The sequence below is a fragment of the Glycine max genome, chromosome 11 (assembly GCF_000004515.6).
Source record: "Glycine max cultivar Williams 82 chromosome 11, Glycine_max_v4.0, whole genome shotgun sequence".
In the NCBI taxonomy this organism is placed as follows: domain Eukaryota; kingdom Viridiplantae; phylum Streptophyta; class Magnoliopsida; order Fabales; family Fabaceae; genus Glycine; species Glycine max.
The window spans coordinates 18,531,655-18,675,833 of NC_038247.2; the positions used below are offsets into that span (position 1 = coordinate 18,531,655).

Consider the following 144,179-nt stretch of genomic DNA (forward strand, 5'->3'; position numbering starts at 1 on the left):
AATTTTAAAGTAAGCTTTCAATGCACAAATTCTAAATAATTATATGAACACTTTGGTCAGTTTCAATTACAATATTAATTTTTTAAATTATATATAAAAACCTAAACAACAAGAAAAAGAGAAAATACAAAATCAATATCTCTCTCTAAATTTCTCCTTACTTTATTTTATCAATTCATATTAATTAGAAAAAGTACTCAATTTATAGGGTTCACGCTCAACATAATAGCATATCAATTTCACAACAATTGGTTTGTCAAACATATATAATTCACTGTAATAATTATAAGGATAAAATGAAATTGCAAAAACACCCAAAAACTCATTCCAATTGATATCTCTAAGGATCCCTACACATGTTCTCACTATTTCCCAATTGTGAATAACTCATCCCTTACCTCTAAGTGGACTCACGTGTCTTCCGACAACGATAGTGGCATCTATAGTGGTTCCCTGAGATTTCTCAAGTTTTTCCTCCGACTGCTCCGATAGAATTCTCGAACGTCAGAGAGACGAAGAAGAGATTGAAGCCTCCGCTTGTACTATCTTCATGCGGTTCCTTTTTCTCCCACCACGAATATTATCTCGCAAATCCCAACGATGAGAGTGTGCGAAATTGAATTTCAAGAAACATATCCAAATTTCATGAAAATCCAACGGTTAACGAAACCGGGATCGTAGTTTTACCGAGACAGTTTTGGGTTTCTGCGGGGAAATAAAATGCTACAATGCGAAGAGTTTTCCTCTAAGCTCAGACATGATTTTGCAATTTCCAACGGTGAGAATGCTCGAAATTTGGTTGCGAACGTGGTGCTCAAATTTCACGACGATCCAACGGTGAATGAGTCCGAGATCATCTTTTTTCTGAGACAGGTTTTGTGGGCTGCGGGAAAAAGAGAGGGTTTTGAGAGGAAAAGGGGAAAAACGAAAATGAGAGGCAGAGGAGGCTGAGAAGTCTGTCTAAAAAACCTAGCATGTTGCTATTTATAGTTAGGGGCATTTACGACCTATTATTTACTCTATTTATTTATTTTTATTATTTTTACTAAAAAAATTCTTAAATTTATTTATGAAAAAAAATGGGATGTTACACTCTCAAATTTTTAAAAAGTTGTTTTTAGCCTCTCTCATTTTTTGTGTTAACAGTGTCACAATTTATGGCGATTTTACACTATCACAAATATATTTTTTTAAATTTAATTTCTTTAAAATAATTTATGACAGTTTAAAACCACCAAAATATATAAAAAAATCACAATAATTCCACATTCATGTTTTTATTTTTCTTCTTTAAGATCGTAAGAATATGTAAAAGCAGTCATCAAACCATATGAGTAAAATATCTTGATGATTTAAAATTGTAAGAAATCATTTTAAAATAATAAAAATGCAGTGGTTTAAAACCACCACAAAGTGTGAAACTATGAACACAATGAACAAAGAGGGATTAAAAGTAATTTTTCAAAAATTTAAGGGACTAATAAAAACAATTTTTATGAAGGACTAATAGTGTTGAACAAGAAAAAAAAGTAATGTATATGGTGTATGTGTGAGAGAATCTGGAGTGTTTATGTGTGAATGGTCTAATAGTGTTCAACAAGAAAAAGAAAGTAGGTTGAGACTGATATTTGAGGATTCACTATAAAAAAGTGTTTTTTATGACGATTATGAGCGGCTTTTTACAACAGTTTTTAACCATTGTTGAAGCTACCATCATGAAAAGTTAAGACTTCTCACGACAATTTTCAAACCGTCTTAGAAGGATACCATTTCTAAAATGATTTTGTCTCAAAATCACCTGAGAATGTCTTTTTTTAAAAAAAAAAATGAGAATTTTAAGATGATTTTCCCAAAAAGCATCTTAGAAATCTAAGATGATTTTTGAAAGAACCATCTTAGAATGTCTTTTTTAAAAAAAAAAATTGAAAAAATTAAGGATTCTAAGATGGTTTTTTCAAAAACTGTCTTAGAATGTAGACTTTCTAAGAAAGTTTTTGGAAGAATCGTCTTAGAATGTTTTTTTTTTTAAATTGAAAAAATTTAGGATTCTAAGATGTTTTTCAATAACCGTCTTAGAATGTAGACTTTCTAAGATGATTTTTCAAATACTCATCTTAGAATGTCTTTTTAAAAGAAAAAATTAAATTTTTTTCTAGAAATTGACTACAACTACCCAAGCATATTTGCACATACATTTATGCTTATTTCTTTATTTAAATAATATAAATAATATAATTCTATTGAAAATGAGAAACCATTCAATTAAGGATACCATTCAATTATTCTTTGATGAAATCTTATTGACTCCAAGTTAGATTAGAAATTCTCATCATGCAAATTTAGAGTGATTCTTACATTCAAATTATACTTCTCACTAACCTCCCTCAATGCACATGTACATCTTTGACCAAACAACATATAATTTGTTTTCTCCCTAAAATAACTAGCTATCAGAATGTTAATAAGTAAAATTGATTGTAAAGGTTTCTAACAACCATTATATGCCAAAAAGTCTTTCAAATTGAATACCATACATGCCAACAAATTTTTGAAACCCAACATGGAAAATTAACTCTTCCTTAGAAACAAATGACAAGCAACAAATTAGAAATAGTATCATTATATCAGCCATACATAATAATTACTTGTAAGTCACCATTTAGATTGATCCAAATCAATTTCTATAAGAAGTTTTTTAGTAGTACTGCAAGTAAAGAAGTCTTATGTCAGTGCCAATTAATCCCCACCACAAACACACATTAGCAAGAACAAATACTTGTTGATAGTTAAGAAAAAGCAACCCAGCCAGGGGCCATGATTACCACCCTGTCACAACACCTTAACATATTTCAAATTATTATAGTATAAAGCTACAACATGCAAGATTAATTGAAACAGAGAAGCCCCATCATCAAATTTTGAATACATATTTTCCTCTTGACAAGGAAATTCATCTTCCCCTTCATCCAACACCATACCATCATTGTTTTCATTGTCACAATCCGACTCCTCCTCATCAGAATCATCCACAATCCAAGCAGCCTGAAAATCAAAGTAAGAGCTAGAAATATATTATTTCTATACTGGAACTGAATATTTTGTAAGCCCAAAAATATATAAATATTAAAATTAAAAGATAAAAAAAGCATTCAAAAATGAATGAATAAAAAAATTCAGTATAAATGCCTATTTATGATAGGAATCATTTTGTAATATTTTTTAACTGCAGTTATTTTGTAAGTTTTGGACTTTACATACATTTAGAAGTAGAAAATTGAATTTCTAAACATAAGCTTATTTTTAAAAGTTAGGTTATATAATTTTTTATTACAATAGGTTATATAATTTAGTTTGACAATTTTATAACCAAATATCTATTCATTCTAAAGTTGAAGATTAAATTTATTGTAAAATTGATAGATTTAAAAATAAATTAATAAAAAAATGGCAAAATTACCATGAAAGTTGACAAATAAAATATTTTTTTAATTATAACAAATTTAATATACCAATTTGGCCAGCTTTGCAATGAAAGGACTACTTTATTATAGAAAATTTAAATTTTAAAAGATTACGTTATTTTGGTAATAAAGTGCTCGTATTATATTCTATTTTTTCACTATAGAATAACAAAATGTTAAGTAACACTAAAAATACTTACTAATATATTAAAAAAATATTTTTATTAAAACAATATTAATGATTCCAACATAGAATTTTTAAAAAGAAAAGAAAAATATAGTCTAAATATTTCTCAAGAGAGAAAAGTTATTTACTCTTGTTGAAATGCATTCTTTGCCTCGAATGCATTTTCCCCCTTGAGCAAAAGGCAAGAGCATTCATACTCTAAGAACTCCCATGAACTTTGTCTTAATATCTCCAATGTTTTGTTTCCTCAGCTAGCATATCTAGTTTCCCAATCATGACCAGGGGATTTATCACATAGCACCTCAATGAATGTCAAAGAAATGATCAATGTTTAGAGCGGCATGAAAATTATCTCCACTACTCTTGTTGCCCCTACCTTGTATGTTAGAAAGGATATTCAATGTTTTTTTTCTTCACAAACAAACCTCAAAATGTGGATCATCAGCTACAACTGAACGATCATCCCAGTTAAGAGGGCCTCCAAATATGTTCCACATACCATTTTGGTTCTGATAATGAGCACAACGGTGATTTAAAACAGCATCTCCAAGAACTTTGATCCCAACTTCATGAAATCTTTTCACTAAATCTTTCAATTCATCAATGTTTCTGTATTTGATATTTATTTTCAAAAAAACAAAATTGTAATAATTCATACGAAACAAGTTCCTTTTCATGATGACTTATGATTGTTATCTATTGGGAGTTGCTAGGTGCACCTAGCATTTTTGCTGGTGCACCCAACATTCTTTAAAAATGGCAAAATTGCCTCTGCCTTCTTTCTCTTTTTAAAAGCTATGTTTTTTTTAAAAAAAAACCAGAGCAGCCATTGTTGCGCACTCTTCTTCTCGCTTTTCTCTCTTCGGTGCCGTATTTTCTTTGGCTCCTTGGCAACAGTTAGGTTCAGTGAAAGTGAAGGTAGCGATGTTCAATGTTGTGGTGGTTGGCGGCGGCATACGACGTATGCATTTTTGTTGCTTGTGTGTTCAGTTGTATGGGTTGATCGTGCGAATCAACTTGATCTGTAAAGCACCACCACCACACCGCCAAATGCCAGTCGAGGAGAACGCGCGAGGAAGAAGCAGAGCAGAGCAGCACAACAGCACCACCACCATGCCGCCAACAATGGTGAAGAAGCGACCCACGCTGCTGGCAGCAACAGTCCACTCCAGGTTGCAGAATCGCATAGAAGAAGAAGAAGAAATCTAGTCACGGTGAAAGAAAGAAGAAATGGCGTGAAAGAAGAAGAAGAAGAAACGACTGGGTGCTGGGTGTAGAGTTTTTAAATAAATTTGGCAGGGATATAAAAGTCTTTTCTGCTTAAGTGTTGGGTGCACCGGCAATAATGTTGGGTGTATCTAGCATCTCCCTTATCTATTCCTTGATATTATTTTTTTTTTGTTTTTCTCATGTATTATATAAACCAGTAGCTGAAAATATTTGAAAGTCCATTTAGCATATGCTGCTGAATGTGTAAGCACTGTAGAACATAAGTAATTTGCCTAACATTGAACCTTCTATCAAATCAAAGTATTCAGATAAGATTGAAATAAATAACTATAGAAGAATTGGAATGCTTCTAATCTAGTACCAGGAATTTAAATTATATAAATCCTTTGGCATGTACCCTTCTGGTGAAACAAATTCAGTAGGTGTTGGCAACCAAACCATAGTGAAACCAAGTGATGCTAGTTTTGAAGCCATTTCCTTAAGCTCTATGTTCCATCTTCCAGATTTATGAGATTCCTAGTTAAAACCTTGGCATAATAGTTCATACCGTGTGCCTATTCCTGAGCATATTTTTGGATCCAATAAGGACTATGTCTTTGATCGCACAGAAGTCTCAGGTATCACAATAGTTTATGCATAAGGTTCCACAATACTTGTCTCAATCACTATTAAGAAAGCTACTAGAACTTGAGAGAGGGATATAAAAGTCATTTACATTGTACTTGAACCAAGTATTTTCATTTTGCTTAAGAACAAACATAAAGCCTGAAAATTCTTCCTGTAAAGTGATTAGTGCTAAAGATCCTTTTCCATCATCTCTTGGCTACAAAACATGATCAATAGGTAAATATATCATAAAACAAAATAAGTTAACCAAACTTGAAGTTTTTTGTTTGTAAATAAAATTTCTTTCAAATAAAATAAAGTTCATGTTGCAATGAAGACAGGCTCCTACACCCTTCTATGCTTATAAATTTTGTTTCTTAAGCATACCATGATGCTTACAGCTCTAGTGTTCAACGCAGAAGTGTAGCAAATCAAAGACACAAGCACCTTAATTCTGTTACTAACTGAGCAATAATTCAAAAAAATCTAAGTTAACCAACCTGAATTAAAGGGAGAGGACGCAGAGAGAAAGGTGAAGGTCATTGGTTGAAACTGTGAAGACTTGTTGAGCATAAAGAATGTTGTTGAAGCTTGTTTGGATTATATTACTTCACGAGTCAAATGCTAAAGTCAAGCTGAAATAGAAAATGTACCACAATAAGGTGTGAACCCCAACCACATACATGTCAGTGTCATGCATAATTAATAAAAAAAGAAAATAAATTAAAATAGATCAATGTTTATTTTTAACCAGACAATCCATGAATGTTAAATTCAGGTGCGCATGTAATGTAACAATCAGTAATTTGTTTCATAAGAAGAATGGAAGGGAAATAAATATATAGTTTGAGAAGGTGTTGACTAACATGCAGTAGCTAGCAGCTGCTACAAATTAGTATGATATTATTAAATTACTTGACAACTTGCAATGGTTGTGCTTATTAAAAAACTAGGGAGTCCAAAAAGAAAAAAAAATAGAAAGAAGTAGAATTGTGGTCCATCACAACTACGACCAAGAGATAACAAAACACTCTGAAAATTAAAGAACCATATGAAACCTTTTAAAAACAAAGCAAAATTCATAAATGGTTATTTTCCTACCAGCAAATTACAATGAATTTACTCAAGCCTAATCGACAATACTAGCTGGTCAGCACTAGAATTCTCAAACCTCCAATTTCCATCTACAAACCACTTAAGTCTGAATGTATATTACCAAAGTAGATGGATCAATTGGAGCCTTTCCATCCTTCCAAGCTGCATCTAAATATGTTCTTAACGACATGCCAACAAATACCTGATAGAATAATCATGAAATTATAGTACTAACACTTATTTATCAATTAAAATGAGATTGGGAGAATGATGAACATACCAACTTTCTACCAGTTAAATTAGCACCAACTTTCAAACTATTTTAATTTTAATTTAATACAAATAAGTCCTAAGGTCACCTAGTTATATTTAATTTTTTTTATAGAACCTACTTATATTTACTTGAAGGAATTCTTTCATGTGCCTAAGATACCAATAAAAGAAATCAAATTCTCGACATAGGTTCACCATAACAGAACATTGAACATCTAAAACATGTTTGTCTTGCTTTTCACAGACCCAACTACCATCACCACCAATTGGTAAAAATGCAGAGAAGTTTTTCACAAATATCATCCATAGGTCTCTGCATAGTAACAAATTGAAATTTGAAAAAAAATGAAATCATGCTTTTATTATTACAATCTATCGAGGAAGCAAGCCTTACATTAGTAAAATGAGAAAAAAATGAAAGGAAGAAAAGAGAGAATATTGTTTGGTGAGAAGAACCATATCAATGCTTTGTCGAGAAGCATTATCGATATCATGAATCCAAAGACCCACATACACATTTTCTCAATAGAGTTTCTTAAGCCTGAAAAAATTGAAATTGACTTGTGCCCTAATCGAAAAGAAAAAATAGGGGAAAGAAAGAGAAAGAGAGAGAGAGACCTATCTGTGACGAAGAAAAAAGAAGAAGAATCGGATCATAGGGTACCACGCAAGAAGCATGGAGCATAACAGAATGCGTCCTCTACCACATCGCGCAGTTGATTGCGGTATGTTTTTGGAGCCGGGAGAAGTGCGAGCTCTTCCGCGGCCGAGGGTGGCAGTTCTTAGAGGGGTACAGAGAGTTAGAGCGTCATTGTAGATAAATGAGATGCAACGGCGGGCTAAGGAGGTGACGAGGTTGACCACGGTTACGCGACAGTCACGCGATTTGGGCATGGTGTAAGGGAGGGGGAAGCAAGAGAATGTGGTGGTGTCATGGGTAGGGTTTGTGACTATGTGAGTAAGCATTGTTGGATTTCATGAGAGTGAAAGGAAAAAAGGTTTTAAATCCCCAAATGACAACCATTCATTTGTAAGACGGTTTTGTAAAAGACGATTTCTACAAAACCGTATTAGAATGAAAGTCTTTTAAGACGGTTTTTGTAAAATTGTATTTATTGAAAATTTTCGTATTTACAAAAATATTACCATCATATATACTAAGACAATTTTTGAGAACCGTCTTTGAAAGCACGTCGTAAAAACCTATTTTTAGTAGTGGTTCTCTCCTTGATCGAGAGTAATCATGTTGTGATCATTATATATGGGAAAATGATTCTTGCTCGAGCAAGTGTTTTTCAACCATGCCTATCAACTATGGAAGGTGAAGCTATTTCCCTTCTAACAGCTTTGTAGTTTGTCACTTCTATGGGATTGGATGATGTTGCTTTTGAAATGGACTGCAAAGGAGTGGTAGACTAGATTAAGAGTTAAGCTGTTAATTTTCTAGAATGTGGCTCCATAATCCATCGGTGTCAATCTATATTATCTTGTAATCAAACTTTTGAAGTTCTTTGAAAGGAGGAAAGTCAATGAACGAAGTTGCTCAAGCTCTAGCAAGGGTGGCTACCAATTATCCTTGCTTCCATGTTTTTAAAAGTGCTCCTTCTTGTATTTTCCAAATGATTATGAATGAAATGACAACTTAGTTTCTGTAAGAAAAAAAAAAGATAAAGAAGGTTGATAGAATGTGTGATTGTTAAAAATATTTTTATTTAAGAATTTTACTTTATATGAAATTTTATTTAAAAATATACATTATATTTAAGGTTTTTTTTGTGCCAGTAAATTTGTCACTTTTTTGGTCTATATATTGTTTTTTTTTTCATTTTTTGTCTTCATAATTTTCTTTTTCTTTTAGCAGCTATAAATTCCTTCTTTTTATTAAAATTTTTTTAGTTTCTCTAGATTAACCATGATGTGGCAACACTAATGTACTTAGCACTATCGGTGATTTTCCATCATCGATGTGCCAGTTTTTGCTTCCGTCATTTTTACTAATGTGGTGCATATGTTGAAGTCAATATGGTGTCAACAATTTAATGGTGACTTAATGGGTTTTGACAGTAACGACTAAAAATGAAATGTTTGAAACTAAGCGGAGATTATTCTAAAAAATTTATAGGAGAAAAGAACGCTTAGTTACAAGAATTAAAATCTCTTTTAAGCCTTCGGAAAAGTACTTTTTATCGTTAGTATAATAATTGGTATAAATGGTTTCTTTATCTTCTACAAATGCAAGAGATAAATATATGTTTTATATATAACTGGTCTGCAACTCGTGCATACATACGGGTCATCTGATTCATGATTTAGCAATTTTTTTTTTGCAAGACAGATATAAAAGGAATTTTATTGCTAAAGTAAAAAAAACTTAATATTCATAATAAAATTGGTATTCAAACTACACAACATTGTTTATAAAATAACAAAATACAAATAAAATTTAGTCAATATAACTACCATTCTAGTTTTTCTGATAAATTCTTAATTTTTTTAAGACATTACTCAAATTACAAATATCATCGAAAACTTACAGCAGCTTGCCAAACAAAAGCATATGACAATCTTTCAAATTTTATCATAACGGCTGTAGTAAAATGAAACTTCATCTCCATAGATAAAATCGTTGTCCGCGAGAAACTGGTACCAAGGTTGAACAATGTATTTGTCACCAATGCTAGTGTCGAGGACTATGTCATTCCATTGCAGAGGAAGGTCAAATCTTCTTAGAATTGTCATATGTTAACCACAGACATTAACATGTAGGGCAGCAAAAGTTGGAAATTTCTATAGATAAATCAGTATAATACCAATTGAAAATTCTCCCGTGATTATATAGCCATACCAAATCATTAAAATCCAATTAAACCTCTATAAAAAGTAAAATTATCTCTATATGTGCTTCTATGAATTACTCTCACTTCAGTTGGCCGGTAGGCAGATTCCATACATATAAAAAATTTAAAATGTTTTCTACTTGCGAAAGCAGAGGAAAAGAAAATTGTCCCAAACCTAGGAATCACTCTACTAATCTAAACCCAATTTACATCACATCCAAACGAAATTATTATGAAACAAAAAAATTGATCAATCAATATCAATGAGATTATAGTTTTAAAAAATCCATGATGTAATCTTCCAATTAAAAAATTCCAATAAAAGAAGCAAAAGCGACGCTGAAATCATTCTGAAACATTGAAAATTAACACAAACACAAATTTTTTTTTGCTTTTAAAAAAGACAGAAAACAGATACACGGAAATATGTTTAATTTAGACAACCACCGATGTTGTAATGGCTTGGAACATCGAATGCTAAGAAAGCGAAAACAGATACATAGACATATCACAGGATGAGGTATTCGTTAGAAATTTATTTCAATTCACTAAGAAAGTAAAAGAAATTACCTCGGAAAGATAAAGCATATTCAGCGCCCACAGTTTGAAACTAGAAAGCTTGAGAGAGTTGGATATTAATTTGTGCAACTGGGATGTTGTTGTTTTTTTGCCTAAAAAAATGCAAGAAAACAACAATGATGAATTGATTATTTGTAACATCCTAGGCATCATCTTAAAACAAAGTAAGCAATTAATCTATATCTAAGATGCACACCTGATATCTGATACCAATAAATAGTTGCATAGTGTAAAGGAAAAAGAAAACGCTTTGTTAGCAATGTTTCTGACTTGCGGAATCAAAATTGTAGAAGCAAAGCTTCATGGTGAATCAAAGGTGATTCAAAGGTGTTTTGATGATAACAATGATGATGACAAATGTGATGATAAAAAGCTCAAAGATCAATCAAAGAACAACTCAAGCAAATCAAGAACAATTCAAGAGTTCAAGATAAGAATCAAGAAGAATTCAAGAACTCAAGAAGAAAGTCTAGAGACAAGAATCAAGATTCAAGGTTTACGATCTCAAGAATCAAGATCAAGATTCAAGACTCAAGATTCAAGAATAAAGAGAAGACTCAATCAAGATAAGTATTAAAAAGTTTTTTCAAAACTTTGAATAGCACATGAATTTTTGACAAAACCTTTTACCAAAGAGTTTTTACTCTCTGGTAATCGATTATTAGTAGCAAAATGAGTTTGAAAAAGTTTTCAAACTGAATTTACAATGTTCCAATTATTTTCAAAAAGTTGTAATTGATTACAATGTTTTGGTAATCGATTACCAGTGCCCTTGAACGCTGAAATTCAAATTCAAATGTGAAGAGTCACATCCTTTCACTTAAAAGATTTGCGTAATCGATTACACTAATTTGGTAATCGATTACCAGTGACTGTTTATGAATAAATCAATAGATGTAACTCTTCAAAAAGGTTTTTGACTTTTTCAAATTGGTTTTAAGTTTTTCTAAAAGTTATAACTCTTCTAAATGGTTGTCTTGACCAGACATGAAGAGTCTATAAAAGCAAGGTTTTGTTTTGCATTTCAATCATCTTGAACACTTATTCATACAATCCTTTACAAGCCTTGAATCTCTTTGAACTTCTTCTTCTTCTTTGTACCAAAAGCTTTCTAAATTTTTCTAGTTTTCCAAACCTTGAAAACTTGTGTTATTCATCTTTTCATTCTCTTCTCCCTTTGCCAAAAAGAATTCGCCAAGGACTAACCGCTTGAATTCTTTTTGTGTCTCTCTTCTCCCTTTTCCAAAAGAACAAAGGACTAACCGCCTGAATTCTTTTGTGTCTCTCTTCTCCCTTGTCAAAGAATTCAATAAGACACAGTCTAAGAATTCTTTTGATTCTTCCCTTTCCCTAATACAAAAGTGTTCAAAGGACTAACCGCCTGAGAATTCTTTTGTATCCCTATTCACAAAGTATCAAAGGTTTAACAGCCTGAGATCTTTGTCTTAACACATTGGAGGGTACATCCTTTGTGGTACAAGTAGAGGGTACATCTACTTGGGTTTGATTGAGAACAAGTGAGGGTACATCTCTTGTGGATCAGTTCTAGTGGAGGGTACATCCACTAGGGTTTCAAAGAGAACAAGGGAGGGTACATCCCTTGTGGATCTTTGCTTGTAAAAGGATTTTTACAAGGTTGAAAGAAATCTCAAGGACCGCAGGTTGCTTGGGGACTGGATGTAGGCACGGGTTGTTGCCGAACCAGTATAAAAACTCTTGTGTGTTTGTTTCCTTCTTCCCTACTCTTTTACTTTTCGCTGTGCATTTAATTTCCGCTTTTACTTTCTGTTAAGTTTCTCTTCTACTCCTCATTCTCTTAACAATTTAGTAAAAGCCTTAAAAAATTAATTTTTTAATTAGTAAAGGTTTAAGAATAATTAATTCAACCCCCCTTCTTAATTATTCTGAGGCCACTCGATCCAACAAAAATTAGGTTCTTAGCATTGAGACAAATGCAAAATCGGAACTCAAAACTGCAGAAGCAACCAAACAAATACGGGCAAGTTAGACATTTGATGGTTCCATTCAATAGTGCTTTATCTTTAATGAGTAAAAATGTAGAAAGGGAGAAGGAAAAAGAGGCAAACACACTTTGAATCCATATATACCTACAGGGTGTCTTTAAGTCAATTTCTATTGACTTTAATATTAGTTCCACAGATGACTGATTGTCTAAGGGACGAAGAGGAGAAAGGTACCTATCCAATGACCACATCCTGTTTGTTTCTTGCAAATCTATGTTGTTCAAGTGAACTAAGATCATCAAACTAAAATAGAAATTGCATTGAAAATGTTAAAACAAAAGTCAAATATGTTTTCACCACCAGTGAGTGAAATAAAACTAACCCGTGCTAGGCAAGTTGATATTCCTCCTCTGATTGGTTTATGTTGTTTCCAGCTTGCTTGTTCAGTAGAAAATCCCCATAAATGACATCAACTATATGCAAACAATCGCAAATAAATGAAACAAATTCAAAAGAAATTTGATCTTCAAATATCATTCAAGGTTGATAATGAAATAGAGAAACATGAATTCAATCTCAAGCACTAATTTTTCATAAGTGCCATTATTTTTTTTACCTTACTGCTCATAAAAAAAGTTTTTTCCTTTCAATGATTCTTCCAAGAAACAATCTGCCCTCCATAAAGAAGAACCTGAAATCATATTTCAATTAGTTAAGAAATGTTAAGTGAACGATGTAAATGACAAAAAAGATGATTCAAAGAATTCAGTGTGCAAGAAAACAACATAGAGATGTATATTAATATGGGAAAAAAATTACTTAGCCACACTTTCTTCCAAACAAACTCCACCAAAAACTGATTCAAAGACAAAGATACAAAAAATCCAACCATGCATTGACAAAAACCCAAAAATCGCAGGAAAGCATCAACAAAAAAATAACCAAAAAAGGACTCACCAAACATGTAGTCCTTCAGAAGTTGCAAGATGAGAAAAGAAAGAAAGTAAGAAAGTTCCTAAAAAAATATCAAGAAAACTTTGTCATTAGAATCACAAAAGTTAAAATGAATAGGAAAAAAATGGATGAGAACCACCACATACCCACAACTTCTAGTTGTTCGATGAAAGCCATTTGATTTCTCATATGGAAAATATCAAGAGATCCATTAAAGAAAATTGAGGGAAATAAAAAACAAAAAACAAATACTGAACCATCACAGTTCTAGGTATAAGGTTTCTAAGTCTATTCTATACATGCCTTGAAATGCCATGTATGTCTATCATTTGTAACACATAAGAGAAAGAAAAACATGATAAAAAATTACAGAAAATGAAAGAAAAAAAAGTTACCTTTTGCTGATATTGCACCTCCAGTTGCACATCCACTCAACAAAGCAACAATTTATTTTTCTGATTAGAAAATAAACTAAGAAACTATAGAAGAACAAAGCCTACATCATCATCATCATCATAATAATAATAATAATAATAATAATAATAATAATAATAATAATAATAATAATAATGATAATAATAATAATAATAATAATAATAATAAGAGATAAGAAATAATGTTTGGTTTTGTTTCATTATTATTATTATTATCATTATTATTATGATGTAGGCTCTGTTCTTCTATAGTTTCTTAGTTTGTTTTCTAATTAGAAAAAAAATAAAAAGGATCAGGGAAGAAAACTTGGGAATTATTTTGGTTTTGTTTCATTATTATTATTATTGTTGTTGTTGTTGTTGTTGTTGTTGTTGTTGTTGTTGTTGTCGTTGTTATTATTATGTAGGCTCTGTTCTACTATAGTTTCTTAGTTTATTTTCTAATCAGAAAATAAATAAAAAGGATTAGGAAAGAAAATAAATTGTAAGTCTAATATCTCAACTATACAGTTAGTTTTTTTCCTTATCTTGATTGCAACATCCTGTGGAATGAACCTTCCACACACAACTACCCTGGTTCTTTTCCAAGAGATGGGTATCCAACTCTAGCACAATATATAGCATAGTCAAAGAAATATAAAGTAGTTTACAATTTAATTATGTATTCCAGAACTATAAGAAGGTTGCATATAGAAATTAATTAAGGATGATCCATGCATGATGGCTAACTTGGCATATCAAGAAGGGCTCTCTTCACTTTTCTGTAGCAGCTATTGCAATCAATATTGATCCTCATCACCATGCAAAAGTACTGCGAACTAAAGAAAACAAAAAATGATTCAAATGGTATTTATAGAACTAACTTAATTAAGAAAACCAAAAGATGGTGATTAGAGCTTGCCTTCAATGTCATGAAAACCATCAGAGAGAGAGAGAGAGAAAGAGAGATAGTAACAGGAATTTGAAAATCCAAAATAGTATGCGTGAGCTAGCAAAGGTAGAGTGAATCTTAAAAGGCAAGCAACAACAAAACTTTGAGAGCCAAAAAGGGTTTATAATGAGATGGTTAACACTTTTGTTTGATGGCATTGATGCTCCTTTTAATTGCTGAATTTGATTCATTTTGTGTCTATAGGTCTGCCAGCAAGGAAGACAAATAATATCAGCAAAAGGCAAGAATATTTACCATTGTAGATCGAAGCATCAAAGATTTTACACCAGCAAAGGGAAAACCATATTGGGCCTTTAACAAATGGGAATGGAAGCTCCTGATATTACCTTCAGAACCTGATCAAGAAAAAAAATGCAAACATGAGATAATAAATCCACTAATTCAATTTAAATAGTCAAATAAATGGCTATATAGCATAGCATAAAAGAAGGGAATGAATGAGAGACAATAACAATTCAATTAAAAACACTAGAACATTAAAAGTTCCATAACTAAAGACTATACCTAAAAGATAAAGAAAACATGTACCTTACTTCATACAACAAAACTCATCAAGTAAATTTTATAAATCCAATATAATAAGTATACATTGGACAATGCTAGTATATATCATATACCATGAAGAATAGTAGAAAATGCTCGAGTGTCATAAAAACGAAGACACTTAAGAGAGAATTACCACTTGTTGTGCTTGTGCTGAGGCTTCGACTTGAGTACTTAACATCCTCCTATTGTTCATGAAAATGGACAACTCAGCAAAAGGCAAGAATAATATCAGCAAAAGGAAAGAATATTTACCATTCAGAACCTGATCAAGCAAAAACAAATGCAAAAATGAGATAATAAATCCACTAATTCAATTCAAACAGTCAAATAAATGGCTATATAGCCCAACATAAAAGAAGGGAATGAATGAGAGAGACAATAACAATTCAATTAAAAACACCAGAATTGATGCAATCCTACCTCGCAAGGGCATTGGATAGAAGACTCCAAGTAGATTGGGTCAAAGATCCAAGGGAAGGCCCTAGGGTTCTCATGAGCCTTAGGGAAGATTTCAAGCCCATGGGCTAAGTATGAGCCTATTTATCTTTGTAAATATTAGAATATATTTTTCCTTCGTTTGGGCCTTGTATTTTGGTCATTCTAGTAGTATAGGGTTTTAGCCTTGTATTTCAAGGCATTTTGAGTAGTCTTTGTGGTAGGAAATTTTTTGTATTTTCATGTATTTTTTCATAGGGGTGAACTTAACTATTATAGGGGGTGTGTAGCTAAGCTCTAGCTTCTCATCTCAAGGAGGTGAGCTTAGCTATTAGAGAGGTGTGTGTAGCTAAGCTCTAGCTTCTTTAGGAATCTTCTTAAGGAAGCTTTTCAAGGAGGTGAGCTTAGTTATGAGAGGGGTGTGTGTAGCTAAGCTCTAACTTCTCAGGGAAGTTTTCTCAAGAAAGCTTCTCAAGGAAGCTACCTAGTCTATAAAAAGAAGCATGTCTAACACCTGTTGTAACTTTGATGAATGAGAGTCTTGTGAGACATACTTCAAAGTTCCACTTCTCTCCCTCTTTTATTCCTTCAATTTCGTGCTCCCCCTCTTTCTTTCTCTCTCTCTTTCTTTTCCTCCATTGAAGCATCCTCTCCAAGCTTCTTATCCAAGGCTCATCTTGGTGGTGAAGCTCCTTCTTCCATGGCTTATTCCCTAGTGGATGACGCCTCCTCTCACCTCTTCTCCTTTGTCTTCTACTGCATCTCCATGGTGGAAAATCACCATTAAAGGACCTCATTGAAGCTCAAAGATCCAGCCTCCATAGAAGCCCCACAAGCAAGCTTCCATCAAGAACATTAGAAGTTCCATAACTAAAGACTATACCTGAAAGATAAAGGAAACAGGTACCTTACTTCATACAACAAAACTCATCAAGTAAATTTTATAAATCCAATATAATAAGTATACATTGGACAATGCTAGTATACATCATATACCATGAAGAATAGCAGAAAATGCTCGAGTGTCATAAAAATGAAGACACTTAAGAGAGAATTACCACTTGTTGCGCTTGTGCTGAGGCTTCGACTTGAGTACTTAACATCCTCCTATTGTTCATGAAAATGGACAACTCAACAAAAGGCAAGAATAATATCAGCAAAAGGCAAGAATATTTACCATTGTAGATCGAAGTGTCAAAGATTTTACACCAGCAAAGGGAAAACCATCTTGGGCCTTTAACAAATGGGAATGGAAGCTCCTGAAATTACCCTCAGAACCTGATCAAGCAAAAAAAAAAAACTCGTACTGTCAACAAATCATTTCCTTACAGCTTAAAATTTAAAAGAATCTGAAGAAGCAAAAAAAAAAAAAAGAATCTGAAGAAGCAAAATGCTTTTCTTTAAACTTGACAAAGCAACCAGAAAGCTTAACAAAACATAAATCTAAGAGCTTCTACCTATGTATTAAAAAAAAGATAAAATTAAAACCCATGGAGAGTTTAGTAAGGAAGGACAGAGGTTTAAACTTAAAACCTTTTTTAGCTCTATAATCTTTTGATAAACCATTGCCAACCTGCAATCACAAATAAATTGTAAATCATTTCCTTATAGCTTCAAATTTAAAAGAATAAGCTTGGAGAAAAATAAAATAAAAAATCTGAAGAAGCAGAATCCTAAAAATACCTTGCATGTGGGACCCCCGGGTGCAGATAAAAATCCAAAATTGGGCAAATAGGAAACAACCTCTAAATGCACTGAGAACACAGAGCCATGCAAAGTTGTTGTTTTGAGCGAACCTCTGTAGTCATTTGAGGTAAAACACTTTCCATTCTCGCAACCTTACTTAGTGTGGTGCCTTCCTTTGCATCTTCAACCGTCGAATCGCTACTCCTCCCAAAGCACCAGCTCTAATTTCTCGTTCAGTTGGGCATGCTTGCGATCTGAGAGAGCGAGAAGGCTCAGGAACTTTCTAGACTCCACGGGAGAAGTAGAGAGAGAAATGGAAAGATAAAACAATTTTGGGAACAAAAAGCAAAACATGTGTCAATCTAAAAAAGTTGTTTCAAGTTTTTTAAAATTCCAACTTTGTCAACTACAGGCGTACACGTGTCAAACTTCTAGGTATGGGCACAATAGGACTTTCCAGGTACATCTCTTTTATTAGATAGTATATAGAGTATTTGATTATTTAAATTAAAATAATTTTCATTATGTTTTAAATTAATGAATAAAATTTGGTTGAATTACTCTATAGTACTTTTAATTTAATTTGTTTAATTTACTCCTTTTATTATTAGAAAGTTCAATTTAATGTCTTAATTGTTAAAATTGAGTCAATATTATGCTTTTTGTCTATTTGACACTGACATCATTAACTCTTAAAAACACATGCCATTTTCACATATTTTTTTTGTAATTTTGTCAACTAATGTCGTGAATGTCAATTAGCACAATACTCTTGCAGAAATATTTTTGAAACAAAAAGCCTATCATTGCATTGAATTAGAATCTAAATTTTCATAGGTGATCTAAACATATATAAAATTTCACAAGAGTGTTGGTCGCTCAAAATGAGTAGTAATTAATTATCGTCACACTGAAGATCAAATGGTAGATATTTATCACAAAGCCATTAAAATGAGTTATTTTACAAGGTAAAAAAATTGCTAGAAATGATAAATTTTGCAGACTTTATACAAAAAAAATTGGTGTTTAGTGATGTTTATTTCCTAGCGGTTACAACAAACCGCCACAAACATTGTGATTTTTGACTCATTTTAATATTTAATATTTCTTTAAAACTTTCTCTTTAATTTTTTTTTCTTTTATTTTCTTTCTTTCTCTCTCTAACGCTAATGTTTACTTTTCCCATTTCCTCCATACTTTGACCCTCGCACTATCTCCTTTCTTAATCACTATCCCATTTTTTTATCAAAAATAAATAAATCACTATCTCATTGGCAATCGAAGAAATTGGTGTCTCATGCTCTCGCTTTTGTCTCTCTTTCTCAACCCTAAGCAATTGTTTCAATTTCTTAGTGAGTGTTTTGTTCCATTTGTTAGGATTTGTGGATTTCACCCTGAGTTTCACTAATTGCTTAGGGTTTTCAGTGAAGATTATCAGGGTTTTAGGGTTTCTACAATTCCCAAACTTGTTGAAGCGATGACAAAATGGGCTGTAATTTTCAATTTTCCACATCGGAAACTCAACTATTTTTTAATCCACACTCTATTTATCTTAGCATCCCTCTTACTACCACATAAAGCCCTAACTATTCAGCTTCTTCTTTATCCATTTGTTCCTCTTTCTCGCAATAGGTAAGCAAGTTCGCACTTCAAATTCCATTTCACAACTTCATCAGCTTCAAATCTTGGTGCTTTTTTCACAATCATTCACTGATAAGCAAGATTGAGAAAAAGAAGAAGTGAGTTTGGAGCTCAATACAACTCCAAATGACATCCTTCAATTTAATTTCTTCGTTTTGATTTAACCCAAATACAAACAAAACAAACAGATGGGGAGTGAGATTCATCTTACAAAAAAATTAAAACATTAAAGAAATCATAAATAGGTAAGATATATTTATAAACAATTATATTCCGCAAGCATGTCTCATACAACTCAAACATTTTATACACAAAGATATACAAAAAATGTGATGCGCATTAGACCCGTAGACTCATATACATAGGAGTGGACCCAGGATTAAAAATATAAGGCGGGCAATAATAACCATTTTTTATAAAAATTATTTTATTTGTCAATTCATAACAGAAATTAAATTAAATTAATTTTCATAAAAATAGAAATTAAAATAATTAAATTATGGATACAAATATTTAAATTAATTATTTTTTTTACAAATACAATACAAATTAACACATGAAAATAAATAAATAATTTTATGAGATAAGAAACAAATAAAACTATCAAAACATGTTTGCTAATACTACAATATGAGAAAAAAGAAATATGCACTAATAATGTAAAATAGTTTTACATAGTTATCTAATCACAAATCACTTGTGTATAGTAAGTTTGTTGATTTTTATAACTTAAAAATCATATAAATGATAATTTATGATTTGATTAAATTAAAATTATTTTATATTGTCAATGCTTAATCATTAAACTCATATAATATAATTGTGAGTCTATATCATTTATGTAATTGAATATGATATGTTCTATTAATAAAATAATTTATTGAGATATGTTCTATATTTCTACAAATAAAAGAATTTAAAATTTTAAAAAAAATTAAAATTGAATGAATTCTAAATTTATCCTATATTTTTAAGGACATTAATTTAACAATCATGAACTAGAGCCACAAAGAAAAAGCCCACAGGACATGTACAATGTTTAAAAAACCCTTAAAGTAGAGTAAAATCTTATCTAATAATTAAAAATTAACAAAATAAAAAAATTATAATCAAAATATTAATATTAATTATGAAAGTTTCAAAAAAATGAGGAGGGCCATGGCGCGGCCTTCCACTGCTATCAGGAGCCTGTCCCGATCACAGTGATCCTCCCCCCTTCTGCTTCTGGGGTGTGAGGAGAAGTAGCGGCGATGGAGATATAAGGGTGTCTCCCCGCATGCGACATAGCCTAAGTGCTTGGTTGTCGTCATCCACTCCGACCGTTGTTGGCTATGAGTGGGTGAGGGACGATGTTTTGAAGTATAAGTCTTGTCTGACCTCGGCAGCGAGTGTCATTGCGTTTTAGCACCAGGTGAAGCTAGTGAACCCTGAACACTCCTGTAAGCTGGTCGTTCAGGCTTGCAGGAGTGATGACTTCCCATTTTTTAGGGCGGTGCCTGGTTGTCGCCTTTCTTTTTCATGTACAGATGTTTGTTTGAGGTCCTGGGTGTCATTTTACCCTTAACCACTTTTCAATGTGCTCTGTTGGAGCACTTGAATGTGGCCCTTTCCCAACTTCACCCGAACAGTTGCACGATGGTGAGGGCTTTTGAAGTTTTGTATCCTTTCTCCAACATCTGGCCTAGTGTACTGGTCTTCTTATTTTTCTTCCAAATGAAATTGTCTGGCAAGATTGGATGGGTCTCCTTGAACAGTATGTCTAAGAAGTTGTTCGAGTTTGACTCAAACATCTTTCGCTGTTTTAAGGACCACTTTTTCAAGGTTCTGGCTACTGATGTCGTGGCTGATAGCATGCCATTGATGCTTAACAGGGACGGGGAGCCCTACTTCCTATTCTATTGGCAATTTGATCCCACCGGGTTTAAGTCGTATGACGAGGATCTATTGACCCTTATGGAGAGGATCGACAAAGCAATTTTGTAGCAGCTGCCAGCCCCATTGGACGCACAAGCCATTTTGTCTCTTCCTTCGGCTAGTGATCCTCTCGCTTCCTTAGATGGTAAGTGCCTAACCTTGCCCTCATTTTTGTCTGAGGTCGGTGTCGGCCAATGACTAGCATGTGTTTATGTTATTGTCTTGCTTGTTTTGCAGGTATTATGGGTGACTTTGCTTGGAGGCCACTTGTGAAGCAGGTCAGACCTGCAAATGGGACCGTGCCATCGTCTACTGCTGCTCTATCTGTTGGAGAAGGGGGCCAACCTGCTAGTGAGGTTGGTCTTGTTGTTGTTACTACTGATGTCACCCCCAACACTTTTTCCTCTATTTTGGCAAAGAGGAAAAGGGATAATGTTGTCAAGCAGATCGAGGTCGTACCCGAATCAAATAAACATTAAAAATGCAGTATCTAGGAAGTGATCCTAGGTCATCTCCCAACGAGCAATGGTCAACCAAACGTTCATAACAGATAGTAATAAAACAGTAACGAATTGAAGGGGGGGTTATTTGTTTTTGTAAATTAAACAGCAAGTAAAATTAAATTAGAAAATATCATAATTAAAACACGTTGTTTCCCCTTGATTCACAAGTAAGTCTCTTATCCTAGGTTACGAGGATTTATCCTTTATCAGTTCAACCACTTAATCCCAACCCTAAATTAAATTACTAGGCGAAATTTAACATAAGGCATTCATTATGTGATTAAGCAACACATACGCCAATTAATCATGAATGAAACTGATCATTAAGCATGAACGCAAATTAAGCGCAGAGACAATTAATCAAGCATTAAGCATGCATGGATTAATAGCAACAAATATAGAGTAATTGGTGAAGAGGAAAAACTGGTCAGAATTCAATAGAAATAATAAAACCTCTAAGAGAGTTGTGCTTGATCCTCAAGAGAAAACAACGTTGAAGACTTAGCCTTCAATTAATCAGTAGAAACGAAAATTGTAGATTGAAGCAGAAAATGAAATTTTATTGCTACGTGAATAGTAAAAACTGGAATTGCAAAACCTAAAATTATTCTTTCTCCCTAAAACAAAAAATGACTAAAACAAAAAGAGGAGAGAGAGACTAAAACTAGAACCTTGGTGTTTTAAGTCCAAGCCCATAAATAAAATAAAATCTAGATAAGATAAGACAAAATCTAGATGAAATAATATATAGATGAAATAAAATCTAGATAAGATAATATAAGATAAGATAAGATCTAGATGAGATAAAATCTAGATAAGATAAGATTTGGTAGAATAAAATAGTCTGTTGTCTTCAAGTACAAGCTCAATTCCGGATTCAAGCCCAATTGCTTATAATTCTCCTGAAATTAAATTAAAAACACAAAATTAGTCCAGTAGGCCCAATTGATAAAACTGCATAATTAAATTGACAATTAAGGCTAATCAGTAATTAAAATGGTGACAAAAAGTGTTAAGAAATAGGAGAAAATGATGACACATCAAATCCCCTCACACTTAGCCTTTTGCACTCTTGGGAAAAATCAAAAAGCAAAGCAAGGGACAAATCTAGAGACATTAAAAAGAAACAAACAGACACGACAACAGTTACATATTTTTCAATGAATCTCAAGGAATGAAAAGAATGGGTAACATCCAACATGTAAAGAGTTAAAGAGTCAAGGCCGTCATGAAAATCATCCAAGCATCTCAAAAATGTCAAGATAATCAATCAGCTCAAGAATGAAAAGTGATAAAGCCTCACAAGATATGCACTCTATCTCTCAAGTGTCTAGGCTACTGTTTACTCTCAGAGCACCCATGAAAACAAACACCACATAGACTTGGCAAGACTCTAAAATTGACAACCACATCACAAGCACATGCACATGAGGATCAAAAGGTCTTTTAAGGTTGTAATGAGGCCAAGGACAAGGTAGATGAAAGTATGGGATAGTAGCTAAAACCTAAAGGAATAGAGTAGCAATGGGGAATAAGTGGGAAGTAAGAAAAAGTAGTAAACCCCAAAACCAAAATTACAAATTAAGCTTTAAAAAGTAAACCCAAAACAAAATCAACCAAGTCTTCAACCAATCCAAGTCTTCAAACCAAGACTTCATTTATTCAACTTCATTTTTTTTTGAACGTGGACAGTAGCATTTGAAAGCAACTGAAAAATAAAGCAACAATTAGGCAATATATGTATACATCATCAAGCATGGCCAAGAAAAAACATATAATCCAATGAAACATACCCCCCCCCCCCCCCCCTCACACTTATTCCCAAAACAATTCCAAAGCTCCAAAATTCCTTAAGAGTATGTTTGGATAGAGAATTTTAACTGAGCAAAGTAATTTATGAGAGAATTTGAATTTCAGAATCTAGAATTCATTGTTTGGATGTTTTTTGTGAAGAATTTAAAATTTTAGAATTTTAAAACAGAATTTTAAATAACTAAAAATCTGGAATTTCAATTTCCTTCTAAAAGGTGGGAAATTGAAATTCTCTTCTTATCGTCTTCTTCAAGAAACACCGTCTCAAGTTGTTAAACATCGATCGGACCTGAGAACGTAGAAGAACACATATAACTAGCACACCAATTATATCTTTTCTTTTTTTTCATTCATTTTTTTCACCCTCGTAATTTTAACTTTTTTTTATCCAAACACAAAATTTTGAAAATAAAAGAATTTCAATTGAAGTATTTGAAATTCTTAGAATTTAAAAATTTTCAAAATTTTAAATTCCTCCATCCAAACACACTCTAAGGGTAGGGTGAAATCATGGTTTTTCACTTAAGGCTTGTAATGAGCTTCAAAACAAAAAAGGGGGAACATAGGCTCAAAGGGGCTATCAAATGAATTAATTCAGGGTAGGCTCATTTGGTTAGGGGCTTATAAGAATAAAATGCCTAAATCATCTCCCAACATGCATGTGAAGCAAGAAGTATCAACAAGAGTCAAGCCAAGGCTATTGTGCAAGCAATCAATGGGGCAAAACACACCGAATAAAGTAGATGATGATGGCTCAAATTCTCACCAAGGGTAAATCTATCACCTTCAATTCAAACTTTCAAAACTAACTTGACATGCAGAGAAAAACAAGAATTTCAATTCACAAAATGCCAAGAAACTCCTATTTCAAAAACAATTACCCATTACCTGTACATAACCTATAATTCAAAGAGAACATGCAATGTTGTACACAAAACATAAAACCAAAATTAAACTAGAAAACCTAATAAAATTAAAGATCAATCTTCTCCCCCCCCCCCCCCCCCCTCACACTTAAACAACACATTGTCCTCAATGTAGTACAACCATAAGATCAAGAACAATCAAAGCAATCAATAAATTTGGACAAGTGCAATAAAAGTAAAGAAAGAGACAAAAAGAAAACTCCCTAAGTCATGGCGGAAGAGAAGTAGGGTGAAGTAAGGAGGTCTCCTCCGCCACTACATCCACTAAGGAGGGATTTATGAGAAATGGTTTCAGCCGGTGTCCATTGACCTTGAAGCCCTTATCTGTGGATTCACTTTTGATCTCAACTGTACCATAAGGAAAAACATTAGTCACCACAAAAGGACCAATCCACTTTGACCTCAACTTACCACTCATGAGTCCGAGCCTAGAGTTATACAATAAAACTTTTTGTCCAACCACGAAGTCTTTCTTAGCTATCAAGTTGTCATGGAACTTCTTGGTCTTCTCCTTGTAGAATTTGGAATTCTCATAGGCTTCTAAATGGATCTCATCTAGCTCACTTAGTTGCAACTTCCTTTCCTATCCAACCTGATCAATAGAGAAGTTGCAGGTCTTTACAGCCCAGTAGGCTTTATGCTCTATCTCTATAGGAAGATGGCATGCATTGCCAAAGACAACCCGATAAGGAGACATTCCTATGGGTGCTTTGTAGGCAGTCCTATGCGCCCAAAGAGCATCATCTAGCCTGGTGCTCCAATCCTTTTTGTTCGGCTGCACAATCTTCTCCAAGATCCTTTTTATCTCCCTGTTTAAAATCTCAGTTTGCCCATTAGTTTGGGGGTGGTATGGTGTGGAAATTCTATGCACGACCTCATACTTTTTTAGCAAGGCATACATGGATCTGTTACAAAAATGGGTGCCTTGATCACTAACGATGACTCTAGGGATTCCAAACCTGCAAAACAGATTAGATCTAACAAAATCCACAACAACCTTAGCATCGTTAGCTCTGGTGGGTTTGGCTTCCACCCATTTTGAAACATAATCAACAACAAGGAGAATATAAACAAAACCAAAAGAGACAGGGAAAGGCCCCATAAAATCTATACCCCAGACATCAAACACCTCACAGAATAACATGGGTTGTTGAGGCATTTGCTGTCTCCATGAAGGTGAGCCGCCTGCTCTCTGACAAGGCTCACAAGTGCTACAGATTCTCCATGCATCCTTGAAGATGGTGGGCCAATAGAAACCGCAGTCAAGCACCTTGTGAGCTGTCATCTGTATGCCAAGATGGCCACCTGGTGCGGAAGAATGACAAAATTGTAGGATTGAGTCAATCTCATGGTCTGGAATGCATCTCCTAATAACCTGGTCGCTGCACAACTTCCACAAATAGGGGTCATCCCAAATATAATGCTTAGCATCGCTCTTAATTTTATCATTTTAAGCTTTAGATGCTAAGGGAGGAAAAATAGAAGCAACCAAATAATTCACAATATTAGCAAACCAAGGAGTGGGGAAGGAATCAGAAATACTATACAGAATGTACAAATGGTCATCTGGAAAATCATCTCAAATGGGTGAGTCCTCAGACGCACGCTCAATCCTACTCAGGTGGTCAGCCATGAGGTTCTGTGCGCCACTCCGATCATGGATCTCCAAATCAAACTCTTGGAGCCAAAGCATCCACCTGATCAATCTAGGCTTTGATTCAGCCTTCTTCAAAAGGTACTTCAGAGCTACATGGTCAGTATAAACAATAACATGCGTACCAAGCAAATATGAACGAAATTTTTCAAGAGCAAAAACTATCGCTAGTAACTCCTTCTCTGTGGTAGTGTAATTTGCTTGAGCAACATCCAGAGTTCTGGAGGCGTAGTAGATCACCTGAGGCAACTTGTTAATCTTTTGAGCAAGGATAGCTCCCAATGCGTGATTGGATGCATCGCACATTAACTCAAATGGGCTGTCCAATCAGGTGCCTGAATGATAGGGGTGGTAGTTACCGCACGCTTGAGGCAATCAAAAGCCTCTTTATGTAGTAGTGTAGAAAGTAATGAGACAAAAAGTATTATCAAGTTAAAAGCTTCCCTTATAATGATATCTTACTTTAGGACAAGTTCTTGTGGTATAAGAAATTCAAAAGAGAAGTGAGTTCATTTTGGTACCACAATATCAAGTTTTCCATGCACAAACTATTTGTGATGATCACTATGTAACGAAAAAAGTGAGAGAATATAAAAAAAATTAAAATGAGAAAGTGAAAAGAATGAAATCTCACTCTTTAATGTTTTTTTATGGGCAAAGAAATAGTTGTATTAAAAGGGTACTAAAAGCTCCCAAGAGCTTACAAGAAAGACCAATCTAGCCCATGTTGTGAGACTCTACACTATACAAAGCCAAAGCCAAAACCATTTAGAAACATAATACCCCTAAGTAGCGAATTAATGGTGGTTCATAGAAAACTATTGTCATTAAGTCCTTTTCAAAAATAATTATGTCACTTGTTTCTATTAGTTAAAAACCAACAACTTAAGTAATATTTTATGCGCACACTTTTCCCTTTTCACCCTTTAGAGACGCATGAGCAACACTCCTTGTTTCTCTTCACTCTTACTTTTCTTAGACTTCATACTTCATAAGCACTTTATGAGTTCTCTCATTCGAATTTTTTCAAATTTCTGAAATGCTATGTGTGAGTTATCTCTAATTTTCTTTGATTTTCTCTCAAACTTGTTTCTCCACGTGCTTCAAGCTTTGTTTCTTTCTGCTCCCAATGCATGAAGTGTTAAGGAGATATGAAGATGCAAGCATTGAAATATCAATATGAACTTCATCAAGAGAATTCAATAAAGCATGTACTTAGTTTCAACAAACATTAGAATGGTTATTATTCTTATGGTTTTTTAGAATATCTCTCATAAAGGTTCCTCAGAATGGGAACCTCAGAAAGATTCCTTATAAAGGTTTGGTAAGTTGTTACATCATGACAGCTAGAAAGTGAACATCACATTATGTAGCAACTCTAGTGGTCTAGAAGTGGAAATCATATTTTTATTGTAAAAAGATTTTTTTTTACTTGTTTCTCATTTTACATGCCTCATAAAGCAAATCATCTTTATATGACGTAGTTGGTAGGCCTCTTGTGTTTTTTGAAACTTTGAGATTAACCTCAAGCTAGCATGACCAAGTTTTTATGTCATACCTAATGATTTTCTTTGACAGACAATAAGTAATATACATTTTGATCTATATCTCACCAAGTTTAATCTTGTAGAAGTTTCTTTTCCTCTTAGCAGAAAATAGTATGGACTTATCTTTGTTTTGGACGATGCACCCTTCTTAAAGGAAAAATCATATTCACTTGTCACATAATTGACTTATCTTTAGCATATTGTGTTTTAACTCTTTAGCAAATAAAGCATTATTAATATAGGAATAGAGATGTATACCTATCTTACTCACTCATGTTATTAGCCCTTTTTTATTGCCTCTATAAGTTACGGTTCCACCATGATAGGGAGTCATGCATTGAAATGTAAACCTTCCTCCTGTCATGTGTCATGAGCAACACTGTCCAAGTATCATGATGAGTGTGTCTTTCCTGTTATCAAGGACCTGCAACTTGAATTATTTTGTTCTTAAGTAACCAAATCTTTTTTAGTCTTTTCTTGTTACTGGAAAATGCATTGAATGCTCCTTTTCTAGATAAGTCCCTCCATTTGGATGTCATGTGTCCAACCTTGCCATAGGAGTAGCAAACAATGGTTTTCTCATCATGACTATATATTTTTCCCCATACCCATTGCTAGATTTGTTTGTAAGGCATCTACTGTACATTAACAATTTCTCAAAAAGCTTATGTTCCACCAACAAATTTGGTCAATGTGGACTTTAAAGAGTCAATTTCATCATGAAGTTTTATAACATCATGAGGGTGACCTACTAAAGTTTCATTCTTCAAAATTTTTTCATTTAAGAACTAGATAGACTTTTTGTGGTTTTCATAGTCCACCCAAATATTATGTTTACTCTTTTCCAAGTCCTTATAATCTTTGTGTGTTTGTGCGCACTCTCTCCATAGATCATACCTTTTCTCATTTAGATGGTTACAAAATTCATTGAGCTCTTTCAAATCTTTTTGTAAAGCTTTCAGTTTGTTTTAGTTCTTGTAAATTTGCATCTTTTTTTTCAAGTTTGATCCTTTAAGTGTAAATTTATGGGGACTATAAATAAAAAAATTAAAATCAAAGAAATCAAAATTAAAAAACACCCAACTTAAAAAAACTAAAATTAAAATTAAAAAAAACAAAATATCTTATAAAAACAAAAATAAAAAAAACACCCAACTTAAAAGAACTAAAATTAAAAAAACAAACTTATATGAACCAATTAAAAATTAAAAAAAATACTAACTTAGAAGGACAAAAACATATTTAAATCTTTTTTTTAATCTAATTTCAACATATATGTTATTTGCTTGTGATGTCATGTTAAGTTGTTGTTATGGTATTATGAGTTTCTTTAGAAGGTTAATTAAGTGAGTGAATAAGGGCAGGGAATTTCCTGTTGCTGCTAGTTGTTATAATAATTAAATAAAACTAAACAATGTTCTTTATCTTGGCAGTTTGAGATTTCTACCACTTGATCTTTGCATTGGATGTTGCTAAGAGAAAGAATTCAAGAAAAGCATACCAAGCAAGTCATCCATTCTTTACTCTTTGTGGACTTCCATGGATATTTCCTAATGGTTTTAATTATATATACATTTTAGAATGATGTCTAATTTATCTATAAAACATGGGCTAATATCTCCTTTCATGAAAGATGTGAGTAATTAATTCTCTGTTTTTTTTATTTTTCTATGTAATCAATTGTTGCATTGATTATGTCAAAATACATAAATTTTTTTAGTTCTCTATAGCAAGATAAGATAAAAAAAAAATTATTTATTATAAATTTTAATTATAATATAATTTATATATTATATAATTAAAATATTTATTTAGTATAAATTATAATTGTATAAAATAAATATTTATCCTGCATATTGCATAAAAAATAAAAAATAATTTTTCATCATAATTTTAATTAATTTACAGTAAAAAAATAATTTTAATTACATTTTTAACTTATGACAAATATTTTCTCTATTAAATTTTTAAAATATTATAATATAACGTAGTTTGTTTTGAATTTTTCAAATAATTTTTATTTTTTAATTCAATTTATGTTTATTTCCATTTTTTATTATAAACTTTTAATTTTTAACAAATTTTACTTTCAATGATTTAATTTGACGTATTTTACTTCTAACCCTTCAGAAATTTATAAATTTTATTTGTCATTTTATTCTTAATATAATCATATTTTTACCCTTGATTTTTTTATTTTTTTTACAAATTTTACATCTATTTTTTTTTATTTTATCAAATTTTACTTCTAACTTTTTATTTTTATCAAATTTATCTTTAATTTTGTGTTTATTAATAAATAAATATTTGAGGTGAAATTTGTAAATTTATTAAAAGTTTAGAATAAAATAAGTTAAATTAGTTTATTAAAAATAAAATTTGTTAAATATTAAAAATTTAAAGATGAAAATTTATAATTAAACCTTTAATTTAATTTTATAACTTAAATATATTTTTATCCCTATTAAATATATTTAAAACATAATTTTATCTCATAAGGTAGTATTCGTGCGAATAGTGTATATGTAAATTGGTTTCTTTTCGGTCACCGTCACTGATACTCGGTCACCGGCATTTGGCTTTATTCACAGAAACGTCGCAACCGTGTCTTCCTCACCGGTGGCGCCTCGTCTCGAAACGTCGCCTCCCTCTGAGTTATCTCAGTTCGCACCTCGCAAGCGACGTTCCTGGAGGCTAGGTCTTGTTTCTGGCTGATTTTATTCAACCATTCTTTGAAACCTGTGGTTGTGGTGCGCGCTTAGTGCTCTGTTTCACTGTTTTTAACTGCATACTATTTGAATCTTTCTTACTCAATGAAAAATATAGATACTGCACTTCATGGTCTTAACTATGTGTGCTCTGATTTTCTTTTGGTAACTATGATATTGGTAGGAAGTTGTTCCCCCAAAAGCATGACAAATCTTCGTTGGGGACCTTGAGCGTACACAAGGTGGGTATTTCCCTTCCAACGTCAAGGACCAATTAGGATTCGAACATGAATCACTTGATAAGGGACAAGCCACTATCATTTGTGCCAACAATTAAAGATGTCATGAATTATTTAGAATTCTTTTTAATATAGACTGGGTCAAGTGAGTCAACTATTGATCCACCCCTGTAACTTAGTACCCCGACCTCGATGACCTGTATGAATTTGATAACATTAGTGGAGAATACACAGTTTAATGAAATTAATGAGTGACATACATCTATTTACCAAAATGCGCCGTTTCATTTAACTTGCCAAACTCAAGCTTCTAATTAATTTTGTTGTTTGGACTTTCACTCCGGCGACTACAGCTTGACCTTCACAGTGATTCCAAAATTTTGTTTCTTTTTCCTGATGGTAACTCGTCATTCATTCTTATGAGAATATTTCATTCAGCTTACATTTGATTTGATTGGGTGAGTCTTGAATTTTGGCCTGCAATTTTTATTTATTTTTTACTTTTGATGAATTTGGTGTCCTAAAATCTGCCCAATTCATATTAAAACAACTACTTTGTTCTACATTAGCCAAAGACATAAATAATTTTTTTTCCAGAAAATAATAGCATGTTTTTAAATTACTTCATGTTCTGCAGATTAATTGCATTTGGAATATATGATGGCTAACTACCACCTTTGCAGGTGGGATAACTATATTTGTAATCTTAAACTCAAACTCAACAAGGGTTGGCATGATTCACACCATTTGAAGAAGCACCCTCCAACCACCAAGCTCAGGAAAGGAGTTTTCAAACTGAATTATAAGTAGGCTGTGAAAGGGCCATCACATTGTATGGCATTGCAACTCTCTTTTCAAACTTAAGATGCTTAATGCTATGGGCTTCTTTGTGTTGTGAGTCTGGTGTTTCATTTGGTTGTGACACTACCCATTCTTTATAGGTGCTCAGGTAAATTTTGGAATTCAAAAGCAAGATATAAGGTTAGAGCTTAATCATGGTCTGTCTGCTTCATCCATTGAAGAGATCCTGTTATTTTGACTTAAATTTTCCTTGCTTTAAGTGAGTTTTTATTTTTATTAATTGATTTTATGGGGGCACATTTGTAGGTTGTTTTGTGATAAAGTGTTCCCTTCAAACCTAAAGTTATTGTGTCCTGTTTGTCTCTCTTTCATCTTCCATAGCTACTTCTACCTTCTTCTGGAATCTGCAAAAGGCTTCTCAAGTCATCCTCTATGAAGTTTGTGAGTTTTTTTTACTGTATCCCTTTTTCGTGTGTGCCTGTATGTGTAGTGGCATGTGAAAGAACCTTCTATACACTTCAGGAAAAATGTTCTCTTCATGGTTTAAAATATTTTGTTCTTTCCTGGGTTTTGCAGACATGTTTGAGCAAAGGTGGGGGGTTTCACTTCCCACCATGTCATATGCTAAATTTTTGTGGGATTAGGATCTTATTAGATTGCCCACTAGACCTTTCTGCTCTCATGGCCTTCTCTCCTGTACCAACTGCTCTGGATTGCTTGCCAGTTGAAGAAAGCTACAACACTGAGGCCAATGCTTTTTTTGATTCAAGGTTTGGGTCTGGGAAAAGGCAGAAAATTGAAAATCTCCTTGATGCTAAAAGCTTACTTTTTGCTGAACCTTGGTACAAGACTGTTAATAACTTGCACCTGTGGAATGCCTCTTTCATTGATGTTGTATTAATATCCAGTCCAATGGGTATTATGGGGTTGCCCTTTCTTACTCGAACGAAGGGTTTCTCAGCTAAGGTAGTCTTTTGATGTTGTAAGTTGTGATTGTTATTATTATTGGACTATGCTCTCATTTTTGTTAATTTCTGTCACCAAAATGTTAGCTTAATAGTTAATGTTTGTTCAATTGGTTAGATATATGTAACTGAAGCATCGGCAAGAATAGGCCAGCTAATGATGGAGGATCTTGTATCAATGCATGCGGAATTCAGGCAGTTTTATGGACCAGGGGAATCGAATTTCCCTTCATGGCTGAGGCATGAAGAGCTTGAAGTCCTTCCTTCTGAATTAAGAGAGTTAATCTTGGGAAAAGATGGAGTTGAGTTGGGTGGTTGGATGCCTTTGTACAGGTGATCTACCATTAGTTTGCATTTTATCTCAAAACTTACGTAGGACTAAATATACTATATCCAAAACTGAATGAAGTGTGCTTGACTAGTACATGCACTGGTTCTATGATATTTTATTATCTTGTGATTGATTACTTGTATTTTTTCATGTATAAATGCTTTTGACTTCCTTGTTGCTGCCTTGCTTAAGCTTTATCGCTAACCCTTGATATGTTTGAGAGTATAGAAAATGAGGGGAGAGTAAATTTTGAAATTTGAATCAAAGAGAAAATGTGAACTTTTGTTTCTAGAAGTCAACTTTCTCTTTTTCTTTCTATTTTCTTTCCTCTCATCAAAACTGACCATAAGATTCAGCAAAATCACTTGAATCCTATTCAGGGTATGGGATGGATGAGTTTAACACTCATCTGGATTCTGGGATTCTATCAGGTATTTGCCTTGTGTCATTTTTATAATTTTTATATTTTATATGTGCTCATTTGGCAATTATATCTGTATTATATTGTCTTTGTTAGTGTAGTTAAGCTGTTGCTTTTTTCACTGTTATGTAAACCTTGTTGCTGTGTCCATTTCTTCTTTAAAGTCAAATATAGCAAATTTTGGTTGAAGTTTTAATTAGTGGAATTTCTCAGTGCAGCTGATGTGAAGGATTTCATGCTAAAGATTCACACTGTTAATTATGCTGAGGAAGTTTGCTTCAATGGTACATTGGTTATAAAGGCATTCAGCTCTGGTATAGAAATAGGCAGTTGTAATTGGATCCTAAATAGTCCAAAGGGAGATATTGCTTATCTTTCAGGATCCAGCTTCATTTCTGCACATGCAATGCCTTTTGATTACCACAGTTTACAGGGGACTTGTGTGTTAATTTATTCAGACTTCTTATCCTTGGGTGATACTCAAGATGGTGAGAATGGGGATAATTACTCTGTTTCAACTGCTGATAAGTTACTGCCTATTAGGTATGAAATTTTGAAATTTTATTCCCCTTCAAACTCTATTTTGTATCCAGACACTTCAGTTATCGTTGTTCAAGTTTTCATCCTCTGTTTGTAGTAATGAATATTTATGTCTGTTTATATTGACTTTCATGTTGGTTATTGCTGAAAGTTCTCAAGATTTGGCTGGATTCAACCATAACTCTGTTGAGTATTCAGAAGAAAAGGAAAAGCTGGTTTTCATATGCTCACATGCTATGGAACATATCAAACAAGGCGGTTCAGTTCTTATTCCTTTTGATCGACTTGGAACTATTTTGCTTCTTTTGGAGGAAATGACAGCATCACTTGAAGCTTCAGATACAAAGGTGTCCATTTTTTACTATGTTCTCTTTTAATCAGTTATCAAAGTCAAGAAAAACTATGATGGAAATGTGGGATATATTTTGAGGGTGTCATTAATTAGCCCTGTTGTCCTGCAGAACCCTATACCCATATCCTTTTTAGTTGCTTGTTCCTACTAACTGGTAAAATGCCTGTCTTTAGCAACCTATGTGGCATTAGCCTTAAGTTCTGTTTGTTTTCTTATTCTCATTTTCTACTTTTGTTTGTCAAGACACTTGACCAGACCAAATGCCAGTGTTCATTATTTAAATTTTACTTCCTTCTACTTTTTTTGTTTGTCCTTGTAATGGGAATTGGGAAAAATAGGGAATTTTGAAGTTCCATCTTTGAAGTTTTTAAAGTGAATTAGAAATCTATTTAACTTTCTAGTCAAATAAACATAACTATCTGGAAAATGGATTTCTGGATTAATGTCTTGTATGCTTACTCACTGATTTCTATTATTAAATAATTGCAATTTTCTATTTGTAGGTTCCGGTTTATATAATTTCTTCAGTGGCTGAAGAGTTACTAGCGTTGCTTAACATCATACCTGAGTGGCTTTGCAAACAGCGGCAAGAGAAAGTACGGATTATTAAATTGGTCCATTGCACTTGCATACTTTTATGATTGAAATATGTTTTTGATCCCTAATAAATATTTGATTTTTACATTTGTTTCTTAATAAATTTTTGTTTTGCGTTGAGTCTCTAATAAAACAATTTTGTTTTTGGTCCTTAACACTTTTTTAGTCCCTGATAAATTAGCGAATTTTGTGTTTATTCCTTGATAAAAAAAATTCATTTGTAATTAGTCGGGATTAACACAAAATTCGCTAATTTATCAGGGACTAAAACAAAATATCAAGGGCCAAAAACAAAATTGATGTTTTATGGGGGACTCAACGCAAAGCAAAAATTTTTAGGGAGCAAACTCAAAACTTGAGTATTTATTAGGAATAAAAAACATATTTAAGCCTACTTTTATTTATAAAGTTTGACTTGGGTTTTACCTACTTTAATTGGTGCCTGCAGCTATTTGATGGGGAACCATTGTTTGCACACCTCAAGCTCCTAAAAGAGAGAAAAATTCATGTGGTTCCTGCTATTCATTCTCATGAACTCTTGTGAGTTCTTTTTATCATGTTTTTTCTTTATCTTCCCGTATAATAAACTGTTCATAATGGAAGTGATTAATTTAATGTTTTTTGCACTTTTTATATGCAAATCAAGTATTCTTGCAATGTTAACTATTTGGGGAAAACTTTAGTGCTTTATTGTTGAGTTTCTATTAATAGCCTCAACTACTCAAGATATGAGAAGCATTTGTTTGATTTTAACAAACTGCCATAAGTCAAACGGTTTGCATATTCTTTATTTATTTTCTAAGTTTCTAACAGAAACTGATGTGTTGCTTGTAGAATTAATTGGCAGGAACCATGCATTGTATTTTGTCCTCACCGGAATTTGCGTATGGGTCCTGTTGTTCATTTGCTTCGACGATGGTGTGGTGATCCAAAATCTTTACTTATTCTTGAGGTATGATATTTTCCTCACTTAATAAAAAGTTATTATGATGCTTCACTGTAGTCATTTTATTCCTTTTTTTTGGGGTAGAAATGTATCTTGATTTGTGCAGTATTTTAAGTTTCGTCCTTTTAATGAAGTTTGAATGTCTTTGGCCTATGTTGCACTGAATTTACTCTGTGCAGGATGTTTTGAATCCACTATCACTTTTACCTTACCAGCCTGTTGCAATGAAGGTTCTTCAATGTGTATTTCCTGTTGGAATAGGGTAGGTTTACCTTTCCCTTAGTTACTTCTTCCAATATATCATGTACATTCATGTATATCTAATTGTTCTTACTGATAATTCTCAAAATCTCTAACAACATCTAGCCGGTAACGGTCTATATAGTTGTGTCACCCAAAGATCATAGGGGGAAGAACCTATCAAGAATGTAAAATGCAACCTTGATAAATTGTTTGATAACTGATGATTGTACAATTAACATTGTATGGATGGGCTCCTTAGTGTTAGTACCGTATATTAACTTTATGTCCTTTTATTTCCCTTCCCTCTACATTTCAAAATACTTGTACTCAAAACTTGGTGTATTTTTTAAAACAGTATTTTCTTTATAATTTTTTCGTTTGAAATGCAATATATAATATAAAACTATTAATATGTCTTCATTTAACAGCTTCAGTTTTTGGGATTGTTTGTTTATGACATGGTAGCATAGTCTCTTTGACCACGTGGTTTAGAGTTTGTGTTAGGAACCAAGAATTGAAATGAGAAAGAAAAGAAGACTAGTAAGAAAAGAACAGAAAATATGAGAGAAAACTTTCTTCCAAGGGTTTCCCTTTATCAAAGAGCTAATGCTCAATCTACAAATGATAAGATCTCCCTCTCTCCTATCCTTCTTCCCCTATTTATATCTAATAAACTTCTCTAACTAACCAATTAATCCCTTAACTAACTAATCAATATCCTAGCTGTAGTAACTAACTCCCCTTCCTTATAGTCCTAACAATACCACGCCTCCTAAAACACAACCTTGTCCTCAAGGTTGATAACATGGATTTCATGTAACTGTTTTCCCAAAATCTACTGGCTCAGTACCCATCTTCATCCCAATTTGCATATTTTGACAATGACAAAAGGCTTTCATTGGCCTTCGCAGTAAACTGAATCACATTGCAGCCACTCATTGTTAAAAACACAACATAAAATTATGCATGTATCTTTATCAAAAAAGTGTAATCTCAGCTGACTACAATTTGATCAATGTGTTTAGCATTCTTTCTGTTTTTATTTCTGCATTGCAGGTTGCATGAAGTTCAACCTTTACTAAAGACATTGCAGCCGAAGACTGTTCTGGTAATTATACAAAGATTACTGTATAGTTTATACTCTATATTATTGTATTAAGAATATACTTATGCATGTGATAAAATGATTATTTGTTTTCGTTTTTATTCCTTTCTTATTCTCTAGTGTCCGGAGGAGTTGAGACTGCATATCAACTTTTCAAGTGAAAAGAAGTCTTTCTCCGTTTTGTATTATACTGAAGCTGAAACTTTAAAAGTACCATACCGAAAGGACAGTTCAGAGTTAAAAATTGCAACTGATTTGGCTTCCCACTTTTATTGGAAAACATTCAAAAAGGAAGAAATCAATATAGCAAAATTGAAGGGAGAGCTATTAATGGAAAATGGTAGGCATCACTTGCTATTTGATAATGATAACAAAAACTCCTTGAGTAATAATAGGTCTTTGGTACATTGGGGTTTGCCTGATTCAGAAAAACTTATGGCTGCATTATCAAAGATGGGCATCAGTGGAAATATACAACATGGTGTGAGTGATGCTAAATCACAAACTGTGTGTATAGTTCACATACAGGACCCTTACAAAGCCTCGATAGAGATTGGAACCACTAGTACAATTATTACTACTGCTGATGAGAATGTGGCTGCCTTCATTTATAAAATTGTGGACAACATTTTGGATGGAGTTTGATGTAAATGTAATGGATTTTCTCGTATTGTTTGTAAAAATGCTTGTATTGTATGAGCATATTATTTATAGTTTCAGTTGTAAAATTAATGTTTGGAAATGATGTGTTAAAAGTGAGAGTAGAAGAGTTGATTTTATTTAGATGATAAAATATAATTACTTCTGAAATGGAAAGATTATATATATATATATAAAAGATATCTATGAATAAATTTGAACCGCATAATTAAATATATAGGGCTTGATGTTTGTTGGGTAGAGGGCTTGAAAACGAGTGTCGGGATGGAAGAATTGAAACTCATTGATGCGAAACTAGAGTGTTCGGTGGGTAGTGGGAAGGTGAAGATGGAAAGAGGGAGAGAATGTTTAGGGTCAAAACAGACAATTTGTAGAAACATAAAAAATAATATAATAGTTTAATTATTTGTTTAATATAAAACATTTTCTCTCAAAAAAATTTTAAAAAATAGTATCAAATCTTGTCCGTTCAAACATTTGGAAATACATCTAACGGTTAGCTTCAAGCTACAGTAATTACTGTTTTCATTGGTCCACCGGTTGGGGTGGCCAAAATAAACTGAACTGTAGTTAACTGAACCAAAATTAACTAAGAAAAACTTAACTGTTGTAGATAAAAACTGAACTGAACTATTTTTCAGTTCGGTTTTAAAGAACTAAACTGCTAAATGAACAATTTAGTCAACTGCCATGAACTGCCAAACTGTAACCTGAGTTTGGAAAAAATCAGTTTCAATGAACCCGTGACTTGATTTCTGAATATTTTCATGTTTTTCGTAAGTGGTAAACCAAAGTTTTGACTTGATTTTGTTTTTTTCTCTTTTAAATTATGCATGTTCATTGATGCGGATGAAATATGGGAATTTCTTGGGCCATCCAGATAATAAAAGGACTAAAATGCTCTTTGTTTTTTCACTGATCGACTATCCATATGATTAGGGATCGAATTTGTGTCTTCTACATTATTAATAAAACATTCAAATGAATTGAGTTAATAAATATATTATGTTATAAATAAATAGTCATTATATATAACACTAAAATTTCTAATTTATATTGAATGTACATATAAATTTACATAATAAATTTTGTGATGATTATTTTTTATCTAATAATTAATTTATTTACATATATAAATTATAAATAAAAATCATATGTTTAATAAGTATTTACATATGTTAAAAAATATTAAATTTATTTAATTATCAATTGTTATAAAAAAACATTTAAATACATCTTTTAATTAAATATTATGTTTATTTAATTTTTAATCATTATAATAAATATCTAAAAACATCATTCAATTAAATATCAAATTTGTTTAATTATCAATTTTTGTAAATAAATTAAATAAATAAAAAATTTCTAAAACAATAATTTTTAAAATTTTTTACTATCACGATAGTATATAAACTAGGTAGTTGAGGTCCTACTTTTGTGGGATTCCAGAAATTTTGTAAACAATTTTTTAAAAAATAATAATTAAGAGTTGATACTAAATTAAGGATATTTTTGTAAAAATATATTACTTTATTTTTAAACAATATATATTTTAAAATTTTAGGTGTCTTTCAACTGTAATTTACACCATTAGTAGTTGATTATTAGATTTAATAGGTATTGCTTTTTTTTATAAAAAAAAAATTAAATTTTAATAGTTGATTTTGCATTGTAAAGTATAAGATTACTAAATTTTAAACAGATTTGAAAAATATATTTTGTATATTAAAAAACTCATTATATAACTTTTATGTCTATTATATAGCCATATTATTTGTTTATAACATAATGTGTCTATTAATAATGCAGGAGGCACGAGTTCGATCCTTACTTGGACATTAATTTTCGTATGACTCATACGGATCGTCGATCCGTGAAAAGTGAAAGACATTTTAGCCCTTTTATTATGTTGTTGGGTGTCCCAAAAAAATGATGGGTGCCCCTAAAAATTCCCATAAAATATTATAGTTGTTTGTGTCATTAAAGTTTTGGACCTAATTCTTAATTTGTTATTGTGTACAGAAATCTGCATTTTATTGTTTTTTTTTTCCTTTAGGGAAGCATAGCTGCATTTAAATTTCTTATATCGTTCTTGTTATTCTACAGCATAAAGGGACAATTTCTTATAACATTTTTATAATTTATTTATTATATTACTTATCTAATTCTATTTTTTTTCTTACACAATAAAAATGAGAAGCAAAAGTAAAATAATGTAGCATTTTTGTAATTAAAAATGAAAATAAAAATATTTTCTCAAAACAATTGGTCCTTAAAAACAATTTGGTGAAGTTCAAAACAATTCAAAGCACATTAGTTCAAAATGGTTTAGTTGAGTTCAACTATGGTTTAGTTCAAATTGAATAGTCTTATCCACCTGTGAATCACTTAATGCAATGGTTCAGCGTAAAATTTACCATTAAAAAAGACTTAATTTTACTTTCAACTTTTTAATTTTTGATGAATTTTACTCCTAACAAATTAATTTAGTGCATTTTACACTTAACTTTTAAGAAATTTGAGGATTTTTTCCTCTGTCGCTTGACTTTTAACATAATTACACTTTTTACCTTCCAAATTTTTATATTTTGGAAAATTTAACATCAAACTTTTTACTTTTGACAAATTTTGTCCCATTTTTTGTGCTCATTAATTGTAGAAGCAGCTAACATAAGAAAAGAGGTCGAATTGTGTTTTTAGAAATTTTAAATTTTTTCTGACCAAAAAACACGTTTATTATTTGATACATATTTTATAGAAAAAAATGTAAAGGGTTTTGAAAAGAGCTTTTATTAGGCGATGATTTTCTTTATCAACTCAAAATAAATATAAGATCTAAAAACAAATTCAAATCATTTGTTAGTTAAGCACAAAGAAAAACAATAAAGAAAAAACACTCAATAATTTATATTGGTTCGTCTCTACCTCGAGACTATGTATAGTCCTTGGCAATCCACTAAGTTTTCACTAACTTATCAAAAGTTACAAGTATTTTTCAATGTTACTTTTGACTCACACAAAGACAAATTCTACCCTAAGCTTTACTTCAACCCATTATTCTTTGTCATATCAAGTCAGGGCTGGCTCTAAACAAATCAACAAGATTTGTTGAAAATTTGCACAATGACTAATATGTGATCGTTTTATAAATAGATATATCACTCAACACTTTAGTTTTTTCTCTCGGTGTATACAAGGTGTTTTGGGAGTTTTGTATCTACACAAAATTTACAGAAAGCTTTACAAGGAAGAATGAAAGAATATTTTTTGTACAAGTTTATTCGTATTTTGTTTCTTCAAAACTTCTTCTATTTATAGTTTTCATCTTCAAGTTTATGTTGTTTGTTAACAAATGGATTCTTCACTATGTTCTTCATCTAAAGTCTTGTGGTCGTTGGAGCATATAATGCATGTTTCTTCTTCATGCAAAGTCCATGATGATAGGTTGGTGTGTCACCTTCAGCAAAAAGTCACCTTTTTCATTAGAGCAAGTCTACACATGTAGAGCACACCTTTTGATAAAGATCAACATTTCCAACTATGGATTTCATTTATTCCTCATAGAACTTTGACAGATCCTAGGAAAATATTGTCTAGAAAAGAGAATATCAAATACAAAGTATTAATGAAGATCTTAAATACACTACTTAATGTTATGTCATATCATCTTATATGAATGTATCATCTGAAACATTAGACATAGAGATATAGACCATGATCTGATAACACATCGGACACAATTTTTATCACTAGTATTTATTTGAATCCAGTTAAAATAATTAAGAGTCTTGATTCGTCTTTAAGATATAAATTTGCAAGTTTTGTAAAAGTTAAAAGTAAAATATGTCAAATTAAAAAATAAAAAATGAAATTAAATCTAAAAAAAGGTACACAAGTTACTTAGTTAATGTCAAACAAATTTATCATTAAATAAAGTATTGTACTTTTTTTCTTCTTATCATCATCTTATCCTTAGTTTCAATTAGATATGTGTATGCTCCTAGGAACTACCGCTGAAGAGTCCTATTCATTTTATTCTTTAGGGTGTGGCATTTATCTAAAGTTTTTCTTAATCTGAATCCTTCATCGATTATTTTCTAGAAACATTTTTCCTTCCGGACAAATTGAAATTTTCCAATAAATCAATGTAAGAGATTTAAATAAATCATTGAAGGAACACTTTGAATTCATGTACAGATTTTTTAAATAGAAAAAAAATATCAATTGTATTAGTTATTTTAAAAAATTCGAGACATTGTTATGATTATTCATGTTTGCAACATCATCTACTTCAAGACCAATCAAGGTCACACTGTTTTACGAGAATACTTCAACTATGTGGGATCAACACGGACTTAAAAGAACACTCAAATTGAGTGTATTTATCCCCAAGGCCTAGACTCTGAAGAGTCTGTCAGAGTCTTTCCTTCCTGATTCAGGATCTAGAAAATATTTTAACACATAGACTCTATCTATGAACTATACAAAATACACAACTCCTCAATTATTCTCAAAATAATTTTAACTTGTTGTGTCTCAAAGTAATTCAACTTGTCAAGTTTTCACATTGGATCCCATCATAATACTTGTCGCGCATTAACTATCGCTTTTAAAGGGTCTTACAGTCATGTAATTGTATGGTTCATAACTTACAACTCAATGCACACAGCATCTCAATACACATGTGATCTCGCAATTTAACACATACTCAACTTGTCACTTACACATAGTTCATCACACTTTCATAATTCCAATACATCATGTTATCATGCTTCATGCATCATATACATAGCATACATTAATAATATTAATATGTTATGTTCATATGACTAATCATCTCATTAAAACATGCATTTAAAATCATATATGTATCATTAGAGTTTAAACTATGCAATACACGCAATTATTCAATTGTTTTCAAAATCATTTTAACTCGTCACGTCTCAAAGTGATTAGACTCATCGGGTTCCCCCAATGGAGTCCATCCTAAAACTCATCGCACATTAACTCATCGCCCTTAAAGGGTCTTACAGTTGTGTGATTGTATAGTTCATACCTCACAATTCAATGCATATAATATTTCAATACACATATATCTTACAATTCAACACATACTCAATTTATCACTTACACACAATCTCAATCACAATTTCATAATCTCAATTTAACAATGTATCACGCCTCATGAATCATATACACATCACACTGTAGGAATATTTGCATGACACAAAACATATATATATTAAATCAAACTATATTATTTTCAATTAAAAAGAGTTTCTACAACAATTAAATTAAAATTGTATCAAAAAAAATTACTACTAAGCACTAACTTTACAACTTTCTTTAATTTATTATTTTATTACTTTTATTATTACAATGTATATATAAAATGTTGATCATGATCGTGGGAAGATACAGGATAAGACAATAATTTGTATAAAATAAGCAACTAAAGAAAAGATTATTTAGAATATAATTCACGTTCTTTAATAAAGTGCAATTGACGTTCGTGATGCCAAATATCAAAAGTACAGTGGATTTTTTCAATCTACCGCAATATGCAAAACAAACATAGAGAGATTTTTTTCTTTTGACTATTTATTCTTTATCACAATATGCTAAATTCAAATATAAACTCATAACTCAAATTAACTAGTAAAGATATCATACTAATAATTCGATTTCATCAATTCACACTCAACCCTAGAACACATCAATTGGTTTGTCAAGTATATATAATTTGCAATTATAATTGTAAAGATAGAATTAAAATTGCATAAACACCCCAAAATTCATCCCATTTGATCCTCTAAGGATCCCAATGCATGTTCTCACTATTCTCCAATTATGAATAACTCATCCCTCACCTCTAAGCAGACTCACATGTGTAGTCTGACAGCGATAATGACATCTCTAGCGGTTCTTTAAGATTCTTCAAGTTTCTCCTCTGATCACTCTATTAGGGTTTCCAAGCATTAGAGAGAAAATGAGAAGGGATTGGAGCCTCAAATTCACTGTCTTTGTGCAAGGGGAATCTCCACACACATTATTTCGTAAATTCCAATGGTGATAATGTGCAGAAATATGTTCCAAATATAGTGTTTAAATTTTAGGATGATTCAACGATTAACGAGTTTGACATTGTAATTTTATTAGGACAGATTTATGTGTATGTGAAAAAAAAGAGGATTTTTAAAGAGAAAGACTCACGAATTTGGGAGGAAGAGAGAGGGTTTTATTTTTTTTACGAAAAGTGAAATGTTATTAACGTCTTTGTTTTCAATTTCTTTGGATGCTCCTTCAAGTATATTCCTTCACACACACACATTGCAAGACATCTCTAGATTATGTTTGGATTAAATTTAGGAAAGTATTTTTGCAAATTTCAATACACTAAATAAAGAAGAAAAAAATGTTATCTCTAAAATGAAAGTATTTTTGAACTCTCAACTTGAATTCAACTATATGTACTTATTTGTTGGCTTGATTTGTATTCTTGGCCTAGGTAATAATGGGCAATGACCATAGTTTAAGCTTAAAATAAAATTCAATGATTTTTACATCACGCTATTTACAAATTGTAGTTAAGGTTGAAATTGCCTTACAATTACTAAAATTACATAAAATTGGTCGGTTTGAAATAAATCGTGTTGGAAGAGAAATACTTAACTTATATGCACTTAGAGTCCCCAACCAAGATTAATGTACCCGAATTGTTTTAAATTCTTTGCTACCAGTATAAATGAAAAAAAAAAAAAGGCACCCTTAATACTTATTGTGGAACTTGCTTCATTAATTGAGATCTTCAAGTTGCCTCATACAGCAAAGATAACAAAGGTTGGACTCGGTGAAAAGGGACTCATTGAGAGAAACAAACTTAGATAACAACTTCAGTCACAAATTTGACTGAAACCAATTACATGTATCCTTCAAATAAAAATAGATTACTCTTCTTTCCCCATCAAAGTGAGGAGGAACTTCTTGTAGTCTCAAGAAGTTTCCTTGGCTGCTACATGCTCAAGGTGAACAATGTTTCTCTTGTAATACATCTCTTTGATCTCCTTCAGGTCCTTCTCAGCCCTGGTGACAATCACACGTGTGAGGGCATCCTCATCAGTTCCAACATGTTCCATGGCATTGCAAAGAACCTGCACAATGGATTCAGGGTAAAAATTCTTGTATAACAATTGAATTTCATGTCATGTTCAAAGAAATAGAATTTCTTGTGTACTAATCTATGAAGCATGATACTTTAACATGATTAATGTCTAAAATCCAGACACTCCACACACATACAAACATAGAGACTCTAATGAAATGAAATATTAGTAACATATAACAAAATATCTAAATTGATGGTATATTCATCTTTATAAAACCAATTTTTTATGTTTTTTCAAGTGTATAAGTTGTATAAAGGTAACAACTTAAGTGTTCAAACCAACAAAAATAATTTTAAATTAATACCTAATAAGAAGTGGCAGACAAGTGTAAGGATGTATCAATGTCAAAAACGTGTCTAACACAACAAACAAGAGAGGTATTCATACTTCATAATACTAGTTAAGGATGACATAAAGTGATACGTGCGGAAAGAAGTATACAAGATTTTCACCTTTTGACAGTACTTCTTATGATCATTGATGCAACTAACGGCTAAATTGGCTGCCTTATGAAATTCATCAGATCCTTCATCGAACAATTTCTGCCACGGGAGAAAGGAACAAGTTAAGAAACTAACTACTCTTTAATTTTGTCCTGCATATGAGGTCTATGCATTTTTTTTCCTTTAAAATTATAAATTTGTAGAAGAATTTGTTTTAAATACATTAACAGTGTAAAGATTTTTTTAGACTATCATTTAATCATAAATTATCATAAATAATAAGATTGTTAACTTTTGTAATAGTTACTTTTAATAATCACCTATAAGATGATTTCTTATGAGATGATACTGTAAAAAACTTTATATCGAAAGCATAGAAATTAAACTTTTTAAAGAGACAATCAAGAACGAAATAAGTATTTTTCAAATCTTAACAGTTGATGATTAAGAAAGCAGGCTCTTCTTTGTTGTACCTTAGTGATGGCAATGCCATGATCATCCCTGTAGCGATTGAAAGTAGCCACAAGTTGTCTTGCTCCTAGTAGTAAGGATCCTAATAATTTCTTCATTACTTTTATTCTTGTTTTTAATAGCCTCATGAAGAGCATCATCTTCAGATTGTGCCAATTTTGCATTAATTTCACTGCCACCATACCTAAATGAGCTTACCAACCCTACCAATATAGCTGCAAAAAATTGGCCAAACACTAATTAGATCAACAATAGTTCCCCTTAAGCATTTCACTATTGACTTCCTTGTGTGCAAATTCCATAGCTAGTGTAAATAAATAAAAATACGAAGTTATATATGACAAAACTTACAATAAAAAATTATTGCTTGAAGTTTCATTTCGTTAATCGGCTAGTAAATTAAAAGTTTGCATTAAAAGTCAACATAGATCGATTACCGAGGTAAAACTTCAATTCTAATGAAATCATGACACCAAAATACCTAATGAATTGTATCTAAATTTTGTTCAACATTGAGTTGCCTGGCGAAGATGGCCACTGGTATTAGCAGCCACATCTTCCTCCAAGGAACGCTTGTATTTGTTGTGGTAAGCACGTCTCACAACAAAAAGCTCTTCAGGTGAAAGGACACAAGAAATTTCCACAATCACTTGGTAGTTTTTGTCAGCACTCTTAAGGGCTATATTGGCCAACAAAGCCTCACGTTCGACATGTACATGTTCCAATATCCAACGGTACATTGCTTTATTTATAAAAAAAAAATTAACAATTAACATTTGTCAATAGAAAAAAAAAAAAAAAACTCTCTGTGTGGTACAACCCCACACCACACAACAACAATTAAGTTATTCATCACTGGATCAATAATAAAAGCAACCACAAAAATTCACAATAAACCTTTTGGAAATTATCGTAGCCAGTTTTGTGTACCTCAAAGTCACCAGAGAGCTCTGACTCAAGGCGTTTGATGAGATCCTCTTGGCAGAGATTCTGCTATATGTGCTTCTCTGATTTGAGTCCTTTGGGTAGCATTTCTATGGCCTAGTATTGCTATGATGGCTTTTCCATCAGCACCCCAACCTACAATGTTTTTAAAACCTATTAGTTTAGTGTGTGTTTGTTTTACACAAATCATGCATTCCAAAACAAGTTGAACCCGATTTTTGTGAGAGAAAGCTTTGATGTTCAACAATGATTGAAAACAAACACAGCCTTAGTAGTAGGCTTTTTTCTAGAGTGATACTTAAATCAATACTTTGAAAAATATGACATACTCATGAGCTATACTAAGTTTCTAACAAATTGTTAGCCTTGTATATAATGAAAAACCAACTTACTGATTGTTATGTGAGAATGAAGGATTTAAAAATTTGATCATGGAATTTGAATATGAAAACTTCTGATTAAATAAGTTTTGAAAAGGAAATGAAAAGTTGGATAAGTTACCTTTGACAGCCTTCCGGAGAGATTCTGTATCTTCCACTGGAGGGTGGTTGGAAGGAGCAATCAGCGTAGCCATGGTTGAATTGATTTTATTTTTTTTACTCTATGCTACTAGCTAGTTAAATTAAATATATATACACACGGGTGCAAGTTAGTTAATCTATTACCTGTGATACTGAACGTATTAGCTTCTGAGTTTACACTTTCCTCGGTTCAGAATTTATTTATTTAATTTTATTTTGTGAATTCTCTGTTCAGAAAGTGTCATATTCCATTTTTATATGACTTAATTGTAATTTTTTGCCTTAATTTCTTAATTTTTAATAAATTTTACCAAAAACAAATTAATTTGACGCATTTTATTTCAGTTTTTAATAAATTTACAAATTTTAATCTGTGTCATTCTCTCTTAACATAATTATACTTTTTACCTCAACATTATTCTTTGACAAATTATACACCCAATTTTTTATTTTTGACAAATTTTATCTCAATTTTTTTATTTTTGGCAAACTTTATCCCAATTTTTATGTTTATTAATGGATAAATATAACCGGATAAAATTCACAAATTTCTTAAAACTTGAAATAAAATGTGTTAAATTAAAAACTTGGGAATAAAATTTGTCAAATTTTTTTTAAAAAAATTGGATGTAAAAAGCAGTTAAATTTTTTTATTTAAAACTTGGTCATACTAACGGGTATCTTAAAAGTATTAGTTAATAAATAATAAATATTTTTATTAATAATCATGATTAGTATCTTAAAAGTATTAATAAATAACGTAACAAAAAAAAAGTATTAATAAAAAATATTTATATTAAAAAATAGGCTAAAATATTAGTTTTCTAAAGTACCCGTAGCACTTATTTCATCTAATGTTAAATATTTACTACTTCTATTTCTTATATATAAAGAAATATAATTAATATTTTTTTAATTAAAATGATGTCGTTGATCTCTCTTCTACATCAGAAAACCTACCTCCTTCTCTTTTCCAAGCTCTCCACGCACTATCACCAGCATCGAACAATGACCCACACCACCAAACCACAGATCATGACGCCAACACACCACCACGACACGTCCTATTCCATCGTCTCACACTGCCATCGTGCCCTCGTTCACATGCACAAACACGGTGTCGCAACTCGCAGCCACCATCTCCATCCTACTTCAAATCTGGTTCACCATCACTGCACCGTCGCCTCCTTCCTCCCTAGAGATCATCACAGCCTCCAACACCACAATATCCACCCAGATCAAGCCCGCCACCAACCATCAAGCCTCAATCGAACCCGCACGCGTGCTTCCCCGGGTACCTGTGAGCCCTGCAAAACGTCACTCCGCACCTGCACTTGAACCCGGTCAGCCCCACTCGCTTCCGGCACGTGGCACACCAGTTCGGTTGCGCAACTGAACCTGAGCTTATGGAAATAGAACTCGACACCACTGCGATCGTGATCGCAACCTCAACCTCCGCTGCAAACGGCGGTGCAGATTCAGATTCGATGAGCACATCGACACTGACGGCAGAGGTGACGTGGACGACGACGGTTTCGTCGAGGAGGAAGAAGATAGCGCAATTTCGATTGTGAATTTCGTTGACACTTCTTCTTGCTCCTTCAAACGGATTGAACTGTAGCATTTGGAGCAAAGGTGCATCGTGGCGGTGCTACCCAAGAAGCCGCAGTTGTTGACGCAGAGTTCGTGACCTTCGGGAGTTTCACATCGGTGTTCTTCCGCCATGGATTTGTGATTTAGGTTTTCTCTTCTCTTCTTCGAGGAATCGAAAATTTGTGATGAATCGAAAAAGTCTCTAAACTTGACGGGGAGAGAGAAAGAGAGAAACAAACAAAAAAAAAATGGAATAAAAAATGATTATGGTTCTATTACCCATAGAAAAAAAAAATGGAATAAAAAATGATTATGGTTCTATTACCCATAGAAAAAAAAAATTACACAAACACGTCGTTTCTACTCTTTAAAAATTAAAAAAAAAAAAATCTTACGTGAAAGATAAAAAATATTAAAACTTGATTCGAAATTTTTTTTTATTAAAAATCAGATGTCAAAAACAAATATATATCAAAACCAAAAATATATTTAAGCATTTTAACTTCCTAATAATAAATGTACTATTCTTTTTTATTTATTTGTGACATGCGTATAAAATACTTAAGAATTAAGTAAAAATAAAGATATAATTAATATTGATTTAAAATTTTAAATGAGTAATTAAATAAATAAAATAATTTTAAAAAGAAATAGACAAATAAAAAATAAGGATAAAATATTTTTTATCCCTCAAAATATTTTAAAATTTAATTTTAATCATGTAATAATTTAATATATTTTTAATCCTTATATTTTAACATAAACAACTGTTTTTAGTCTCTAATGAATGATGAAAAGTGCATCAATTTTTGTAAATGTAAATTAAAAATACATTCATTTTTTTATATCAAATACCAAGATATTTTAATTGATAAAAAATGGTTTAAGTTAATATGTTACTCCTATCAATTCATATCTAGGTTGTGACACATTTGTTGACCATCTTAAACTAGTCACACATTGATTGTGACACAATTAACTATCTTGATTTTTTGAAACTCAATGCTCAAGAGACCATGGACCATTCTAAACATGCAACATACTTACCGACCTATCCATAGTTAAGGAGCCGATCTACCTCTTTCTTTGACTTATGGTATTATCTCAGTTTGTTTTAAGTGATGACTTACCTAACTTGAAACCATTTGATGGTTAGGATAGGATAACTATCATAGATGGATTCTAGAGTGCACAAGTACAGTGAGTCTTGCACCGTGCACAATTTAACTTTGTCTGTTAGATTTGGCGGCTAGATCTAGATGGTTAAGATGAAGGAATGTAATGGTGGTCCCCACCACAACCAATTATATATACTTATTTGCTCTTATAAAAAATGTACCCACGTGCAGCTGCAATGAATGTTGGTTACATACTCTCAAAATTGTACCTTTTTTTTTAAGGCAAACAAGAACTTAATTACGAGGGCACGAAGTGTGACCCTAAATAAATGTTAATTACATCATAATAAAGAATAACCAGACCTCAGAACACTATCAAGAACTAACTATACACATTGATAGCAGTCCATAGGACTAAGACACCAAATCGAGAATGAAATCCAACTCGAGCATAGTCCCTTATGTCTAAACCAGATCCATGACACACCTTTTATAAGTTAAATGACAGACTGGTCCTTGAAAGTTCGCTTTATTTTGAGTAAGCCATAAGCACCAACAAACAGCACGTCGTAACAGAAAACATGTATACAGGTAGACTAGATAGCACTGCATTTATCAAAGTTATTCTTCCACCTAGCCCCAATAGGGATCCCTAGAAACTTAAAAGGAATCATTGCAGAATAACAATACAAAAAATCTGAGGCACCATCAAGAAAGTCATTAGAAACATTTACACCATAGATCTTACTCTTAAGAAAATTTACCTTCAGCTCAGACATAAGCTCAAAACTCCTTACGATGCCTTTGATTGCCAAATGTTCTTCTAGCAAGCTTCCCCAACCAAAATGGAATCATCTGCATATGGGAGAGAAGGGAATATGAGATAGAGTCATTTATTCTGAACCCCTTAAAAACATCAACCAACTCCGCCTTCTTCACTAACCCACAAAGACCCTCCACCGCCATCAGAAAGAGAAAAGGTGACAAAGGATCACCTTGTTTCAAACCCCGCTCGACTCCAAACTCCGCCATAGGACTACCATTAACCAAATAGACGTAGCTCCAGAACACACAATTGTTCTCACCCACTTCCTTCATATAGGATCAAACCCAAGATGCCTCATCATATAATCTAAGAAACTCCAGCAAACAGAATCGTAGGCTTTTCCTAAGTCAATTTTGAAAAGAAAACAACCACGATTTCTGAACTTCACATAATCAATAAGTTCATTTGTGACCACCACCTCGTCCAAAATAATACGACCGGGCATAAATGTAGTTTGACAAGGGGAAATAACAGACCCAAGAACCTTTTTCACCCGTAACGCTAATAACTTTGAAATGATCTTGTGCATACTCACAATCAACGAAATTGGTCCATAATCTGACAAAGATTGAGGATTATCCTTTTTCGGGATCAAAGCAATAAAGGAGGATGTTACAGCCTTCAGCAAAATACCTGATGAGTGAAACTCTTAAACAATTCCAAATATCTCATCTTTCAAGACACCACAACATGCTTTAAAGAAGGGGAAATTAAAGCCATCCGGACCGGGGCTTTTATCTTCATCGCAACTCCATACAGATTTAATCTCATCTTTGAAAAAAGCTCCTATCAGATGAAAGCTGTTTAAAATCAACACCTGGAAGAACCGGGTAATTTTCCTTCTAAGAGCTTCTGCTTCTCTTTAACGGTGTAAAGCTTCCACCCTTCCACCAAGCCAACAATTGAAAAATATTTTTTTAAAAAAATATAATTTATATAGAAGAACTTGCTACCGGTGCCTCTGCTGATTAGAATTTAAAATGAAGAATTCAAGTACATATAAATTTGTTATCAACCTTTCATTAAAAGCAAACCAGGTGAGGTAATAGCATAATCCAAAGGAAACACGCAGCATAGAGGTCCTCTAATAAGAGCATGCCAAGTACCAACACAACCCTAAGAAATGGCACGCATGCCCTCAAACAAGACACGAGTTCTTGTTGTCTCAAAAACTTAACCAGATATAACAAACTCTTACTGGAAAACTAACATAATGAAATCGCACAAACCAGAAACCAATGACATAATTAACAAAAACCCATTACTAAGATGCCCTTAGAGCAAGTTCTTAACTTAGTCTTATTTCCCCAAGAGAGTGAGGAGGAACTTCTTGTAGTCCCCAGAAGTTTCCTTGGACACTTCATCCTCAAGGTGAACACTGTTTCTCTTGTAGTAGAGCTCTTTGATGTCCTTCAGATCCTTCTCAGCCCTTGTAACAATCACACGGCTTAGTCCATCCTCGTCAGTTCCAAACTTCTTGACTGCATTGCGCAAAACCTATACATATAATGGAAAATTTTTAGGGTGAGCTGAGTCATAGTATAAGAAATGTTATTTTATGATAAGAAACTATTTCTGTCAAAAATAGTGACGTGACTTATTCTATACCTAAGAGTCAGTATTCTAAACTATTTGATTGAAAAAGACGAGTTAAGAAATGTGATTAATTATGTGCCTATTTGGTTTTATCAAGAGTATTTCAAAATCATGTCAAAGTAATACCAATTAAAGTAATTTTAAGTAAACACTTACATGTTTATAATCAGAAGTTGAAGAATTGATTAAGATAAAATAACTTAGATAGTTTTTATATTGAATTAAAAATTATACTAAATTTTATTAATAATTTACTTTTAGAATAGAAACATCTAAAAATAAATTATTTCACGTTAAAATCAATTTTAACTAATAAATTAGCTTGGCAAACACTGACCAACACAACCACATTTGATCTGATTATTAAACATACACTCAAATTTCAATACCAGAATACTCCCTCTAATCACAAATAATAAGAAGAAGAAAAAAACAAAAACATGCCAGGCTAACAAAATAAAACTAGTTAATCATATTTAATTATATCAATTTTAATTTAAAAATAATTTTTTTCAATTTATCCTTCAGTGTAACTTAGTATTAAAGATAAGAAAGAATCATTGATTCTAACAACTCATTAAATTAAATAAAATATATTTTAAAAATAATAGCATAAAATAAAATAAAAATAGATGAAACTTTATATATATATATATATATATATATATATATATATATATATATATATATATATATATATATATATATATATATATATATTTGAGACCAATAATAAGAAATAAGGGGATTTTAGTATTGATGATGAGAGAAACGAGTTCCAATGATAAAAAAAAATCAAAAAAGTTAGTAATTGAGGTGGATGTTATGACTCAAAAAAATTAAATTAATATATGTGATGCATTCAGTTAAAAGTTAACGCTGACTCAAGTAAATTCATACGTTGTCCGTCACTTGTATAAATATAAATAAATACTAAATAAAAGCTCTATTTTCTAGCATGCAAATTAAACATTACTCGGTTTTTCTAAATGTTGTTTCACACTTGCATAAAGAGAGAACCTGACCTTCTCATAGTACTTCTTATGGTCATTGATGCAGCGAATAGCAGTGTGCAACACCTTGTGGAAGTCATCAGATGTTTGATCCAACAATTTCTGCAGAGATGATAGACATAAAAACAAAATGGTTTTATACAAGTTTTTGCCCCCAATTATTTTGGACCAAACATGTAAAGAATAAGGCTTAACTGTAAAATTTGTCATCTTATTTCACCAAATTGGTCTCTATTCTTTATTTTACTGAGTCCATATAATCCTAGTATACCTAAATACTCATTTGAATATTTAAAACAAAATATAATAATAATATAGGTTTAATTTTATAAAAAATAGTTCAAAATTCAAATTTTATTCTTTTTTAATTTATTATATTTTTATAATATAATATGTTATCTTTTAAAATATAATATATAATATTAAATTATATTTTCACATAAATTAGCATACTTGTATTTATATAAGTTTTATTTTAATTTTATATATTATATTTATCTTTTAAAATAATACTTGTGAGTTACTGATAACATTTTTTTTATCTATATTAACATATACATGTTATCTATTGTAATATATAAAAAAAATACTATCAATAAAGCACATACATGAATATTTTAAAAAATAAAAAATATTGAAATTTTATTTAATTAGGTATCTTTACTATATAATTTAATTCTTTTAAAAAAATTGCACACCTTATTAAATAAAATTAAATATAAATAAAAAATACTATTATAATAAATAATAAAAATATCTTAATATTGATAAAAAAAATACTATCATTAAATCACATATATAAATATTTTAAAAAATAATAAAATACTGTGATTTTATGAAATTATAATTTATATATAAATATATACATTAAATATAAAATTTATATTATATGTTTATTATATAAAATAAATTTTGAATAATGTGATATAAAAAATACATAAGATTATAAAAATATAATATATAAAATAATAATAAAACTTATATAAGTATACATATTCTAATTTATGCGAAAATAAAATTTAATTTTATATATTATATTTTAAAAAATTATATTCTAAAAGATAATATATAAGATTATAAAAATATGATAAATTAAAAAAATAAATTTTAAATTATTTTTACATAAAATCTATATTAATACTATATTTTATACCAAATATTTAAATGAGCATTTGGTTGTAGTGGCAAAGGAGTATGTTTTTTACTCCAATAACTATAATTCTAATCCTTTCTGAAGTATTCTTAGGAATTTCAATTTGATAAAACAAACAAAATAGAAAAATGAATTTTATAATTAAACCAAAAAAATATTGAACTAAGAACATAATCATAAGAATGTTTTAGACTAAATTCTATCCAAAAAAATAGACCGATTCGATGGGAGGACCTTATTATACCCACACACAAAAAAAATGTTTTAGGAACAGAGGACATTCAATTCCTTTGTACCTTACTGATGGAAATTCCATGTTCATCTCTGTAGCGGTTGAAAGTTGCCACAAGTTGAGTTTTGCTTCTTGTAGTAAGGATCCTGATGACTTCTTCACTGTTGCCTTTCTTCTCCTTGACAGATTCATGAAGAACATTAGCTTCAGTTTGTGAAAATTTTACATTGATCTCATCACCCTCATACCTATATGAGGTCACCAATCCAACCAAAAGCTGCTCAAGATCAAACACAATCACCATTAGCACTCCTCAAAGTTCTCATCAATAAACACCATTCAGTTGCTACAAAAACACTAATTCTTAATAATACCTATATCTATATGTATTATTAATCAAAACATTAAAATAACTGGTGATTTTAACACAAATTTTATCATTATTTCAATGCACCCTTTACTTTTGTGTAGTTGTAACTTGTGTGCTTTTAGTATTATTTTCGAATCAGAACTAGAGTTTCACCTTGTTAACCTGTAATGACCTATAATGCAAATCTTTATTACTCAGATTATTGAAGTGATACTTCTAAGAATGTGTTTTTAAACTCTCAAGAGTGTGTTTTACCAGAGAAGAATGAACATTTTCCACATTCCAATACAAAAACACAAAAGGAAGGGGGGGAGGGATGGCATTATATCCAACTTAATCGTATGTCACAAGCACACACTAGACTATGTTTGGCAAGATACTCACAGAGCTTACAAGTCTTCATTTGGATGGCTTATAAAGTAATTTGACTAAATAATTTTAGTTGGAGAATATTACTTTTTAAGGTACTGTATCTAAGTTTTGTTGAGAAAATTGTATCCCCATTAGAATGACTTGTCTTACGGAGTTATAAGGTTGGTCGGATTTGATTCTTTCACTAACAAAAAATTAACAATTAACAACTAACATTTGTCAATAAAAAAATAACTTATCTGGTGAATAATACTGTCTAAAGTACTGTATCTAAGTTTTGTCGAGAAAATTGTATCCCCATTAGAATGATTTGTCTGACGGAGTTATAAGGTTGGTTGAATTTAATTCCTCTACTAACAAAAAACTAACAATTAATAACTATTATTTGTCAATAAAAAAATGACTTGTCTGACGACTAATCCTGTTTAAGGTATTGTATCTAAGTTTTGTCAAGAAAATTATATTCCCATTAGAATGACTTGCCTGACGGAGTTATAAGGTTGGTCGGATTTTATTCTTCCACTAAAAAAAACTAATAATTAATAATTATCATTTGTCAATAAAAAAAATGATTTGCCTGGCGAAGATTGCCGGTGGTGTTAGCTGCCACATCTTCCTCCAAGGAACACTTGTAGCGGCGGTGGTAGGCCCGCCTCACTGCCAAGAGCTCTTCAGCTGATAGGACACAAGCAATCTCTGCAATCACATGGTAGTCTTTGGTGCCATTCTTGATTGCCACATTCACCAAAACAGCATCACGATCCGCAGGCTGCAACATCCACCGGTACATAGCTCTCTGATTTGCATACATACACACCATCATTAATTTTTTTTTTATACAATAGTCGTACTAAGATTTGAACCTAAGATCTCATGCACACTATCTCAATCCTCCACTAGGCCAACACTAGTCCCGTCATTAATTTATAGTCATCACAATGTACCAAAAAAATGCTACATGATGAAATAGTTGGCAAAATTATGTGAATAATGTTCTTATGGTACCTCAAAGTCACCAGAGATCTCGGACTCAAGGCGTTTGATGAGATCCTCTTGGTAAATCTCCTCATAAGCTTTTCTGATTTCTTGCCTCTGATGAACATTTCTGTGACCCAGTATTGCTATAATGGCCTTGTCATCAGCCCCCCATCCTAAACCATTAAATAAATATATATAATGTCACATTTTATATTTTATTATAAGGTGTTATGTTATCATATTGATCAATTATCTACAAAGACAATTCAAACATATATAAATTTATTAGAGCTCATAGATGATGATAACAAGTTTTCCATAAGTCACAATAAATTTTTGTTAATGGATTTTCAATATACAAGGAAAAAAGCAAAGCAAATTGATAGAATCAGTCAATCAAAATAAGACAATCTTTTTATGAAATGGTTAGTGAAATTTAATATAACCTTTGAAAGCATTTCGGAGAGCTTCAGCATCCTCAACCCGGGAATGGTGGCTAGGAGCAATAAGGGTAGCCATTAGTTGGATATATTTTTCTCTACTATCGACTTATGGTGGTTATGGAGTTTAGCTTGACACTTCTATTTATAATCTAATTACGTAATAATTCAAGTGGAGCTTGGTTTGAGTCTTTTGTATTTTTCTTTTAAAATAAAACAAAAAATAAGAGTAAAAATATGTTTAAAATTTAAAAAATATTTTATCTGAAACTAATTTTAAATATATTTTCAAAAATAATAAATTAACATTTTGAGTCTTTTCTAAAGAAATGCGTAATGACATCTTAGCATATTTTCTTCTTTATACATATTTTTTAAATCTTAAAAATTTTAAATTAAAAATAAAATATAAAAAAATAAACATTCAACCCAAACGGACCTATACTTTTCCTTTGTCTACGTTTGTTCAGAGCAAAAAGATTTTGTTTTACATTGTATATTTCGACCTCTTGTCAGGAAAAAATTAAGGAATATGTAGCCACACGCATTTTCCTATATTGGTGTCTAGCAATGACTACGTTGTTTTTTCCTTGCTAAGTGATCAATACCAACGTCTTGGAAATGTAATATAAGTTGTTTAAAGATTACTGCTATTTGGGTGAATGGGTGGGTATTATTAATCATATCACCAATGTTTTTATTTAAAAGGAATATATTCCAGGCAGATTTAATATTTGCGATCTAACACTGCATATTAAAATGTTTTTAAAATGTTATTACTCTATGCTAATCCCTTTATTTGGAATAAGTGAAAAGTAGATAGAAAGAGCAAAAGGATAAGATAAAAATGTATTTATTGAAAACATTTATCCTTTAATAATAATAATACAAAAATAAGAAAAGAAAATAACAATAACAAAAAAAGCAGAAATGATAATAAAATATTATTATACCTTTATGATTACAACATATAAAAACAAAATTCTTATTTTATTTCATATAATAAAATTTTAAAATTTATCTTGAGATTTTAGTGATTTTTCTTTTTATATATATAAATTAAGAAATAATATCAGACACGTGAACTATAAATAAAATTCTTTTAGAAAGAAGAATATATATATATATATATATATATATATATATATAAAGTGCGTACAATGTTCAGTAACTCAGCTTTATCTTTTTTGTCGGTGACTCATCATTTACCCTTTGCGTATTCAAGCGATGCCTCGTTTTGGTTGGGAGGAGAAGAGGTGGTGAAAGAAAATAATATTTTTAAAAAATTAAAATAACGAAAATTTTATGATATTTAAAAAAAATCTCCTATTTTTTCTCCAACTTTAAAAAACGATTATCTGTATTTTCCTTTTCATTACCATTTTTTCATAGCTATGTGTGTTAAAATTCGATCAATAAAAAAATATACTATTAATTAGGATGGCCCTGCTCCCAATAGTTTTGGTATATCAAGAATGTAGGAAGTGGTTCAATTTTATAATTTTCCAGAATTATAAATTAGAAATACAAAATAGAGATATTCCCTAATGAAGAAATCACGAAAATCAATTAACTGGTCACAGGATGTAGCACATGAAAGAAAAGTTCAAAATCACAAAGAAATAATTATAATCAATTTATAAACAATACTATCTAGAAAAATTAAATATAAAGCAGAAAAATTAAAATTAAAATTGTGTAAATTTATGCAAACCTTTGAAAGCCTGTTGGAGAGCCTCAGCATCTTGAGCAGAAGAAGTTTGGTTATGAACAACAAGGGTGGCCATTGAAGTATTGCTTCTTAGTTAACCTTTCCTTTCTCTCTCAGCTATGTGAATTCATTTTGCTTTCGTCACAATTTATATAGTGAAATTGGATCTTTGGAGTTAACGCCTTCACAGGATTATCGTGTTAGAACAATGCTTTTTCATGTTCTAATTAGTAGTACATTACAAATGTGCACTCTATTCAATAAGCATCTTTTGGCACGTTAATAAATCATGTGAAAAAAAAATACTACTATTTCAAAGAAAGTGTTGTAAAAAGAAACGGAAAGAGAGCTGGCTTCAGTTGTTGAGACTTGTTTGCTAGTAAAAATGGTGTGAAGAGTGATTCATGGTGAGGTGGTTTTTCGTCCCTTTCTGTTTGCATGAAAAACAAATGGCAAGAGATGACGTAGGATTCCTTCCCTTAACGATTATCTGTTTTTAATTTCAAATATACATATAGGAATTTATGAATTACTAAGGTTGTAAAATATGCTGGTCATTTATTTATGGCTAAAATATTTTTTTTTCTCGTAAATATAAAAATATTTAAAATTTATTTTTATCATATTTTTTATCCTTATAAAATTATGTGTACAACCTATATAAAAAAATATCATATTTAATATTGATTATATGTTTAATCAATATAAAAAATCATTATCATATATTTAGATTTATTCGAATATACATCTAAACAAAAAATAACATATTTTAATTTTATGAAGAAAAAAAAATATTTTATCCTTTATTTATTTAAGATTAATTAATAGTTATGTATTGTGGAAAGACTTTTACACATGCAATAGATATACTGAATCAATTAGATGCCAATGCTGAGTTGGAAATCACTTGAGGAGGGGAGGAGACTTGCCAATGCTTTTCAGTTTCATTTAAATGATTTAGTGGAGGAGATAGAGTAGTGATAAAGGCATGCCCCAATTTTGGAGTGTATATATGAGTGGAAATAAGAGAGGGATAGAGAGAAAAAATAAAGAGAGTAAAAATAATTAATGTGAAATGATATGATAAAAAAATAAAGAAAGAGATAAAGAGAAAAATGAAATGAGAGATAGATGAAATAGAGAGTAGATACATGTTTGTTTAGGTTTTTTTTAGGAAATAACACATTTTTTTCTCATCACTTATTACTCACTGTCAATTTCCTCTCTTTCAATCATAATGATATGATTTGTTTAACAAAAATGTGAAAAAACATATAAAGTAAAATATTTTTATAAATTGATAAATAAAAATTTACAAAATTTATTTCTTATTAAATTGAATAGAAAATGAAAGAAAAGAAAAGAAAAAGTATATATAAAATGATATAGCTTTAAAAAGAATAAATTTTTCATATCAGTCTTTTTTTAATAATTTAGAAATATTTAAGTATATAGCAAAAATATAATGTACTTTACATATGCATAAATAATAATTTGAAAATAGAACTAATAGAATAGAGAAAAAAGTAATATAATAATTAACTATATGAAAATTTAGAAGGGACAATATTTTTAATTAAGAATATAAACAATATTTCTTTTCATGTAATGAGGGACGGATGTACGGGGCCAGTGTTGGAGTCAAAGCCAAAATAGTCACGGGGAAATTAATGCACTGCATGACTATTCGAAAAAATTCACTAGCCTTACTTAGATGTTAGATTAATAGCTAGGGGGTGCAGATAATTTTGAAAGGCATGAAAAACATTAATTTGTACATTGCAAGCTTTTGATGACAAGCTTTGCAATTGTTCACACTACCTTATGCCATTTATAAATAGAGTGATTGGCATATGAAGGAAATCATGAGAGTCGAAGCGAAAAACAAAGCTTGAGAGTGTAGGAAAAATACAGTTTTTTTGGTAAAAATACAGTATTTGAATAGGAGCGAAAAATATCCTTTCAAAATGATCCTTTTCTTTTTTTTTTTTTTTCTTGTTGTTCTTGGTCAGTTATTCAAAGGAAAAGGGATTGAAATAAAAACTTGCATGTGAATCCATCTAAACACCATATGAATCAAGGGCCTAAGATATCATAGTTGCTGAACATATTCAAAATAAATGAACCATTTCTCAAGTAATAAAAAAAATCAACACCGCCCTTGAAACACAATAACTACTAGAAACAAAACAATAAAGGGGATCTAAATTTAATTTTTTTACAAACAAAATAAAGTACATTAGAAAAACATCTACTATATTATACTTCTTCTATCTCTAATTATAAGATTATTTATTTTTAAAAATTTGTGTGTCCCTTTTTATAAAATCTTTTTTTAATTTCTAGATGCATTAATTATTTTTTTATATACTCTTAATTATTCTCTCTACATTAATGAGAAATAAGTAAATAGATAGAGAGAAAAAATGAATAATTTTAAAATTATAATATAAATAATTAACAAATTTAATATGATAATTACTTTTCTTAAAAAATATGAATTAGTTAGAAGGATCTTATAATTAAAGACGGAGGAAGTCCTTGATAAACAATAAATCTCACATTGATAATTACAAGCCCTAAGTTTCACAAAATAAAGTCAGCACAAAAACTTCAAAGCAAACTAGACTAGTAAAAGAAATCCAACACTTTCCCACCAATAGAAAATTGAAGAAGCAAATATGGAATAGAAAGAAAAAAAAATTGATTCTATTTTATTAATTGAAACAGAACAAGAAACAGGGAGTAAGTATTTTATTTTCACATAATTAAACACCAATGCTACATTTGCACGTCTAAACCTTTTTACATTCTACAAGGCAAGCATAACAGTTTTTTAAAGACAAATGAATATGTTATGAGAAGATTAGTGTCTAAGGTATTAATCACAAGATCAGGCGAGTCTGCGACGGCACTAGGTGAAAGTGGAAAGAGAACTCAGATTCAAAGATAGAGAAAGAGATGGCGGAAAAGACGGAGAGGGATTTTAGGGAAGAAAAGAGAGAAGGAAGAAACCGAAAGTTAAACGGAGAGTGTGGGAGTTGTTTTGGTTTCGTAAAAGAGAAGAGCAGTTCCATCATTTAGAGTAAAAGTAGAACAATTAATTAGCATTGTTCCAAGGGAGGCCAAAGAAATGAAAAAATAAGAAAGGGTGTTGAGTGTAATAAATATTAACTATAAGAGAGGAAAGGTGAGGGTAATTTATTCTATATTAAACCTTAAATATGTTTATATCATATAAATAAGTTAAATTTGATTTTTGTAAATTCTCGCATACGTACTCTTATCTCTATTTTAATGTTAAATTATCACACATTAAAACATTAAAACAGACGTTTATTTTATGTAGGTCAGACTTATGCGTAACAAAGTCTAGTTTGACTCGGCCTATTTCCATCCTTAATGGAGAGTAATCCTCATTCTATAAACTAATTTTTAAAGTTGAGTTAGACTTAAACTCACATTCTAAGATAAAAATTTAAAATATTTAAATCTAATTACATTTACTTTGTGTTTGGATAGAGTTTTAAAATCCTAGAGAATTTAAAATGCAAAGTAATTCAAATGAAGGTGATCAAATTTTATTCAATTGCAAAATAACCTCTGAGTTGTTAATTTGAATCGATTTGTTAATATTTTCTCTAAACATCCATTTCCGTTTCCATCGTATTCTTTCACTTGGAAACCTCTCCAATCACGATGAATTGCTAATTCGACAATCTATAGCAATAACGGTCCAAGACTATAACCATGGTTCTCGTTGATGGATTGAAGATCAAACATTAGACTCATTCGAAGCTTTGCAACACCAACAATAGTGACAACAAGGTGGCACGACACCACCATGCTCCGACGCTGAGGGATGCACACAGACAGTGACAATGAGGATGTCAAAGCATAGTAATCATGGTTCCAACAAATACATCAGGGTAACATATTTGTTAGCAACAATCCATGTTGTGTGCATGCCGTTTGAGGAATATAGTGCTCCAATGAGTTTTCAATTGCACGAGATCACCAGAAATCACTCTCGTGGAGCAATCTTCTATCAGAGATAAGCAACCGAGAGAGGAACACGTGGTGAATGGTTGGGGTGGAATTTAGAATTCCACCTATTTTAGTGGAATTGTAAATTCCTCATTTTAACAAAGGACTCAAAATTTGAAGAAATTAGATATATCCAAACATAGCATTTTCCAAGAGTAGCAATTGCAATACCTTAAAAAATTACATTGCCCTCTTTAAATACTCTATCCGTAGTTAGTCAAATTTAATCAAAAAAATTAATATTCTTTCAACAATTTCCAAAATAGCTTATCATGACATCAAATTGTGATTTCTTATTAAGAGAATGCTCTAAATTTAAATAATCCAATTATTGGTACAAATCAACACCCTTTTTATCTTTAAAATTGAGAGAGAGAGAGAGAGAGAGAGAGAGAGAGAGGCCCTTTTGACATGCTGCTTTTCATGAACAACATGCAAATGTGCAAGCACTCTCCGGTAGAAAAGATATCTCCCATCATGCCAAACTCCAAACACATCCTTTTCATTTTGATCAAGCAACAATTTTTTATTGTAGTTCTATGTACACATTTGTATGAGACCTAACTATGTAGCCTAACCTAGCATATGTTTAGTAGGTTCAGTTTCGAGATTCAGATTTGGCATCAACACCACGCTTCGTGTACAGAGGCCCAACCGCCGGCACTTCAGCATGCGAAGATACCATTGCTGAAAGAGGCTGGAAGTTAGTATTTCCAACAAACCAATAGAGAGCCCATTTCAAATTGCAAAGAGTGTACTTGAGAGATTTAGTCCAATTTTCCTGCTTATTGAAGCTTTGGGTGATGGAATAGTTTTCCACCTTGTCATTCTCAATCCTACAAACCAGCCAAAAATATGTCATTCTCAATGATCAAACTAACGCATGTTTTGAACAGACGTAAAGTTTATGTACGATGATCTTCACATAATACTGTTTCTAGATAAATTAGCAAGAACACTATATATAAGAAAAAAAGGTATAATAAGTTAAACAAAATCCACCATACCAAAAAGCTCATGAAAACATAACTGTTAATAATACCAGCTCAATTCCAAACCAAGCTTAGTAAAGCTTGGCTCATTAACACCACCATTCTACATGCCATTTGATATTTTGGATGTTTGAGAGTGGGAATGGTAGGGTCAGGAATCTGGCCTGCATGTGCACCAGAACAAATAATGGACACTTGAGAGGCTTCATTATTGTTTCTTTGTTTGTCCTCTATTATGAGGGAACGGGAGTGTTGTGAATCTCATGCACTAAGTTCAAAGGCACTATAAATTCCATTAAACCATAACTAAGGACACAAACATGTTCATCGAGATCTCAAGTCATGCCCGGAGTCAGTAGAAACAAGCTCAGAGGTAAAACCATACAAACCCATCATCCTTTTCCTATCCATCAATTAGCAAACGGACATAATCTGCTAAACTCAAAAAGAGTTGAGCTTGATGACACCAAAGAAAGATTCCTCTGTATCCAAGGCAATAAATGCCCACACAGCACCCAAAGATAAAACACTGTGCCATAAATAAAAATATTAAATGTAGTAACACTTACTTGTAAGGCAGTTTGAAACATTTCTCAGGTGGTATGTTATTCTCTTGATCCTTGGATTTGGCAAAGTCTGCAAAATCCTTGAGGCATGCTAAAAACAATGTCATTGCTTTGTCATAGCGAGTACTCCAGAACAAGTTGACTGGACCAAACCTGAAAACCATAACATCCATTAATAGTGACTCAGTAGACAAGTTTAAGAACAAATCTAAAAGCAGGAAGTTTATTATATTATTTTGTTTACAACTTAGTATACCTCAGAACACCAACCATAATCTCAGCATACATACAAAACCTGAGCCCACTGCCAAGGGCCATGGCATGACCCAAAATAGTATAAAAAACACCAATGTAGCTCCAAGTTTTAACTTGATGTTTAAATAAATAAACAGAGAATAAAACTAAAATGCAGAAAATTTGAAATTGCTACCAACCAATCAGCTGGTAGATCTGATTTCCCTTTACACACTAATGATTTAGGCTCAACTTCAGCCAGCATCAAATTCTATAAATAAATTCAAAAACCACAAAGACACAATTGACTACAAAAGTAGAACCATGAATCATACTTACAGCTCGTAAGTACTGTTATTGGTGTCTGTGATTCGAGGGTAGCTACCCATAGGAATTATCTTTATTCGATATCTAAAAGTAACGAGTTCAGGAGTTACAAGTCAACAACAAAAGCCTTGTCCCACTAAGCGAGGTTGGTTCATGAATCATAGTTACATACAATGCCATTGAGCTCAGAGGATATGTTACAATTCATAATAAATTACATGAAAAATGTAAAGTGACAATAATATGAAATTGCTAGCACACAGCACAAGCAAACAGGACCTTGCAAGTTTCAGCTTGCTGTAAAATTTCAATTCAACTAGAAACCATCTTGCACCATAACTTATAGAGTAACAAAAAATCACATAGAAGACAAGAATCCTTCCAAATTAAATGTGATTGGAAACCTAGAACCTCTGTCAATACATCTTCTAGACATGATCTAGAAAATCATATATTCAAACTAGAAAATAATGGCCTGGTAGTTTCAATTCAGCAGAAGAGGCAATACTTAATAAACTTTGGTTTGAACTGCATACAAAATATTAACATGTAAGCCTATGAAGACAACAGCATTTGTCTGCTTAAAATCATGCCTTGTGATGTTTTGCTCTTGCATATATCACTGAGAAAAACTTACAAAAAACACGGTAATTAGCAGATGGTTTGAATCACTATCAAATGTAAAATCCTGTTTTGAACTAGATTAATTAACACACACACACACACACACAAATATACATGGAGACATAAAAGAGAAGTTATACTAAATTAACAATCTTGACTATTTTTCCTACTATAGTAACTAAATGTATATATCCTATACACACGGAGACAAAGGATACTGAAACTTCGGTCGGAAATACTGGCACATAGTGTGAAGAAGGAGGCAAGCTTGGCCCCAGGCAGCATTTATCTCATCCCATTCAACCTAAACATTTCATAATAGTAACATCATAATCAAAGCTTCAATATTCAAACTAGGAAGAAAAAGGATTCAGTTCAAGATTAAGAAAATTCTCTAGGATAAAAATTATTTCATGAAGGAACATAGCAAAGCAAAACATGAGTGCATGCACCACAAAGTTGAAAGAATTAACGCCATAGATTAGTTATCCATATTCCACAATAAGTTGTCTGGTTCAAAAAGAACTTCAAGACACAATTAGCCAAAGAAATTTAATATTTTGTAGCAAGAGGATTTTTTAAATAAAAGTAGCTACAGTATAAGTTTATGAACATCCATTACAACTTATACCAAGAAATTCTTGATAATGAAAACAATAATGTACTGTCATTTTTCAGTGACAATGATACTGTATTAAATTCTTCAAGTTAGACGTCTCGAATAGCATACATTCTTATTTATAGGTTTTCATCTTTATTCCAGCTAGCATTTGTATCCTCTTTCTGTTTTTGCAACTGGGTGCACCTTGTCTCTTTCAGTTATCTCTAGATTCTGTACAACTGGCAGCCATGGAAGGTTTTTACATTCACTTCTTGGTCAACACATGTTATTGTGCTTTCTTTTTAACACTTTGGGTAACAATTTTTTACCTAAGACGATACATATAAATGTGAATATATGTATATAAATTGTTCAATTACCAAATTGTCTCCAAAGCTTAATCTGATACCAAATAAAACCACATAAAATAAGCTTAATCCCCCCATTTGCAATTCCACTCGAGAAAAAAACTGAGTAAGCATAGTATAATACAAAGAAAAAGTATTGAAATAAAACAACAACTTGGAGAGTAACTCAAAGCACACAATCTTGCTTATATGCCACGGTAGCTTATCAGTTATTGTAAAAGCATACAATAGAAGGAAGACAACCATGCATATTAAACTCAACAACACATTGACACAACATTAAAATCCAGAAATACAACACCTTAGGCATCTTACAGGAATTTTAGGAAGTCTTCCAAGTCGAAAATTGTTAATTGTTCCAAACTCTCCATCATGAGAAATGGGGAAGGCATCATTGAGCACATTTGTACGCTTCAATAATTCTAAATGTGCTTGTGAAACTTCAATCTTGGCCAAAATTGCATCTCTCTCCTCCTGTTAATTAAAGTATTTTTGCTAAATGCTTAGACTTGGAAGTTATATTTTTCAGAAAAAGGAGAAAATTTTCGGCTACATGTTTGAACTTCTAGCCACAAGAGTATCAAAATAAGTGATTCCTGTGCTAACATCAAACATAAAATAAGACAATAACATAAAAGCTGGTAAAAAAAGAAAATTCCATTCATAAATCATGATCCTCTGATAATTAATTTTATTTCTTCTAAGTTATCAGTCACCATATTCCGCCATTAAAGAAAGCAGTAGAAGTAGACAGAGCTACTAGTTGAAAACGAAGTCATGTCTGTCGTTTGAGCCAATAGAAATTATCCTTTAGAACTCACCCAAACTAGCTCAAGACATAAACAACAAAAAAGTTGCAAGAACAAACTCCACCAACAAGATGGTATGGGAAAGGGCAGGGAGATAATTACAAACCTGATGAGAAATTAATTGAAACTGAAAATTGTTGAACTCATGCCAATACCTGTTACACATTTAGACACGTAAAATCAATCATTGACATCAAGCATCCAGCCATCCACACAAACCACATAAGAAAAGATTAAAGATCTATTAATATTCATAGAAATTTTATTGAGAGTTATGGCATTTTTTATCAGGAAATATCATACGGTCAAGGTACAGAGAAAAACATACCGCTCCTCCAATTCGTTAAAGCGACTTGATTTTAACTCTAGTTCCCTCAGTTCAGCATTTACTTCAGCATTCTGTCTCTCGGTTTCTTCAATTACTGCTTCAAGTCTTCGTTCTTCTTCCTCAATCTTGAATAGTATTCCAAGTAGTAAATTACTAATTAGACCTCAGAAAAAAAATTAATGGTACACTCAAGAAAATCATCTTAATCAAACCAGTGTTTCTGAGGATAAAGAGAATTCCAATCAAAACTCCATATTTCCACTACAAAGAACATCAAGTGTAATTTTGAAATTTGAAGCAGTTGTGAACCAATCATTCCAACTTCAAAACTGAAAAGGGAAATTTCTCATAGATATGGATAAATAAATATACTTTACTTTCTGGCTTTCTAGTATACCTATATAACTCCTAAAAAGAGAGAGATAAAAAAAGGTGAAGCGAGAAGCGATGTCGCACAGAACAGATATTGGAACAACTCCACAGAACGTAGCAACCAAATCAAGGCACCCAGGGCTCCTGGTAGATTTGGAAGATTTAACAAAATGAAAAAAAAAAAAAAAATAGGAGATTGCAATAACTTATGCCGTTGTTCACAATAGATTAGAAAAAGTGCAATGTGACCCTTTCTCCATGCAACCAAGGAAAATAAATTTGAAATGCTTCAGTTATGTTATGCGTGATGTCACAGAGAACAAAACCCATGTTATCTTCAATTTCATTCTAACCCATCTACAAAACACTATATCATGGAACAAATCATACTGGACATAGATTCAAATAATAGTTAACAGAAATTATGAATACTCTGATTTTTCCTGAGTTATCCCCACTAATGTTTTAAACCCAAAATAAATAGATACATAATGCATAGATTGGAGATAGTAAACCTGATTGTGACGTCACACATAACTGATCTGGCACTCATAGGGAGAAGCAGAAGAGAGATAAAAAATAGTTGAAGGGAGAAGTGATATCACACAGAACTGATCTGGAACAACTCCACCCAAGTATAGAAACCAAATCATACGTCGTCACCCAAGGCTCTTGGTAAATTTGGAAGGTTCGACAAAATGGAAAACAACACATTAATAATTCCTTACCCATCTACCAAACACTGCCTATATCACAGAACAAACTAATATAGCATTAAATGCACACCGGCCATTCAGATACTCTGATTTTTCCCCATATTTATCACCACTGATTGTTTAAATCCTAAATAAATAGTTATGTAATACGCAAATTATAGTAAACCTGACGAGCACCTTCAATTTCTCTTTAAGAAAATCAGCCTCACTGAGGAGATCTCTAGCCTCCCCTTCCAAGCGTTTAAGACAGGCTTCATATGCTTCAATGTCCCTGTTGACATCTTCAACCTCTTTATCAAGCTTATCTGACAAAATCCTCATGCAGTCAAGGCACAAAGGCTGTTCAACCTGTAACCACACACAGAAAACAAGGATTATGACCCACCCAATCACCTAAAAACCCATCAAATACATCACATAATACATATTTACACGTTTCCGTCCACAAACCTGCGTCTGTGTCGTGGCAATCTCAAATGCTCGAGTCAGGACAGTAATAGTAGAATTAAACCCAGAGTTATGAGGCGGCAAATGGCCACCAGAATCAGCCCCTGTGCCCAACAAATGCGCCCCGTTTCCATCAATCCCCGATTCAGACTTGTACACAACCACAAATGACTCCTCCATCGCCTTCCCAGGCTGTGCAGCGGCATCACCGCGTGGCCGAGGAGCATTTCCCTGAGCCAGAGGTCTCTGCTTGGGCAACACCACATATGAATTGTCCATTTTAGTCGTACTCAGCACACTGCTGGCACCATGAATGGACGACCCTTGCATCCCTACACTCATCCATGGCCTCTTTGTCAAAAAATTAAATCACCACCACAACTATTATCCGTTTGACTAATTACAATTTAATCCACTTAAAATCAACACCAATACACACATTTTTCAAAAACCATTCCACATAAGGCATCAAATGCAACAACCTTATATATCAGCCAAATCAACAACAAGTATCAATCAATTTAAATTAACAAAAACAATAAAACCCTAACGTTGCGTCCCTACACTCATCCATTCATTGCCTCTGCATCAAAAATCAAATCACCACAACACAACCATTCTCGTTTGAACAATCTTAATACACTCAAAACCAATACCGAATACAAACATTACTTGCATCAAAACCATTCAACATGAGCATCAATCGAATGCAACAACCTCAAAAAATCAGCCAAATCAACAAACAAGTATCAATCAATTAATTAAATTAACAAATGATAATAATGAAACCCTAACGGACCGGAGCGAGAAGGATCGTTGAAGAATTTGTCGGCGTAAGAATCGGCGCCGACGATGCAGAGAGGGTTGCGGCAGTTCTGGCAAACCCATCGGGGCACGTTCGGATCCACCGGGAAGCTCCGAGTCCGGCCCTTATTTTCGCCCTTCTTCATCGCTTTTTTTCGCTCTTCACTGAAGCCCGATTCTCGATTATTTATTTTATTTGATTAATTATTACGAAGAAGAAAAGAAAAAGGAAATGACATTAAATATTATCATTGTGGTGCTTCAGTGAGGTGATATAGGTGACATATTGCAACAGAAAAACGATAATAGATTCCGAATCCGATGGGGCAAACAAAGTCAAAATGTTCTAACTGAACGTCTGAAGGCTCTCAATCCCAGGCGCAGTACAATTAAGCAGACTTCTTTTTAATAGAAAAAATACATTAATAAAGAAAATTAGTTATATTATTTAATTATATCATTTTATTTTAGAAAAAAAATTCTAAACAACTTTATGAGAAAGATACTACTGGTGTTTCCTATATCATTGGTTAGAAACTAACTCAGTTTGCTGTTTGCTGTATATCATGAGGGTCGTTTATCTAAGAAATTTTTTCATACCATAAGAATTTCTTTATTAGAATTTGACATCAATAATAATAAAAATTATTAGAAAATAAACCTTGATTAAATAAAAAATATTTTAAAGATAATTAAATAACATAAAATTATTTTAAATTTACTTATATTTGAGAGTAGTGTGTTTGAATTTTTTTTATAATTGAGATAAGAAAGGATATAACAAAAAAAAATTATTTGTTATACTCTTTCTAGTCTCAATTATTTTTTTCTCAATCAAAAAAAATTTGAGGCAAGAAAGAATATAATAAATAAATATTTTCAAATATACAAATTATACTATAACTAAATCCATAATAAAAAATGTTTTTGTATAACATATAAATTATATTTAGATTTATGATAAATAGTTTATCTAATAATATAATGGCATATTTAATTATTGATAAATTTTTAAAATATGAAATTTTAATTTAATGATAAAGATGAAAAGGATATATTAAAGAGATAATTAATAAATCAAATATACAAAAGAGAAATAAAAGGATAGTGGTTTGATATAGACCAGAAAAATACTTTGGGGCAAGTTGTTATATCAAATTAAATTTAAAATTTAAAATATATTTAAAATAAATAAAACAAATTTAAATACTCAGTATATGATAGTAATAGTCCTAATCTTGCTCTTCTCTTCATCCTCCCCTTCATGGCAAGGGACACCATCACTAAATACTCTATCCTATGAAAGCATCAAACTTGGACTCAGAGCCCAAAACGAAGCGAGCATGGTCTTAGCATCAGCAAGAACGTGTGTGATCCTGAGGTCAAGAATGGTGTCCAAGAAGGAAGAAGTGTGTATTATGGATTGAGAAATTTATAATAGGCACGAATGTATTGCATATTGGTTAACCTGTTTGTATCACGAATTATCCAATCCAAAATACATTTGTATTATTATGGAATGTATTATAAATTACCCAATTTGTAATACATACATATGTATTACGAATTGATCAATCTGTAATTTATATAGAAGTGGTACACCATAATGGTGGTTCAAAGCGCATGGCAATGCGATGTGGAGGTGGTATTGGGGGGTGGTGTTTGAGTGTAGAAGTGGTGTTTGAGTGCAACGGCGCTGTTTGGGGATGTAGTGGTCATGGAGGTTTGGGGGAGAGGCATCTAGGTTTGCTAGGAAAGAAGGAAAGGTAGGAAGGAAATATTAATTTTTTTGGAAGTGCATCAAGTAAAAATGGGGTGCATTTATTAATTTATATCCCCTTCCTTTTTAAGTTTTCTTCCAGCATCCAATTTCTAAGTCCAATTAATAACTTGTCAATCCAAATTAGGGATTTCCTATTTACATTCCTTCTTTTATCTAATACACTCCCTATATAATTTTATAATTTTTATTTTCAAAAATACCCTCTTTGAAAATAGTCTCCGGGTAAGTTAAAATTCAACACATTCTAGAAATTACTTTTCGTAATTCAACTCCTTCTGTTTCATTCTGAAAAATTATTTTCGGAAGTCAATTCTTTTCATTCTGTCACACATCTATCTATATATGTAAACTTCACTTGAAGTTTTTAAAATCATTGGATGGAAACTTTAACTTACAATAATCATTCATCTTATTTAATTATCTAACCTTCACTTCAATATTTTTGAGTCGTCAAATTAAAACTTAAATTTACAACCGTTGATATAGTTTAATGTGATATAAAATTAATGAAAGGTTATTTAAAATTTAAAAATCTAGATAAAATTAATAACTTAATATTAATTTAAAGTTTCGTTTTAAAATAATTATTTACTTTAAAAAAATATTTAATATACTAAATATATATATATATATATATATATATATATTAATAATTTATGCATGCATACATTATTTTGATTTATTAATAATCTAGATTTTACCTCCTTCATCATTACTTTGAATAATAATTTTTTTAAAAAAATGTGATATTCCATAATTTTTGCCGACATGGGCCTGGCGGGTGACATGACCCGGCTGGGTCATGCTAATTTGTTTTTTTCATAAAAAAAAGGCCCAAACGGCGACGTTTTGCTGAGGTTGGAAGTTAAAAATTTGCTAAATTAACACACGGTGCCAGTTCTCGAACAAACCCTCCATCGCCGGCGGCGCCAGTGCCATTTCCGGTAAACCGCGACGCCATTGGTACAGGTTCGAACCTCGAACCTATCTTTTGAGCGAACAATTTATTCTCTTTTGCTCTGTTTTGTGCTCTTTCATAGATCAGTGAAGCTGCATGCTGCTAGTTTTTTATTTGTAAAATCCTAATTAGTTATGTTCCTCACTGGTTGACTCCAATTCTATAGACAACTGATTTTGTGTGTATAGAAAAATTTGTGCCTATTTGTGTTTTGCTCTGTTTACTGATAATTCCTTATTCGAGTTAGTGCCTAATTTCTGTTTGCTCTGTTTACTGACTCCTTACTGGCGGCGTATAGATTGTTTCTGTTAGTTAAGGTTGTGTATTGCCAGAATATACAACTTAAGGTTGATTTTTTTTAGTATAAAAAGTTTACATGTTATGAATTATTTATAATTTTTTAACATAATTTGAGTCATGTGGTCAACTATTGACTCACCGGGTCGATTCCTGTCCCAGTGCCCCGACTGAATTATGGCCAGTCCGAGTCTGATAACATTAGATTTAATCATAATTGAAAGGTTCACCCCCTCCACACACCCAGATTCCACCCTCTCAGTCTCAGCGTCTCCCTACCGAACAAGGTCATCCTCTACCTTCTATCAGCGGCGGCTCGTTCCAATTTTTTCGTTCCGGTGCCACATCAGCAATCCTTGAAGGTTTGTCCTTCACTGGATGAGGATACTATTATCTATCTAAATATATATGATAATATTAATATATCGGTGTTTCTCCAACATTAACTTTTAACAACTGTTATTCAAATAAACCAATAATAGTAGAATATAGGATTTTTTTTTTAATCTGCCCTTTTTTGCTCATCTCAACATACTCTTCTTGACATAGTTGACACAATAATTTCTTCTATGATTGAAATTTCAGTAACCTGTACAAAACACTGATCAGTAGTTGAACCTTGTGGTAAAAGGTTCTGCCCATTTATTTAACTAAAATGACTGAGTTTAATGTTGATCAGAGAATGGCCAAGTTATAGAACAAGGCCCCTGACAGTTTAGTTTGGCTGTCAGCCACTGTGAGTAGATATCATAATCCTTCACTACCTTGCACTTCTTATGTCAAAGTTTATCCACTGCTGGTGCCGTACCCACCTATTTGGGGGGAGACTGTGAGGCGAATGAGTTCCAGGGTAAGTTTAACAAAACCAAAATAATTGGATCGAATGATTTTTGTCTTCAAAACTGATCCAATCCAATCCATGAACACCCCTACTGAAGGGTAACAGGATATTGATGGGCACCCACCTATTACTAAAGTTTATACTAGGATAGGTAGGAGGAAGGGATTATTAGGTTTAGGATAGTGGGAAATCACACACTTGGGGATGAATTACACATGTAACTAACTGTTTATGTTGCATTGGAGAATGTGAGAATGCATGGGATATGTGGGTAGTTTGTGTTAGGAGATGAATAAAATGAAGCGGAGGCATTTAGATGAGTCAGTTATATGGAACATTTTGTATTAGAGTGAATCTAGGAGGACCCTCTAAGAGCCTGTTGGGCTCTGTTCTTGCTATTGTAACATAAATTTTCCCCTTCTTGACCAGTTTCAATCAGATATCTATGGAGTCTAATGCGAACTAAAGGATTCTATGCATTGTTGTTATGATTTAAGCACATGAAAAGAGTCCAACCCAATAATAGACTAGTTCATCGGGTAGGAGAGTCTCTTCGCTTAAGTAACACATTAAACTTACTTTTTTATTCTGAGACTTAGATCAATTATCTATAAAATTTAAATCGAAATCTTGTATGGTTTGGTAGGACAGCTTAAGTATGGTCTAATCTGTATTCTGTAATCAATTTGTTATTGTTGGGGTCATAACATTGTGATTGTTAATTAGCTTCCCAATTTTGTGCTTGAGACAACCTATCCATTGATTGTTTGTTCTTGTGTTTGGTGTGCGTGATACTTCAAAAATGTAATTTCATTAGTTTATGGAGTTGGTGCTTCTCACATTAAGATTTTAGATTTGGTGCCTATCATTTTGTGTTTTTCATTCTAATATATATATTTTTTTGCTTATGGAAAAGTACTATGATAGTTTCCTAATTATAGTGTAGATGTCAAGGATGGGTTTGCTTTGCTCTAATTTTGTACACCCATTTATGTCAAATCAGTTATTTTATATCTACTTCTGTTAATTGGCTAGGGATTTGATTTTTAATAGTAGAATGCTTTTAGAAATCTTACTTGCTTGTACTGTTCATCAAGGTATAGACTTGGTATTTGTGGAAGGAATCTGTGATCTGGTGACAAGTAGGACTAGGATCATGTAATCTGAGAAATTTTATCAGGACATGTTTTCTTTAAATGCTATCATAGTTCCATTATTCATTAGAAATTACTTTATATTGGGAATTTCCAATCCCTCTATTCCCACAAAGGCACAAACTGCTAATTATATTAAGATTTATTTTTAAGCTTAAGCTTAAAATATGTCACTAATTGGAAATTAATATATCTAGCTTGATTAAATATGGATCCTGACTAGGTCTTTATATTGATTTTGCCTTCTCATGACCATCATTTCTCAGGTATTTTCCCCTGATGATCATGCCTGGTGTTATACTCGATGGTTTCTTTGAAAAAATCTTATAGCAAATAACATTTTTGTTTTTCCCTACTTTAGTAATCTGCATTCACAAATTTGATCTTTGTCATGAATGGCAAGTACTCGTAATGGGACTAGTTACTTGTAAGATGTACCAGTCTGTTTATTTTTCATGACTAAGCATGGAAAACCAGTACTGACACTATGTAAGTTAATCCAGAATTTGGTATTGCATTCTGATGTTGAAGCAGTGTATCAAAGACGAGAATTACTGTATCTCAATGGCAGCTTCAGAGAAAACTCTAACAAACAAATGCACAACAAATGAAGGTTGGACTGTAGTTTTACCCCGTCGCAGCAGACAAAGAAGAAAAGCTACCAAATCTGGAGTTTTGGAGGAAAAACAAGAGCCATGGACTCCAACAGATTCTCAGACTGACCCAAGCAAAGAAGCAACATTGGTGCAGAAAATGGAAAGATGTATAAATAGGATTGAGAGATCTGAATTCTATCATACTTTCAGGGATCAAATTCAAACATCTGTTGTTGATTACTTCAATAGAGTTTTGGGCTCAGAGATAAAGATGCAAATGGTCATTTATGGTATTGGCAGCATCAAATTGTATGAGCCCCCTCGACTGCAGCTTAGTCTTGCAATATTGATGAGAAGAGATTTCAGTTGGATTGGAAACATAGAGGTATTTGATCCTATTCTTTCTGCAACTGAGTCTCGGGTTTTGGAAGCTCTTGGCTGTTCTGTCATGTCCATAAATGAGCATGGGAGGCGAGAGGCTCTAAAGCCAACAATGTTCTTCATGCCTCACTGTGAAGCAGAGCTATATAACAACCTGTTGCAAGCAAATTGGAAACTGAATCTCTTAAAAAACATGGTATTATTTGGGAACAGCTTTGAAACATATGAGCAGCACGTGTCACTGTGTAAGAACTCACCTATTCTTAACTCGATGGGGCATATTTTGGCTGCTCAAGGATTCACAAATGAATTTAGAATCCAAACAGTTTCAGATGATTATTATAATGCATTCCATGATTCAAGTTGGCATTTTTTCAGCCCTCTCCTTGAGACAGAGCTGCCTATTATCAATTCTTGATTGAGGGCATCTTATAAGCATAAATTCATTTAAAGGGATGTATATCCGTATCAACGTGGCTGTACATCATGTTGTCATAATTATTGATCTAGTGTAAGACTGTTACCCTCCTATGTCTTCTTATTTTTTCAAATATCCTAAGCTTATGTATGCTTTAACTGTTAAGTTGTATATTTTTTTAAGTATGCTTGTTTATCCTTGCACTGTTGCACGTGTGGTCTCTGTCTGTGATGATCCTGTATCTAGTGTATGTGGGGAACAGATGAATAGGAGGCGGTCCCTTGTCGTTGGAGATTTCACGGATATGCGTATCTGGACGTAAAAACGCGATATTCATTTTTGTTTTCTTTAAAGTTATGCATAGTGTTGACCGACTTACAACTTATATAATTTATTCTTATAGTGTGGTTTAAGTTTAGATGCATGTTTTGAGGAAATTTAGATTAATATGATGTGTGTGTGTGCCTATATATATATATATATATATATATATATATATATATATATATATCATGTGATGTTTTATTTTGGGGAGTCATGCATTTTAGTCTTTGACCTCAAAAAATTTATAAATATTTTGATAATCAAATTAATAGAAGAGTTTTAAATGAATTAAAAATAATGTCTTTTATTTGAATTAATACTTAATTTCATGTAAAAATGATAAATGGTTATATAGTTCTTATTAACCATATCATTTTTTGTGTGAGTGATTTTTTTCTTTAAAGTAATGCTACTAATTCTAATTTTTTCGTTTTTCGCATAAATAAATAAAATTATACTAAAAAAATATGTTTCAAAAACACTCTAATATTATCACAGATAAAGGAACATCAGACGCATTTACGTTCAAAACTCAATACCCATTTTGGAGTCTTTCGAACAATTTGATTCCTCGTGGAGTGTTGCTAGGTGCACCCAGTATTCTTGAAAAATATCAAAATTACCCTTGCTTAATTTTTCACTTCCGGATTAGCTTGATCCGTAAGTTGATCCGTAAGTGTCTTCCAGATCAACTTGATCCGTAAGAGATTTCTAGATCAACTTGATCCGTAAGAGGAAAAAAAATTATAATATACTTTTAAATACAACATATTTATTTATAATATAATTAAATCTATTTTTTATTTTATTAAATATAATATATTTATAAATATTGATTTATTATAAATAATTAATTTTTTAATATATTTTTTTAGAATAAATTTGTTTAGAAGATGATATTAAAATATTTACTCAGTCCCATTATAATTATCGTTTAAGGTTATTTTATACATATTAATAAAAATCAATAAATACATAAAAGATAATATTATAAAGAATTAATCATATCATTATTAATATTATAAAGAATATAAAAAAAATAATTAGTATTATATAAAAAATTAAAATACTAACTACTTTATAATACATTTTTTTACATGATCATTAGTATAAGTGGGAAAATTGTAATTATAAGAGAATTTAAAAATATTAGTACGTTATATACGATCTTAGATAACGAATGATGTCCATTTTTTGGTTAATTATTTTTTTACACCCTTTTCAACTTCTTTATTTCAATTATATTTAAAGTTATAACACGCGTGTATATAGACACAAATGGAATACACAATCAATGAAAATAAATAAAACTAACATCAGTAATGAAAATAAATAAAACCAACAATACTCATGAAATGAGTTCATGTACAATATCTGTATATACAAGGAATATCAATGTAAAATATGTACATAAACTAAGCCTGATCAGTGCGCTACCTGCGTCTACACCTAACGTATACTAGATGGTCATGTGTGACACTCCTGACCAATCTGAGGCATTCTTCGATCACCTCATGTGTTGATGAGCCAGGCGTGACCACCCCTAGACTCAGATGGCGCTCCAACCGCTCAACAATGTCATCACAAACTTCCTGTTACATACAAAACAAACTAATTATACAAATTATTATGCAAATATTGAGGTAAATGACGTAAATTATTAGTATTACTTACCACTGCATGTCTGGGCTCCTTCGTAGATGTCGACGATGCTCCTGGCTCCGGCACGCGAGGGATATCCGTCTGCGGGGCGTGAGGGACGACTCGGGGCTGCGGGGCGTGACCATGAGGCAGAGGATCTACTGCGTGGCCTGGTTTCATGAAAGGATAGGAGATGCGGAAGAACCAGTCGATGTAGTCACTGGAACACGCCCCTGGCACCACGCACACCTCACCTGTAGGTACGATATGATCCTCGTAGTGCATCCACCTATCGTGTATATCATCATACGAGACCCATGTATCGACAGGAGGAGCAGGAATGGTCTGCATGTAACCAAACTGCCGCACAACCCTCTCCGGTCGGTAATACATAGCAACAGGCCCCCAGCGCAAGAGACCGGAGTAGCATGATCTGACATGGAAGTCCCGGACCTCCCGATGCTCCCCATATGGGATCCAATAGACATCCGGAATCCGGAGTCGGTGCAGGCGCTCCCTATACGACGGTGTGCGAATGCTCTTTACGGTCTTCTTTGTTGCAATCCACCTGCATGCACACGAAGAAGCCTCGTTGTAGTCCTGATTAGCGGTGGACTCCGCAACTGAGGGAAAGTGCTCGTAAATCCAGCACTACAGATGTAACATTCAAATTATAAACATTAATAATGAAAGTGTAACAAAATTTAAAGTTGAACATTGTTTAGCCTGAATGAATGAAAAACATATTTGTTACCTGCAGCAGTGTGATGTAACCGCCAAGCTGTCGACTGTGGCTCATGGATGCATCGTTCAACTGGTCGTACATATGAACCAAAGCATCCACTCCCCAAGCGTACCTCTCTATCATACTGAGGTCACGAAGGGCCTCCAAGTAGACAACATGGACATTGGTTGCACTCTTGTTAGCAAAGAGAGTGCAACCCAGCAGGTGAAGAAGATATGCACGAGCCGCAGCTGTCCAATGACCTACCTGGCATCGGCGCTGATATACTTCACGTACCCATTGCAGGCGTACGTACGGTCCGCGACACTGGACTGTCTCAGCCCTAGCAGACTCTGGAGACACCATCAACAAGTCCACCAGCATCTGAACCGCATCATCCACGTGCAAGGGCTCAAATGCGTGAAAGTCGCCTATAACGGGAAGATGGAGAAGAGAGGAGACGTCGTCCAATGTGATGGTGAGCTCACCCACCGGGAGATGGAAACTAGACGTCTCCCGGTGCCACCGCTCCACAAACGCGGACAAAAGTCCCCGATCGCCGGTGTCTACTGAACACGCGATCAGAGGACTTAGTCCTGTACCAGCGATAAGTCCCTCAATGGCAGGGACAGGCCTGCCTAAACTATGGACCTTCCTCTCATGCGAGGATAACTTCAATTCAGGATGCTCCTGAATTGAAGTATAAAAGGAACGCAAAATTCGTTAAAATTATCATTTAAAGGAAAACTAATAGTATAATTTACAAGTAACTAAAAATAAATAGTATAAATACCTCTCCCGTCCATACGTTGCAAGCAACGTGATCCGCATACGCTGTCAGCACAGATGGGTCGCTCAGACCACTCGGAAATCCCTGAGGCTGATCCTCAGCCGCCTCTGCGCCTACGTCCGCAGGAATGTCCGCAGGAATGTCCTCCACAACAGCTAGTGCCTCCATTGGGTCATCTTGAACATCTGGGTTAGGGATAACTGGGTCATCGACGTGATCCGCAGTCACAGCGACTCGCTGCCTCCGTGCGGATGCAGTAGGTCGTCGACGGTGTGGAGCATCATCGGAATCATCATGATCTCCTCTGCCCACACCTTTGCGAGTGACCTGACCTAAGGCACGACCTAATCCTTTGGTCCTAATCATGATCTGCAAATGAGTACCGCAAAATCCATCACTCATTTCATTTTCTCAAATTTCAAGCATTTGGTTAACTCAATTCAATTACTCTAACTTGCTGAGCTTTATGAATCTGACAAACAATGGTCAACAAATTTGTGTTTGTGGTCAACAACATCTCAAATTTGTGTGGAAAATCAAACTAAGCATAAACAATGGTCAACAACATCTCAAATGCTTAGTGGTATTGACCTTGATTCAGCAAGGTGTTGTTTTATGATTGACCAAAGCTATTTTTATGATTGATGTGTTTTGTTCTATTAGGAATTAATGCTAAGATAGTGTTTGATGTGTTTTGTTCTATTTTTATGATTGACCAAAGCTAGAATAGAACCCATTAGAGGATTGAGTGAAGAAATAAAATAGCTAACTTGAACAAGTGCAAAAGAAGACTTAAATTCTTACTAAAATGTACAAATTTGGATGACTCTAATAGAAGTAACCCACTACTTTAAACTAATTCAATTGCCATAACATGTTCACTTCATTATGATATCAATGTCAATTCCCTCCCTTGTTGGCTATCACAACTAGGACCATTCCTTGCTATACTGCTTGTGACAATTCCATCTAAGAACAATATATATTAATATATAGAACAATATTGATGTTCAGTCTGAAATAGAAATAAGAACAGCTAGTAAAAGTTGCAATCATTATAGGATTTGGATTAATTGTTCTCCTAACCCTCATAAAACTTTCTCTCTAAATGTTTTTTATATACACTAATTGATTGTCCTTATAGCATTCTATCTAGAAATAATCCACATTGACCAATATGTTTTTGTTGACCAGTTCTATAAAAAGCTAATAATGCTAGTCCTAAATATGTTGTGAATGTTGAAATTGAAGTTAGTAGTGTACCACCGGATAATGATTCATGAAGGAATGATGTGTGTGGATAAACGAAATAGAATCAAACCAGGATTGATGTGTTTGATGTATGTGGATAAACAAAAATTAGGAATTAATGCTAAGATAGTGTTTGATGTGTATGGATAAACGAAATAGAATCAAAATATACCATTTCTCAACACAATATTGTGTTTTGTTCTATTTTTATAATTCACCATTGGTTATGTTCCATTTTGTAACTTTTGTTCTAATATGTTTACCAAATGCTACCTAAGAGTATAACACTTACCAAAAATATATGATTGGATTCCTAGGATTCCTAGGAATCAACATTTAGGACTGTGGAAGGTGTTGGTGGGGGTGGCATCTTTGTGCCCGTGCTTACTCTAGTTGTGATTTTTATCTTTGTAATAATGAGACTAGTTTTACTAGCAATATTTGGTTTGAAATATTTGGATAATATCATACAAGCACTACCTATCTCTTGGAATTTTTTAAATGAAGTAATTCATGCTAATCATTCAACGCCAATGGGTATTGATGACATATTTTTTTTGTAGGGTGGATCACATCAGTCCAAAAGTAGCATCACATGTGGATCTACTAGGATTTTTCTAACACGTTGTAATTATAGTACCTCTGGTACTCTTTTATTAATATATATATATATATATATATATATATATATATATATATATATATATATATATATATATATATATATCTGATAAAAAAAATGCTAATCAATATATACTATTTGGATAATTCCCTAACTAAAAGAGGATATATCTATATATATAGAAAAATTTATCTAAATAGACCCATAAATGTAACCACTGATGTGTGTTTTATTTTATTCATCATATAAGGGGGAGCATCCTAACTAATATGTATGTCTACCAAAAAGTTCAACAATATTGAAACAACCAAAAACAAAATAATTCAAGTTCATTTAGAAGTAATTAAAATGAAACTGGTACTTTTACGGATGAAGTGATCCGTAAATTGTTTTTAAGTATTTACGGATCACTTGATCCGTAAGCCTTTTTCGGATCAAGTTGATCCGGAAGAGGCTTACGGATCAGGTGATCCGTAAATACTAAAAAAACAGTTTACAGATCAGGTGATCCGTAAAAACTAAAAAATAGTTTACGGATCAGGTGATCCGTAACAGCCCAGCAACTTCCCAATGGCGGTTTCTGCCATCGACGACAACAATGGAGGAAGAAGAAGCAACGTGAAGGAGAAACGTACCTCGAGGAAGAAGCTAAGTGTCGAAGATGAAGCAGAAATGCGAAGAAGAACCACACCCACAGTCCTATGCAGAAACGCGAAGAACAATGAAGGAATTGAAACGCCAAGAAGCAGAAACGCCAAGAGCAGTGAAGAAGATGGAATCACGGCGACGCACAAGAAGAAGATTGAAGAAGCAGATGAATGAAGAAGATTGAAGAAGAAGAAGCAGAACTCTGAGGAAGAAGAAGAAGTTGAAACGCGACACAGGAGAGAGAGGCAAGAGAGTTGTTTTTTTTAAAAAAATTACTGAAAGGCATAAATGACTTTTCCCATTAATTACTGGGTGCACCAACAAAACTGCTGGGTGCACCTAGCAACACTCTTCCTCGTGTGGTGCAACAAATGATCAACATTTCAAGTTTGGCCCACATTATATTATGTCATTTGAATCCATGTCATAGTTGAGAATCGTTTTGGTGTTTTATTTATTATTTGGGGTAGTCGTGATGTCATCATGACTCTTTTCTATTTAATCCATGACGTTGGAGTATTTGGGTAGTATAAAATTAGAGAATTTTTTTTTACGAAAGCACATGTTATTATATAAAAAACGTGTTAAATACTTTAGAATAAAATTTGTAGTTGTATTAAGTATTCATAATATATGTTACAAAATGTACCTGTGAATGTAGCTAGCAATTTTTTTATATGTAATAATTGAACTTAAGGATGAAGAATTTATAATAATTCACTCATATAACTCGATCAATTAAATTAAACTCATTTAATATAGTTAACAATTGATTTGTTTCTTTGTTTTTAATACATATATATTTTTTGAATTATGCAAATACTATCTTAGTTACATATATGAAAAAAATAAAAAAATATCATCATTTTATAATTTCGAAAACAAAAATATTTATAATCATGAAAAAATAGTAACCGAAAAGTAAAATAAAAAATATATTTTGCATTTCATTTATAATAAGAAGGATAAAATATAATCATTGAATAAACTAATGAAAACTTTTGCATTTCATTTATAATAAGAAGGATAAAATATATTTTTGATTCTTAAAATATTTCATAATTTGATTTTAGTTATTATAAAATTTTATTTAGTCCCTACATTTTAATAAAAACACGTTTATAGTCTTTAATGAAGGACTCAAATTACATTACTTTTGCTAAATGTAGGAACTAAAATATATTAAACTTTTATATGAACTAAAACCTAATTTTAGGGTATTTTGAGGGATCCCAAGCATAATTTATTCTAATAAGTAATATTATTTTATTCAAATGATTTTTCTTGAAAAAAGTATTAATGGTTTTTAATCAATTAGAAGATTTTTTTACAACGACAACATATTAAAAACATTTTTTTACTTGTGTTTTTTTTTTTAAATATTTGTTATTATTTTTTATGATCATATTAGATTATTTCATTACTATATAGTATTTGAAACAGACAAGTATTATATTTATTAACTTTTAAGAATAAAAAATTTAATACATTTTAAATTTAACTTTAATCATATTTGTTTATTTATTTTATAAGATAAAATATTAAATGTTTTTGTTAGATTAAATGGATTTTTTGTTAATTTATTCTACTAACTTGTTCAACCTGATGACACTTGTCAAATTAGGAAAATATATCACATTAGATTAACGTTTTGCATACATTAACCAAAATTGATATTGTTATTGTCAAAATTTTATCAACTGACCGATTTAATCAAGTAGAGATATTTTAAGAAAAAACATTTTTTTGTGTAACTAAGATATATATGGAATTTTTATTTGACAAACTAAGAAAACATTTTTAACTTAAGAAACCTAACTGAAACAAAGGTCTAAAATTTTATTTTAGCTATAAAGATGTTAAATTAAAAATAAATAATCTTTTTTTCTCCAATAATTTTCTCAGGATATTAATTACTCGTTCATGCGTAATTCTAAGGTCAATCGTTCATGCGTAATTTTGAGGTCAATCGTGCAACTTTGCAAATCTATCTTTTTCAATTTTTTGTGTTAGAAAAGTTACCACAAATTTATTGTAATCTATCTTTAGTAATAAAAGAACAACCTACAAGCACAGTGTCACCCTCTCGAATTTTTCACAATTTTTTATTCCTCTTGTTCTTCGTGGTTCCACTGTTTCGCGCTAATCGTTCAACTTGAATTTTGAAATCGATAGGCCAGCCTCCTTCGACGCTAGATTGCAGACATGGGAGGTCACATCGCCGAGTCTCAGCTTCATCTACTCTCGCTTGCACGTGTCAGCGCTTCCCCCACCTCCCGCGCAACCTTTCTGCGTTCTGCTTCCATGCTTCTTTGTTCCACCATTTTTCGATTTTCATTTTCAAATTCAAATTCAAAAGCGTAGCTTAGGTGTGTGTAGGTTCCACGCACAACTCATTCTGTCACGCCGCCGAGCTATTCGCACACCAGGCTATACCAACATTGTGCAATAGCTTCTGATTTCACACAAATGTGAGTAACTTCCGATTGATTTTCATTTGTTGTGTTTCCAAAAAAAATCCACCCAGCCTAGCTTCCGATTGCTTTTCTTCCAACCTCATTTCTGCATTCCAGTTTCACAATCTAACCACGATCCTGCATTTTCATTCTCCGATGTACAGAGGTTGTCACCTGTGTTGGTTGAAAAAGCTCACCACTTTGTAAGGTTCTTTGTATATTCTCCTCCCCCTAAGCGCCAAAAGTTTTTTTTCTTTTCCCTTTTTCATTTCTGTGCAGAAATCCGATTTCTTGCTCAATTCACGTCGCTGATTTACTTTGATTTTTTTCCTCAGGTCGACAGTGGTACCACCATGTCGGAGAAACCAATGCCGGTGGCGGAAAATTCCAAGGAATTGGGCACGCTGGAGCCTCCCAATGTATCGTTCAATACTCTTCTCGAAGAATTGAGCATGTTTTTAATTTTATCTTGGTAGAAGAGGTTTTTGCCATAAAAGTGTGTAAAAAAAAGAATTGAAAATTTTATCTAATTCATAGCTTTGATTTGGATGGTTAGGATAATATATATTATAAATATTCTTTTTATTTAAGTCTATAAATCCGTTTGGTTTACTTTTGTTATTTGTCATTAATATTTTAAATCATTGTATTTAAATCTATTCATGTAAGTTGAGCTTGTCATGTATCAGCTTTTGAATTAGGATTTGTAATTAATCCTGCTTATCTAACTTTGCATATAGGTAGGAAAGTTGCTTGCTGGAGCATTATTGGGAGGATTGCAGGGAAATAAGTATTTAAAATTGTGGAATATGAAATATTTTTAATCTATGAATTTCAGGCCTCTTACACAAATAAAACATATTTTTAATCTATCTATGGAGTCATGGTCTATTTTATATTTACATTAATGGATTTTTAAAGACCGTTTAACAACTCTGGTCTAATTTAAAACTTATTACTTTATATCCTTTTTGTAATATAGTGGTTATGTTTATATTAACTATCATTTGTGTATTTATGTAGCACAATGCTTTATTTTATCTGGATAATGCTATACTAGTTTTTCTGTATTTTGTTTGAATGATATTGTGTTTTTTATTTGTTTTGGACTGATTTATGAGTTGTAAGTTATGTGTTTGATATAATGTCCAAATGAATTTTAAAATGTTTTAGCTTATATAATGTCTAAGTTTATTATAAAACATGAACTTTGAAAAGAAAATTGCACATGGTTTACTCAATCAAATAAAAAAGAGAATGTAATGTTGAAACATGAAACTGATGAAAGCACCATTAGTCCATTATATGTCTTTTCTTGGTAAAATTGTGAAATGGATTTGTCTTCATTTTGAATCATAATGTAGGCTTTTAGCAGTGACTCTGTTGGCAGATGCTTAGTGTGGTTATAGCCGATTCCTGGCTTGTTGATTGACTTTGCTCTAGTTAGTCTAATTGACATTTGGATGAAATTTGATTTAATAGTATATTTAAAAAAACTAATGTTGTAGAAATAATGGTTTTTTTTATCAAATAATCATTTAGAAAATATGTAAACAAATTATTTTCTCAAAATTAAGTCCATTTGATCTTCACTTATTATTATTTTTTGTTTACTTTCTAACTGTTATTGCAAACTATTTCGTTAACTCAATTGAGTTATTGTAAACCTATATTTTTGTATTTGGCTTTGATTTCTATGAATAAAAAAAAGTTATTCTATTATTCTATTTAAGAATTGAATTTATTGTATTGATTAAAAAAACACTAATTACATTTTTTAACACTAATTACATATGCAAATGCAATAAATCCAATTCTAAAGAATAAAAAATGTGGACAAAAATATAGTAGTGTCTTTCTTTTTGCTAATATATAGTAATGCTAATATTATTGGTTGTCAGTGTTGTGAGACACAGGAATGTGTATGTCTCATTCTTCATGTTGGAAGCACGGTTGTATGTCTTTTTTATCTAAAAATGTGAATTGAAATTTTGCCATGAGTTTGTTCACATTAAATAGTGTAGGTGCACCTAATGTTATCCTATAACAAGAGATACGTGATTGTGACTTCAAAAATTGAAATCAAATTATATATAAGAGAAAATTATATTTTTGGTCTTCTAGTTTATCTCCAGTTTTAGATTTGGTTCCCTAGTAATTTAATTTATGAATTGAGTCTTTTTATTTTATAAAATCGAGCAATGTTGGTCCCTCAGATAACAATTGGACGTTCACCGTTAGTAAGTGATGTTGACTGTCATGTGTCACGTTCTTATTGGATGATAACTTTCACGTGTCATGTTCTGAATGTCAACTCTATGAAAGATGAAATGCATTATTGTTTTCATTGATTAATTAGAACATGACACGTGACAGTCATCATCTAAGAACGTGACACGTGGCCGTCAACATCACTTGCTAGTCAACTTCACTTGCTAACTGTCAACGTTCAATTGTGGCCTAAGGGACCAACATTTCATGATTTTACAAAATAGAAAGACCTAATTCGTAAATTAAATTACTGGGAGATCAAATCCAAAACTATAGATAAACTGGGGGCCAAAAATACAATTTTACCTATATATAAAAATAAAATGAAAGCGAATGAAAGAAGAGGAGAAAAAGAACATTCGTGACTATTCTTTTCCATACACAAATTAACTTTAAATAGTTCTTTGTAATACTCTGGCTTAAGATATAAGCCAGAGAATATGCCGGCAACACAATCTGCTGCTGTAGACATTTTATCTGATTTTGTTTTTTATTAGAGCTTTTCAATGTAAATTTTGTTGCTTTCTTTCCCTTCTGGACGAAGCATAAAGTTCTGATCTTATTTCCTTGTTCAAGATATAGGAGATGCTGGCTTATGAATATTTTTAGTATACTTGACCAAAGAGCAAAATAATACTGCAACATTTTCAAAATAAGATGATTACAGGAAAAATTGATATTATAATTTGGAATTCTAATTTTCAATTATAAGATGATCAGTCATGCCAGCATGTGATTAATAGTTTAATTTTAATTTGGACAAAGAATAAGTTAAAATTTAGAATCATAATTTTAATTTGAATAAAAATTTGACTTAAATATGTTTTAAGTCTCTTAAGTTTGAGATATTTCTTTTGTTTTAATCTCTCAAATGCATAAAATATTATTTTTAATCCCCGAACTTGACTTTAGAAAACTAAAATGAGCAGAAAATATGCACCTTATAATTCCTAAATTCACTTTCAAAGGACTAAAAATAACATTTCACAAAATAGAAGGATTAAAAAGAAAAAAATTATTAATTAAGAGATCAAAATCAAATTTATCCTAAATTTGAGAGGATAAAAGCAAGATCATTATACAATTATTAATTTAATCTTTATGTAAAATTTTATATTATCAATCAATTAGAAATGTTTTGGTCTATAACTTTTAAAATAATTATTATAAATAACAATTAATAATTGAATAACAGTCTAAAAAACTTCTATATTATCAATATATTCTTATTAAATGATTTTATTAAGAGTTTATTTTCCAAGCTATAAACATAAAAGATTCTCTAAAAAAACAAAAAATATACTCATAAAATACGAATTATATTGTATTAATTAACTTTTAAAAACTACATTAATTTGATCATTTTAATAATCTTAATTAAGCCACATGTTAGTCCTATATAATTTTGTTGTTAAATTTGTGAGACCATCTTGTCATTAAATTATAATCTTCATTAAAGTTTTACTTTTTGCACATTCAGAAATTAAATTTAAATTTTTCATCTTTCAAAGATCAATTTGCCCGTGTTTCATACTTTCAGTGACGAAATTAACTATTTATCCTTTTTTATATATAATTGGTGAATCTCTTTTAAGCATGACAATAAAAATCAAACACGTGGATAACCATGTAACCCTATTCCGAGTTTGACAGGAAAAATCCACTTTGACTGAGATTAGGCTTAGATTTTCCCCGACTTGGGGAAGCAGGGTTGGGTATGTCACTCCCCCTCCCATCCCACTATTATATTTTTATAATTATTAATATGTAGTTATATATTTATGTATAATTATATTATATATATATAATACATAATTGTATAATTATGTAGTAATTTTATATTTTATTTTTATAATTATTAAAAATAGAATCATTATTTTAATAGTTAAATAAATAATATTATAATCATAATACTAATTACAATATAATTAAAAATTATACATAAAAATATAATTTAATTCTTAAATATGTTTAGTGTTGGAAATAAATATGTATGTTTAAGATCCAATCCTTCATGTTATCAGTATTAGTAAAAAAATGTTCTTTATTTTATTATCATATTTATTATTTTATTAAATTATTAATTTGACAAGTCCTTGATTAAAATCGAAGACTTGTTATCATGATAGAAGTTATGATAATGAGAAACAAGTCCTATATAATTTCAATCTAAATTATTCTTGATCGTAGGATTATTGTGAATAGGACATCAATAATTCGGATAGATCAATATATACATGTAATTGTTTTTATTGGATAAAGATTAATAAATCTCATTTATTAAATTACATATATAGATTATGTATACGTGGATGTTATAGTTGAAACGACTCAATTGGGAATTTTTAATAGTTAATATTACCTTGATATGTCAATATGAAATTCTCAAGAAGAAATATAATATAGTTTCCTTTAACATGAGATTATACAAGTTACCTGTTATATTTTAATTTCGGACATCTAATGTCTTAAGACACTAGTTAAATGAATATTGGATATGATTAAATACTTGTAGAATTAATGATTAATCAAGAATGAATCCATCAACTCTAAGTAATGAGTTTGAGCTCTATGATAGAATTAAGACATTGGTCAAGAAAGAAAAAAGTTTTTAAGTCATTCATTGATTAAATGTATTAACTTATTAGAGTTTGACAATAATGTTATATTCTATAATTAACCTTGAACTATAAATGATGGAAAAAATATTACCTTATTCTTCTATTGATTCTTGAATGTAAAAGATGTTATTTTATGTTATTCGGACGTTAAGTAGTGTTGCTAGACGCTTACATTGTGTAGTAAATTAATTATGATAAATTTACTACTGGTTTAACATTGAACTTACAAGATCACAATAAATGAGTGTTCCAATCTTTGCAAAATAAAATAATTTATTTGATAATTAAATTATAGAATTTAATTTAATCAAATAAATATTTTAGTGGAATATTATTATATTTTTTGTTAGCACCTATAATTAATATAAAAAGGGGAGTATTACTTTATAAATGTGGAAGTTATCCATAAAATAAGAATAATATTCTATTACTATTTTTAAGAATGTGATTAATTATTGTAATTGTAATTAGTCATGTATAAATTATCTTTGTCTTATATCACAAATATAAGATAATTCTTATTTTTATAAAGATAAAGAGATATAAAATTATTTTAAATATTTCTTTTTTCTATAAAAAAAAGACCCAAATGCATATTTCTTTAACATTATAAATAAAAGCATTTACATGAGACAAACACAAACTAAAGTTCAAGCCTAATTTTATACTTGAAAAGTAAAAACAGGATTTGCTCTTTAGAGTTCCACTCATAAGTTGATCGCATGTATTTTAGTGTGGATACATATATAATTTTCTTCACACTATAGAAGATAAATTTTGTTACTTCAAGAATGCATATTCGGATACACAAATGTATTTTTCTCTATTTATTATGTTGTATATTTTTTAATGCAAAATAAATCATAATTTTTCGCTATAAATATCGGGAATACTTCTATGTAACTATCATTTACATTATTTATTCTTTATTAAATTGTATATATATTGATTGAATTAAAATGTAAGAATTTAAACTTGATATTTCTCTAATTAATGATTTTCTCAAATTTTTATGTAACTATGAAACACTACCTAATTTTCTAAACTATTTCATAGTCTAATCTATGGCAATACTCTCCCTCTCTCTCTCTCTTCTTTGATTGTTGTGTTGCCGACAGTGGAGACTTGAGAGAGCTACAAAGTCTTTTTCAGTCGCAATTGATGGCAGTGAAGTCTGTTTCAGTTGCCATTGGTGGTGGCAGTGGATTTGTAGCTAAAGGTGCCTTGAGATTACGGCAAACCCATCAAATTAAAACTGATAAGTGATCCGTGGATAATATATATGACTTTGTTGTTTATTATGAATTATTGAAAATTCAACTTTCACGGGTTATATCTAGTTTCTTACCATATAATTTTGTATGATGTTAGCATGTCATTCTCTGGTTTGGATATTTAGTTTACTTCAATGCTTTATCATATTTCTTACATGAGGAAATAGGAATGGTTGCTGCATCAAAGTTCTAGTCACTTTTTTTAGAGGAATAAACTTATGTTATTTCATAAAATAAGCTCAGAAATCCAATCGGAAATGTGATGGAAAGGGTGAGAGCTAGCATATAAGATTGATGCCCTAGTTAATGAGTGAACAACAAAATTTGCTTGCTTCTTGATAAAACTCACCAATGAGTTTAGGAGAAAAGAAAGCAACTAATTACATTTAGTTCTGAGTCTTTGTCGGGACGGTAGACATTAAAATTTGCACATTCCTCCATATGAAGTGCTTGATTTTAGGAGGAATGTGCAATGTCCAAAGCTGCTTCAAGTTTCCATCTACTTTAAAATGATCATTTACAGATAAGTTATCCATAATATGGTGATAGTCAGCGTGGACAGAATGTAACCCATTCTTGGTAAATTTCCATATTCAAGCATCACATTCGGCAACATTTAAAATAGGCAGTTTCTAAATTTGTTGGAGGCCTATGTTATTGAAAATCTGAGTTATGATATCAAACCTCCCAGTACTCGTGTGGTGATCAATTAAAGTATTGACTTTCATATTCTCTAGACCAAAAGGAGGATGAGTAGAGACATAAGAATTACCTTTTTTTTTTAATAACCATGGTTGATTCTAAATATTCACCGATTGTCATTTAATTTGATCCTCCATCTTGTGTTTTCCCTTGTCACAATCCGTGAAGCCTGGATGCTATGCTAAACATAGCTTGGATTATGTCTCAAATTAGCATCCAAAATATCTACATTGGAAAAATATTTAACTTTGAACACACTTGAAATCATAGCATCAAGGTTAGATATGAAATCTCAACCCTGTTTCCTAGCATAGATAAGTTAAAAGCATGAAGATTTTTAAATCTCATTCCTCCATTTTCCTTTTTAATAATTAATTTGTACCAGCACATCCAATGATACCTCTTGTTGATCCGCTTTTTTTACCCCACCAAAAAGAGTTTATCATTTTTAGCAAGTCATCCTCTAAAGAAGTAGCAGAGAGAAAGAAGACATTCATACAATAGGATGGAATGACCTAAGCACATAATTTTATGAGAATTTCCTTATCCGCCTTAGAGAGATGTTTCCCAGACCAATCATTCATTCTTTTTCACATTTTGTCCTTAATGAAACTAAAGATGCCTTCTTCTCCCTTCCAACAATAGATGGTAAGCCTAAATATCTAATCATTACTAATAAATAAAAACTTCTATAAATAATAAACTTTATTAATCTAATAATTATTAATAAGATATTGATTCTAATGAAATTGGACTTAAATTCTTTAAGGTCTTAAGTTTGTGAATGAAAAAAATGTGATTGAGAAAAAAATACTTAAAATTTTACTAAAAGTAATCAATCAGTTAGTATTAACAGAGCGTATGGATATTTCACTTTAATGTTATAGTGACAAAATTATTCTTCAAGGACCATTCAGGAATCATGAATGGTCAAATTAAAACATAAAAACACCATTTTTAAAAAAAAATTATATGATATTAAATAACTTTTAATCTTAACCAATTCACTTATAAATTTACCACCAGCATTTACAATTGATTAATCAATAAGTTTTTTCCCCCTAAACTCTTTTTGATATTTCATATTTTGTTCATTTATAGAAGGATGGTCACAGTCACAACATATTGTACAAAGGAGAGCAGAGAAAGGACATCTATAGTGATAATGCTCCAAATTGTGTTATGCTAAGTTTTGACCCTTAACATCTATCTCAACTATTGAGTTAGAGGAACACATTCGAGTTCAATCTCTAACACTCCTCTTTCAACATGTTGAAGTCTCACTGAGATCTCCTGTTTGACCTTCCCCTCTTCAAGGGAGATGATACTATCTTTAACAAGAGTGTTGTCGCCACTTGCTACCCATTTTCCAAGCTGCATGGACTCATTGATTGAAGATTTTTCATATGCCTTTGCAGCTGAAACTAGAGGTTGGATGTCAATTTCAGCCTCGCCCATAAAATCATCCGTTGAGAAAGTATCTTTGTCATACACAAGCTGTAGATATGCATCACAATAAGTTAATTTCACAAATTTAGGACAAGATCAAGCAACATTAGGTGTAAAATTTAAACGACATTGGGTATCAAATGTGAGAAATGTCACCTTTAATAACTTTTTCATAAAAGTTAAATTTTATCAAATTTTCTAATGTATGTGTTGAAATTTTTATGGTGTTGAATTTTTTATGGAATAGATTAAGCCTACAAATTTTTTATATAATTTAAAAATTAATTGATATTTCATCATAATATTGTATTTTAACAAAATAATTTGATATTTAAAGTATAAGTAAATTTATATTATTTCATCATAATATTGTATTTTAACAAATAATGTGATATTTCATCATAATATTGCATATCTAGGAAGTTCTGAGTTATTAATATAATCATTAGGATATATTAGAAGATGATTTAATAGTTGGTTTAATATAAACTTTAACCCATGTAAATGGTTATGAAAAATATAATTTTGACAAATATTAAATAAGTAGATGTGCCTTTGATTCCTAGTTTTGAATTCTTAACATAGATTCCTCTAATTTTGTCTCTATGTGAGTAGTATCCCATATAATCCTTGTGAATTTGTGATTGATCCTTTCCTTTTAATCCTAACCCTTTCCTTATCTGTATTAGATTGTGTGAGCTTTTGATCTTTCCTTTGGAGTGTTTACCTGACATAGCCATGAAAGAAACAAACCTAGATAACCTCAACATTGATGATGAGAACCCAAAAACAAATATACGTATAAAAGCTATTTCCAATGCCGGTTTTGATCCTTCCTTATGTTTGCTTGGAAGATTCTTGACTGACAGGCCAATGAGAAGTTATATCATGAAAGAAAAGAATGTCACTCATTTAGAGGCCTCTATAAGGTGTCTCAATTACTGACATCAATGCCAACACTTTCTTATTCCAGTTTTTTTACCATGTTGATATCCAAAAAGTTTTGAAGGGAGGCCCATGAAATTTCAACAAGCATTTGCTTATGTTGAGTGTCATCAACGAAGGGCAAAATCAGCAAATGCCCCATTATTTAATGTGTCTTTTTAGATTCAAATCCATGAACTACCAGTCGAATTCATGTCCCAAGGGGTGGGACAAAATATTGGCAAACACCTGAGAAAATTGAGTATGTTGAAAAGAACAATTCTAACTATTGGAGGCATATATGAGAATTCCAATTTTCCTCGATGTTAGGAAGCCTATTAAGAAAACGCCAAGAATCAGGAGAAAAAGTAGCAAAAGTCCACCTTAAATATGAAAGGTTAGGGCCATATTGTTATCTTTGCGGACTAATGGGTCATACTGATGACAACGACAAGCACCTGCTGATAATGGATGAAGATAATGATCGACTCACAAAAATGGGGAACAAAGATACGAGCTGGCCCTAAAAGTTCTATGTCAACACCTTCTTGCCCATATCTCTGGCAAGGAAACATCGACGACTCTAACAAAATGTCAACTAATGCAAAATTTGTTATTGAGCAACAGAAGCAAAGCCATAATTATGGAGGGGACACCAGCATAAATGCATATAATAAAGAGCATGAAAAATGGGCAAAAAAAATTGGTTACACCTTTTCAAAATCCAAAATTGATGATTAACCAATCATTGCAGTAATCCAAGGCCAATACCAATGGTGTAATGATTATAGAGAAGGATAACATTCAAGAAATCATTGTTGGGGAGAAAAAGAGGCATTTTGATCCTTTTGAACATAATTTTGCCAATTCTACCCAAAACCCTAATCTTTCACCTAGCCTCACGTCAAACACCACTAACCGTATACCTTCTGCACCCTCAAACCTTCAAAATACACCCTTAACATCACTAAACCCTACAACCAACCCTATCAAGCATACACAACAACATATGCCAAATACTAATAATCCTAGACCTCAATATCAACACAACTATCCCAACCCAAATATCCACCCACTATCACTTCACAAATCCCAAACCACAAACAAGACCCAAATAGTTTATCTTCCCATGTCCTAAACCTTACCCTTCGTAACACACAAAATAAACCTCCCAAAAATGATCACCATTTTTTTTGGCAGGCCCTAACAAAGTGGTCTGCAGGGACAATGATTCTTCTAAGCTAGAATTTTAGGGACTTACAACCCAAGTGTAGTTCCTATTCTAAAAGACCTCATTTGTGCTTACCATCCAGATGTAATCTTTTTGTATGAAACTCTGGTTTATTCTCAACGCATTGAAGAAATGAATATGCAAATCAGTTTTGACTCATGTTTCTCTGTTGATATAAATGGTAGAAGTGGAGGTCTTGCTCTACTTTGGAAGCATCCATTTACTTGTAATCTCATCAACTTCTCCCCCCAACTTCATAAATGTTGAAATTCATGTCCTAAGAAAATTAGTTTGGCAACTAACTGGTTTCTATGGATTTCCTGAACATGAAAGAAATAGTGAGTCTTAGAGGCTTCTATGTTCAATTGTTGCTTCTTCCATCTCCCTCTGGTACATCTTTGGAGACTTCAATGGACTCCTCTCCAATTATGATAAGATTGACCTCTCAAATCACTCAAATTGGCTCATTCAGGGCTTTCGTGAAGTTATTTCTAATTGTAATCTGCATGACCTCCCCATGGAAGGCTACAAATACATAGGCTCGTAGAAAAGGAAAACCTGATGCAGTTGACTAAAAGTTAGTTAGAACAATGGTCACTTTGGAATGGATTCGTGTATTCCCTCGATCGAAGCTCTCAAATATGATTTCTTCAAAGTTTGATCATTCCCTCATCTTTCTAAAATTAAATTCAGGTGATAGAAAGATAAAAAATATTATTTTTTCATGTTCGAAAATTCTTGGCTCCTTGAGTCTGAACTAGAAAAAATTGCTGAAAGTTGTAGAATTAACTCTGTTCTAACAACATCATGGACATAATTAATTCATGCACAAATGAGTCAACACATGGGGAAGGAAAATTATATCAAAATTTCATACCCATATTGATGATGGCAGGCAATAATTGAAATTTCTCAAGCAATTTCATGATGAATACAAGGAGATCAATGACAAACTCTCAAACCTCATTGCCCAAGAAGAAGCTTACTGGAAGCAACGAGCAAAAACTTTCTGGCTAAAGGAACGAGACATAAACTCAAAGTTTTTCATTCAATTGCCACAACTAGGGAAAAGTTTAACACCATCACTTCTATGGAGAAAAATGGAACAATCTCCATGAGCATAAAGATATTGGTTGTATTGTAAGTAATTATTTTGATGGTTTGTTTCTTATTGGAAATTTTAAAGATCTATTAAATGTTGACCACATCACTTCTTGTATATCTATTGAGGATAATTCTGTCCTGTTAGCCCCTTTTACTATGAATGAATTAAAAAATTTCAAAATCTATTAAATGTTGACCACATCACTTCTTTTCCAAATGCATTATGACAATCTAAATGTTGCGTTTTACAAAATATTTTGGTATCTTTATGGCCCATAGATTTTTGCAGCAGCCACTACTTGGCTAGAAAATGGCTACTTTCCCCCTAAAGTCAACAAAACATCCATGATCCTTATTCCCAAAATCCCTAACCCTCAATCCATGAAAGATTACAGGCTTATATCCTTGTGCAATGTCCTTTACAAAAATTATTTCTAGAACTCTTGCAAACAGAATCAAACCTTTTCTCTCAAAATGCATTTATGAGGAACAATCAACCTTCATAGAAAATCATTTCATCACTAACAATTTGGTTATTGCATCTAAGTTGATCCACCATATAAGATGTAAAACACAAGGTAAAGCTTGTGAGATAGCCTTGAAAATTGACATCAACAAAGTCTTTGATAGGGTTGACTGGAATTATTTGTTGATTGTTATGACAAAAATGGGTGACCGAGATAAAACTTGATCTTGAAACTATTCAGTTTTCTATAGGACCAATTTCTCTAGAGAGAAGTCTAAGACAAGGTGACTCACTATCACTTTACCTTTTCATACATGGGTGTTTCAAAAAGCATTCGAGTAGGAAAATACCTTGGTCTTCCCTCTATTATTGGAAGGAAGAAGACAGTCTTTGGGTGTCTAAAGGATAAAATGTGGCAAGGGATCTACCATTGGAGGGGAAAACAATTCTCTAAGGTGGGAAAATAATTTCTTCTTAAGTCTCGTGCTCAAGCTATTCCTACTTATTGCATGGGTGTTTTTCTTTTACCTTGAGGATAACCTTCGAAAGATGATGAAATCTTTTTAGTGGTGTTCTAACAACAATTCAAGAGGTATAAAATAGATTAGTTGGGATAGACTTACAATGAAAAAGAGTTTGGAGGCATAGTTTTTAGAAATCTTTACACTTTTAATTTGTCTATACTAAGGAAGCAAGGTACGAGGCTCATCTCAAACCAAGATACTATTGTTTTTAAATTGTTCAAAGCTAAATACTTTTTTCATGTTGATTTATTGGATGTCAATCTTGGACATAATCCAAGTTTTGTTTGGTGTAATATCTTTGCTTCACAGGTGGCGATAAGGGAAGGCATGGGATGGAGAAATGGGATGGGTGACAACATAAATGTTTGGAGTCAATTGTGGCTTCAATAAAATAGAATTCATTGTTACTACTCTATCACCTCACGGACTTGAGCATTTGACAGTCCACTCTCTTCTAGACTATGACAATCGAAGTTGGAGGCTCGACTTATTGCAACAAATCTTCAACAACATTGACATCCAACAAATCCAGAATATTCACATTCTAAACTCTAATGAAGTTGATGCAAGGACTTGGAAGCTTACAACATCTGGAAACTACATGATTAGTTCAACTTATCTTCACATTGATGACTCATTATTTAATGATGCAAATGTCAAAATTGAAGGCAATTGGAAGCAGATTTGGTCTCTACCGATTCAACTAAAGATAAATCACCTTATTTGGAGGATTCAACGTGATTGTCTCTCATCAAGAGTTAGGCTCCAATCAAAGGGAGTGCAATTCCCTTCAACGTGTCATTCTTGTCATAACAATCTAGAATACAATTGGCACATTTTCTTTGGTTGTGAAAATATAGTTTCTATTTGGGTTGTAGCTGGCTTTTGGATGGAAATCCAGCCTCTAGCGCATCAAGCTAAAGGTATCTCAAGACTCATATTCAACATCATAAAATCCTTGCATCACGATGATTGTAGCAAGTAGGTAGTTATCCGTGGGACTATTTGGTGTCGAGGTAATGAGAAAATATGGTAGCATACTGAAATTCCTCCAACAATTTTGGTCTCTCTTGCATACCAACATTTGTTTGAATGGAACCAGGCGCGAACTCTCTCATTTGAACCTATTCACCAACAACAACGATATGAAGCTTGGCATCCTCCACCCGCAGGTCGTTTGAAGTGCAATATTGATGTTTCGATTTTCAATGATCAAAACATACTTAGAATGGGCCTTTGTATAAGGAACGAATGGAGGTTATTTCATGGTAGCTCAAACAGCTCGGACGAATGGCTCTTCGAATCCAATAGAAGCGGAAGCATGGAGCTTATTGCATGCTCTTACATGGATAAATGATCAGAATTCTCAAAATATTGATGTCGAGATGGTTGCTAAAGTTATAGTGGACAAAGTATACAATAACTCCACTGGTAAATCTGTTTTACAACAATAAATGTAAAAGGCTTCTTCTTAGTTTCCCAAACTCAGTGGTGAGTTATGTACGACGACAAGCTAATCATGTCACCCACAACTTAGCTAGGGTGTCAAGATTATATGCAAGTAGTTTTCAATCACATTCCTCATTGTATTTCCTCACTTATTATGAATGAAATATCTTAATTGTTTTCTTAAAAAAACATAGATTAAGTATTGTATTTTTTTCTTTCTAAAAACACCGATAACTTGAAAGTCATAGACCAAGCTTTTACTTTTGTCCACCATCCCCTTAAATTTTCTTTAAACTTAAATATCTCCGATGAGAGTTTCTTAAATGATTTTTTAAGTGAAAAAACTGTTTTTTATAGTTTTTTTCCATTAGAGTAAATCTATGTGGCAAAGAGAATTTTTAAAAAATAAGATTTGTATCTTGTGTAAGAAACTATTTCTTATATAGCCATAAAGAACAATAACAACACCATAATTAAGTAAAAATAAAAAATATAAAAATGTGAGTTTCTTGAAAATTTTTAGAGTTTCTTACCATTAGAGCAACATTGTATATGAATTTTTTTATAATGACATGACATTATAGGAACCACAAAATATACTGTGGGGACCATAAAAAGTAACTTAAAAAATTCTCATTGAAAATGTTATTATATCTTTGTTGACGTTAAAAAAATAAATCAAGCTCTTTCTTCGTTATTTATTTTCATTTAACAATTAACCATTGAAATCTAAACCCCAAATTTCAATTTTAATGAAAGAAAAAAGTTGAATGGATATTAAGGATGATTTACATACAACAATCCATTACAAAAATAATTATTAGTCTATTATTGAAGAAAAAAATTGAATAAAGTCTAATGCAAGATAATGGGTATTTTTTTTAGGTTAAGATTAATTATTAGTATTAATTACCAAAACAAATTAATGTGATAATTTTTCTTATGATTACTCACAATAAATGGTATTCAACTTACCACTTTAAGAGGTGGAATGTGATCAGGAATTGACAACATTAAGCTTTCATTCCAAATTGGATTTAAACTACTCTTTATGACACGTGTCTTCACTGACTGCAAGGCAAGCATAGATATTAAAGTTAGTTCTTGTTAAGTTTATTTTACATATATGAATGTTCCAAGTAGTTAAGAGATGAAGAAACTCACTTGGTGACCAAGAGATATGATGACATAAGGGTCACTACTCATTACATCACGGATAGCAAGGTTAGTGCCTTTAACCACATTGACCTTGATCAACCCAATAAATTCAACCATACCTGCCTATATAAGAGTAAATAGGGAGAAACAAGATTTAAAAAAAGAAAATTTTAATAGGTTAAGACTTATCATTTTCTCTTGTTGTTTACTTAGAAAAATATATCAAATAATATATAAATGCTCAATTTCTCAAGTTGCATGTTTCTTAGTAATGCTTTGAAATCAAATTCACATGGGAAAATAAATCATAAAATTTTTAGTGTAACAAATCCTGAAAACTAAATCTTATTTAAGCCATTCTTTTCGTCATATCACATACAAACATAAACATATTTCTTGGTAAAAATGCATATTTACAATATATTTCTTGCATTAGATTATTTCAAAAAGAGTTATACAATTTATTTGATAAACGACTAATACAACTAGCTATAATCCAATGAAACATTACCAATGAGTTGCTCTTCTTTGAACTCTTATGTTCAGAATCTTTTCTTCCCCAACTATTTCGAAATGCGCTCCCAATACGACTTTTAGTTGCTTGTTTATCATAGTGTTTTTTGTCTTGTGGAAATTTGTTGCTTGAGGAACTTCTTGCATGAGATGGTACAAAGGGACAAGACAAATTCTCCTCAATATTCAAAAACTGTAGAAACTCATATTTTCTCCTGAATAATAAAATTATATTTGCGAATCACAATGATGTACCTTTGCAATAGAGTTATGGATTATGTGTGTATGTGTGTGCGTGTGCGCTTTTCCATTACCTAATAAAATCATAGCGCTCCTCAATGGAAGAATTTGGTTTTGGCTTTTTTATGTTACTTGGAAGGCAAGCTTCATACTTCATATTAATTACTGTATTTCCACCCAAATTCACCAATGCATCAACTTGTTCATCTGTCCATTCATCTAGCTTTAGTGATAGAACCTATGGTAATGTCAAATCACGTTAGAACTTTTATTCCTAAACATGCAAGTAAATGCATGTAAGAACATGTAGGGATACATTGGGATAAGGGGAAAGGCCTTAAAGTACTCCCTTCCCACCAAGATGTTTGGATTGCATAATTAGTAGACAAGGTACCAAATTGATTAGAAAATTGTTTTAAAAAATTAATCATATTAACTATCTTTCCAATGTAAGCTAACAAATTTCATTTATCATTTTTGTTTACTTTTCTCCTAATAATAGTTTAAAAATTAAAGGTGGTCATCAAATACATGTGTTCTTAAGTAAAATTTTATTTATCATTTTGTTCGTTCTCTCCGATGACCTTCACTTAATTATTATATATCTTGTTTATAACCACTCAAGTAAAAGCATTATCAAGTATATTTCTCACATTTGCTAGCAATTAATGACGAGATCATGCACTTCTATACAAATTGAACATGAGACTAAGTTGACAACAAGAGAATGATGAACAACAAAGAAAATAAGAAACCGAAACAAAATCATGTCGTTGGTTATATGTATCTTAAAAAATAGTAAAGAATCCAAAATATTAATTAAAATTATGAACATTTGCTCATAATTTTTTTTAATATCAAACAACCTCCGTTTGAATATTGTATTATAAGAATATGTAAACATAGTCCACAGTAAAATAAATGTTTTCCATATAGCTGCAGGAGCCTGAAGATATTGAAGAAACAATATCCTCAAAATAGTTTTAATATTGACAACCCTGTCATTTCTTGCCAAAACTATAGACATGGAAAAGATGATGATTGTGTTACATAGATAAGTGAGGTTTTGAACAATACTTACAATATCTTATCTCAAAATACTTATGTTATCACAACATACCTTTGATATATGGACACCTAGGCTTCTATGTACACCAGAGCATTTGATGCAAATAAATACTCCATTATTTGAAGACCTAATATATTCAACCAATGGTGTGAACAAAACCAATTAAATACAAATAATATGATTATTTTTCTTTTTTTTTGGAAACTAAGTTCCTAATAAATTTTTATCATATTCCATGTACCCAAATATTCTTCCTTCATTATTCTAGTAATATAAAAATAAAAAATAAAGCATTGGAATAATATCTAAGGACTCTCATCATGATATTAGTTACTGAGGCACATCAAAAATAGGATAGAAAAACTTTACTAAGGAGAAAAAAGGTTGAACAAATTAAACTTGTCAAGAATTCACTAAGATACATGAAATGTATGTTGATAGGATAGGATGCTCACCATGATAGGAAGCAAATAATAAAACACATTGAAATTGATGTTTCTATTCAAGTGTATATATGTTGATGCAAGGCATATATCTATCTTCTCGGTTAACTTAGACAATCAATGAAAGATTTGTCCAGAAAAATAACATCTAGTCCATGATTCATGATAATATTATAAAACAACACAAGCAGTGAGTAATACATAAACAAAATTTCTTTAAAATTCAAGCTAATACTTACACCCATTTTGGGTCTGATGATCCACAGTCGGCACAATACTTGTTCCCAGCTTGACGCATCAAATTATCTAGCCTTTTTTGTGGACCTAGTAATCCATATGGAAAATGAAACAAAGTTAAAATAATCAATTAAATAAGCTTCTGCAGTAAAATTTCTTTACAAAATGATAATAATTAAGGTTAAGAACTATAATAAAAAGGGAGCTATAAGGATGAGTTAATAGTTGAGAATGAGATTTAAGGGTGAGAAGGGTGAAGGAGAGAAGGAGAAGTTGTTGGTTCAAATTTTTCCTATTAACATTTGTAACAAAAATTGACAAATGTTAATATTTACCGATAAAAAAAAAAAAGAAAAGAACTACACTAAAGATAGTACAAGAGGTGCTTTGGAGGTACTTTGATCTCTTATTATTTAAAATTATTTCATCTTATTTAATTCAGTTGTAAAATAGCTCTTATGTTGTCTTTATATATAATAATTAGAGACAACTTTTCTTAATATATCACAAAACAGTGGAAATTGTTTACAATATCTGATATTTCATTATATTACAAAAGTCAAAACAAGGAGCATCCTAGCATGAGAAGGTAATTATAATGCAACCCTTAATTCATTCATGGATTAGGAAGGTTCATTAGTTAATCAAATATCCATATGTAGATGATAAGCAATATATTGAGGTACAAGTAGTAATTCACGTGTTGTCAATGATAGATTGACTTTTGATATTTTCAAGTTTCAATTGTTAAAATTTCATTTTCTTAGAATATGATATACTGAGGAAGTATTATTGAATGGTAGATTTTACACAAGACATAATATGATATGGTAGATTTTTCACAAGCTTCTAAATATCCGAAACATGATATTATTGGGGGCCTTAGGCATAAGGTGTCTAGTTATGCATATTTGTCAAGTGTGTGGTAAATTATTTTTTTTAACCATTATATTGGTATAAAATTGTTTCTACTAAAAAATGGTGACAATTTTTCATTGGAAACCTTAAATGCATATAAAGAGTATTTTTCTTTTAATATGATTTATTCTATACATAAGTGCGATCATCATTTAGATGCCTAAAAATATGTATTTCTTTGATTGCACTTAACAAATTCAGATACTAGTGGGTGTTATTTACGATGATCACTTGATTTTTTGCTAAACACATAAGTTGTTGATGAGTGTTCCATAATAGTAGGGATCGAAAACAAATTTTCAACTTTTTGAGGAATGAAAGTCAAATTTTTTTTTATAAGGACTAAAATCAAAATTTTGTTGATTTTATAGGGACTAAAATATATATTTAAGTCTTAAATTTTTATTGTTATTTGGTAATTATAACAATAATAAGGAAATCATAGAGCTTATCTCCTAACAAAGATTAATGAGTATTTTCTATTTAGTGAAAAATATTAATAAAAGGGTAAAACTGAAAATTCATTAAAAGGATCAACTCTATCTAATGTTCATGCATTTCCCTTAACGCTAAATTGTTAAGTTAAACGTGCATTTTCTGTCAAAAAAAAAAAGTTAAACATGGATTTTATGATCAAAGACTATCAAACAGTGCATTAATGTAATAGAAAGAAAAATATAAAGGGTCAAATACCGGAAGACATCCATCGATCTCTAAGAACTTGACTATTCAAACTTGGTGTTTCAGAACATAAGAGATCATAAAGGCAAGATCCTGATCCTACAGTTGAGATATTTCATTTTAAAGTTAGTCCGTTATGGTATCATCATAAATTTTGAAGAAATTACAAGAGAGATCACTATTAGTAACTTCCACTAATAAATACAGGCACTAATCTTATAAAATATAAAAATGGCTTGTATCCTACTAATTTTGAAACTCACCAGTTGTCTTCAAGTCTTTACCACTATTTTGGTCTCGCTAGTTGCTACAAACTAACAATTAACCAAATCTCTATTTGACTAATTATTTATAGCTTCATAGAAATGGAGATTCACCTTTTTGGAAGCCAAGCTTTTCTCTCCTTGAAAACTCAACTTACTCACTTAAAAAGTAAATCTAAAGAAAACATAATCCTATCATTTCACCAATTTAAATAGTTTAACATACTAATTAAATGGGTCGATATAAGTGATATAAAATTTCACTATATTTATATGTGTGAAAATAAACTAGTGGGTTGGAGGATATTCATGATTTTTTATCCATAATAAAAATAATAATTTAACGCAGTTATCAATAAAAGGTGGATAGATATATTTTAATATTTAAAAAATAAACTATTTTATGGTGTACTTAAATAAATCTAATAAAGATTAATGCTACATAGTTCAAGATGCAAGATCTAAAGTTGTTATTCTCTCATAAATCAAAATAAGAAAACAATAAGAATAAGAGTACCAAAATTTTCAAGAAAGAAAATAATTATCCAAATAATCTTTAAATAGGAGGAACTCAATAAAATTCTGGTATTAGCATCCCTAGTCACTTAAACATTTAATAAGAATCATGGTTTTTTAGTTCCTCGAGAGAAAGGAAATTGCATTATCCCTTTTCATCCATTGATTAGTCTTGCATATACTTTTTAACCCAAAAAAGAGGAGAAAAGAAAATGTGAATAAAATGATCCTATCATATACAAATGGATTGAATCTTTTTTATATAAAACACCTATATCACATGCCTTTGGGAGAGAAGAAGTGAAAAACGAATAAAAAGATTTTACCTGATACACCATTGGCATCAGAATTTTCATGTTGAACAGACATCTCCACCATCCAATATTTGAAACCAAGTCAAAAAAATTGAGGCTACAATTTGAGAATAGCCATATGTTTGTCAATCACCTCTCTGCATGAAGATATAAGAGCACTCAACATATTTGATCATCTTGCAAATAACTCTTGCATCACATCATGGAGAAACATAAACAATGGCCAATGGCAATAAGAAAGGTATAAAAGGTAAGAAAAGAAAAAGGTTTTCTAATAGAAAATCTTACATGTCAAATTATTTCCTTTCTCATTTTAAATTGGGCATGAGTCATGGGCAGCTTAGAAGTCTCTGCAACAAATAGAAAATTTGTCAGAAATCAAAGAAACCATAATCTGTTAATTGGCTTTTGAGAGCCATTGAAGCAACATTCAATGAATTAGAAAAATTAGGAAAATTTTCAAATAAATCTGTGGGGAAATCGGGCTTGACAAACCTTGAAGATGAAACTGGGAAAATTTGGGAAAATTGCATTGAAAAAACTAAAAAGAATTTGAAATGAAAACTAAATAGTAAATAGGGATTTTGAAAATGGGACAGTAATTATTCTTGGAATCTGTGTTCTGGCAAATTGCATAGTTTCTTATTTTGATTTTAAGGAAATGGATCGAGAACATTGGGGATCAAAAGTCAATGTGAGAACTAATGATTATTGGGATTGAAATTGTTGCGATGATGAATGTTTTACCCACCATAGAACATTATTGTTCAGAGAGAAAAATACTTGAACGCGCTCACATGGGGCGTGTTAAATCTTCTTCACGACAAATTAACAAATATTTAAGCAACACACATTGGTTTCATCAATTCCTCAACAACTACTACCCATAAATAGAAATTTCCGGTTTGTTTTCCTTTTATATGTGATGTTATTGTATAAATCGAAAAAAGGGGTGAAAAAGAAGAAAAAAGATATTCTTCTGCCACATATCGTGTAAAAAATATATTCTCAAATAATTTACATTTTAATTTCTTAACGCAATATTAATTACTTCTTTTTATTTATATTTTTTATCATATTAATGATATGAATTACAAAAATAAAAAATAAATGATAATAAAGTTTATTTTATAAAATTGTTATTTTTTTATCTATTTATTAATTTTTCTTTTATTTATGTAAAATAATCTAGGATGATAATTATAAAAGAATGGAAAAAATATATAAATTTAGCCTCTTTTATTTTTGAAATTAATAATAATTAATTGTACCTTTAAAGTTATAAAATTTTCATTTTATTGCTTGTGAAATTAATAATATTTTAATTTTTAACTAAGCTAAATTATAATTTTGATTCTTTATAATTTTAAATATGTAATTTTGATTCTTTTATTTCTAAATCAATATATTTAGTATCCTTATTTTTATAATAAGCATATAAATTAAAAAAATTTATATATTAAATATTTTAATTTATAAATTTTGATAATTTGAAAAAGTATAATACTCTTAATGATAATAGAAAATAATGCTAATATAGTTAAATAAACAATTTTTTAATGATTTATTGTTTTTTCTATAAAATAAAAGGGACATGAGTTTAATTCTTAGTAAACATTTGTTATTTTTTATTTTATTTAATTTTTTTTCACACAAAAATCATGTCAATAGGCTATTTGAACTCTGGAAATAAAAATTTAGTTCTAAAAGATCAAAATTATAATTTAACTTTTTAACTAAAATCTAGTTCGGAAAATAAAAATACAATTTGCAGCTTGAATATATTGTTACATTTTTTTATATTAAAGTTTGTCTATAATTTATTTCAATTGATATATTTTTTCTTTTTTTAATTTATAAGAAAAAAAAAATAAGTACTTAGAGTTACGATAATCCATACACTCTACCTAACCATCTTATCAACATGATTTCACGGGAATTACATGCAACAGTTTGAATTTTATCATTTTTTTAAGGACTCGTTATTAAGTTGAGTTATGAAATAAGAAAAAGAAAAGCTTTACACATTCATCAAATGTCAGTGATAGACATTAAATTTTCTCTCAATATAAAAGCATTGGTGTGATTTGTATAGTTTGTTGAATATATATATATTTTTTACATATAAAGTGTATGAGTGTAATTCAACTCGAAAAAAAGAATAGAATATAATTGCATGATTATCATTCTTCTTCAGATATAAAAATAAAGCTTTTTATACCATTTTCATTTATATATATGGTTATAGATTTTAATCTCAGTATCACTATTTTATACGAATAATTTGAAGCATTTTCTTTTAATTTTGTGAGCAAGATATTTAAGAATGAATACATTAATTTTTAAAATATAAAAAAAATATCATATTTATCATAAAAAAACACTAATTTAGCTTGTATCAGCTATTTAGCCTAAATATGCTTTCAATTTTAAAAATATGACACTTTTGTTTTAGTTTTTATACTAGAATAATGTGTTTTTTTCACTTATTAAAATCTAAGAACACACGATTTCTGTAATTTTAAGTGATAAATATGAATAACATTTGAATAGATTGTTTTTATGCATTTTTCAAAGATGAATATGTTTAGCATTCAAGTATAAGTATCAAAACAAATTAGTTTTAAAATTTAATTAATATAACTGATATTTGCAATTCATCAAATGTTAGGGTAAGATTTTTACATTTTTAATAAATAAGGTGTCTGATGTAAAAAAAATTCAAAAAAAAATATTTTGATAATTCAATAATTAGTAAAGTTAAATTCAATCGATGCAAGTTATGACTTTGGAACTTGTAAAAAAAAAAAAGAGTTGGGACTTTGGATGACCAAAGAAAATAATAAGAAAATGGGTGGATGATATAATTTGTTTGAAAGAATTGGAATAAATAAGAAAAAAGATAAAAACTAGTAAGAAAGTTATGAGGTGTTTGGTTTTGTTATTTTTTGTCTTCATTTTTACTAAAAAACAGAAAATGGTGATAAAAATGTGTTTGGTTGGATTCCTGAAAATAAAAAACAACCAGAAAATGAAAACAATACATTCTCGTTTTCAATGTTTTCAGTCAAGAACAAAAATCTCATTTCGGCTAAAATGAAATTACGTGTCAATGAATATAATTCTAAGTAAATTTAAAAATACAAAAGATAAGAAGTCAATATATCATAAATTTTCAGTATTTTTATTTCATAAAAATAAAAAATAAAAAATCAAATCAAACATGTTTTCAGAATTCTAATCTTTTGAAAATGAAAATAGTTTTTAAAAAATGAGAACATGGAATAAAAACAGAAATTTCCATCAAAAAGTTATTATAGAAACTTAGCTAATAAAAGATTTCCGAAAAACATTCTTGACTGAGAATGTTATTTTTTAAACTGATATAAAACGCTCCTGCCAAACGCTCCTGCCAAACGCTCCTGCCAAACGCTCTCTATCTCTCTAAAACAATTTTTTTTATAGGCCTCTCTTCAAAATTAACCAAGTCAAATGAAGTATATTTTTTTTCGGGGGGATAACGAAGTATACAATTAATATTAACGGAATTTGAGTCATTTAAAAGTCACTTATAATAAAGTAAATAATTTTAGTCCCAAATGAGAAATCGATTCTTTATCTAAATCCATCTTAATTAGTAACCTTGTAGAATAAAATGAAACAAAGTGTAGAGAATGGTGAAGGGGAATTTTATCAACAAAAAGATGAATTTCTCTATATTTAATGTTAGGTACAAGGGGGACCCAACCCACAAATATAAAAGCTGACAAACTCAATTACATCATAGATAAACATATCAAGTGAATGGTTGATTTATAGTTAAAATTATTATAATATATATTTCAACGTAGATCTAATAAATAAAAACAAAAGTAAGAATCTTAATATTTTGATAAAATTACTTTTGTCTCAAAAAGTAAATTTTTACCGGATTTGCAAACATAAAAAAAAAACATCTTTTTTTATACAACTTTAGTCATCTTCAACCATTAATCCTCTTCTCATGGTTGGTACAAAGATAAAACAACTAAATCTTAAATTTTAGGTACATCAAATTTATTTTTTTTGAGTTTTTATAAAGAAAAAGAAGTCATATTTATTGGCAAAAGGGACACATATTAAAAAAAACCAACAAAAAGCTTTTTCATTTAAAGTAAAAAGATTTTCTTAAAATTTGATTTAGGTCATTTAGGTCTTACTCATGGTTGGATTGACTCTGCACTGCTAGCCCACAAATTTTGTTTCCCAAACTACATTTTAATGTGTATACCCAAATATATATATATATATATATATATATATATATATATATATATATATATATATATATATATATATATATGAATAAATGTATTTATATATATATATATATATATATTTTTTCTTTATTTTTGTTACTGCAAAAAAATTATTTTAATTCTAGCAAAATGTATGTTTTATTTTTTATTTTTAAAGTATTTTTAGATAACGCTTTGAATGATAAAAAAAGTTATTTAAATAAAAACAAAAAATAAAACAAACATATTTTATAATGACTAAAAAAATTATATGAATAAAATAAAAAAATTGTTACATTATATAAACCAAAAATATATTTAAACCATAGTTATCGTCTTTAATCTTTACCAGTAATATTGATGACACTGTCGTTGGGGGAGTTTTCGTTGCTTGGCAAATCTGTTTCTTTAGGATTTTGCTCGTCATTTGTAGTTAGATTTTCTCTGTTTTGCACTAACATTTAGCATTCAAGAATTTAACCTACACCATACAATATGCATGACAAGTGAAAAAGAAGATTAAAAATGCTTGAGAACTTACCTTAACCAAAATAATATTCTACTTCTCTTCCCATGCTATTTCATTTGCTTCTTCTTCCACCTCTAATTCTTGCTGCTTCTCTGCTTTTTATTCTTCAGGGGCCATGTTTGTCTCAAACAATGGCCTATATAATTCATAACATTTTCAGATTAACGGATATATGTTAAAGGTTGAGGCCTGCATGTTTTGATGTTTGGGTCAATGGATATCATATCCTCTTGCAAGCTGTAACACTTGGTATTCTGGTTGACATTTTGTTTTATCAATATTTTGCTCAGGGCATAAGAAATGTTTTTGATTAAATTAGAAATTACCATATTTAAATACATATTTTTAAAATAAATTTAAATACAATGATTAAAAAATTTAAAAGTAGAAATGTTTTTATTAACGGATAAAAATTGAATTGTTAATAGTTTTTTTACGTTCTCATTTGATTTACACAATAAATGTCTTTCATTTTTAGTTTCTTAATTAATATTTTAAGAGCACATATTAACAAAATTATATATTTTAAAAGATATTTGTTTAATTACTTATTGATTATTATTTTTTATAATTTAATCTTATTATTGTATAATTTATCTCTCTCGTTATTTTGTTTATTTAAAAAATAAAATTTGTGTATAAAGTTAGATGCATACGTTAAGGATATATTTGATAAAACTAGTTAAAAAATTAACCGGAAAAAGTTACAAAACTAACCAAAAACTAAAAAACTAGTTAAAAGTTAAAAGTCTATCTTATTAAATCTAAAGTTAGCAAAATGAATATGGTCTGATGGGCCGGCCTACATTTAGGATGAGGTTGAACATAAAAAAACCAACTCAAATAGAAATGAGCTTTTTTAGAGTGCTGCTAGGTGCACCCAGCAGTTTTGCTGGTGTACCCAACAATTGTTGTGAAAAGGCTATAATGCCTTTCACTAATTTTTTTTTTTTAAAAAGCGTAACCTCTCTCTCTCGCCTCTTTCTCTCCCGCGCACGTTTTCTTCTTCCTCAAACGATTCTGCTTCTTGCTTTTTTTGCTTCTTCAGTTTTCTTCTTCCTCCCGCACAGCTTCTTCATTCTTCTCTTCTTCTTCGCCGCCAGTCTTCTTCTTCTTCTTCGTCGCCATCGCCGCCATTGTTGTCGTGTTTAGGAGGAAGGTGTGGGTCTTCGCGTTTGTGGTGTGGGTCTTCGCGTTTGGGCTTCTTCTTCGCATTTCTGCTTCTTCTTCGCATTTATGCTTCTTCTTCGAGGTAAGTTTGTCGTTCGCGTTTTGGTTTTTGCCGGCGATGGCGAAAAACGCTGTCGGGAAGTTGCTGGGTTGTTTAGTGATCCGTAAGCATTTTTCGGATCAAGTTGATCCGGAAGATGCTTACGGATCAAGTGATCCGTAAAACATATTAAGTGGTTTACGGATCAAGTCATCCGTAAACTACTCACAGCTTCATTTTATTTGAAAAATTGCCAATTATTTGATACATTGTGAGTTTTTTTTTAAATTAGGAATTTTGGTTATTAGGATCAGCTCTGAATGTATGTTAAATATTTGATAAATATTGTCATTTTGGAGAATATCTACTGTTTCAATTTGATTTAATGCGAATATGTAATTGCCTTTGATGTAATTGCCACTTAGAACTGAATGTGGTATCGGAAAACTGATTCAAATGCCTAGACAACCTCAGCAAATTAAGTTCAAAAGTAACATGATTAGGACAAATCCCTAAAACTTGATTAAATGTTGATCCTTGAGAGAAAAAGAAAAATGGGAAATCATTGCTTCACCTAACTCACCTGCCTAATGTCTATGAATTTCTTTTGCTCCCTCTAAAGCTCAAAGGCCTGCAATCATTTCATTCTTCAAAAAGCAGCCCAACCTCCTTTGCTTTGAACAAAGACAATGAATTTTGTTCATGTCTTAAAAGGAGAAAACATTCATTATCCAGTGGTCATACTACTAACTTCAATTTCAACGTTCACAACATATTTAGGACTAGCATTATTAGATTTTTATAGAACTGGTCAACAAAAACATATTGGTCAATGTGGATTATTTCTAGATAGAATGCTATAAGGACAATCAATTAGTGTATATAGAAAACATTTAGAGAGAAAGTTTTATGAGGGTTAGGAGAACAATTAATCCAAATCCTATAATGATTGCAACTTTTACTAGTTGTTCTTATTTCTATTTCAGACTAAACATCAATAGTGTTCTATATATTAATATATATTGTTCTTAGATGGAATTGTCACAAGCAGTATAACAAGGAATGGTCCTAGTTGTGATAGCCAACAAGGGAGGGAATTGACATTGATATCATAATGAAGTGAACATGTTATGGCAATTGAATTAGTTTAAAGTAGTGGGTTACTTCTATTAGAGTCATCCAAATTTGTACATTTTAGTAAGAATTTAAGTCTTCTTCTGCACTTGTTCAAGTTAGCTATTTTATTCCTTCACTCAATCCTCTAATGGGTTATATTCTAGCTTTGGTCAATCATAAAAATAGAACAAAACACAATATTGTGTTGAGAAATGGTATATTTTGATTCTATTTCGTTTATCCACACACATCAAACACTATCTTAGCATTAATTCCTAATTTTTGTTTATCCACACACATCAATCCTGGTTTGATTCTATTTCGTTTATCCACACACATCATTCCTTCATGAATCATTGTTTCTCAGATTCATAAAGCTCAGCAAGTTTCCCACTAAGCATTTGAGATGTTGTTGACCACAAAACAACACCTTGCTGAATCAAGGTCAATACCACTAAGCATTTGAGATGTTGTTGACCATTGTTTATGCTTAGTTTGTTTATCCACACAAATTTGAGATGTTGTTGACCACAAACACAAATTTGTTGACCATTGTTTGTCAGATTCATAAAGCTCAGCAAGTTTCTCTCTAATAAGTAAAACATATGATAAAACAATGAGTGGTCATTAGAGTAATTGAATTGAGTTAACCAAATGCTTGAAATTTGAGAAAACGAAATGAGTGATGGATTTTGCGGTACTCATTTGCAGATCATGGTTAGGACTAGAGGATTAGGTTGTGCCTTAGGTCAGGTCATTGGCAGAGGTCTGGGCAGAGGAGATCGTGATGATTCCGATGATGCTCCGCAGTGTCGACGACCTACTGCATCCGCACGGAGGCAGCAAGTCACTGTGACTGCGGATCACGTCGATGAGCCAGTCATCCCTGCGTCAGATGTTTAGGATGACCCGATGGAGGCACTAGCTACTGTGGAGGACATTCATGCGGACATTCCTGCGGACGCAGGCACAGAGGCGACTGAGGATCAGCACCAGGGATTTTCGAGTGGTCCGAGCGACCCATCCGTGTTGACAGCATATGCGGACCACGTTGCTTGCAGCGTATGGACCGGAGAGGTATTTATACTATTTATTTTTAGTTACTTGTAAATTATACTATTAGTTTTCCTTTAAATGATAATTTTAACGAATTTTGCGTTCCTTTTATACTTCAATTCAGGAGCGTCCTGAATTGAAGCTATCCTCTCATGGGAGGAAGGTCCACAGTTTAGGCAGGCCTGTCCCTGCCATTGAGGGACTTATTGTTGGTATAGGACGAAGTCCTCTGATCGCGTGTTCGGTAGACATCGGCGATCGGGGACTTTTATCCACGTTTGTGGAGCGGTGGCACCGGGAGACGTCTAGTTTCCATCTCCCGGTGGGAGAGCTCACCATCACATTGGATGACGTCTCCTCTCTTCTCCATTTTCCCGTTATAGGCGACTTACACACATTTGAGCCCTTGCACGTGGACGATGCGATTCAGATGCTGGTGGACTTGTTGATGGTGTCTCCAGAGTCTGCTAGGGCTGAGATAGTCCAGTGTTGCGGATTGTATGTACGCCTGCAATGGATACGTGATATATATCAGCGCCGATGCCAGACAGGTCATTGGACAGCTGCTGCTCGCGCATATCTTCTTCACCTACTGGGTTGCACTCTGTTTGCTAATAAGAGTGCAACCAATGTCAATGTTGTCTACTTGGAGGCCCTTCGTGACCTCAATATGACAGAGAGGTACGCTTGGGGAGTGGCTGCTTTGGTTCATATGTACGACCAGCTGAACGATGCATCTATGAGCCACAGTCGACAGCTTGGCGGTTACATCACACTACTGCAGGTAACAAATATGTTTTTCATTCATTCAGGCTAAACAATGTTCAACTTTAAATTTTGTTACACTTTCATTATTAATGTTTATAATTTGAATGTTACATCTGTAGTGCTGGATTTACGAGCGTTTTCCCTCGGTTGCGGAGTCCACTGCTGATCAGGACTTCGACGAGGCTTCTCCACATGCGTGCAGGTGGATTGTGTTGGACCTGTGGCCTCAATAATCTCAAGAGGGATAGGCTTAGAATGCAGAAGTAGCAACAACAATCAATTTAACAATGTTCTTTAAACATACAAGACACAATTGATTGCAACAAAATAAATAAGATAAGAGAAGAGAGAATGCAAACACAATTTTATACTGGTTCAGCCACTTCTCATGCCTACGTTCAGTACTCAAGCAGCCCACTTGAGATTTCCACTATCTTTGTAAAATCCTTTACAAAGTCTGAACCACACAGGGACAACCCATCCCTTGTATTCAGATGCTTTACAACAAGAGACTCAAAGTCTCTTAGCCAATCTCATTGAATAAGAATAATGGAAGAAGAATTCTCTCTTCAAGAGAAGAATATTACAATGAAGATCCATGGATGAACTCTTAATGGATTTGCAAGTGTTTGCCCAAGAGTTCTTGAGAGAGCATTTTACAATGAAGTTCTCTTGGAATCTCTCTCATTTTCTTTTGAGAGGATAAGACATTTTTGCCAAGCAAAATTCTCTCTTCAATTTCGTCCCAAGTCACACATATATATAGGCTTTTGATGGCCATTCAAAATCCAAATGATAAGATGTGACTGTTGGCGATATTCCTTGAAAATCCTCTCTGGTAATCGATTATAGAATTAGTGTAATCAATTACACAGTTGTTTTTCTTGAACAGTTGTGACCCTTCATTTAAGATTTGAATTCCCAACGTTCAGAGTCTTTGGTAATCGATTACATATGATGTGTAATCGATTACACACTTTCAAACCATTGGTAATCGATTACATGTATTGGTAATCGATTACATGTGCCTTGAATGACTTGAAACCTTTCATTGTGAGGCAAGGCTTGATCTTGAAGAAATCTTGAATCAAGGCTTTATTTGTTGAAACAATCTTGTATTAATCTTGAAGCAAAATGAGCCTTGTTTGATTCTTCTTTTGACATCATCAAAATCATGTATACATACATTCACAGATTGAGACGAAGAAGACTGTGAAGAGCATTCGCACGCTGTCGTACAGGGAGCGCCTGGACCCACTCCGGATTCCGGATGTATGTTGGATCCCGTATGGGGAGCATCGGGAGGTCCAGGACTTTCACGTCAGATCATGCTATTCCGGTCTCTTGCGCTAAGGGCCTGCTGCTGTTTATTATCGACCGGAGAGGGTCGTGCGGCAGTTTGGTTACATGCAGACCATTCATGCTCCTCCTGTCGATTCAAGGGTCTCGTATGATGATATACACGACAGGTGGATGCACTACGATGATCATATCGTACTTGCAAGTGAGGTGTGCGTTGTGTCAGGGGCGTGTTCCAGTGACTATATCGACTGGTTCTTCCGCATCTCCCATCCTTTCATGACACCAGGCCACACATTAGATCCTCTGCCTCATGGTCACGCCCCGTAGCCCCGAGTCATCCCTCAGGCCCCGCAGACGAATATCCATCGCGTGCCAGAGCCAGGAGCATCGTCGACATCTGCGGAGGAGCCCAGACATGCAGTGGTATGTAATACTAATAATTTACGTCATTTACCTCAATATTTGCATAATAATTTGTATAATTAGTTTGTTTTGTATGTAACAGGAAGTTTGTGATGACATTGCTGAGAGGTTGGAGCGTCATCTGAGTCTAGGGGTGGTCACGCCTGGCTCATCGACACATGAGGTGATCGAAGAATGCCTCAGATTGACCAGGAGTGTGACACAGGACCATCTAGTATACGTTAGGTGTAGACGCAGGCGACACACTGATCAGGCGTAGTTTATGTACATATTTTACATTGATATTCCTTGTATATACAGATATTGTACATGAACTCATTTCATGAGTATTGTTGGTTTTATTTATTTTCATTACTAATGTTAGTTTTATTTATTTTCATTGATTGTGTATTCCATTTGCGTCTATATACACGCGTGTTATTAAAATGGTCTAGTTAACTTAGTTTACAAACTAATAAAAAATAATTTAAAATATAACTTTAAATATAATTGAAATAAAGAAGTTGAAAACGGGGTAAAAAAAATAATTAACCAACAAATGGACATCATTCGTTATCTAAAGTAGTTAGTATTTTAATTTTTTATATAAATGGACATCAAAATATAACTTTAAATATAACTTTAAAATGTATTATAAAGTAGTTAGTATTTTAATTTTTTATATAATACTAATTATTTTTTTTATATTCTTTGTAATATTATCTTTTATGTATTTATTGATTTTTATTAATATGTATTAAATAAACTTAAACAATAATTATAATGGGACTGAGTAAGTATTTTAATATCATCTTCTAAACAAATTTATTCTAAAAAAATATATTAAAAAAGTAATTATTTATAATAAATCAATATTTATAAATATATTATAATTAAAAAAATAAAAAATAAATTTAATTATATTATAAATAAATATGCTGTATTTTAAAGTATATTATAATTATTTTTCCTCTTACGGATCAAGTTGATCCGTAGGAGAAAAACTAAACAAGGACAATTTTATCATTTTTTAAGAATGGTGCACCAACAATAATGCTGGGTACACCTAGCAACACTCGCTTTTTTAACCCTACTCATGTAGCCTTGACGAACCAAATAGTTTCGGACTGGTTGGTTGGTCCAGTTAATAATTTATAATAAATATTAAATAAAATATATTAATTTTAGTATTATAATTTATATTACCCCTCCCTTTTTTATATTATAACTTAGTAATAAATATTGACTTTTCCACACAGCCTTAGTTAAACTAATTCTCTTTTTTTTTACTGCGTTTAACTAATTCACTTAGAATCATAAATGCCACTTACAGGAAAATAATAAATAAATTTGCATTGCTGAAATGAAAATTAAAATAGCCGACGTATGACAGTGTGAGGTTGTAATTAGTAATCGTTTAAAATCTTTCTCAAAGAAAGAAAAATAAAATAATGATTTAGATCTATAACTATTTACCACAGTGGCAAAAAATGATTTAGATTTATAACCACACTTGTTGAGAATGCTAGTTTAACCATAATTTCTGTAGAACGCATCACATAGAGCCACAAAATCATTTTTTTTTTTTACATAACATCAATTGTTTTCAATCATTTCTAGATTAGTCTTAATAGATTTGTTGGTCTGGCAGCCTGACCTACGGCTGGACCTAAGAAATCTCAACCCACGAGAATATGGATTGACTTGGGCTAGTCCGATGGGTCGGCATAACGACCTTAAATAGAAAAATTAAAAAGGAGACCTTAAATAAAAAAATTAAAAAGAAAATCTAATAAATGTTCAAAGATAAAAAGAGAATAAATATCTAAAAAAATGTTAAAAATTAATAAAAAAACTCGTTTACCCAATAGTTAAATAAAATTTTCAACTAAAAAAAATTAAAAGATACTTAAAATATCTTGTCAAATACACTTTTCAATGCATTAGTTAAGAAACTAAAGGGAGAAAAGAATTGATTCGGATGGACAAAACTATGCTATCTACTTTTTTTAAGCTCTCATAAAATTTTCACAATAAATATTTTCTTCTTTTAGTTGTTTAACCAATATCCTAATAATACTAATTAACAATATCCTTAAAATATTTATCAAAAACAATGAAATAACATTTTTTTTATTCTAATCTAATACATGGAACCACCATATTTTCTCCATCCCAAAATTATTGTCATCTTATTTTATACAAATAAAAAAAATACTTTTAAAAAATTAATCTTATATTATTATTAATTAATTTATAATTTATCATTAATATTATAATAAAATATAATTATAAGTACCAAAAATTAATATTCTATTAGAACCATAATTATATTAAGAGAATTTATTTTTTTTTCTTTCACAAATGGGAAGAGAAAATATATTCCAATTTAGTTTAGTATATTCTCTATAGTCTATACCAATTCAAAAAAAAAAAAGTTAAATTACTCATTTGGTTCCTATAGTTGCATGATTTTTACTTTTTTAGTTTTTATAGTTTAAAATTCATCTTTTTAGTCCTTATAGTTTTCATTTTAATTCTCTTGTAGTTTTGAAAGTAATTTTTTTAGTCTTTATAATTTGTATTTTAATTCTTTTTTAGTTCTTATAGTTTAAAAATAATATTTTTAGTTCCTATACTTTATATTTTAATTCTCTTTTAGTCCTTACCAAATATGAATAATATTATCAATTATAATTAGCTATAAAAATATTAGAAAATAATTTATAACCAATTTATCACAAAATAATTTGTAACAAAAAAAATAGTTGATAATTTATAACTAATTTGTAATTAATTATTTGTATATATTTTGTTAATAAGAACTAAAAAGTAATTAAAATATATTAAAAATATCACTTTCAAACTATACAAACTAAGAGAAAATTAAAATATAAAATATAAAGATTATAAAGAACACTTTTAAACTAAAAATAAAAGAGAATTAAAATAGATAAGGACTAAAAAAATTACTATATAGATTAAAAATGTAAGAATTGTAAAAATATAAAGATCATAATTAAAAAAAAAAAAAGAAGTAATATTTTACTTATTCTTTGGAGGAGATTCCGCCGCTCACTGTCCACTTCCACTCATTCCCGTTTTCCTTTACTGGTAAGTTGTAACCCTATAAGCCGTTGCTCCCACCGCCGCCGCGCAGATCTCCGTTTCAACTTGGGTATGTCTCGTCTTTCCCTCCACATTTTTTTCTTCCTCGAGCGACTCATATACGTTTCATTCAGACCCATTTCATTGCATTGCATGTGCCATTAAGTCTTAGTCGCTGAAACCTCGTACTTCACGTCGTGTGTATGTGCGTGCCCCCTCCCCTCCTAGATACGGAATACCACGAATATGGAAATACGGTAATTTTTATATATTGATGTAAAATAAAATGCAATTATGCAAATGCTCTTGAGTGTTGTTAAAACACTGCAAATATACAACTTTTATATTGCTGGAAAAATAAACCCTCTCATCAAAAGAATGATGTCTAAAAGTGCCGAAAAGGAGTTGTCATGTTTGAAGAAGAGAGGAGGGTATGTCGTATTTTTGTTTATGTTTTTAGAAGAGAAAATGACATGTTTTGTGTGTGCACCTTTTTTTAAAAAAAAAATAAAAAAATTCTAAAGTTAAAGCAATACAAAAAAAATAAAAATTGAATAATTCTTGGATATGTATCGGAAGTGTATCATATCTGACACGGTTACGACACACCGGTACGTTTTCATAGCTCCTAACAAAATACCCAGTTGCTAATTAGGAGTAGTTGAGGGGCCAAAGTGCAATAAATGAAAATAACAGGGTTAAACAGCTCCAAACATTGCTTTTTGTTAACGAATAAAGAACACTGCATAAATTTCACGCAGCCACTTTAGCAAGCTCCATCTATCTCCCTGATTAAAGGTTCTCTGTTTCTCTCTCACTCTCTCTCTGTGATTGTTCTATTATTTATAGTGGTTCAAGTGAAGATTATGAAATGGAACTTTGCATGCCTTGTATTGATTCAGCACAGTTTGGTTTTATATATTGTTTTTTTTTTTTGTTTAATTATTTTGTGTGTTTAAAATGTTAATTGAAATTGTTATATCTTCGTCTGGGTTGTTGCATTTGGCTGAGTTTTAGTTTATTGGTTGTGGTTATACAGACTTTGGTGATCAAAAACTCGAGAACTGTGCTATGTATGATTATTTTTTCTTCTTTTGATTGACCATTAATGATAGAAGTATTATTTTGCTGTTTTTAAAAAATATATATATACTCCTCTAGTTTTGGTATTTTTCCAGTCATCGGATCCTCTGGTTTCATAATTGTTAATGTGTTTGAAAGGTGGATTGCATTTTTTTTGGTTTCTATGATCTAACTTTTGGTCCTAGAACTTGTTTAAAGGGTATCCATAATGATGCTTAGAAGTCTTAATTATTATTATTAGTATTTTGGTTGAATTATGGTTTGGCTTATTTGTTTAGGAATTTGCCTTGTGATTGTGGGATTTGTCTGTGTCTGTGTGACCTGCTGAACAAAAAAATTCATTTTCTTGAAGTCATGGTCTATTATTCTGCATTATGTATGTTGTAAGAATTACCCAATTTACGATTTCATCCACGACGTGAGAATTCTGTAATTAAATCTATGCTATGAATTCCATTCTGATGCTTAAAAGTGCAGAACAAGTATCTAAATATTATCTTATGTAGTTTTACCTCTCTACTTCAATTTTTTCGATTGAAGAGTTTTATGCATACTGGATGAAACAGGTTATCTCTAAGGTCCTAAACAATCCTCTTTCAAAAACATACCGAGAAAAGTGTGGAAATGACGACACCATCATTGGTAGAGTCTCTAGTTCTTCAACTCCATGAGATCTCAGCTGTCAAATTTGGCAACTTCAAGCTCAAATCTGGCATCTTCTCACCAATCTACATAGACCTCCGCCTCATCATATCTTACCCTTCTCTCCTCCAACAGATCTCTCAAACCCTTATTTCTTCAGTCTCTTCCACTTCCTTTGACCTCGTATGCGGTGTCCCTTACACTGCCTTACCCATTGCTACATGTGTCTCTCTTGCTCAGAACATTCCCATGGTCATGCGCCGCAAAGAAATCAAAGATTATGGCACTGCTAAAGCTATTGAAGGCGATTTCAAGCCTGGCCAAAGTTGCTTAATCATTGAGGATTTGGTTACCAGTGGCACGTCAGTTTTGGAAACTGCGGCGCCATTGCGTGCTGTGGGATTAAAGATCAGTGATGCTGTTGTGTTGATCGATAGAGAGCAAGGTGGCAGAGAAAACTTGGAGGAGAATGGCATCAAGCTGCATGCAATTATTAAATTGACTGAAATGGTGAAAATTTTGGGCAATCACGGGAAGCTTGATGAAGAGATGGTAGGGGTTGTTACGAAGTTCTTAGAGGATAATCGTAAGGTTGCTGCTTTGGCAAAGGTGGAGAAGCCTGTAACTAAGGTCAAAGCTTTGCCATTTGGGGAGAGGGCTAAGCTGTCGAAGAATCCAATGGGAAAGAGGTTGTTTGAGATAATGGCTGAGAAGGAGAGTAATCTATGTTTGGCTGCTGATGTTGGAACTGCAGCTGAATTGCTTGAAATTGCTGAGAAGGTAGTTCTGATATCTTTTTTAGGAACAAGTGCTATTTTGTTCACTTGGATCATCAGCTTGCAATGTATTTTCCTACGTAGAACTTTAATTTTGTTTTCTTGCTTATATACATGAAAGAATCCTGTTTTCTTTGGCTTATTACTATCAGTTGGATTCTAATTAGAATATCGGTCATGATCATATATTTTCTTTTAACTAATTTGAACTGTTTTCTCTTTCAGGTTGGACCTGAGATATGCTTGCTGAAGACTCATGTGGATATTTTTCCAGATTTTACTGCTGATTTTGGCTCTAAGCTTCTCTCGGTATAGTGCTAAAAGAAGCTCTCTTTTGTCTATATGCCTTTTTTCCTTTACAGGATAGCACAAGAAACCTTTTGGTTTCTGATATTATTGACATTAGCACACTAGAAGATTTGCTTGAATTTATTCAAACATGATGCCAATTCCTGCCTTTTAACCTATGATAAGGGTGTTTTGTACTGTGAGCATTGTGTGTGATAAGTTTCAGGCAATCTTTTACATTTCTGGTCTAGTTGGTCTAATATATGCTTTATTTTATTGAAGATTGCAGAAAAACATAACTTCTTAATCTTTGAGGATCGTAAATTTGCTGATATTGGCAACACAGTGACCATGCAATATGAAGGGTAAGACTGCTCAATTATCATTGAATCTTTTTCTGGCTTCCTCTTAGTCTTGTCTATTTCTGCATTCAACATGACTTTCTATTCCATTATCTCAGAGGGGTTTTTCGTATATTGGATTGGGCTCATATAGTAAATGCTCACATAATCTCAGGTCCTGGAATTGTTGATGGATTAAAATTGAAGGTCTGTATTAGCAGTAATTTTAATTATATTATCCCATAGCAACACCTCAACTCATGGCCTAACATGTTTCTTGAACCATGCTCAGGGTTTACCTCGTGGTAGGGGTCTATTACTGCTTGCTGAAATGAGCTCAGCTGGTAACCTTGCCAAGGGAGATTATACAACTTCTGCAGTAAAAATTGCTGAGGATCATTCTGACTTTGTAATTGGCTTCATCTCAGTCAATCCTGCATCATGGCCAGGGGCACCAATAAATCCTTCTTTCATTCAGGCAACCCCTGGAGTTCAAATGGTAACTGGTGGCGATGCTTTAGGGCAGCAATATAACACTCCATATTCTGTAAGTTTCTGCTTAAGCTAAAGATGTGCTAAAGTATTTTGCCTCGTTATTAGTTGTACTATCTTAGGTTGAAAAGATTTTTTTGTGGATGAAAAAGGTAAGGGGAAGGGAGAGGGAGGGTGTCCTAGTTTATCAGTCCTAAGAGCTGAGAAAAGTGCTGTCCCTTGGTTTCTGCACTGAGCATGAAACAGAAGCAGAATTAAAAAGAGAAGTTAACACTATCTTGATACATATCATTGAATATGGTTTGGACATTCAAATATAATACAAGTGATATGGATATTTTGGGGTTAGTACCTAAATATTAGGATATAAATAGAACGATGCAAAATGAATTATTGGTTTGCGTCTTGCCAAACTAATTTGATTTTCTGGCCTTCATATCAAGATTTTTTCTCTTTGGCAAACTAACTTGGTTTGCGTCTTGGCTGTAGAAGCTGTCTCCAACTAGAATTTTATCTTATCATTTGTTTTTGTAAATCTTTCTGTTAATTCTTATGATTTTATCTTGAGTGTATAACATACTTTCAAATTGTTTACAGTTCTGTTATCACTAAAGCTGTATATATATCCTGATGTAACACTCAGTTATGAACGAAACCTATTTCCCAATTACCTTCTATATTGACAAACTAGTTTATTTATATTAAATTCTCTAAAACTTTGGTCTTTAACCAAGCCAAATGACATTGTGTGATTCATGACAAGGCTTTCTTGTTATTGTTGCTGCTGTTGGTTGTAGTTTATTTCTGTGAATGACATTGTGTGATTCATGTAGCCGATCTCATTGAGTGGGATAAGGTTTTGTTGTTATTGCTGCTGTTGTTGGTCATAGTTTATTTCTGTGTGTTAATGATAGTATGATACTGTAGTGTTTCTTTTTTCTTTTTCCAAGTTCATTTATGCTTCATCTTCCCTTATGGATAACCTGGTTATGGTATAGAGATGGTAATTGTCTCATCTAATCCTTTAATTTTCTTGTAATGAAAATACATTACACCAGCATTTCTATTATCTTGTAGCATACTGAAATTGTTCAAATATTTTTCCAGGTGATCCATGATAGGGGCAGTGACATCATCATCGTGGGACGTGGCATCATCAAAGCAGCAAACCCTGCTGAGATAGCTCGTGAATATCGTCTTCAAGGATGGAATGCATATTTGGCTAAATGTAATTGATGCCTGCATTCCTAGAATAAAATTATGAGCTTAAATTATGTTTTAATGGGACATCTGATCTCACTGTAACCCAGATGAATAAGGTCTTGGGGTACAATATGAAGACATTTTTCGGTTGGAATATTGAAGTGGATTTTTCATTTTCTCTGAGGAAAATAAAATTAAATATAAAAGATAGAATGGTAATATGGAATTTCATATAATTTTCCCACAATAAATATGAAGGAACCGAAGATTTATCAACTCCTCTGTTCTAAGGTTTGCTTACACTTAAACAAAGAAGCTGGTAAAGAATAGAAAGCAAATAGTATAGTCAAATAGTATGATCAAGTTCAACTATCATGATTCGATTTTGGATTCGTCGATTCTTTTTCTACTGAATGTAAGGAATCTTTCATATATTGAATTGGACTCATGTAGTATATGTTCACACAATCAGTGGTCTTAGAATTGTGGACGGACTAAAATTATTGACCTATATTAGTAGTTATTTTCATGATAAATAGTCATTTTTGTCATTGTCTTTCAAAGATAAAAATATAAAATTTAAAAGTGTAAAAAGTGTGACAAATATATCCGATTGTTAACTTTCATCTGGTTCCGATAATAAAATAACTTATGTGACATAGATAAATTTGTTACTAAAATGATTGCTAGTATTGCTAGTGTAACCATCTCCAGCATAGGAGCATTTGTTATATAATATTTTTTAACTTTTTGTCTTTCCATTTCACTAAAAAATATGCGAGTGTGACAAATATATTTAAACGTTAATAGTAGATTGTAACTAATAATTATAATTTGAAGAAAAAATTATAATGATGGCGATAAATTTTTTTTTAACAAACTCATAAATTAAATTGAGTGTAAAAGAAAAAAGAATACTCATTTTATAAACTATAAATAATTTTTTTACACTCCCATGCTTGATGAAAGGTTTAAGTAAAAAAATGTTTATGGTAAAACATTATAGTTAAATTAGATCCATGAATAATTTTTAGAAAAAATTACAATTGTAATGATACTTTTAATTTGTAAAAAACATTCACCTCCTTTGGAATGATTTTTTTAAGGTTATGATTTTTTAGATGATTAGTCAATAAAAAATAATTGTGTATGATTTTAAAAAATAATTTAAAAATCAACAAACTTTTATTATTATAATTTGTAATTTGATATCATTGCATATACTAATAGACATTCATATTTTATTATGAAAAAATTATAAAAAAAACAATTAAAAAAATAGTGTTTGATTAAATAGAAATTACGATTTTCTTATCATTTTACGGTAAAAAAAAATAAATTTATGTGTTGATGACATTTATTCAATAATTAACAACCAAAGGATTGATTTTTTTTGTAGTTGAAAAAAAGTAAGAAGAATTTGCCAAAGCAATACAAATTCACTTCCATTGGTAACATTTTATGCATGTTTCAACTGTTGATGAAGCTTGAAAATTATATAACGGGAACAGACACTTACTAGTGTGATATAGTTTTTCTAAAATTTTGTTGCAATCATTATAAATTTTTCAAAATTATAATAATTAGTCACAATTTATTATTAACATTTGGGTATATTTGCCACATTTTTTACACTTTCGGGGACTAAATTTTATATTTTCATCTTTCAGGGACGCATTTGTCAGTAGAGTGGAAAGACGAAAAGTCAAAAAAAGATTATATGACAAATATGTCTCTATGCTGACAATTAGAGATGGTCACGTTGACAATCATTCTAGTGAAAATTTCATCCCTTTGTGCCATGTAGGCTATTTTATTAACGATGTCAGATGGAAGTTAACGACCGAATATATTTGTTGTACTTTTTACACTTTCGGAGACTAAATTTTGTATTTTCATTTTTTATGGATATATTTATTAGCGAATTACACGTTCAGGGACAAAAGTGGTTATTTACCCTTATTTTCATTAGAGAAAAAGGTCATATAAAAAATTTTACACAGTTATCCAATCACAATCCATTATTTATCATAAATTTATTGACTTCTAAAATAATTATTTTAAAGTAATTCAAACGAATATGTTTGATTGGATAACTATATAAAATTATTTTATATCATAAATGCATAACATTAAACTCTTCTTATTAATTATATTTTACTATGGCAATACCTCATTTGATATCTTAAAGATGTTTCTTCTACTATGCTCACAATTTTCCTTGTGGTGAAGGTTTATTGTTACTTGCTGAAATGATTTCAACTTTAACCTTGACAAAGGAGATTATATTGTTGCATGCAAAAATTGTTGAGGATGATTCTGACCATGTACTTGACTTCTAAATCAAACTGACATCATGGCCAGGAGCACCACCCATAAATTCTTTCAATCAACCAATGGTGACTTGTGACAATGCTTTAGGGCAATCAATATTTATTTTGGTATACGAAGGCTGTAATAAAGTTCGATTTAAAACTTAGAGCCAATTACTCAAATCCCTTATGATTAGGCTGATTTTAGTGGGTTTAGGGCAAGCAATATAAAACCATACTTTGTAACTTTCTGCTTGTTGTCATGCATTTTTTAGTTATATTCTGAAGATAAAGAGCATATTTGTATACACGTTCCATTTAGTTGGTTTACGTTTTAAAGCACCATTTTGTGAGAAACAACTATTTGTTGCTTTTAGTTGAACATGCCTTTCAGGGGTTCAAAAAGGAAAGACAAACACACTAGAAGACATGCAAAAATAATTTTCAATTATTAGTTGTACATGTTTAGGTTGAAAGAAATTTTAGGGAGGAAAAGGACACAAGAAATGAGTGGGGGATGAACTAGTTTATCAATCTTGATAGCGTAGTTACTTAATCCATTGAGAATGAAATAGAAGCAGAGTTATAAACAGTACAAGGCAGTTTATGCTGTTGCATAGGGGGCGTACTTTCCTTTATTTATCCTAAGATATGATGTCTCAATTTAAATTCTTTTCTCTTCACATGTACAATTGATTTAATTAAATATTATAATCAAATATTTATATATTTTTGGTATCTTAACTTTTTAGTTAGCTTTTTTTAATGATTTTATGAGAAAATAAGTTATGCCAGTGTGAAATAATTTTATATTATTATGTATGATAAATTTGTTGATTTTTATGATGATTATTTAAAAATTCATAACAATGGGGATTCGTGATTGATTGATAATATAAAATTATTTATCAATGTGGATAAGTAGCCATTAAATTCTTATTTTATTGTGAGCGCATATTATTTTTTAGGTTTAATTACCCATTTAGTCCATATAATTTCCAAACTTATCCCTTTTAGTCTTAATAGTTAATAAGTGAATCTTTTAGTCTCTATAATTAATAAGTAGATTTTTTAGTCCCTATTTATATTTTAATTCTCAAAAGCTCCTTATCGTTAAATTTTTTTTAACTCTGTTAGTTAAAGAATTTTAATGGCAAAGACCTTTTGGGAATTAAAATGGAAACTTCATGCACTAAAAAATTCACTTATTAACTATAAGAACTAAAAGGGGTAAGTTTGAAACTATAAGGACTAAATGGGTAGTTAAACTTACTTCTTATTAGGGAGTTGTTATTAGCCCCATTTCCATTGAGGATGACATCTTTTTTTATTTCGAAAATGTCTTTCCCATGAAATCATGGTTTTGTTGTATAACCGCATACAAAATCTACAATGAAAGCATGTCTTCCTTGTAGTGCAAGGGGTGTGAAAAATTACATAACAATTTTTGTTTCAAATTTTGTATGTGGAAACATGAGTATTTTGTATGCACCCCCATAATACAACGAAAACATATTTTTAGTGTAGTATAGAGGTGCGTACAAATACTTAACAAAATCATAATTTCGCGTACAAAATCTCAAACAAAAACATGTTTTTGTTATATATTTTTTTCGCACCACCTTGTTATATAATGAAACATGTTTTTGTTAGGTATTATTTCACAAAAAAAAAATAGAAATAAGTTACCTTTTTTACTTGAATTAATTTTGATATAAATTATACGAAACACATTACCTTTTTTTTTAACAATAATCAAAATAATTCTTACATAAATTATCTTTTTTTATTTAAATTTAAATTAATGATGACATAAATTACTCTTTTCAATTGTAATCAAATTAATATCATGAATTCTTATAATAACTAATTTGATTACCTTTATACATGGTAACTTGTACCCAATTAATTTAATTTTAATTAAAAAAGATATCAAGTACTATTAACACTGATAAATTATATCACAATTAATTTGACTACTTAAAAAAGGTAATTTGAATTTATAATTAATAAAAAAATCATAAAAAACACAATAGAAAATGTGATTCTGTTGTACTCTTTGTCAAGATGCATAATGAAATTATATTTCTGTCGTGTATTTTTTTTGGATTTTATAAAAAAAATACATAACAAAGATAGGATTTTCTTGTATATGTCAATGAAGATCACAACAAAATCATATTTCCATTGTGTATTTATTTTTTGTTTTAAAAATACAAAGTAAAAACGAGATTTTGTTGTATATCTCAGCAAAGATCACAACGAAATTATATTTCCATTGTGTATTTAACACCAGGTGAGCATGGATAAGAGGAAGGGAGAAAAATGAGGGGTGGGTTGTTTGAACAAAGAGTAAAATGGTCTTTTCCTGGAGTTTTAAAGTTTCATAGGCAGGGCTAGTCAAGGATAAACCAACTAAAACACAAAAGCTTTAGGCCCATCAACAAAAATATATAGTTTTCTCATTTAAAGTAAAAAAAAAAATCTCTTATATAATTTGTATAAAATTCTAAATTTAAGGTTGTGTTTGGTTTTGGTTAGAATGACAAAAATACAAGAAAATTTTGTACTTTTCACGTGAAATTCACACTTTTTATAATCTATTTTAATTCAAAATTTTCTCTTCTTTATTTTCATCCTCAAAATCAAACACACCATACGATTAACTATCATTCTAATCACCACTTATTTTGCAAATTAATTTCTATTTGTTGTCGTGCATCTTTTAGTTATGCTAAAGATAATGATGTGCTAAAATTTGTCATTATTAGTTGTACTTTGTTTTGGGTAGAAAAGAAAATTTGTGTGGGAAAAATGTAAATGTAGGGAAGGCTAAAAATATTAAAACTCATACAAACTAATGAAAGAGGCATAAGTCAATACAAATGATAAGACCCAACAAAAAATCTAAATATATAATATGTCTGATCTATTTTCTTTCAAGTAGAGCTTCTTAGTTAGGTCTCCGTCACAGTTAAAATAAATTAGGTCTCCATCACTACGTTATTTTCCTTGTGACTTCAGATGAAGTCATGTATTTTTTTTATTTTTTGAAAGTCAAATAGTATTATATATCATAGTAAAAAAGATATACAATTTGCACCAGAAGTGCAGTTGGAACCACAAAAAAGAGGTCATCTCTCTAAACAAAAAACAAGTTGGCCTCATCTATGTCAACTATAAACAATCGAAAGGACATAGACACCATGAGGATAGTTATGCACAATTGCCACTTGTGATCATAGTGTTATGTATGTAGGCAAGTCGATGGATGAAAGCTTAATAGTTAACTAAGGAGGTTTAACACAATTAGTTGAATAGTGTCCGTGAGTTATTGAAAATAATCCTGGGTTTGATTTCTATGAATAAAAAAACTTAACAATTTCACCTTTGTTTTAAGATCATCATGGACATCCCTGACAATGCTCTGATTTAGGAGTTAGTATGAATAATCACCTGATAAGAATATTTAAAGAAACATAGAAAAGTTATATGAGAAAACTCTGCATAAAAATGAAAGGGAATTTGGTTAACATATTCATTTCATCATTATTGGTATGATGAAATGAAACTTTTGGAGTTTTCAACCCTTGTAATCAATTTTATAAAAACTAAACGATGATCGATCTAATAAGGGTATTTGGTTCATGTGTTATTCATCAAACTAGTGTGTCATTAATTGAGCTACATAAGCCATTATTAAATATAATAATATAAATATTAAAAAAATATGCAATATATTTATTTTATTTTCCATTTTTAAAATGTTTAAATATGTGTTTCATTCTCGTAAAATAATTCATTTTGGTTTTATTACCTGAATTTCATTTTTCTTTTATTTTACAACTTTGAAAATTTTATTTTTTGCTTTTAGTACGTAATGTTAGTCAGAGTCGTTATAATGTGATGCTCGTTAGCTTATCATATTATATAAGACTATGAACAGAATGCTAAGGATAAGAATATATAAATAACTACATCTGCATTTTATAAAAGAAAGAAAGAAAAATAGTATCAAACTTAACAATTTGTCCCAATAAGTTGCTGGATGTTTACATCTCCAGGAAAATGTCATCTTCCATATGTCTATTTAGATATCGAAAGTGAACCATTACATCAAATATTAAACAATTTTAGCTCTCATTTTAATAGTAACATGAAATTTGCAAGATTAATTAATTACATAGATATGCACAAGCACGTAATGAAAAGAAGGTAAGATAATCTACCTAAAAATGATTGAACTTGGGAATTTTCACATCCACATCATATGAAATCAAACAAATTCCCAAATATAAAATGTAAGTCAATAAACTCACCGTTTCTTAAGCCTTCTGAAAGCATATGATATCTCCATCTCCGAGTTGCAAATATAAAATGTAAGTCAATAAACTCAATTTTCAGAATGTTAAAGAACATACTTAGAATTTCTCAGAAACTAGTTTTCTTTTTTTTGGAAGGCTTCTCAGAAACTAATTAATTATTAACATGGAGAGTAACCTTTCTGACGTGGAAGATCAAACTATGCTGCATTCATGGAGCATACTTAGAACTTCCTTTATGATTTTCTAATTAAATTTTTATAGTTAAAAAAATAAATTATTTTATAGGCATTAATTTATAAAGTACTTTCCCCTTACATATTTAATTATAGTACAAAATTTTGGTATTTTTCCTACGTAGTTAAAATTTGGAAAATAATGTACATATATAGGTAGTTATTTTTCAATTTTTGCTACCATTTTTAACTAAGATTATTTACTACAATTACATTATTTGTAAAAAAAAATTAAAATATTTACAAACACCCAACTTAACTTTTATCGCATAAGCTAAAAATTCTAAGTGGTTATGAAATTATAGTATGGGATACGTTTTGGTGGCATTTCAGATTTGGTGTTATTTTTCAACGTAGTATCGGTGGCGGGTATCTCGGATTTAAAAGCGTACGCAACTGGGAATAAAACCCAAGACACTATTATTCTGTTACAACTCAAGGATTGAATTGAACCAACACCCTTTTACTTGATATTATTATTGTAACGCTACTTTAATTAGGTTACTTACCATTTTACTCTTATAATTAATTCTTTCTCTGTTTTTTCTTGATTATTATTATTGTTATTATTGTTTTCAGGAAAATGCCGGATGTTCAAGCCCTTGTTAATGATTTTGTGAATCTGCTTAAGAAACGGTGAGTTTTTTCTCCTTCTCTGCTGATGTTTGAGTTTAATGAAAGGTGTATTAGGGATAATCATGTCACTTGTGAGGTTTAGGAACTGATTTTTGTTGTTTTCTCTAGTCTGGGGGAGTGCTGCGTGTTTCATTTTTTTGTAGCAGAGGTAATAGGTATCTTTCACGGAGTTTTTTTTTTATCTATAGGAATTGAATATGGTACCAGGGGTTTACAACATTATACACTCACACACCCTGCTCAACCAATTGAGCTAGACCCCCTTGATATCTTTTACGAGGATAATCTTACTCTAACCGAATTGGACCATTATATGTTGTGTTTGTTTGAGTCATTATTTGTTGTTGTTTTTATAATTTCTATTTGTTTATCTATTTATCTTCTTGTTGTGATGCTAGTAGAATTGAAGGGTCTCAAGCCACAGCAAAGCAGACAGCAGTGTTGCTACGCTCGGTGATTTCACAGCAGCGGGTGCCACACACAAACCAGGCCACAGTTCTGATTAATGCAGTAAGGGCGGTGGGGGAGCAAATTATTGATGTTAATCCTATTGGTATATGAATTGTTATTATTATTTTTTTAATAAATATGCATTTTGTGTGTGGTGTTTAATATTTTTATAAAAGTCAAAGTATGCTTTGTTGAAGGATGTTTTATAGTCATTTTGGGAATTGAGATTAGTTTATTGTTTTTCTATCATGTCGTGTTATGTATGTGATTGTAGAGTTAGCTGTGGGAAATATCGTGAGGCGTGTTTTGCACATTATAAGGGAGGAGGATCTTTCCCTTGTGACAGATGCTGTGGCTGGTTTTGGGATGTTTGCTGGAAGTGATGATGAGGATGATGTTGAGCGAGATGATTATCCTGCTTTATCCGCGGCTTCTGTTGCAGCTGCTGCAAGAAGCACCTCGCGTCCACCGTCATTGCAAACTCTTCTTGAGGATGTGACTGATTCAGCTGTTGTTCCACCAACACCTTCATCAGGCGGTGACTCTGAAGGGATAAGTAGAAGTGAGGATGACATGAGACTTGAGATTTTGATTTGTTATAACTTTAAAATGTTTTCTGCTTTTTGATAAAACAAAATTGGATTGTCTATTTTGATAGTTGATATGCAAAAATTCAAGCTTAAATGCAATGGAAAAATTGTTTTTTTCATTTCACTTTTTCACATGCAAAATTTTTTATGGTCGACCCATTATTGTATAATATTGGTTCCTTGTTGCTGTTTGGCATTTGATGTAGAAATTGTTGTTCTCGTATTCAACCACATTTATATATTTGAGTTTGAATTTTGCTTTCTTTTGTTACAGCTCTTGAAAAAGGTTCAAGTGGTCGGAAGTTGAAGCATGATGTCATTGAAGCAGTCAATGAACTCATCCAAGACATAACCTCTTGCCATGAACAAATAGCAGAGCAGGCAGTAGAACATATTCATCAAAAGTTCGTTTCACCAGAACTACTTGAGATATATTGTTTATCTCTTGCTACTTTAAAGATCTTGAAAACATGCCATACAAGATCCCAAAAGCCAGATTGACCTGTGATTAAAAAAACTTGTGAGGAAAAACATATTTACATGTCACGAATAGGCATTGGTAATATTACATTATAACTATTTTGAGATGAGTTTAATTCTTAAATCACTAACTAAACTGTTGTTGTAAACTTGTAATCTAAAACTTAGATAGGAGGCAATCCATATTCTCAATATCTGATCCTTTCTTTTTGAGTTCTTTCTACATTATTTCGATTGTGGGGGGCAAAGATTGGACATACAATGGCAAGGACTAACACAACGGAAGATTCCAATTAATTTTTGGTTTAACTATTTATATGGTTGAGTTTAACAAGATACACTTTAGTTTAAACTTTCCCTTGTAGGCTGTTTCAGCCTTATTTTAACTTTTCGAGGGGACTGCATTAGCTTTATTTAAAAGCATGATGCCATTATTGGTCTTGGATATAAAACAAATAAAATAATAATTTATTATTTTATGAACATATGGCATTTTTATTGGGCGGGATTATTACTATTGGATGGCATAATTGGTTAAAGAGCAATATTGAAGTACATAATATTAAACTTAGATTAACTTAGACTATCATTCATGTATTTGATAAATGCCTTGTAATTTACAACATTAAACAACAAAGTCTTCATTGTTTTACCTTTTTGAAACCAACTTTAAATGGTTTGTTGCTTCTTGTTTATTGGGGAAATGAGTTGTTTCATCCATTAGGGTCCATACATTTTCCATCTGTTAGATCAGTGTGAGTTTCCCAAACATACCTTGCAGGTTTATTATAGGAGGAAGGGAAAAAAGGGGAAATCAATAGTTGTATAGGGCAGTAATTAGGAGAAGCATATAAACCCTTGAGGGCAGTAACAGAGGGGAGATTCTGATTTTGTTTTTGTTGACTGGATTTCCAGTGTGAAAGGAGAATTGCTCCTTTGGGGTACCTGCGTGTACCTTGTTTCTTTTTACCTTAATTGCTAATACAGAAGATTCATTCTTTTCCATTCTTTTTTCCCTCTATCATTCTATACATTCTTAAGTGATATGTTTAGAGATCTAATCCAGTCTGAAAAGGGGTGGGTGCTAACACCTCTTTTTCTATTATTTATTGTCTTGCATCCCTCTTGTCTTAAATAACCAAGGCATATGTAATTCTGTTGATTTTTGTGATTATATCTTGATTTTATGATTTTATTCATTTTCTTTCTTATTTGTTTTCATTGTTAATTTCAGTGAGGTAATATTAACACTAGGTAGTTCAAAAACAGTGTTGGAATTTCTTTGTGCTGCAAAGGAGAAAAAGAGATCATTTAAGGTCGTTGTTGCTGAAGGTGCCCCAAGGTTTGTAGTTAGGGCTAATTAGCATTTGCAAGGCATGATTATGGTTTATTAGCAATGACTTTTTATTCTTGGTAAAACCATTCAATGTTGACTGCATATGCTATCAGATATCAGGGACAAGTCCTTGCAAAAGAATTGGCTGCTAGAGGCATACAGACCACAGTAATTGCTGATTCTGCGACTTTTGCTATGATTTCCCAAGTGAATATGGTATGTGACAATGGTGATATAAATTTTGGAATCAAGACACTTGTGCTGAATTTTAATTTTGATTTCAACCTATCATTTTATAGGTTATAGTTGGAGCTCATGCTGTCATGGCTAACGGTGGAGTAATTGCCCCGATAGGGTTACATATGGTTGCACTTGCAGCTCAAAGGCATGCTGTTCCTTTTGTTGTACTTGCTGGGAGTCACAAGGTAAATTTTTCACTTATAATCTCTTCTGCTTCACATCTTTCGTGCTATAGGAAACAAGAATTCTAATGACTTTTGATGTCTCTCCACAATTTCTTTCCTGTTCTGTTAAACGGGTGACAGTTTATTGCCAAATCTGTCAGAGGCAAAGAGTTAGATGATTTTTTGACACATATAGACTTGAGAATTAGTTGTTATATGTCTAAGTTGATTGATCTAATAATACAATGCAGTTTGTAATTTTGTAAATTGAAATATCAGAATCATAATAAATTTTATTCATTTTTAAGATATTTTATTGAATTTTCAAAAATAACCAAACAGTCTTTAGTAGTTCAAACAAAATTTTAGCAACATAATATGATTTGAATTTAATTAAAATATTTTTTTTTGTGTCTGTATGACACTAGTTTTAACATTTGAACCTAACTTTTTTTAAAAAAAAGGTAGAAATAGAGGATAAGCATAGAAATATTTAACTGGCTATGAATGGTCAACCCATAATGATCCATAACCATTACATTTTTGTCCTTGTTTGTTGGTATTTAGATAACTTATTATGAATTAAAAATTAAAATGGCTGTGGCGGAGAAGGGATAAATGATTGGAATGACTTTTGAGAGAGAGAATGATTTGAATGACTTTGGGATGTATATACATATATAAATAAACAAAAAATAATCTTTGATATATATAGATCTATATTAGAGTATTATAGTTAATAGTATCTGGCAGTAGTACTAGTTATCTAACTATCTCCACCAGTTCAGCTAGTCAGTTATAACATGTAGCTACAATTGTCAACTGTTGTTATGACTCATGTATAAGTACTCTTCTATAGATCAATAATCTTATCTCAATAATATTGGTTCTCAGTTATATTCATTCTCTCTCTTTTCTCTCTCAACTACCGAACTTTAATGAGGTATCAGGAGGTTATCTCCAATCTAAAAAAACTTGTAAAGTTCTCAGCAGTTACTTTGAAATAATGTCAACTGAACTTTATAAAAATTAGGTGATAGTGAAGCATTGCATTTCTAATATATAGCCATATTTACTTAACTAGGATTTAAGCTTGTTTATTTCACTTGATAAAATTTTATTTTAATACAATATAATTAAAATTTATAATAAATAAGTATCATGGAATATAAAATGAATAATTTAAATTGTGATCATTTCTTAAAAAAAAAAACTATTGAATTTCAATTTAGAGATAGAGATAAAGGAGGGTAGATTGAAAGGGATTGGTAGTAAAGAAGATCAAATATACAAATAAAGATAAAAGGAGGTAGATTAAGATGATCGAGAGATAAGTTTTTTGGCTAGTTAGAGGGTTAGCATATGAAATACATTTCCAAAAGAGAATATTGAGAATGTCTAATAGAAGAGTGGATTAATTGTGGGGGTAGTGTGTGAAATGCATCTCCAAGTTGTGTATTCTATATAAGAGTAGATTATTTCAATTCTACAAGTTGGAGAAATCCAAATTCATTTTCTGTTTTAAAAAATTGTACAATCAGAAATTGAAGGTAATGAGTGTCAATAGATTTCTGAAATCAATTTTGGTTATACTCCAATTGGCTGGTGTATGCCTCTGATCTATTAACGAATGGAACTTTAGAGTCTGATATCTCAAGTTGTTCAAATTGGTTCTGATACTCTTGACCTAATGATGGGATTTGTTGAGATTGAAAAATTAGAATTGAACAATATTTTGTATGACAATAAGGAAATAACTGTTTCTCAGTTATTGTTTCAGTTAAGATGTGTACAGATGTGATAGAATTACTTATACACAATATCTCTAGGTTTTCCCTTAATGGCTAGTGAAGAAACTATGATGCCTTAATCCTATTTTAGAATTAAATTGTGTTCTGCTGCATCTTGTTGGTTACCAGCTAGTCTTTCATTGAAAATTGCTTTATTTTTTTGACAGTTGTGCCCTTTGTATCCACACAATCCTCAAGTCCTACTGACTGAGCTGAGATCCCCATCTGAGCTTCTTGACTTTGGGGAATTCTCAGATTTGATGGATTCTGCAACTGGTTCTGGTTCTCTTCATGTTGTTAACCCAGCATTTGATTATGTGCCACCAAACCTTGTTAGTCTCTTTATTACTGACACGTAAGTTAAACCAACATTAATGAAGAAAACTAGCTTTACTTCATCAATGACTTGAGAAAGTGAGTTGTATTATTTGGTTTCTTTTCTTGCACTCGCTGGTTTTGGAACTTCTCAGTGGAGGGCATAACCCGTCATATATGTACCGGCTCATAGCTGATTACTACTCCGCTGATGATTTGGTAGTGAAACAAAGACCTACTACAGGGAGTTGAGTTCAGCTACCCCAATTTTTTTCCTACAACTGTAAGCAACCATTTAAATTTTTGTATTCTTGCATTTTGTCCTGTATTCTATTGTGTTTTTTTTTATCCGTAGAAATTGAGCACAGTATCAAAGGGTTTAAAACACTCGCACACCCTGCTCAACCAATTGAGCTAGACCCCCTTGGTCTATATTCTATTGGTTGAGAGGACTGGTGAAGCAGCTGTATTAATTTTGAAACAGATTTGTGTAGAAGTTGGTGTTTGTGCATAGTCAATGGTACAAGGGCACACAACCCACCTACTAGTGATCTGAGTTTCTTTCAATAATCTATGTTCCATCTCTGTTTCACCAGTTTTCATTCTTTTGGATGAGGGCTAATTTTTAATGATAAGTATTTTCATTAAAAGTTGAAACATGCAATTCTTTAAATGAACCATGTTATTCATGACTTTTGACAGTCAAACAATATATTCTTATTGTTGTTGCTATCCAACCATCTAAGAATTGTGTAATAAATGTTTTGCAATGGATTTTTTGTTTTAAAGGGACTTCTATTTATTGACATTTCGGTGCTCAATTTTCAGGTCGTTGTGATGCTATCTGAGGCTGAGGAACCTCTGGATTGTGACATATATGCATGATCATTTGTGCAAATAGAAAATAAATCTCGTGTAATGCTGGGGATTGGGGTGGAGAAATTATAACAGGGAAAATGATGAGGGAAAATACCAAGTGAAACTAGGAAAATTCCAATTTTTTTGTGGTTGTTGGTTTTACGGTACATTTTTGTTTACACATAAAGAAATGATAATAGTTTCTTAGTCGTTATAGATAAACATCTTGTCTAGTTTATTTCAATTGTTTAAAAGTGTGGTTGCGACAGTAACTTTTTTTTGTAAGGAATTTTTTTGGAAACATAAATCCAAGTGGAAGGATTGTCTTGAAATGCACAAGTAATTTATCCATAAACATTTGGATCTTCATCTAAAAAAGACTATTTTCATACATATTACGTTTTGCGTAAGGACCTTTTTCAGTGATGTGTTTTGTAAGTTTTTATATTAAATCAAATTAATTTTCACTGGTTATTCCACTCACTTAAAATTGCAATTAAGTTTAACTACTAGTTATCATGTGAAACTAAAAAAAAAAAACTCTTCCAAATGCCATGTAAATCTAGTCAAGCCAAGCAATCCGAATGAAAGTAAAAATAGAGACAACGAAACATGGATTACACAAGTAAAAACCAAGACTTTCTAAGACAGGTTCAATCAGGTCACAACCAAGTCAACGTTCATTGGTAGTTCTGTTATTTATAGTGTTTTTTTTATCCCCAATGTTCTAACAAAAGTTGGCAACCAACCTCATGATTTTCTTGCAAAGCTAGTATTTGCCAACAGGAAAAACTTTATTTTCATCAAACATACTAGGACTTTATTTTCGTGAAAGAATATAAATTTTCATTAATTCCTTTATTTTCATAAATTCATTGTGGGTTTTAAAATGGAGAGATGTATACATAGTAATGTCAGTTCTAAGGAATTTTTCGCTACGATATTTTTCACTGTTGCTTGCTCTGCACAATCATCCAAAAAGAAATGTAGGTCCGTTTGTTTAATTTAAAAACGTTTGTAAATTATTTTTATTTAGTTTTTTTTTGGTGAATATTTATTTAGTTACTATATATAAAAACACTTCTTATTTTAAAAACTTGTTACGTTACAAGTTACAACATTTTCAAAATCTAATGACTTGTTGGAAACTTTTTTTAGACTATGTTACACAAAACATTTTAGTTTTTATCTTTTTTTATTAGTTGAAAAATTTATTTGACATTTTGATAAATAAGTTTTTTTTAATAATTTTTTAAGTCAACTTCAATAGGAGATTTCATTTTGAGGTCTTAACTTACTTTTTGGTAGGCTCGTAATGTCACATCATTCTCAAGATATTTTAAATTTTTTTCTTCAATAATATATCTCATTTTACTGTAATTTTTTTAAAAATAATTAATTATATATTTTTAATTTTAAAAAAAATTACTCCAAAAATACAAAATTTATTAATAATTAAAAAAATTGAATGCACAAACCCTACCCTCCTTCCTATTTCCCTTCTCAGTTGTGCCCCCAAAACACCACTCCTCCTTCTTCTTTCTTTTTCCTCTCATGCTCCCCTACCACTCACCCTCTCCTTCTTCCCCTTTATGTTTTCTCTCATGCTCTTCCACCCCTCATCCTCTGACACGCCACGCACCCCCACCCCTACCCTCCGTCGTGCCACACAACCTCTCCTCTCTCCCCTTCATGAACCCCACCAACACCATCTGCTCCCTCTACAAACCAAACCCCCCACCCTTCGTCGCAAAACAAACCCTTACCCTCTCCTCCCTCCCCTTCACTACCACCATCTTTGTTCTCATTAACAACATGCAAAGACAAATCTCGTGCTCATCAACCCAAATCTGTCTTTTTTCTTTTCTTTTTATTTTTTTAATTTTTGATTTCCTTTTTACTGGGTTTAGTTGTTCATTTCCTCTTCTCCCTTTCCTTTGAATTTTTTTCCCATTCGTGACAATTGCTTCCCACGGGTCTTTGCTGGGGAGAAAGACAAAAAAATTATTTTTTTGGGGAAATAGTGTGGATCTTGGTGGTTCTTGTGGAAAAACCAGATCTCCATGTGAAGATCTAACTATCAACTCCAATAGTGGATCTTAGGAAAATCAAATCTTGAAGCTAAGATCCCCTTCCAAGAACCAATGTTGGAGATGCCTTTAGTAGCTTCTAGCGTTAGTAGTTTTTTTAAACACTAGCTTCTAGCTTTTTATATTTTATTCCAATTTTATCTTTAATATATTTATCCAATTTCCTTTTTATCTTTTTAAAATAAATTATGCTTTTATTATTTTCTGTCATTTTATATTTTTCAGCTACTTCAACAATTATTTTTACCGCACTTATAATTTAAGTTAAGTTTCTAGCTTACAATTAGTTTTGCCGAATGTAACATTGTCTACCTAAACATACTTTTATATAATATCATACATGAAAATACAAAATTAATTAAAATGATTTTATTCAATAAACATAAAAGAAGTTCACGTGGGTAAAATATTCACATTCACATTAATCACCAAATTAAAAACTTATCGAATAAGGGTATGAAAACATCTCTGGTCCAAAACAAGACCATCCAATATTTTTTACAAAAGGAAACAAGTTAAGCAATGAAATAAAATAAAGTAACATGTTCAGAATATTATGCAAATAACATAGAAATCCATGTTCCAATGTCACATCCTATCAGAACATTGTGTTTTAACATTCTCTAACATGAGGTTCTCCATAGCTATCCACCTAATCATCTACTCTCACAAACACAAAGTTTGAGATCATCACAGGATCCAAACACAAATAACGCACTAGGAGTGAGTTATCACATTCTTAACTAATAGAGAGAAACAAAACAACATAGATATACATATTATATAAATGAAATACAACTTAAACATAGCTCACGTCATTCCACCACTTATCGTGTGACATCACATCTCAACACTACATGTCTCACACATTTTTACATCATTCACGTACTTAAGAATCAAAACACGATATCACTCAACCAATCAATATCGATCAATACACAAGTGTTATGCAACAAATATATTAAGACTCAATCTTATATGCAATGTGGTACCATGTCAGTGAAAAACCTCGTCAAGCGCCTAAGAGTACATAATAAGATAGATCACACAATGGTAAGTCAGGTCACTCTCACTAGGTAAAATCATAGGGAGATCAGTTAGGGTCACTTTGTTTTGTGAGAACGCTCTAATCATATGAGATCAACATAGGCTTCAAGGAACATTCAAACAGAGTGTATTTACCCTCAAGGCCTATACTCCTAAGAGTTCATCCAGGCCTCTTCCTCCTGATTTAGGTCCAACCCATAAAATATTTTAGCACGCAGACTCTATCTATGAGTTGTACAAAACACTTAACTCCTCAACTGTTCTCTAAATAATTTTAACTCGTCGTGTCTCAAAGTGATTAAATTCGTTGGGTTCCCACAGTGGATCCCATCACAATACTTGTTGCGCATTAACTCATCGCCCTTAAAGGGTTTTACAGTCATGTGATTGTACGATTCATAGCTCACAACTCAATGTACACAACATCTTAATACACTTGTGTGATCTCACAATTTAACACATACTCAACTTGTCACTTACACATAGTTCATCACACTTCCGTAATCCCAAGATAACAAGTTATCACGCATCATGCATTACATACATGTCACACAATAATAATGTTAATATGTTATGTTCATATGATTAAACCCCTCAAACAATTTCACATAATTATATCAAAATCAAATGAATCAAAATCATAGGTCAAAAACATGAAAACACCAAGAACATCAATTTTATTAACCAATTCACATCAGAGCATTAATTGACCAGTCATACAGAACAATCTTGTAATTATAATCATAAAGGAGGAATCACAATATAGTTTGTATCCCAAAATAAATCTCAATTTGATCTTTTAAGGATCCCTACACATGTTCATTCTAATTCAAAATGCGACAAACTCATCCCTCACCTCTAAGCGGGCTTAGGTGTGTAGTTCGACAGTAATAACAGCGTCTCTAGCGATTTCCTAAGATTCCTCAAGCTTTTTCTCTGGTTGCTCTGTTAGGGTTTCCAAGCGTTAGAGAGAAGGGGAAAGGATTGAAGCCTCAATTTCGCTGTCTTGGTACAAGGGATGTTTCTTTCTCCACATACCTTATTTCGCAAATCCCAACAGTGAAAATATGCGAAAATGAGTTCTAAATCTTATGTTCAAATTTTGTGACGATCCAACGGTTAATGAGTCCAAGATCGTAGTTTTATTGACATAGGTTTAAGTGTATACAGAAAAAAGATAGAGTTTTAGGAGAAGAGAAAAGAAAAACGAATTTGAGAGAATGAAAGAGCGTAGAGACGTATCATAAATGTAAAACTGACCTAATATGTCTATTTATAGCCAGGGTATTCTCAATCTATTATTTACTCTATTTTTTTATTTTTTTATTTTATAAAAAAACTCTATTTTATTCCCTATGAATAAATAAAATATCTTTTTTTTTTATTTTCTAAGAACATATATTTATTTTATTTACTTTAAAACCATTTTTTAATTAATAAAAAATATTTTTCCTTATTTATTTAATTACAAAAACCTTATTACTTTTCTAAAATTCTATTTATTTTTAAATATATTTATTTTATAAAAAATAACCTCCAACCTAGTGGAATGGATGAGCAGTTCCCCATGCAACATTCAGGTTCATTTGACAACACTTACACCAATGCTTATGGGGTTTCTGAAACACAACATCAATCACATGCTCTTTTCCAGCATGGATGGTTTACATATATAGGTCCTGTTCTGGCCAAGATTGTTGCTCTTTTCACATCACTCTTATCCTTCAAGTCCACAATGGTTCACAGCCTCTTAACTTCAACCAATATATGGCCGTGAATATGATAATCCAAGTACTGTCTCTTATGGTACATTTGAGAAAGAGAACACTATTCCAAGATATTCTAGTGCAAGGAAACTGACATCAGAAATGGATGCTAGGCCAACACCAAAAAGTTCGTCACTTCATATACAGATGATGGGTTATTATTCTTCACCGAGTCAAGTGATAAGAGGGAATTAAGGAGCTCACTCAATTGTGAAAATGATTCAAGTCAAGAGAGCTAAATTGAAGCTTGAAAGATCAAGAACGGGGGTGTTCTCCGCTCTCTCACACACGAAGACTTGATGTGATTTTCTTTCATAGTTTCTTCTTGAACTAGGCAATAGGCAACAGGTATTTTGGTGTATAATTGCTGTAAAATTATGATTTTGTTGTAAAGTGTTTGGAGTGGGACTGTGGGTAGTTTTTCTGAAAGATCAGAGAGTAACTGTTTTGATACACAGTGAGCACAAGGAAATGTTTAGAGTACCAGTACATTTACATTTTGCAATACCTTTTTCTAACACTTTAGGCAATTTAAATTTTTTTACTATTTTCTCTTTATCACACCATTCATTTTATTTAACAATTTTATCCCCCCTACATAATGATAAACTTAGACAACTCATTAAGAAGACAATGATAAACTGAATGTTTATTATTACATATATGACACATCCTAATAGTAAATATTAAATAGCAAGAACAAAAAACGCTCTAGTCAAAGAATCATAAATATCACTACTAAAATTACAGACAAGTCTAGGTAAGCAAACCAACAAAATGATATCAAAGAGGCTTGTCATAATCAATTTGATCACACATCTGCTCCACATCAAACCAGAAAAGAAGTGAAGTTCGAGCATAAATCACTCTGACGCGTTGCAAGGCCAAATCCCCACTTGTTAAAACAGCTTTGGCACCCCCTTCAATGCGGGTTTGAGAAACAAATACACCATCACCATTATTACTCTTGGTTTGAGAGGGAAGCACCACACTGCTACTGGCTGTACTCACAATGGGACATGAGAGATAATCCAGAGGATTAGACTCACATTGAAGTATGCATCCATCTATGGTTAGCCTTCCCTTTCTATGTAGCAAGCAACAACCAAGCTCGGCCCTCACGGTTAAGTTTGCTAATTTGCATGTGGATAGGAACTCTAATGCACTGCTCAGACAAAACAAAGAAACAAATACCAAGTGTTGATGAAGATGATATATCTGGCAGTTTTTTTTTTGTTGAGATTATTAAGTGTTCACTAAGATTGTAAACTTTGATCATTTTTAGTCCATGACCATGCAAAATCTTCACTTTAATCAAAGAGTGTGTTTGGATATCAGTTCCATCCAACTTAACCCGTGTTCAACATCAATCCAATACTCACATTGCTTCTATGTTTATGCATTGGAAAGTGTAAAACTTTCATTCAAAACCAATCAAAAAGGGTTTCCAAACACACCCTAACTCACTTTAGTTCTTTGCAAAATGTAAGTGGAAAGTGTAATGAACAAGGACTAAAGGGAATAACGTTTTGTAAAGTCGGACTAAAAATGAAGGTTTCGTGAGGTAATGACTAGCAAAACTAAAGCTTACAATCTCAAGGACTACAATGAGAGTTCATTCCTTTTCCAAGGACTACAATGAGAGTTCATTCCTTTTCCAAGGAGCCCTTTCCAAGCTACTGGATAATGGTTCAGATGGCAACAGATGCACTATTATGAATCAACATCCATAGCATGAAGCTAAAAACCATTCTTTTTGGCCAAGAGCATTATCCATTGAAACCCAGCAGCATGGAGGTGGTTCCTAGCTACTACTTCAAAAGAGGACTACACAAATTCTAAATGTAAGGAATGCAAACCTGTCTGAGCCTCGAGAACAAACAAGTGTTGTGTCATCTGGAACTTCACCTGCACCAATCTGAACAAACAACATTGATTTGGGAAAACCAAAAATGGTGAGATTTTCTTTCATTAACACTTAATGTTTCCTTGAGAATTAGAATAACACAAAGGTAGTACAACCACTAATTATCAGTAATGAATTCAATTGCAGGAATTTGGCAGTTATATCAAACCAATAGCAGTCTGTTTGTTTCATAGTTCTTTTATTAATATTCTTTTAAAGCAGTTCTTATAAATGACTTTAGAAAACAAAAATAAGTGAAAAATCATGTCTAGAAAACTTGTTTTAGCACCCTATTTTCTCTCCACTGGGATTGAAACTCCAAGCATCATCTTCATGAAAAGAACACTTCCAAACATGTGATCAGCCTCAATCACTTTAGGGGTGACGATTGGTTGCAGAAGGAAATAGTGCTGCTTATTCTCCATTGTAATTGCAGTTGCATCCAAGTCTTGAGAAAATTCTTCTTGTTG

General features: G+C 31.5%; 11 protein-coding genes, 2 long non-coding RNA genes and 1 pseudogene across 32 annotated transcripts in view; 6 read left to right on the forward strand and 8 right to left on the reverse strand.

Annotated features, from left to right (window-relative positions):
• Positions 1-5,192: 5,192 nt before the first annotated feature.
• Positions 5,193-7,908, reverse strand: LOC102669217 (uncharacterized). Its single transcript, XR_416817.3, has 3 exons — positions 7,471-7,908; positions 5,985-6,119; positions 5,193-5,701 (listed from the first exon to the last, which is right to left on the reverse strand). It is a non-coding gene; the product is annotated as an uncharacterized lncRNA (long non-coding RNA).
• A 21,838-nt stretch (positions 7,909-29,746) lies between these two features.
• On the forward strand, positions 29,747-37,226 carry LOC100797797 (integrator complex subunit 9). Of its 9 annotated transcripts, none has more exons than XM_041007032.1 (15): positions 29,747-29,986; positions 30,129-30,186; positions 30,537-30,641; positions 30,867-31,132; positions 31,291-31,425; positions 31,561-31,950; positions 32,068-32,282; positions 32,915-33,244; positions 33,393-33,588; positions 34,097-34,189; positions 34,639-34,730; positions 35,025-35,142; positions 35,316-35,398; positions 36,436-36,487; positions 36,605-37,226. In XM_041007032.1, the coding sequence occupies exons 5-15, from the start codon at positions 31,417-31,419 to the stop codon at positions 37,127-37,129; spliced, it is 2,103 nt and encodes a 700-aa protein (XP_040862966.1). In that variant the 5' UTR covers positions 29,747-29,986; positions 30,129-30,186; positions 30,537-30,641; positions 30,867-31,132; positions 31,291-31,416; the 3' UTR covers positions 37,130-37,226. The 9 variants fall into 9 exon arrangements, with proteins under 9 accessions (XP_040862966.1, XP_006591178.1, XP_006591175.1 ...); XM_006591115.4 differs by lacking the exon at positions 30,537-30,641 and having other exon boundaries at positions 30,867-31,015; positions 31,125-31,181; XM_006591112.4 differs by lacking the exon at positions 30,537-30,641 and having other exon boundaries at positions 30,867-31,015; positions 31,125-31,164.
• A 6,703-nt stretch (positions 37,227-43,929) lies between these two features.
• Positions 43,930-48,571, reverse strand: LOC100804871 (annexin-like protein RJ4; annotated as a pseudogene).
• Positions 48,095-48,415, reverse strand: LOC106795030 (zinc finger A20 and AN1 domain-containing stress-associated protein 4). Its single transcript, XM_014763563.1, has one exon. It carries the CDS (start codon positions 48,413-48,415, stop codon positions 48,095-48,097), a length of 321 nt encoding a protein of 106 aa, XP_014619049.1.
• Positions 48,572-51,221: 2,650 nt separating the features above from the next.
• On the reverse strand, positions 51,222-58,215 carry LOC100806472 (annexin-like protein RJ4-like). Its single transcript, NM_001255242.2, is given in 6 exon segments — positions 51,222-51,724; positions 52,849-52,938; positions 54,286-54,498; positions 55,541-55,759; positions 55,969-56,114; positions 58,096-58,215. Coding segments are annotated over 6 exon segments (939 nt in total). The 5' UTR covers positions 58,169-58,215; the 3' UTR covers positions 51,222-51,526.
• A 4,338-nt stretch (positions 58,216-62,553) lies between these two features.
• ATG6 (beclin 1 protein) lies at positions 62,554-69,715 on the reverse strand. The gene is made up of 10 exons (NM_001251411.2): positions 69,323-69,715; positions 68,527-68,855; positions 68,254-68,424; positions 66,989-67,113; positions 66,767-66,815; positions 66,167-66,325; positions 65,101-65,186; positions 64,271-64,342; positions 63,701-63,850; positions 62,554-62,975 (listed from the first exon to the last, which is right to left on the reverse strand). The coding sequence occupies exons 1-10, from the start codon at positions 69,471-69,473 to the stop codon at positions 62,738-62,740; spliced, it is 1,530 nt and encodes a 509-aa protein (NP_001238340.2). The 5' UTR covers positions 69,474-69,715; the 3' UTR covers positions 62,554-62,737.
• Positions 69,716-71,964: 2,249 nt separating this feature from the next.
• LOC100798856 (protein SENSITIVITY TO RED LIGHT REDUCED 1) lies at positions 71,965-75,940 on the forward strand. 4 transcript variants are annotated; one of them, XM_006591123.4, is made up of 3 exons: positions 71,972-72,079; positions 72,528-72,727; positions 74,864-75,940. In XM_006591123.4, exon 3 carries the CDS (start codon positions 74,883-74,885, stop codon positions 75,753-75,755), a length of 873 nt encoding a protein of 290 aa, XP_006591186.1. In that variant the 5' UTR covers positions 71,972-72,079; positions 72,528-72,727; positions 74,864-74,882; the 3' UTR covers positions 75,756-75,940. The 4 variants fall into 4 exon arrangements, with proteins under 4 accessions (XP_006591185.1, XP_006591186.1, XP_006591187.1 ...); XM_006591124.4 differs by having other exon boundaries at positions 74,895-75,940; XM_006591122.3 differs by lacking the exon at positions 72,528-72,727 and having other exon boundaries at positions 71,965-72,079.
• Positions 75,941-77,512: 1,572 nt separating this feature from the next.
• On the reverse strand, positions 77,513-79,636 carry LOC102668829 (protein MAIN-LIKE 1-like). The gene is made up of 4 exons (XM_041006822.1): positions 79,238-79,636; positions 78,475-79,134; positions 77,754-78,371; positions 77,513-77,671 (listed from the first exon to the last, which is right to left on the reverse strand). The coding sequence occupies exons 1-4, from the start codon at positions 79,634-79,636 to the stop codon at positions 77,513-77,515; spliced, it is 1,836 nt and encodes a 611-aa protein (XP_040862756.1).
• A 4,225-nt stretch (positions 79,637-83,861) lies between these two features.
• Positions 83,862-84,841, forward strand: LOC102659993 (uncharacterized). Its single transcript, XR_416820.3, has 3 exons — positions 83,862-84,226; positions 84,376-84,419; positions 84,547-84,841. It is a non-coding gene; the product is annotated as an uncharacterized lncRNA (long non-coding RNA).
• A 7,255-nt stretch (positions 84,842-92,096) lies between these two features.
• LOC100799376 (probable ADP-ribosylation factor GTPase-activating protein AGD11) lies at positions 92,097-105,416 on the reverse strand. 2 transcript variants are annotated; one of them, XM_014763680.2, is made up of 11 exons: positions 105,330-105,416; positions 104,867-104,928; positions 104,591-104,715; positions 103,498-103,584; positions 101,889-101,973; positions 101,258-101,333; positions 100,212-100,375; positions 99,896-100,112; positions 99,391-99,507; positions 99,202-99,297; positions 92,097-92,576 (listed from the first exon to the last, which is right to left on the reverse strand). In XM_014763680.2, the coding sequence occupies exons 3-11, from the start codon at positions 104,640-104,642 to the stop codon at positions 92,295-92,297; spliced, it is 1,176 nt and encodes a 391-aa protein (XP_014619166.1). In that variant the 5' UTR covers positions 104,643-104,715; positions 104,867-104,928; positions 105,330-105,416; the 3' UTR covers positions 92,097-92,294. The 2 variants fall into 2 exon arrangements, with proteins under 2 accessions (XP_014619166.1, XP_003539244.2); XM_003539196.4 differs by lacking the exon at positions 105,330-105,416 and adding an exon at positions 105,074-105,301.
• Positions 105,417-112,622: 7,206 nt separating this feature from the next.
• On the forward strand, positions 112,623-115,518 carry LOC102668955 (protein MAIN-LIKE 1-like). Its single transcript, XM_006591567.1, has 5 exons — positions 112,623-112,787; positions 112,891-113,550; positions 113,654-113,743; positions 114,729-114,806; positions 115,342-115,518. Exons 1-5 carry the CDS (start codon positions 112,623-112,625, stop codon positions 115,516-115,518), a joined length of 1,170 nt encoding a protein of 389 aa, XP_006591630.1.
• Positions 115,519-118,280: 2,762 nt separating this feature from the next.
• Positions 118,281-123,349, forward strand: LOC100807008 (uridine 5'-monophosphate synthase-like). Of its 4 annotated transcripts, none has more exons than NM_001362652.1 (7): positions 118,281-118,416; positions 119,996-120,851; positions 121,073-121,156; positions 121,418-121,500; positions 121,596-121,683; positions 121,769-122,023; positions 123,076-123,349. In NM_001362652.1, exons 2-7 carry the CDS (start codon positions 120,054-120,056, stop codon positions 123,202-123,204), a joined length of 1,437 nt encoding a protein of 478 aa, NP_001349581.1. In that variant the 5' UTR covers positions 118,281-118,416; positions 119,996-120,053; the 3' UTR covers positions 123,205-123,349. The 4 variants fall into 4 exon arrangements, with proteins under 4 accessions (NP_001349581.1, XP_025980071.1, NP_001276198.2 ...); XM_026124286.2 differs by having other exon boundaries at positions 118,414-118,603; positions 123,076-123,344; NM_001289269.2 differs by lacking the exon at positions 118,281-118,416 and adding an exon at positions 118,972-119,144 and having other exon boundaries at positions 123,076-123,344.
• A 6,994-nt stretch (positions 123,350-130,343) lies between these two features.
• Positions 130,344-137,122, forward strand: LOC100807877 (translation initiation factor eIF-2B subunit beta). 5 transcript variants are annotated; one of them, XM_003538191.5, is made up of 11 exons: positions 130,344-130,429; positions 130,621-130,677; positions 131,076-131,230; positions 131,402-131,689; positions 131,992-132,121; positions 133,432-133,539; positions 133,647-133,749; positions 133,833-133,958; positions 135,895-136,082; positions 136,198-136,325; positions 136,871-137,122. In XM_003538191.5, exons 2-10 carry the CDS (start codon positions 130,625-130,627, stop codon positions 136,292-136,294), a joined length of 1,248 nt encoding a protein of 415 aa, XP_003538239.1. In that variant the 5' UTR covers positions 130,344-130,429; positions 130,621-130,624; the 3' UTR covers positions 136,295-136,325; positions 136,871-137,122. The 5 variants fall into 5 exon arrangements, with proteins under 5 accessions (XP_003538239.1, XP_014619557.1, XP_014619556.1 ...); XM_014764071.3 differs by having other exon boundaries at positions 130,347-130,429; positions 131,079-131,230; XM_014764070.3 differs by having other exon boundaries at positions 130,370-130,541.
• A 5,305-nt stretch (positions 137,123-142,427) lies between these two features.
• LOC100808414 (F-box protein SKIP5-like) overlaps positions 142,428-144,179 on the reverse strand; it is a 3,745-nt gene continuing 1,993 nt past the window's right edge. The window contains exons 4-5 of the mRNA NM_001255839.2: positions 143,663-143,721; positions 142,428-142,968 (exon numbers count right to left, since the gene is read on the reverse strand). Of these exons, the coding sequence (NP_001242768.2) occupies positions 142,587-142,968; positions 143,663-143,721 (441 nt within the window). The 3' untranslated portion in view covers positions 142,428-142,586. The remainder of the gene's footprint in view (positions 142,969-143,662; positions 143,722-144,179) is intronic.

Bases quoted from the DNA above. Each gene is read 5' to 3' on its own strand.
- LOC102668829 (XM_041006822.1), bottom strand. From the start codon at position 79,636: ATGAGTGATGGATTTTGCGGTACTCATTTGCAGATCATGATTAGGACC. The intron at 79,135-79,237 runs GTATTTATACTA...ACTTCAATTCAG, and splicing joins GCAACGTATGGACGGGAGAG to GAGCATCCTGAATTGAAGTT. The intron at 78,372-78,474 runs GTAACAAATATG...TTACATCTGTAG, and splicing joins GTTACATCACACTGCTGCAG to TGCTGGATTTACGAGCACTT.
- LOC100799376 (XM_014763680.2), bottom strand. From the start codon at position 104,642: ATGGTGGAGATGTCTGTTCAACATGAAAATTCTGATGCCAATGGTGTA. The intron at 100,376-101,257 runs GTATGTTGTGAT...ACATTACCATAG, and splicing joins TAGGTGTCCATATATCAAAG to GTTCTATCACTAAAGCTAGA. The intron at 99,508-99,895 runs GTAATGTTTCAT...ACTCTTATATAG, and splicing joins CAAAGAAGAGCAACTCATTG to GCAGGTATGGTTGAATTTAT.
- LOC102668955 (XM_006591567.1), top strand. From the start codon at position 112,623: ATGGAGGCACTAGCTACTGTGGAGGACATTCATGCGGACATTCCTGCG. The intron at 113,551-113,653 runs GTAACAAATATG...TTACATCTGTAG, and splicing joins GTTACATCACACTACTGCAG to TGCTGGATTTACGAGCGTTT. The intron at 113,744-114,728 runs GTGTTGGACCTG...ATACATTCACAG, and splicing joins CACATGCGTGCAGGTGGATT to ATTGAGACGAAGAAGACTGT.
- LOC100807008 (NM_001362652.1), top strand. From the start codon at position 120,054: ATGACGACACCATCATTGGTAGAGTCTCTAGTTCTTCAACTCCATGAG. The intron at 121,501-121,595 runs GTAAGACTGCTC...CCATTATCTCAG, and splicing joins GTGACCATGCAATATGAAGG to AGGGGTTTTTCGTATATTGG. The intron at 121,684-121,768 runs GTCTGTATTAGC...AACCATGCTCAG, and splicing joins TTGATGGATTAAAATTGAAG to GGTTTACCTCGTGGTAGGGG.
- LOC100798856 (XM_006591122.3), top strand. From the start codon at position 74,883: ATGTTGAAGCAGTGTATCAAAGACGAGAATTACTGTATCTCAATGGCA.
- LOC100807877 (XM_003538191.5), top strand. From the start codon at position 130,625: ATGCCGGATGTTCAAGCCCTTGTTAATGATTTTGTGAATCTGCTTAAG. The intron at 130,678-131,075 runs GTGAGTTTTTTC...TTGTGATGCTAG, and splicing joins GTGAATCTGCTTAAGAAACG to TAGAATTGAAGGGTCTCAAG. The intron at 133,750-133,832 runs GTATGTGACAAT...ATCATTTTATAG, and splicing joins TGATTTCCCAAGTGAATATG to GTTATAGTTGGAGCTCATGC.
- ATG6 (NM_001251411.2), bottom strand. From the start codon at position 69,473: ATGAAGAAGGGCGAAAATAAGGGCCGGACTCGGAGCTTCCCGGTGGAT. The intron at 65,187-66,166 runs GTAAGATGCCTA...TGAAATGTTTAG, and splicing joins GAAGACTTCCTAAAATTCCT to GTTGAATGGGATGAGATAAA. The intron at 63,851-64,270 runs GTAAGTATGATT...TATGGTTTTCAG, and splicing joins AATAACAGTACTTACGAGCT to GTTTGGTCCAGTCAACTTGT.
- LOC106795030 (XM_014763563.1), bottom strand. From the start codon at position 48,415: ATGGCGGAAGAACACCGATGTGAAACTCCCGAAGGTCACGAACTCTGC.
- LOC100797797 (XM_041007032.1), top strand. The intron at 32,283-32,914 runs GTGATCTACCAT...GGAATTTCTCAG, and splicing joins GGTTGGATGCCTTTGTACAG to TGCAGCTGATGTGAAGGATT. The intron at 36,488-36,604 runs GTAATTATACAA...CTTATTCTCTAG, and splicing joins TGCAGCCGAAGACTGTTCTG to TGTCCGGAGGAGTTGAGACT.